Source organism: Lissotriton helveticus, chromosome 3_1 (genome assembly GCF_964261635.1).
Source record: "Lissotriton helveticus chromosome 3_1, aLisHel1.1, whole genome shotgun sequence".
NCBI lineage: Eukaryota > Metazoa > Chordata > Amphibia > Caudata > Salamandridae > Lissotriton > Lissotriton helveticus.
In genome coordinates this window covers 1,201,035,714-1,201,179,892 of record NC_136061.1, presented here as the reverse complement: position 1 = coordinate 1,201,179,892, position 144,179 = coordinate 1,201,035,714, and the positions used below count along the sequence as shown (strand labels likewise).

The window sequence follows — 144,179 nt, the reverse complement described above, 5'->3', positions numbered from 1 at the left end:
GCATATTTGTATACATTTTACAATCCACCTTGCAATCCCGGGAAAACATGGCGGCCGGCTATGTAGCGGGTCGCGGGGAAAACATGGCGGCCGGCTAGGTAGCGGGTCGCGGGTGTCGGGAGATGTGGCGGTGCTTCGAAGGAGTGCTAGGCAGAAACTGGCCATATTAAGAGAATAGCGAGTGGAGAAACTGCTCACCTTTAAGGAAAAGAAGGTTTTTGGGTTTTCGGAAAACGTCGCTAGCAGCTGTGTGTGTTGGTGGCGTCCGACAGCGCATGGCGGAGGTTGAGGTTGAGAGATCCGTACAGCTTTGGGCAGAGGCAGAGGAGGTGGAGCCGCGTCTGACTGTGGATTCACGGAGCGGGAGCTGGGAAAGGGCGGCGCGGGGATTAGGCAGAGGACGCCGTGCGGCAGCGAGGATCGGCTTGAGAGGTGCTGGAGGTCGCGGGAGAGGAGAGGAACCTCTGGCAGCAGCGACGACGGAACCTCTGGCAGCGACGAGGCTGGAGGTAAAGGGTGCAAGGGGAGTTGTAGACAGACCCCAAATATTAAGTCCAGTAGAGACTGGTGAGGTTGAAGTGCAGTCAGGGAGTAAGGGAGGAGTTAACAAGGTGGACGGCAGAAATTCAGTAGCAGGAACAGGGCACCCCAGATATATATTAAGAAGCACGAAGAGAGATATAAGTGAATTATCTCTGGGTAGGCCAAAAACCCTGCAAAAGAATTTCCGAAAGTGCTCGATTAAAGAAGCTAAAAGTGGTAAGACAGGAGAGCTGGACTCAAAAAAGGATACAAAAAAGGGAAAGCAAAGGGGGCTTGAGTATAAAGTAGTTACGACCCCATCACTTAACTCATACTTCAAACCTATTCCAAAAGTTTTAATTTTGAAACCACACTCTACACAGTTAATTCAGGGTCCCGATTCTCATAAGGACAGAAAGTTAGTACAGAGTGTCTCAAAAAATATAGAAGCGCAGGATTGGTACCGGCATCTAACTCCTAATCCATATCAGGCTTTGGCGATAGGGATGGAAGAAGAGGGAGAGATTACGCAAGATACTGCTGAAATGACTAATGTAGATACCCCGCCGCAGCCGAACACAGTACTAGTAGCTGAAGGTGTGCTAGAAGATGTGTTGGATGCTGGGGGAGCGGGGGGGGAGGCCCTGATGATAACAGATAACTCGCTGACAAATCATAAAGGTTCAGAAGAGGTGCGGATAGCTCCTGAGCTAGATAACTCAGACTCTTCAGTTGTGGCGCTTCTTAGAAAATTAGAGAGGGATATACATTTGGGCTTTGAGGCCTCCAATAAAAATCAGGAGTGTATAAGAGCCTCATGTAGTTTACTGGAGGCCAAGCTCGATAAATTAAGTGCCCGCACAGAAGTGCTTGAGTCAGAAGTGAAAGTGATGCGGGAGAGGGTCCTAGATAATCATAAGGAGATTGAGCTCATCAAATTCAAAGAGCGAGAGAATGATGAGAGAGTTGAGAGACTTGAGAATATGCAAAGACGAAATAATCTTAAAATTCTGAAGCTACCAGAAAGAAAGGAGGGGTCAGATATAAAAAGCTATGTAGTACAACTTCTTAAAACTGAGTTACAGCTAGAGGAAACGGCAGAGGTATTGTTACGTGATATTCAGAGGATTCATCGAGATCCTTTCCGGTTGAACCCAAACCGCTCCAAACCAAGAAAGATATTAGTTGACTTATAATTTGAAGGAAGGGATTTTGGCATCGGCAGTTAAGAAGAAGAGTATAATGGTAGATGGAACTGCAGTGGATATAAGGTCAGATTTATCACCTGCTACAGCAAGTAGACAATGGGAGTTAGGGAAGCGTATGGAGCCGCTCAGAGCATTAGGGGCTACGGTCCAGTTAAAATTTCCAGCTTTCCTTAAGGTAATGTGGCAGAATAAAATGTATACGTTTCGGGGGGGTTGAAGAGGTGGATGCCTTTTTAGAGCAATGTCAAGGGGAATAGCGACTAAGTAAGGTGATGGTGAGCAGGTTAAAGAAGGTCAGACCATTGCCTGGCACTCACATATTGGTGTATATTGAGAAATAGATAAAAATTTGGTGCACCACCACTAGGACATCCACAAGGCCAAGGCCATGGGTGTTTCGGTTGGGTTTTCCAGGGAGGGGGGAGAGAGGTGGGTGGGGGGATGGGGCGTGGGGTAGGGAGGGTGTGGTGGGGGGGAGGGGAGTGGGAGAAATGAAAAATATCCTCAAGAGCGTCTTCGCCACCACAAGGTGGGAAATTTGGGTAAGCTGCTATGAGTGGGGCTAATGTTAAGGAACTAAGGTTCCTTACATGGAATGTTAATGGCTTACGAGTGAAGTCTAGGAGACAACTGATATTAAAGTATCTAGAGGACTCCCTTGCACATGTGATTATTTTGCAGGAGACGCATTTGTCGGAAAAAGAAAGCAAGGAGATCTTTTCTGCTCAACGCTGGATTGCTAGTGCTTTTGTTACACCGCAAGAAATAGTTACAAAGGGGGTGGCAATTCTGATTAGAAAATGGGTAAACATTGTTATAGAAGATAAGAGAGCAGATAAAAGAGGTAGGTGGGCGATTGTTAAATTAAGAATGGCAGGGGAAGTGTTGGTAGCAGCTGGCTATTATGGGCCAAACTTGGATGATGAAACCCCTTTAGATGAGCTGGCGGGAGAATTACTAGATTTTTCAGGTAAAATAATTATGGCCGGAGACTTTAATACGGTTCTGGATTGAAAGTTGGACAGATCGGGAAATAGTAGAGGTGTTGTAAACGGTAAGATGTCGTCTAGGTTAAAGTTGATCATGGCGCAGCAAGGTTTATGTGATATTTGGAGAATAAAAGCAGGTCAGCAGCTAGGATATACTTTTTACAATAAAAAATACAATCATAGATCTCATATAGACTACTTTCTGATTGATGTGAGGTTGAAGGATTGGGTTACGAAGGTGGCTCACTTAGGGGCACATATTTCAGATCACTCAGCCGTTGGACTGAATTTAGAGTTGGGGACGGAGGGTTTGACTTTAACCTGGAGACTAGATCCTACAATCCTCTTAGATAGGGACTATTTAGAAGTTCTCAGAGATGAGGTACAAGTATTTCTAGACGAAAATGAAGGATCAGCCAAACAAGAAGTTGTATGGGATGCGTGTAAAGAGTTTTTGAGAGGGAGACTGGGAACTCAGGGTGCTAAGAAGAGAAGACTGTATTATAGAAAGGTGCTGGACCTAGAGAAGGAAATATGTTCTTGGGAAGCTACTGGAATAAAACTAGGGGCTGTGTAACGAACGAGGAAGTAAAAAACAAGCTGTTTGAATTAAAAATAGAACTCATAACAGTATTGTCACAAAGAGTTAAGAAAAAGTGGGAAACTAGTCAGCTGGCTCACTTTTCTTATGGGGAAGGGTGTGGCAAATTGTTAGCTTGGAAAGCTAAAAAAGATCTGACTCGGAACCAAATAAAGGAAATTAAAAAAATAGACTCAGGAGAAATTATAACAGATAGCAAAGGAATCGCAGAAGCTTTCCATGAGTTCTTCGTAAAAGTATACAGGGAAGATCTCTGCCCAAGGCAATCTGAGATGGAGGAGTGGCTACAGCATATGGAACCTCTTTCTGGGGATTTGGTGGGGGTATAAAACAAGGAAATATCTCAAGCAGAGGTGGTCAGGGTTATTAAAGAAAGTAAAAGGGGAAAGGCACAAGGCCCGGATGGCCTCCCGGCTGAAGTGTACAAAGTGCTGGTAGACGTGATTGCTCCCACATTATGTCAATTGTTTAATCAAGTCTTTATGGGTAGAGCAGCCATACCTAGCTCTTGGAATGAGGCAACAATCTCTCTGATACCTAAACCAGGAAAGTCACCCAGGTGTATAGATTCATACAGACCTATATCACTCCTAAATTGTGATTATAAGTTTTTCTCAAAAATACTGGCTTATGAGTAAGGTTATTCATAAGCTGATCCATAAAGACCAAAAAGGCTTTGTTAAGGGGCGATACCTGAAATAACTAACTTTTACTCTTATCGGAATTATAGTTATGGCTTCCACTCATGAACTCCCCTTGGCGGTGATTGCTTTGGATGCCGCCAAGGCTTTTGATCGAGTTAATTTTGTTTATTTAAAAGCACTCCTGCAGCATCTTAAGCTGGGAAAGAATTTCACTGAGTCTCTCCTTTCTTTGTACTGTTCCCCGACATCACGTGTTTTGGTTAATGGTATATTAACCGAGTCTGTTAAAGTAATGCGCGGGACAAGACAAGGGTGTCCTTTGTCACCCTTGTTATTTAACCTATACATAGAGCCACTAGCTTGTAGAATTAGAAGCTCTGAGAAGATACCCCCTTTTGTAGTTGGCGATTGGTCAAAAAAAATGGGCCTGTATGCAGATGATATTATCATCTATTCCTCTAATATGCATCAGTCTTTGGAAGACCTGGTAAAAACAACTAAGGAATTTGGAACAGTCTCAGGCTACCAGATAAATCAGGATAAAACTGAGATAATGGCTTGGAATTTAAATACAGAAGGGTTAATCAGTAAGACAGAAATGAGATACCTGGGGGTTAGGATTACTCAAAATATTGGGGATCTTACCAAAGTAAATTTTTTTAATATAAAGAAAGAAGTTTCGGCCACTCTTAAAGGATGGATGAATTTACCGTTGTCATATGGCCGGACCAATCTAGTGAAGATGGTGATCTTGCCGAAGGTCACGTTTTTGTTTTAGACCATCCCCCTTGGGTTCAGGAAGGAATGGCTGGCGAAACTACAGAGCGAGATAGTTTCATTTATTTGGGCATCAAAGGGGCACGCCTCTCCTGGAAAAAACTAAGGAGGAGAGTTAACAAAGGCGGTTTGGCGGCCCCGGATGTGCAAATGTACGCGTGGGCTTTTTGTCTAAAAAACTGTAGGATGTTGCTGGGTACTCTGACCACATCAACGATCGGAGAAATATTTAGTGTGATGTTGAAAAGTTGTGACTATAAAGATTTTGGTTTTTTGTATAAGTTTGCAGACCCTAAATTTTTCAAGAAGGTCAGGCTTAAGGTCCTTCGGGATTTGGCGGAGATTTGGTATAAGATAAGGAGAGTATTAAAGTTACCGTATTTTAGTTATAAGGCTCCAATATGGGATTCCCCTGGATCTCCATCTTGGACGAAGGATGCTTTGGCGCTCCCGCTAAAAAGAGTGGGTCTACTTCAGAGATGGAAGGATTTGTTTCAGGAGGGCAAGTTGGTGACTTGGGGTCAATGTCAGCAACTGTGGGGGCAGGTTTTTTCAAGATATAAATATCTGCAGATTCAGAGCTGGGCAAATGATCCAGGAAACATAATTGGGACGCAAAATGACTTTGAGTTAAAGCTTGGAACAGAGGGGGTCTTAAAGAAGGAGGTGGCCATGTGGTATTGGACGATTATGGAAATGGAGGATGGGCCTTTCCTGCTTCCGGAGGCTCTGTGGAAAGAATGCTTGCCGAAGATCGCGACAGAGACCAATGGCAAGTAACAATGGCTATGCTTTACAGTATTGTTAAACCTGCAAATTTAAAGCGAAACCTTTTGTTTACAATCCACAGGGCGTATTGGTCTCCTCGCAGATTGTCAAAATCTAAAGTTGGTGGCGTAGTGGAGTGTCCGAAATGCAAGACCCCCAATGTGGACGACTTACATATGTTTGTGTTCTGTCCGAATATAAGACAATTCTGGCTGGATGTAAGTAATTGTGTGTCCAAGACCTGAATCTGCAAATTGAGGTAAGCCCAGAATTAGTAATAACGGGGAGATTTGATTTAGAGGAAAAAAGCATGAATGATAATGTGAAATTTATTTTTTACGCTATTCTATTAGCTCGTAGACATCTATGTAAGCTGTGGGTCTCTCCGCTTAGCCCCAAAATAATGGATTGGATATTGTCCATGAGATATACTGCTAAGCTTGACATTTCAGATCACACTAAGAAACAAGCATTTGCAATGCAATAGGTCTCGCATTAGGAAAGTTTGAGCTATTGATATTGTAAATGACAAATTTGTTATTTATGTGTTGGTTTTGAAAATAGCGAAATTAAAAGCTTTGTTATTTACAATGCCAATTGTTATAACTTTCGCAAATGTGACACCTATAGCATTTGTAATGCAATATGTGTTGTATTTATGTGACTTAGATGTATTGATATTACAAATAACAATGGCTTTTAATTTTTTTAAATAACTAATACTTTAATAAAAGTTATTGTAATTTATAATGGCAATAGCTTAAACTTTTGTAAATAACTTTTGTGAAGATTATGTTCAGTGTATTTTATTGTGACGAAAATCAAATAACAGAAGTGAAATACTAACATCTTTTTGTGACATTTGTAATAAAGCTTGAAACATTGAGAGAACATATTTGAACTAGTTGTTGTTGAATGGTTGCACAGATTGATATTGTGGTGGCACCGAGTGATGCTGTGGCGTTCAGTAGTGCCCCTCAAAGATGATTGGTACGACCATCGAAGAGCAATTATTTGCAAATTTACTGAATTACATTTTTGTCTCTAAAGTCAGTGTAGGAATGTAACTCTGTGCTCCACTGCTCGTGGCATACCAGAGCAGCGAAGTGCATGGGGCTTGCAATACGAGCAGTGGATGTTTCTCTCTCCTCTCGTATGTGATTTCTCGGAGCCAGCCTACACTAGGCAGGCGCACAGGTGGTGGTTGTGTGGCAGGCCAAATCTTGCTGTGTTCCTTTGTGAAAAAGGAATGCAGCAAGATGTGCACCAGCCACACTGCTTGACATGCATCTGAGCTCACATTTTACACCAGGGTCTTAAATCTGTTAAAAATGCAAACGACACTCACACTGCTCGTTTTGCGAATTAATTGATTTGGTTTGGGCATCTATGCTGGACACAATATGCACATATAGACACCATCTGTTATGGCACAGGAGGAGAATATATTTTTGGGAATATATTATAGGCCACACTTTGTAAGTGCTGTGCAAAAAGTTATTTTCTTTAAGTTGTAGGTAAAGTTGCCAAATATGGATAGAAAATGGTTCGGCATTAATTGTCTTGAGAATTATAAATCCCAGTGACAGAATGACCACCAAATTGAGGAAGGCCTCTGTTGCAATGAATTTTCTGTTGTGGTGTGACTTTAAACAACCGAATGGGGCATTTAATGTTCTCTCAAGGAAGCCTTTCGCTCAACATAGCTCTTTTATATGTAAGCTGGACAAGTCACCAGGTTTTTTCCCCACATAGTGGAAATTATAACTTTAAGGCTGGCGTTATTACCATACCAAACATGGCAGTGAAATGAAGGGGCGGTTCACATTACATATGTTCTTCCGTGTGTTTACTTTTTCACACTGCTGTAACCTCACTGTATATTTTAAGAATAAACATCTGAATTTAAAGGCACGTGCATGTCAGGTCACTGTGTTGTTCACTTCTGTGCTGTTTAAAAGATGGTAACAATCTGTCAGGGTCTTTTTTAAATGGGAACGGGCATAATTACACTATCTTTTATAAGACTGAAAAGCACTCTACCTCGACTTCACCAAGGCTGCAACATTATGCCTTTTGTTTTGAGCACTGGTAGTTGCCTAATTGAGTCGTGCGGATTACCATGTTTTTTTCCATTTGCGCGTTTCAGACCTACCATGTAATTTAAAGTATGTATCGTCAAATGTGGAACAAAAAGACAACTTCGCTTAAATTACTACAGTTGCTACCGTCAGCACCCTGCTTTTTTTCTTCAAAACGATAATTACTTCATCTCCTCTACAAGCTGCAGGGGCTTCCAGGACATTCTCTGTCGGTTTGTCTGCTTTACAAACTGCTGGGTGGGAGTCGTGGTATGATGCTACCCGTAAGCCAGCCATCACTGTGACTGCCAGACTACACTGCACAGCCGGTGTAATCACCTGGGGCAAATAACACGTCTTGTTTGTGTGACAGGCTTAAAACATGTGGAAACAGGACTGAGCACGTCACTTCATGGCTCCTTGCAAATGAAACATGGCACGGACGCTCCCAGGAAGAGCGCACACCTGTTTGTGTGACAGGCTTAAAACATGTGGAAACAGGACTGAGCACGTCACTTCACGGCTCCTTGCAAATGAAACATGGCACGGATGCTCCCAGGAAGAGCGCACACCTGTTTGTGTGACAGGCTTAAAACATGTGGAAACAGGACTGAGCACGTCACTTCACGGCTCCTTGCAAATGGAACATGGCACGGATGCTCCCAGGAAGAGCGCACACCTCCCTGCATCGCAAAAATCTTGTACCCCCACCAGCCCAAAAATCTTGTACCCCCACCAGCCCGCCCGTTCTACCTGCCCCATGCTATACATGTTAATGAACAGTTCGGAAAACCCAACACCCACGTAAGTGTAATTCTTCTAGCAACACATAAGAACTCAAAGTCACTGAAGTAAACTTTGCACAAAAAACACGTCGGAAAGCAACATCTGTGTTATGATTTGCCCGCAGATGTCCAATATCAATCATCATTCTTACTCACCACAATTTAAAAATAAAACAGAAAGACAAATGTTATTGGCTTCACAAAAACAACTGCATGCTTCACCCCGACACCGGAAACTATAACAACACTGACATTTTAAAAAGTCCCTTGGCCCAGAATTCCTATTTTTCACCTCACAACTGCTTCAGTTATGCTTCAACTATGCACAAGGCCGTGATCCCGGCACTGCACATTACAGAATCCACGTGGCCTCACAGCACAGCAGCGTACCTTTCTCGTGCCCGGCGCTCGGCGATGCAGCACAGGGCCGAAAAGCTCTTCGGTGTTTTCGTCTCCTCGCCTGAGAGGAGATCTTTCAGCTTCATTGCAGCGTTTTACTTTGGTAAACAGAGTTCAGCTCTGTAAAACGTGCAGCACGAGTGCGCATAACATCAAACATTATAACAGTCAGATTTTCGACTGGTGGCAGTCTACAGTCTGAGCACAGCAGCTGCCTCTTTTTATAAACGTGCACGCAACTGCTCACAGATGGGCTCACCAGGTTGACATTTGTGTGCGTCGGAAGACGAAAACACGGCAAGTAACGGTTCTACAAAGTGAAAACAGGCTGAATTTAAAGCACAATGCTTACCTGATCAAAAGTAAATCTGTTAGCATCTTGTAACACCTTGAGAGGTAAACAACAGTATGTGGACATTCTGGTGCATATAAGTCACTGCAGCACAGGCCCGCATCCCGAAACCGGAAGTTCGGGAGCGTCACGCCTGTAGTGAGGCGGGACTTCCGTCTTCCGCGAAGCCCGCGCCCACGGAGTGGATGGCCCAGGAGCAGTCGTGACGCATCGGTCCTTCCCCTGAAGCTGGGCCCGCCTTCCCACCACTGCCTCCTCCACCCGGAGCCTCCGGAGATGCAGAGGAGCCTAACTCTCTAGACGGCCGAAGTATGAGGAGGCGCCTAACCAGTAAGTACCAATTCGGGGGTATGGCAGATCTCCCGGTGCATGGGGCGGGGGTAGGGGGCGGCTGCGTGTGTATGCGTGCGTGTCTGTGTGTGTGCGTGTCTGTATGTGTGTGTGTGCAGGGGGGTGGGGGGGCGGCAGCGTGTGTATGTGTGCGCGCAGGGGGGTGGGGGCTGGCTGTGTGTGTGTGTGTGTGTGTGTATGCCCCGTTAGTGCATGTGAGCGAAGCGAAAGCAGGGGCTGGGAGTTCGTCTGCGCAAGCGCGGCTCAGACGCGCGCTCCCGCGGTCAAAACTGAGACTGCAAAAGCGCGCGTCTGAGTCGTGTCCACATTCCCAAATACGGATCACAATAGGTCTGAAGCAGACACAATCAATGCTTACGCATTGAATGTAGGTCTGCTCGACCTAAAAACGTGGGTTTTGGGTACCCTTTCTTTTATGTTTTGGGTAAATTACATTAGGGGAGGTGAAGACATATTGTAAACAAAGAAGTTGTCCGATGATTAAGCCTCCGCCTATCTCGCTGGCAGCTACTATGTGTTTTCCCAGGTCGATAATAGAGGAGGAGGTGGACACACCTGTTGAGTCAGATGGCTTGGAAGGTTTGATTGCTCTGGTGGCCAGACTCAAGAACAGGTGAGGTTTATGCCTCCCTCTCCAACCAGCTTATGAGATAAAAATCCCAGTGGTGGATTAGCTAGAAGGAATGGGTGGCGAGTTGGCGAATGAGGATTTAAAAAAATAAAAAAATAAAAATAATAAATCCACCTTGCAATCCCACCTTTAGAGATGGGGTTGCCTTTATGAGGTTGAGAGAAAGACACAAACAGTTGTTTTGTTTTCCTAAAAGATTTAGTCCTATCTATAAAGTAGATAAGGGCTCTTTTAACATCTAATGTGTGTAGAGCCCTTTCTGCCACAGAGTCTGGGTTTTAAAAAAACACAGGTAACTCTACAGATTGGTTTAAATGAAAAGTAGTTATGACTTTTGGAAGGAATTTTGGATTAGTTCTTAAAACCACTTTGTTACGATGTAGTTGTAAAAATGGTTCTTGTATTGTAAATGCTTGTATTTCACTTACTCGTCTAAGAGAGGTAATGGCAATAAGGAAAGCTGTTTTCCACGTGAGTAATTGCAGTTCACATTTATGTAAAGGCTCAAAAGGGGGTCCCATGAGCCTTGTAAGAACAACGTTTAGGTTCCATACTGGAGAAGGTGGCAACCTGGGAGGGATAATTCTTTTTAATCCTTCCATAAATGCTTTAATTGCAGGCACTCTGAAAAGGGACAGATCTTGTCTATTTTGTAAATATGCTGCAATTGCTGCAAGGTGCAGACGTATGGATGAATATGCCAAGTTACACCTTTGTAAATGTAAAAGGTAACAAATGATATTCTGGGTGGAAGCATCCAGGGGATCAATTTGGTTATTGTTGCAATAAATGGCAATTTTTTTCCATTTAGCAGCATAACAAGCTCTGGTAATAGGTCTCCTGGCCTCTTTAATAATGTTCATACAGTCTGGTGGTAGGTTAAGATACCCAAACTCTAAGACTTCAGGAGCCAAATCGCCAAATTCAGTTGATTTGGGTCTGGATGTCTCTATGGTTCTGCGTCAGCAGGGATGGAGTCAGTCGTAGCTTTTGGTGTGGGACTAGAGATAGTTCTAGCAGTGTGGTGAACCACGGTTGACGTGCCCATGTGGGAGCTACTAGAAATAGTTTGAGAGACTGTTGTCTGAGCTTGCGAACTACTAATGGTATCAGTGGTAGTGGCGGAAAAGCGTATGCAAATCTGCCAGACCAGTTCATCCATATCGCATTGCCCTTGGACAGCGGGTGTGGAAACCTGGCGGCGAAGGTTGGGCATTTTGCGTTTTCGTGTGTGGCGAACAGATCTATGTCTGGATGACCCCACTTGTGAAAGAATGGTTGAAGAACCTGCGGATGTAGTTCCCATTCATGAATTTGTTGTGTCTGCCGACTCAACAGATCTGCCATCTGATTGTGAACTCCTGGAAGGTGCTCTGCCAACAGATATATGTTTTGTGGAATGGCCCATCACCAAATGTGCTGTGCGAGCTGGGACAGTTGTAGAGAGTGTGTCTCCCCCTGTTTTTGTATATAATACATGGCTGTCATGTTGTCCGTCTGGATCAAGACAGCTTTGTTATGTACTAGTACTTGAAAAGTTTTGAGTGCTAAGAATATTGCTAGCAGCTCTAGATGGTTGATATGGAACAGTTTTTGTTGACTGTTCCATTGTCCTTGAGTTGTATGATGTAGGAGATGGGATCCCCATCCTGTGAGGGATGCGTCTGCTGTGAGCACTAGTTGTGGAACAGGTTGGAGGAACGGCCGCCCTTTTGTCAAGTTTTTGGTGTTCCACCACTGCAGAGAGCGATGTGTGCGCTGTCTACCAACACCAGGTCTGTTAGTTGACCTTGAGCCTGGTTCCACTGTTGTGCTAGACATTCCTGTAATGGACGCATCTGTAGTCTTGCATATGGTACTATGAAGATGCAAGATGCCATCATGCCTATTAGTCTCATGAACACTCTGGCTTGCAGAGATTGTTGCTGTTGAAAGGCTGTGACTAAGGCTTGAATGCTCTGTATCCTTGCTGGACTGGGATACGCTAGAGCCGTAGATGTGTTTATTGTAGCCCCTAGATACTGATGTATGTGAGAGTGCTGCAGGTGCGACTTGGTGTAGTTTATTGTGAACCCTAAGTCGTGTAATGTTTGAATTGTTTGATGTGTGTGTTAAACACATTGATTGGATGACTTGGCTTTTATGAGCCAATCCTCTAGATAAGGGAGATGTGCTGCTACTACTGCTAGGCACTTTGTGAATAGTCGTGGTGCCGTTGTCACTCCGAATGGAACGACTTTGAACTGATAATGTTGTCCTTCTAGTACAAACCTTAGATACTTTCTGTGAGCAGGATGTATAGGAATGTGAAAGTAGGCATCCTTCAGGTCTACTGTTGTGAGGAAATCGCCTTGTTGCAGCAGTGGGAGCACTTGTTGTAAAGTGATCATATGAAAATGATCTGATTGTATGTAATGATTGAGGGGCCTGAGGTCGAGAATTGGTCTCAGTGTCCCGTCCTTCTTGGGAATTAGAAAATACAGCGAGTAAACCCCTGTTCCTTGTTCTTGTAAAGGAACTATTTGTATTGTGTCCTTTTGTAGAAGTGACAGAACTTCTTGTTGAGCAGAGTAAGGTGTTCTGTAGACATTGGACGTTGCCTGGGCGGTATGTGTGGAGGGGTTGCTGTAAGTTCTTGGCAGTAGCCATACTGGATAATCTGTCTTACCCACTTTCTGTTGTGATGGAGTTCCAAACAAGCAGGAATTGCGTTAATCTGCCCCCCACAGGAGTGGAATGCTGTTGGGGGAGCAGAGGGAAGTCACTGTTTTGTGGTGGAAGAGGTTTGATTACTGTTGTTACCCCGACCTCTTCCTTTGTTGTTGTTCCCTCTATATCCGCCTCTAAAATATCCCTTGTTAGAGGATGTGTGTGTGTTGGATTTGAAGGACGTTGTATTGTTTGCACCAGTTTTGTTTGGAGCCCCCTCTATAGAAGGAGCGATAAAAGGAACCTCTAGTTTGTGTGGACTGTAAGGCTCCCATAGATTTGGCAGTGTCTGTATTCTTCTTAATTTTTTCAAGTGCTGTGTCTACTTCTGGTCCAAATAATTGGTTTTGATTAAATGGTTGATTTAAAATGGTAGTTTGTACTTCCTGTTTAAACTCTGAAATGCGTAGCCACGCATGTCTTTGAAGTACGACACTAGCATTTACAGCTCTAGATGCAGTATCTGCTACATCTAGTACGCACTTGATAGAGGCATTAGAAATAAGCTTGCCTTCTTGTATAAGATCATTTGCCTGCGTTTTATATTGGTCAGGTAGATGTTCTAGCAGTTTCTCTAACTGATCATAATGAGCCCTATCATATCGGGAAAGGAGGGCTTGTGTATTAGCTATACGCCATATGTTGGTAGCTTGCGCAGCTATTCTTTTGCCTGAGGCATCTATGACCTTGGATTCTTTTATCCGGTGGGGGTGCCTCACCTGAAATTTGTGAGTTTGCTCTCTTCCTAGCATTTGACACAACTAGTGAATCATATGGTAGTTGTCCTTTAATGTAGGTTGGATCTGCAGGTGCAGGCGTATATTTGTTCTCAATTCTAGGGTTCAAAATCCTAGTACGTACAGGGTCTTTAAACATTTCTGGAGCATGTTTAATGACCCCTTTGATCATAGGAAGAATTTGAACAGATCTTTGCGATTGTTCAAATGTGTCTAATAGAAAATCTTCCTCTGCCTCATCAGAATGCATAGTGACCCCATGGTAAATGGCAGCTCTGTTCAATAGGTGCCCAAAGCTAATGTTATCCTCTGGGGGAGAAGGTTTTGATGGGTATGACTGTGGGTCAGGAATATCTGGTGTATCCTGTGGGTTTGGGTACTCCCAGTCTGTATCATCTATAGGGAATGGGAAAGGCTCATCTGTGTCTATCCCTCTTCCTAAACTATACTCATCATCATTTTGAGGTGAGTGTGAGGATAAAGGAGGAGAATGTGAAGGAGACATCTGTGGTGAATAGTTAAGAGGAGCAGGAGATGAAGGAGAAGGAAGTATAGGTGAAGGGTGCATAGGGGATGTGGCAGAGTCCTTCTTCTTGGCAGGAACCACAGGTGTCGGTGTTTCATCTGCCCTCCTTTTCTTGTGTGGTATAGTGGACACATGACCTGTTTGTGGGTCAACGTAGATCTTCTTTTGCAGAGGATCTGGCTGGAAAAGTTCTTCTCCTTGTGGAACCTTTGTCGGCGCCGCTTTTTTCGGTACTGGACGAGGTTGCTGCTTGTCTTTAGCCTAAGGAGTTGTTACAGTGTCCTTTGGCGTAGGTTTCGGCACCGAAGGTGTTGTTTTCGGTGTCGTAGGCTGTTTCGAGGGCTTTGATGCGTCGGAATCAGGCCTTGTCGGTTTCGGCACCGAAGACGGTGTCTTTGGAGTGGAAGCTGGTCTCGTCGGCTTCGAGGCATCGGACGCTGGCTTCGTACCCTTGTCTTTAGAAGTTGATGGTTTCGGAGCTGAGACTTCTTTCGGTTTCGGTGCCGAGGGAGCTGGTGGGATCGGCACGTGCGGCTTGCTCGGAACCGAGCTACCGGAAGGCTTAGTTGTTTTCTTCGGAGCCGGGCTCGATGGCGGGGCTTCGAAGGGGTTTTTCGATCGCGACTGGGCCCCGGAGGCGGAGTGTTGACCTTTGCCTTTGGTCTGGGTGCTGTGTGTGGTGCAGGGGCAGTAGTACTCACGCGCTGACCCGATGGTATGGAGTCATCTGAGTCGTCTGCCTCTGATACGATTTGGAGATCATCGGAATCTTCTTCGGGTACGAGCAGAACCTCCTCGTAGAAGATATCCACAGGTTCCGGAGCTGATCTCTGCATGTCGTGTCGACGGGCCCTCCGATCTCTGATGATTTTCTTGGATCAAAAGGACGCGCAGGCTGTACAGCTGGCTTCGTCGTGTTCTGGCGATAAGAAGAGATTGCAGAGTTCGTGGTGGTCACTGCATGGAAACTTTGCTCCATGAGAGCATTTTTTTTTTTTACTGGGGCAAGATGGCCGCTGATGGTGTGTAGTGAGTAGTCGCATCTCACTCCTCCTCCCTTCCACAAACAGTGATGGTCTGTGATCACCTCCCTGCACGGCGATGAGATCGAGTCCCTGGGGTCTTAAAAGCGGCGATATCACTGATCTGGACAATGTATCTTGGAGGCAGTATACTGGCGAGGTTATTAAAACAGTTTTCCGGCGAGCCCGCAGAAGGATCACAGCACTCATCGCGCTGGTTTACAAAGGGGCTCTCATCATGCCACCGCGCGCGATCAAAGTAAACAACACTAAGGACTTGAGTGCGCTAAAAGACCCCCCCCCCCCAGCAAGGATAAGAATGAGCCTAAAGCAGTAACTGGCTCGGTTGTGCAGCGGGGGAATGCAATCAACTCAACAAAAAGGACTAGCGATAGAGGCCAATCTTGACACTGGTATTGCGCCCGGCGCTGAGAGTAAAAAAACCACTGGCAGCATCCTAAATGTACATTGTAATTCCCTCACAGGCAAAACCCAGGGTGACCCAACAGGCTCTGAATGGGCAGATGGGGGTCAAGCTGGAGGAGGCGAGATGAGCAACTGGGGGAGTAACCCGGCTCTTGAAGCCGCACAGCAAGAAATAAACCCAGTTAGACACTACGAGAATGGGGCCGTTGGTGGAGCCGCCTCGCCGGATCGCTTTTACTCAGTTGAGGAGGACTCGGATTCAGTGGGCACTGATGAGGAGAGCACAGGAGCGACCACTGACTCTGGGAGCAGCTCTACTGCGCCAAAATGTACACAAGAAAAACGCAGGTCCAGGAGGAAACCCAATCCCTCAGGTAGCCCCTCAGACCCCTCCAAAAAACTATTGTGGGATTATTCAGCCACTTCACAGGCCTCTCAAGATATGGAAGGAGTCCCGCTCTTACCAGTGGGACAGGCCTCACCCCATTTGTCACCTCAACCAGTCTCATTGGACTTGCTATTTAGTACCCTCAAATCCATGCAAAGCGAGGCTAGGGTGGAGAGCCGCAGGGCAAGGCAGGGGGCAAAAAATATACAGAACACCCTAAGAAAAATGAATAAACTTTATGACGAGGTCGCAGAGCGGGTCACTCAAGTTGAAGAAAGGACGGGGAAGCTGGAGGATGAGTTCAGCAGCTTCCACACTTTTAAACAAGAACAAAGTTAGTGGCGGAGGATGTGCAGTGGAAAATGGAAGACTATGAGAATCGTCAGCGCCGCAATAACATTAGACTATTGGGGGTGGCTGAAGGGTTGGAAGGACAAGATGCCAGGCTGTTTGCTGTGAACCTATTGAGAGGGGCCTTTCCGGAGCTAGCTTCTTGGCAGTGGGAGGTCGAAATCCAGAGGGAACACTGCTTCCCCCTTACAATTAAGAGAGCGAAGAGCGGGTCTCAAGAGGGTAGACCCAGAGCTATTCTTATATTTGTTGGCAATTATCTGCTGGGACAGTTAATCCTAGATAAAGCAAAGCCAGAGGCTAAGCGATCTTTTAATAATGTTATTTTTTTTGCTAGACCCGATTTCTGTCATGTTACAGTAGAACGTAGGTGGAGGCTGAGGCAGCTAATCGCCTCCATACAGGCTCTGGGATCAGAAGCCTATTTGTTATATCCAGCCAAATTGAAAGTGATCACCAAAGACCAGACGGAAATGTTTTTCTCTGAAATTAAGGCAAAGGAATACATGGTGGAAGTGCTGGGTTATAGAGATGGGGGTCGATGAGAATAACGTTACTTTAAAGGCCTAGAAGTAGCGTCTCATAGCAGGAGATATAGGACTTTGGTAATGATAGACCTTAAGGCGACGCCCTGGTTTTAGTACTTAAGGGAGGGAGGAGGAGGCGACAGCTACATTCTAAAGCGACCACACATAGGTCATGCCTGACCTATTTGCCTGTAGGGGGGGAGCTACAGGAGGGGAGGGGTCAGGGGAAAGGGGGGGGTGAGGGGGCAAGGGTAGGAGGGGGAGAGGGGGGCACGCATAGCACGCACAGCACATACAGCACAGCACTTTTTTTTCTCTTTTGCTTAAATGTAAAATTCGCAAACAAGCTAGAACATCCTTTTGATACATTTTAATGTCTTGTTGAATTGCTTCAATCAATGTTTGCGGGTTGAATGATGTTCAGAAAAGGCTGCGGGTGTCTGCTCTGCTGAAAACAATGAAATTAGATTTGGTATGTTTACAAGAAACACATGTGGAGGGAGTGAAGGGATTCCTGTTGGAGCAGTTAGGGTTTACAGTTTTAGCCCATACAAAGCAAGGCTCTAAAACAAGAGGGGTAGCTATACTGGGTAAAGGGAGGGATTGTTCAGTGATAAGGAAGGCAGAGAATCAGTGGGGCAGGCGGGTTATAACAGAATTATTATATAGGGGGGAGAAGTTTACTCTGGTCTCGATATATGGCTCCACAGAGGATGATCCTGAAATATTTGAATTTCTAGATATGGAATTAGCTAGTTGGCCCGAACCAATTATATGCTGTGGCCACTTTAATATTAATAGCCCCTCAAGCTCTGAGATTCAAACAGGACGAGGGTATACTGGCCGGAAGAAGAGATCATTTCGTGCTCTAGCAGCCATGGCACAACATAACGCTCTGACAGATCTTTGGGCTAGTCTGCACCCACAGCTGGATGGTAGTACATTTTTCTCAGCTCTGCACAAAATGTTTGTAAGATTAGATTATTTTTTAATCTCTAATTCTTTACTATCCAGGTCACGAATTGAGAAACTCCCTCGAACAATATCGGACCACAACCCCTTGCTTTTATCCATTACCTAGTGGGGGCAACTTTCAAGCAAAACATATGGACATTTGAGAGGGCTCTCCTGAATGATAGGGGATATATGAACTACATGAATAATTCGATAAAGGAATTCTGGAATATCAACAGAGGGACCACAGCTTCAGGCAATGCCTGGGATGCATTTAAGGCAGGAGCCCGAGGGGAGACATTAAGCTATTCACTCCATAAGCAGAAAGCCGAGAGATCCAGAGTGGAGGGAATAGTGAGAACTTTAGTTAAGTCAGAGGAAGATCTGAACCTACTAATCCAACAGGGCATGGCGTTGGAGCAGCAATTATTGAAAATTATCTCCCTAAGAGCCGAAGCAATAGAAGGCATTGCAAGTAAGACTGCAGCCAACTATTTAGCCAAGAAAGAACAATCATTTGAACTGAGCGAAAGGGTGGGGCATATCTTGGCAATCCGCACTCGCCAACAAGCTGCAGCAGGAGACATTAAGGGTATCCTGGACAATCAGGGTATTATGGTATCCGAACCAGAGGGTGTACGAGAAATGTTTAGACAATATTATACAGATCTCTATGGTGCAGAAGAGGGTGGAGGAATTATAGATATAAAGAACCACCTGAATCACAATTTAGCCCCGGAGCTGCCAGAGGAAGAGATGGCAATTTTAGAATCCCCAATTGATCTTGAGGAGGTGGCCGCAGCACTAGCAGTTCTTCCTTCAGCTAAAGCAGCAGGCCCGGACCAGATTCCCGTCGAGTTTTATAAGGTATTTCAGAAAGTCCTTATCACAGAGTTGTTAAATACGGTTACGCAGGCTCAACAGGGGCACTCAATCCCAAATTCATGGGGGGGGGACGGAAGTCATTGTTATTCTAAAAAAAGGTACGGTATCCACAGCTCCAGGGTCACATAGACCTATTACCTTGATGAACTCAGATGCAAAGATCTATTCCAAAATCTTAGCGAAAAGGCTGGCTAGGGTGATTGAGGGCATGGTTAGTACCACACAGCACAGGTTCATTCCAGGAAAGGGTACCACTCAGGATATTAGGCAGGTCATTACTTTGTTTGATGCCTCCGGAGTCCCAGGGGACCCTGTCCCAGCCTTATTTTTAGACGCAGAAAAGGCTTTCGACAGGGTCTCCTGGGTCTACCTTTGGGAGGTAATGAGATGGTATGGCCTAGGGGAAGGCTATATTCGAGCGGTTCAAGCACGATATAGGGAACCGACGGCCCGGATCAGGATCAATAGGGGACTCACAGCGCTGGTGCAGATCAATAGGGGGACCAGACAGGGATGTCCTTCATGACCTCTGTTGTTCGCGCTCTATATGGACCCCTTACTGCGGAAATTAGAAGGCAACCCAAATATCCCCGCGGTGAGCATAACTGGCAGGCAATTTAAAACGCTTGCATATGCGGACGATGTGGCAATAGTTACTCCCAACCCTGCCCTTGCCATCAGTGAAGTAGATCTGGAAGCACAAAGATTTGGGAAAATTTCAGGATATAGGTTCAATAGTAACAAGACTCAGATAGTGAAAAACCCTTATGCTGTATGTAACGACTCCCGGGTAGTTAATGCAGCAGTCTATTTGGGGATGGAGATCTCTGCAGATCTAGATACGGTAGTAGAACGGAATATGGCACCCCTAATGTCGAAAGTCAGTGTGGATTTAGTTAGAATGAATAATCTTCACTTATCCCTGGTAGGTCGCACAAATATAATTAAAATGCTAATTTTACCTACGTTTTTATATTTCTTTAGGGCAATACCCTTATTATTTGAGGCTATTTGGTTTAATAAGTTAGAGTCACTCTTGAATAAATTTATTTGGTCGCACGGGAAAACCAGGAGGGCGTATAGGTTTATTAATCTCCCCAGGGTTGGAGGAGGGTGGGGGCCCCCGGATTTTAGACTCTATTATTGGGCAGCAGCACTGCAGTATATGCAGGGACTGGTGGGAGGCGGTGGGATAGATCCTAAAATTACATCCAAATCTACTGAGGTTTATGCAACCATTCTTGGTACAGAAACTGAGAATTCTTTTCTTACCTGCACCGACTATTCCTACTTCAAAAGGACAAGGTACAAGACAGTCCGGGCCGCACACAATATCTGGACTGCCTTTTTAAAGAAATTCGGTCTGGGGAGGTTTAATAGGTGCACGCGGCTCTACAAAAACGAACTCTACCCCCATTGATATTCGCTGACTCAACTATGGCAGATTGGGCAAGTAAGGGGATCGTGAAGATAGGGGACCTGCTGGGACCAGATGGGGTTTTTCTTCAATTCACAAGTCTACAGGCTAAATTTCACATAAACAGGAGGAGCTTCTTTAAATACCTCCAGGTACGGAGTTTTTTAAATAGTAAGAAGGGAGGGGCTGCAGGGTTTGCTAAAAATGACAATTCGTGGTTTTTATGCAACCCTGACAGCGCTTAAAACAGATGATATGGGAAGGCATGGAGACAAGTGGGCAAATAAACTTGATATCGAGGTAGGCTGCTTTCAAGACTCTCTAGCTCTAGGGTGCTCAGTACTATGCTCCGCCTCTTTACAAGCTCAACACTACAAAACATTATACTCTCTCTATTTTACCCCTGCACGGATAGCCCAGTAGGGGGGAACCCCCGGGACCACTTGCCCACGCTGCAATGCACCAGAGGCAGACATTGTACATATATTTGCGACTTGCCCGCAACTCCACACACTCATTAAAGACATTGAAGGTTTTCTGCCCGGCTCGCTTGGGCTTAACACCACCCTTACACCACCTCTGATATTATTGGGCATTAGTACACATTCAGATAGTATGTACGGGGAATTTTTGTTTATTGCCATGGCAGTTTTGAGACTCGCGATTGCTAGGATTTGGTTGGAAAAAATACCACCGGTGATGCAACAGTGGCTGGCTACCCTCCTGGCTGTCTATAACCTAGAAAAAGGAATATATGCCAGAAAGGGTAGGAGGGCAAGGGTGTTAGGAAAGAAACTCTGGGAACCAATACGGGCCTGGAAGGAGGGTATGTCAGTGAGCTGATTACAGAGTCCAGTACATTGGTTGTTGTTTTTTTTTTCCCTCTCTTTCTGCTCAGGTTAGGTGTTATTTATAAGAACCCGCAATAAGTAGTTCTTAGTCTGTGCTCTTTTGGTTGAAATTGTGTATTTTCTGTTACATATTGATGTTTAGTTTACTTATGCACTATCACTTTTGGATTTTTTTTCCTGTTCTTCTTCATGTACTTTGCTGAGCGTATGTGCAAAAAAAATCAATAAATATATAAAAAAAAAAAAAAGGAAACTTTGCTCCACACTTGGGGCATCTCTTGAATGGCGTCCTTTCCATGAGGTGTTGGCATCACGGTGAGGATAGGCCCAACGGCCCGCGTCAACGACCGGAATTGAGCTGATGGAGTTGAGACGATGTTAGTCGGTATAGAAATTAGTTTGGAGAGTTTTGGGACGTTTTTTGCGCTTCGAAGTGCTAGGAAAGTGTATTTCTAGCCAGAGCGGAAAACTTTCATCCGAACCCAGTGGCGGAAAAAAACAATCTAAGGATGGAGCCGATGCCCATGCGCACTATCGTCCAAGGGAGGAGTTACCTATCTCGTGACTACAAAGACTTCTTCCAAGATGACAACAACATGCAATCATCCGAGCCCAACACCAGGCGGCGATCTAATGCTAAGTGTTCAATCTGCAGCTCATATGCCTCGAACATTAATTTAAATCCATAAGGGTAATGCATGTCAGTGATTTAGTTCCTGTTTCTAGTTCACATGCTTTAGTTAATCTTGAATTTCCTTAGAGCGAAGCTAATTCCATCATGTTGTGTTTCTGTGTTTTTGTGTGCATCTTATTACGCTTGTATAGTGTATACTATGAACTGAGTCATGCCAGGTGTTTATGACAATCCATGATTGAGGGCTCTGGCTCTGAGCTGAATTCAGTGTGAGTTTCTGTCAATGGGTAGACCTCTGCAGAGCACCCAGAGCAATGGTCACATATTCCAGTTGCAATTAAAATTCTATGCAAATTTGTGTGAAAGAGGTACATTGTTGTCAAAACATTGACAATGCGAAAGTAAAAGAAGATAAAGTGCTTACATGTCAGTAAGTGCAGTGTATGGTTAGGGGTGGTGAAGTGAAGAAGATGCAAGGAGGTGATTCAGGGGAGAGTGAAATGTGCAAACAAGGCCTATTGTATGAATTAAAAAGAATTTAGCATAATCATGTTAAAGGGTCTTATTTACAAAGGAGATATTCTGACATACACATTTCAATGGGATACCCTTGCAATAGCAATAGCATACGTATAAGTTAAACCATACTTACGGAATAACATAATAATAATTCATACACTTAAGCTATCTATTAAGTGTCACTTGAGAGTGTGCCCAGGGATGTGTCGGAGAGTAAATCAGAAATCCATTGCAAATGAGGAGCGCACAGAGTCAGGTATAACTTTTTGGGAATTTCTAAAACATTTTAAGGGCCCTTCTCCACCTTTCAGCATATTTAAGTTACAACAATAAGGCAGACACTCAACTGCTACAGGTGTGGTAGGGAGCATCAATTATGCCAGTATTATCTGAGGGAAAGGGGATAGAGGAAGAAAGGACACACTAGAGAAGACAGGATTTTAAGAGTTAATGAGAAAATCTATGAATTTCCGAATAGTAAACTCATATATTTTACATGCATTCATGAAATATGAATACTTAGGGATAATAAACAGATTTTAGTCATATTTGTTTGGAAAGGCATGATTAATAAATACCTAATTAGACATAGCCTAAGAACAGACTTACAAACCTGTGAGAGGCATAAGTTATGCCTGTTTTTGTAGCTCTGGACTTGAATTCTAATGAGACTCTAGAGTAATGCAACTATAAAGGCAATTCTTTGAAAGACCTGAGCTCTAAAATGAATGTATCGATAACTAAAGTAGGTGTGCAGATAAACATAGTACATAGCGCACCGATGGCATTTTTCAGGGTAGTAACTTTGCTTGTGTCAGTCAGTCAGTCAATCTTTATTCGGGTACCACAGTACCCATAAAAGCACAATATAAAATACATTACATACATACATGTTGAAATTTAGCCGGTCAAATAGTCTAAATACATTCATTATACAGATCATAAATGACTTTGTGCAAAATTTAGGGTCATCACAGTACAAAACTGTTTACATTACTCTCAGTCGTCAACCATAGATCTGCGTGCCCTTACTGCCGTTTTTAAAAAAGTGCAAGTGCGAAAAATAAGGTCCTCATCCTCTAGAGTTAATATGGAATCAAATGCTGCCTCTAAGCTAATTGGTCTTCTTTCAGTAAAATACGAGCATAAAAACTGTTTACAATATTTGATATAAAATTTGCAGGAGAATATAAAGTGCTTTACAGTTTGCTCACTCCTCCCCTCACACGGGCACGGGATCAAGTTTAGATTAGGACTATAACCAAGTGGGAAGGAGAATGCAAAACGGATTGTGCCAGCCCTTAAACGAAACAGTAAACTTGTCTCCCAGCGGGTCATCGGTAGTAACAAATAAATGTGGAGTGGATACCTATAATTTTCAATGGCCATATAGTTACGCACAGTAGTTTTACTGACCTCTGCTGCCTCATGCTCGGTCTTATATAAGGAATACAGAGCATTCTGCATATCCTTTTTTGCGACTAAAGCAGCAAGTGAAGGGTCCCAAAAAATGCTTTCCATATTTATACTGCGCAAACTGCTCAGCACTCCACCCAACCACGGGATATCTAGACCCCTGGCACAACCTAAGCAATCCTTAATGAGTGACTGGGTCAGGGTGGCTGCTTCATTCTTCCATACAGCAATCCACATAAGTGCTGGGCGAGCCCTAATAAAATCAGTGATAAAATTAATATTGGGCTCTTTGTGAGATATGTAATGGGAGGTTGAAATAGGGACGTTCAGTATTTTTCTACAGAATCTATTCTCCTCCTGCTGTATTCCAGAGCAGCTGACCGTCGCCCATATCTCAGCGCCATAGGTCGCTACCGGGGTACACTGAAGTTTATAAATCATTTGAACAGCTAATACTGCACCCATTGTCTTGGGGCGAGGTATGCTTAGAATCGAGATATTGGTCTTTGAGAACTTGCTCCTGGCATGAGCTAAGTGCTCACACCAGGAGCTGTTCGCCGCAAAGGCCAAACCCCAATATACGAAGGATTTTACTGCCGTCATCTTATGGCCATCTATTGCAATCGGGCGTATAGCCCGTTTGCCTGGGCTACTGCTCATTAAAAAAGATTTTTTTAAATTGACTTGTAAATCTAAATTTTTCATAAAAATATTAAAATCTTCGACGAGGAGGCGTAATGAATTTGATGTGCGCCCTATTAAAACTGCATCATCGGCGTAGAGCAATGCAGGGATAGGTACTTTGTTAATATATGGGACGTCTTGGGTAGCCAGTTTCAGGGAGGCATTCAGGTAAATAATGTATATAATAAAGAGCAGGGGAGCCAGAACACAACCTTGTCTGACCCCCCTGCCAATATTAATGGGTCCTGAGACCTCACCTCCCACCCCCATTCTTACTTGGGCCTTAAGATCTCTGTGCAGATAAGCCAGAAAATGGACCAGGGTTTCATCCAGGCCCTTGGATAAAAGGATTGCCCACCGCTTGGACCTATTAACTAGGTCAAAAGCTGTGGACAGATCCATAAAGGCCATATAGACCGGGGTTTTCTTGGCAATGGCATATTTACTAATAATTAAATTCAGATTAAGGCATTGCTCCCTTGTTCCCACCTTACTCCTGAACCCCAGCTGACAAGGGTCCAAGATGTTAGTTTCCTCTGCCCAATCTAAATTTTTTTTATAAAGAACTATTCCTAAAATTTTAAGGGTGTTATCTATTAGGGAGATAGGTCGATAGTTACACGGTAGTGATCTATAGCCTTTTTTGAAGATCGGTACTATTACACTTCTGGCCCATGTTTCTGGAATCTTTGCCAGGGTCAAATTGTTAAAAATATTCAGAAGTAAGGGAGCCCAAAACGCCGGGTTCCATTTAATTAGGTCTATTGGCAGCCCATCAGGGCCAGGCGCTTTGTTGCCTAGACTTTGATTAATAGCTTCAATTACTTCTGAAATGCCAATGTCTATAGGTGTAGGATTACCAAAAATAGGGGTTGGGTCAGATGGAAGTGGGGCACAGTAAATAGTTGCAAAGTGGTCCACCCAGGCATCACTAGTTATATTGCAACTAAAAGGCGTTAGTGACTGCCCCATGGAACGCAATTCCCTCACTGCTGCCCAAAAGATGTTAGCATTATTTAAGTTGGCGGCGTCGGACAGCTTGTCCCAGCGCTCCTTTAGGACTTCATTTCTCCTGTTTTTGGTTACTACCTTGTAATTGTTTCTGGCCTACCTAACCGTTATAGGGCATCTCGGGATAGTAGTTAGAGCCCTACGAAGGTTCCTGTTTGCTTTAGAGCAATCTTGATTAAACCAGCTAGGGACAGGTGCTACCTTTTTGGGTGGTTTGGATATGAGGCTTTTGACAGTCAGACATATCCTACCAAAGTCCTCAATTATCTGCTCAGGTGCTGAGACAAGAGAGAAGCAGGACTCAATCAGAGGCATGTTGTTTTTTGCCAGTGCCTCAAAGACTTCTGCATTATCTGCCCCTTTCCAACATAGTCTTAGATTATCTGTAGAGACTGATAAATTTGCCGCGACACAATCGCTATGAGCGATAGTCCATCTGGTTGCAGTTATTGTTACCTTAATGGGGTTATGATCCCCAAAATCAGACGGTGTGACCGCAGCGAAAGTCACCAGTTTTTCAATTAGGGGGCATACAAAAACATAGTCTAATGTAGAGCCGCTCCCCCTCCCTATATATGTCAGAAGGTTAATCCTATGAGAACTTACAACTAAGTCCATAACATTAGATAAGTTGTGCGAGTTAATAAGTCTTTTAAGTTCTCGGCCTCTGGTATAAGAGGGTTGTGTACAAAAAACTGTTTGCATATCAGTGCCATGGCTTTGGAATTTGGCATTAAAATCGCCACCTAATAAGATGCCTAAAGTATCTCCTTTTGCAGACTGATTATCCAGATCAGAGATGAAATCAAATAACTTTAAAAAGCTTTTATTAGGGACTGACTGAAAATCATTATTATAAAAATGTAATAGATAAAAGTGAATACCCCTTTTAAACAATACAGCTTGAAAATCTAGGCTGTGCGTTGGGATTATTTCAAAGCTGCCCCCGGCTGTCACCTTGAATCCTATGAACAAACCCACTGATGGCCTTCCCTTCCTTGGTATTTGTGAAAGGACGCTATAGCAATGAAAACCCTCAATGTATAGATTTTCGGTAGCCCAAGTTTCTTGAAACATCAGGATATCATGTTCCGTAACCAAATTTAGCCATTCAATATTATCAAGTTTTGATCGAAGACCTGCCACGTTCCATCTAAGTATACTCAGACTTGTCCCATCATTCCTTGTTGGTGGGACTTTCTTCCCTTGAGGTGATGCCGTCAGTACTACTCTGGGTGGTGAAATACTAACAGCCTCAAAATCTGGGGGTATTGGTGGTCAGTCTTGTTGATCCAAACTTTGAAAAGCATGAAAATTATTACACAGGGGTATAGGTGTTCCAGTGCCACTATTGGGGGCAGTACGGGGTTTGTAAAACTAGCCCAGAGGAAGGGCACTAATATCAGTATGGGGATTAAAGGTTGCATCATTAATAGACAAAAGATGGCGAACCTGCTGGGGCCTTCTAAAATTTAAGACCACACAGTCCCCCTGGATATGTTTATGGGAGGGGCCTATCCACCCAACTCGTCTGGCCATAATTATATTGTTCCTTCTGTTGGGATTAAAACATTTTTGCTTACAAAGTCACTGACTTTCTTTGCAGGTTGGGCCAAGACTCCCTCTGTCCCCTTTTTAATGGGGGAACTCCACTTAGGACCAGTACATATGGTGCAGAGTCCAGTGGGAGATGCAAGACATCCTGGTTATGACTAACACTTAACTCTCTGGTTACTTGGGTTACATCTTTACTGCCATTATTTGGCTCTAAGGGGGGCTTAGGGGGTATGCAGTTAGCTGCATTATCTTTACGTGAGCCCCCTCTCTCCCCACAATTATCACCGTAAGTTAATGGAGATGGTATCATAACATCGGGTACTCTATGGGGGTTGGGGGCCTTATCACAATTTAATATGCCAGACAACGTGGGTTCCAGAGCAACCCTCTCCCACCCTTTTTGTAATTGCTGCAACATCATTAATTTTGTGCATTTCTTTCCATAGGCCATCAAGTTTCATAGCAAACACCCTCATTAAATCGTCCAACCTAGATTCAAAACCTTCCATCAAGGTGTCCAGAATTTCAATGCCCAAATCTGTTGTCTGGGAGCCACTGACGGGAGGAAAATCAGTTTGGGTGGAGATAGAGTTAGTTAATCTAACATCGGGTGATTCAGTGTCGGCCCCACCTTTGTTGTTCCTCATAGTATCCATAGCGGGGTCTAATGATTTTCTTCAGCAGTCAATATCCGCCGTTTGATTATCTTGCCTCATGTATTACTGGCTGGAGCTTGTAAGTCCTGAGCAGACTGCCCCATAATCAAAGGGGTATTTATTATCTGTATGTCTGGACTTAATGGGACAGGTTTTGCTCCCAATTGAGAAGCAGGGAGTAACTCGTTTGCTCCCCCGGTGGGCGGGCGAGATTGGGACGCTGCAAGATCTAAAGATAGCCGTCTCTCTGTGGCTTGGATTTGATGGATGAGTACTGACTCAGCCCTTACAATAAAATCATCCAAGGTGCCTGCAGCCCCCTTTTGTTTACTCAGTAGGGATATGGTCGCCGGCTACAATACTTGAGCTAAATGTTACCTTGCTACGGTGTGTCGTTGCTCCTTACTCGAGATGTCAAGGGGGGTTGCCCAGCCCGGCTTCTTCTGGCCCCTGATGGCCACAGATGGCCCGCCCTTTGCCCGGGCTTGGCCCGGCTCGTCCCGCGACGTGGAGGGCCTGTCGGGGCTATATGCGCCTCCTGGCAGGCAAGAGGTGAGTCTCCCCACTGCTGTCCTGGTGTTAAATGGACTCTTGGCGGTGTCGGCAGGAGTAGCAGGCTCCCTCCTGCTCCTGACACAGGCTCTATGCTTGTGATATATTTAAGATCCAAACAAGAAGGACTTCGCTGGATCCAGAGGGTTGAGAGGATCCTTCGTGGGGGTACAGATGGATACTTCCTCCCTAATAAATCAGTTTAACCAACATGTATTCCATTGAAATATGCTCTTCTTGGCATAGTATTGTTTTCTTTTCAGTCATCATTTATTGTCTATCTCACATATTGTCTGCCATTTTCTCTTTACATATACATCTTGGCCCAGGGTTGTGTTTCCTGTCCCCAGGGTTAACTCTAATGTCACATATTTTGTTGCCTTCAACATTCTACTTCTCGATCATTTCATGAAATCCACTTTCTCCTCAATTTGAAGAACTTCATTCAATATTGATTTTGGTAATTTCAATTCCACCTATTTCCTATCATACTCTGGAGCTCTATTCTAATAATTTCATATCTTCAGAACAAACGTTCTCATGTGCACAATCTGTGCTTCTCAATATCCCAGTCAGCCATGCACAAGTGTTGTGAATCTTGGGTTATAGGGCCAGGTCTGCAGGGTTTAGGTTCTAACCCACAGATGGAAGGATTTAGCTCAGTGTAGTGAGGAAGTCCAATTTAACTGCAGCCCCACTCAACCCACTATGATGTTCGTGTTTTCTGGGTTAGTAACAATCTTATAACAGGTTCAGTGACACAGTGTTAATTCAGATCCATTTTTTTCTTAGAATAACACACTCAAGCATAGCACTAAGAACACACAGTATATACAAACGTGTTTTTTTCAACAGTATTATTCCGTTGCTTAGTACAATAAGCACACACTATATAATTAAAATAGCACATGTGCATGTTGCTAACAGCGAGATTAAAATGAAGAGTTCTAACATATATTGGAACGTTCCTAGCATCCGACCGACAATACTGCCTAATGCCACTTCTATGCATTACCCTAAGAGAGAATGGAATAGCTAAATTGTCTCAATAGTTTCCTGGGGCCCTGTGCACTGCAAACCTGTTCACAGTGGATCAACTGTGTTATCAGACTTCAGTCGTTAATAGTTAGTAGTTGTGTTGTTACTATGATTGTCAGCACTGGCAGGGACAATGTGTGGTGCAAGCTGCAGTGGCCTCCTAATGAGAGCCCTGCACTTCATTTTTTACAAATTAAGCCCTGCTCCAGGGGGTTGATGATTGGCAATTTGCCTGCATTGCTAAATCAAGGTGGGGTTTACCAAAATCAGAGAAAGAACTACATCAATTTGAACTACATGCTTACCTTACATATCTACTGTGTCTTGTGCCACCCGAAGTGATAACAAATCAGTGTTTAGATGAAAATTATACTTTTACACGTTCTGCAAAAGTTAGTGACATGCTAACTGTGCACAGAAGGCAGACAGGCTGATTTAATGTTCTTCAAAATGGAGTCTGACTTGGGGGTTCACGACACAAGAATACAAGTCCAGTTACTCCAAGGGCGATTTAAAGTCCTATTCATCCTGCAGCACACACAAGGGTTCCATTTCAGAAAATAACAGAAAATGAGACACCAGTAAAACATAGGTGCCTGTGCACATTTCTAACTTTCTAGAAATTCACAAACATCCCCAGTACATGCAGATATTGTTCTAGTCCTAAATTTTCATGCACGCTCTTGATTCTCAGCCTTAATTCCCCAGCTGGTAACAGAACAGATGACTAAAATGAGGAGTGCAGGGAATTTGTGTTTTTCCACACTTACCTCCACTTTTCTTTTTTCTTCCCCTTTGAGAACACTTTTTTACATAAAAAAACCCTTTGCTTAAACGTCCTTACAAATTGCATGTGTTCTCTTTCCGTTTCACTAGTGTCATTTCTATTGTTTCTGGAAGACTTTCCAACGCCTCCCCAAGGGTTGTGAAAACCCACAGTCAATCTGTAGAGTGTTCAATGCATTATGCAAACACTCAGCCCTTCCACATCAACTTTCATGCCCTTAACCCAACTGCTGTGAAAACCGGACTATCACGTTTTCTTGCTACTGAGTAATTTAGCTCTTCTTATACTTATTTAGAATGTTATTTTCAAGAAACATAACTGTACCATTCAATATCAGTTGTAAATGATACAAGACATAAGAGTTAATCTTCGTGCACATGAAATTTTATTGATTATTTAAACATGATCTGGATATGAATATAGTTGCATATGGCAGCGTTGAAATATAAATGTATAAGCTTAAAAAACAGCCATGCACAAAGTCGAAGTTCCTATACGGCAGTGTGGTGAGTAAACACGTCTAAACCCTATGAAGAGGATGCAGGAAGGCACCAGCCAGCGTTCTCTTCGCTGTTTTCTTATTTGTGATGGAATCTGAGTGTTTCCCCTCTTTGGCCACCTCTGTGGTTGTGTAACTTTTTTATATTATTGTTCTGGGTAAGTATACATTTTGCTCTCAACTTTCTGCTGATAAAATGCATCATTCCAAGGAGGTGAAGGAATGCAACATGTGCAACATACTTAAATTGCACAAAACTTTAAAAAGATATCGTGTAGGATAGAAGTTGATAACCATACATAATAGTGGAGTAAAATGTAAAGAGGGGCAGAGAGTATAAGGGCTGCATCAAGCCATAAATTCAGTATACCAATGGTCAATGGAATTATGTGGCAAGGGGAGACCAAATTATGTGGCAGACAAAATGAAGCAAAAAAAGTAAATTCTGCTGCTTAATCTGGCACCGTCTGTGGCAGTATTATTATGTAACTTTTAACACAAAAACATTGTCTGGGAAAGGTATCAGCTCAAAGTACCAGTTTCACACCAGAACACAGAATGGCACCCAATGTGGCACTTATGTATAATAATAATATTATTTAATCTGTTTGAGCTAGATATAACTGTTTTTGTTGAAAAGTGCAAATTATGCAGCAATAGGGGACTACGGTACTAGGGCAGTCTGTAAATATGTGGAAATCATCATAGCCGCAGAATCATGTAATTCTAGTATCCCAGGGTATACCATATTTGAAAAGCATATTTTTTAATCAAAAAGAGACTTCTCATGACTTTTAATATTGCGTCCAGCCATGTCAACCATCTTTTCTATCAGTTACCCTTCTTTATTATCTGTTTTTATTGTTTTCTTTTTACTAATTGCTTCAAACGACCTATGTCCTTCGAGGGAGCGAATGCTACATCAATTACTTTGATTCTGGTTGGGTTTGCAATGCAATCCTCCTCTAATCCACTGGGAACCATGCCACAATTGGGGGGCACCCACGCGCAGTCGTAGTTACTGTGCCATGATTTCTGGAGAGGGTGTCCCTGCCGATTAATCTTCTTCACTCTGCCTACATTCACTCGAAGTTTCAGAATGGCGTTTCGACCCTCCATGCCAATTGGATATCTTCTTGCTTTCTCAATCGCTCTGCTGATGTACACCCCAGGTCCCAGCATTCCATCCTTCGAGCATCTGAATCCTGACTTTATAATGGATTCCGCCTTTTCAACTGTGGTCCCATGGTACATGACGTAGAGCTTACCGTCAATGGGATCATCAAGGGGCTCCAGGAAGACATCCCTGAAATAGGGTAAATCCTCTTCTGTCCAGAGGTCATACAAGTATGACAATAAGAAACTCATTGCGCAATCTAGAAAACATAAGGAAACAGCAAACCATGAGTCAATTGACGGCTATCATGTAGAAATTAAGTTAGATATTTCACAAAAAAGACGGTAGACCTTGGTCACAAATACTTGTTTTTGTGATGGACACGGCAATGTTTAGGGGCGTTGATAAGAATTAAAATTAAAGCCATTAAAGATATCATTTTAAATCAGTAGCAATACCAAAACTAAGTTGTGCAGCTTGTCCCAACATTCTATGCATATCACACCTCAGCTGCTTTAGGTTTTGTTAAATGTCAGGTGATGGCAATGTGTTTTGTGTCATTGAGGTCAAAAGGTGTTTGGTGTGAAAGTATGAATTCATTGTAGAGAACCTAAATTCTGACCTGGGAGCTCGTAGTTATTAAATGCAGACACTAATTAAGAAAAGAAAATTCAGGCATGATGAAATGCAAACTTATCTTTATTTAGTTAGTCTACAAACTTGAAGTCATTGTCACTTTGACTCTGAGGGCCCGATACCTATCTCGTAAGAAAAGCATCCCGACTGTTTCGGATCTGGAATGCTTTCCATATGATTCAGAGCTCTGGAGTCCGACTAAGCGAGTTTGATGCCTCCGCATGCTTACGGACTTGGTTCGCTCGAGCGCCCATTGAACTCTATGGGAGCCTGTATACTGGACGCGTAAACAGGCTCCCATAGCAAAAAGGGGTGGTTGGGGAAAAGCGTAAACCCTGTGGCGGGCACCCTATTGTGCCCACCCCACTGTGCATGCTTGGATCGGGGGGACCCATGGGCACCCCCACTGGTCCGATTCGGAGGGCTCCAGGTGAAAGGGGGCCTGCTACGGCCCCCCAAAAACGATTCCGGCAGCCTTTTAGATCCGGACATTCCATATCGTGAAGGCTGTCCGAATAGTTTATCGTACTTGCTCGCTCGTAAACAGAGTCCATGGAGCTGTACGAATCATCTCCGCACGAGTCATAAAGACTGGTTCAGGTTTGTAAACGATTCGGTAAACATTAACGCGATATTCGCATCATACTTGGTCGTTCGGAATAGTGGACAATTCAGTCGGGAACAAGGACTCCATAACGGTTTAGGCAATTCCATGCACGATTCCGACTCCTTCCTTACAAGATCGAATCGGGCCCTGAATGTAGAAATAAACCTTAACATGGCACTTTCCTTACAAAACTCTTCTAATAGGCAAATAAACATGCTCAGATTTCACAATCAAATGGGCCATTTTCCAATTTTCCGTTGATTTTAGAATACAGAGAAACAAGCTTGCTGTTCAGAGAACTATTAGAGCACTGTGTGATATTCTGTAAATTACACCCACCTGCATCGATATTATTCAAATAAATACATACACCAAAAGGCTTTAGTAAAGCTAGGATATTTAAGAACGTTTACATTTAGTGGAAAGTAAGTTGTCATTCCTGTTTTGAGTTAAATATGATTGCTAAACCCCATCACAGCTTCTATTATTAATTTGGGGTGGTGTCCGTTACACTTGTGGCCTTCTGGAAATGGCCTGGCGTGGCTGGTACAGGTAAGAGCGGTAGGTCACGGTGGGGGCAGGGGGGAATTCGACATACGACGGGATAGGAAAAATAAAATAAAAAAATAAAACCACTTACCTTGTGCTCAGTGCATCGCTGACTCAGTGATGCGGCGAGCACAAGGTAAGTGGTTTTATTTAATTAATTCATTATTTTATTTTCCCTATCCACTCAGTTGTTGACTCCCCCTGCCCCTGCCCCACCGCCCCGCCACCCCACTGCTCTACTGCTCTTATTTGCACCAACCGCACCTGAACTCTTATTTGGCAAAATCGAATTTATTTATTCATGGAATTTTGTTATTCCAAATTCATCAGCTTCTCTGATTAGTTACCTTTCGTTGGGGCTACGAGATTGTCCCACATTGCCAGCAACAATGGGCATGGCGCAGAGTGTCTCTTTTAGCATACAAGTCTATTTCACTGTTTAAATCTGTTTTTATATTCCATTAACAAAGTGGACGATGACATTTCCATTTACACATTTCTTGGCACATCCTATCTGAATGTACAATGAACAGCTGCAACATTCGTGGAGTTGGTCTGAACACATTCGCATCCATATACATATTAATTACTCTGTGTATAGTAGAGCTTTGCTTACGTCCCGACTAGCTAGAAGGCTGACGCAACTGTGACCTCTAGGAACATCCCGGTCAGATATCTGCTTAATAGTAGCTGCAAACTAGTCTAATAACTAAGGAGGCAAATAGTAATGGATGGCACAAAGTAAAAATACAGGTAGTGGTTGTAGAGTCGCGCTCTAGTCTATGCGCGCTACGTCACGACGTAGCGCACGAGGCCGCCATTTTGGAGCGCACTGCGCATGCAGAAAGCGGAGCAAACGATCGGAGAACGCCGGACGCCCGTGTTAAAACCTGAGTCGGGTCGGGGACAATCGATATTTGCCCGGCGGTATTGCCTCTGTGACCCTCTAGTTATTTAATCAATGAAGAGGCAGGCGCTGGAGACTGGAAAGCAGGAAACAAAGTTTTTTATTCTCTCCGGAGGAGAACACAACGAAACGGACAGAAGGTATCGTTCTGAGGTGCTCTAACTTACGTTTGAGGCCTGGCCCCTTATATACAGTGTTTGTGGTTTTTATTACAGTTTACATACACATGACAAAGCTTTGATATACGGAAAGACATTCCCGGAACCCCCCTTTTGGGCCCGTTCCCACACATATCTACAGTAGAAGTCCCCACCCTAGTCACAACAGGTGATGAGTATCACGCAGCTGGATATTCCGCCGATTCACGGAATGTGGGGGGTTTGATCGGATCTCATGGAGTGGGGGCTTTGATCAACCCGGGGATCCTTTGATGGGGGAAACTTTCTATTGTACGGGGAGGGGCAAGGAATGGTATCGGCAGAGCTGGGTGTCGGCCTGGGAACGGGGAAGACAAAACGGGCACACGGGGAAGAAGGGGGTTTGCATCTAAGGGCCGGAGATCATGATAGGGAAGCAGGGGGGTGTCGCGCTGGGAACAGGATGAGGGCCTGGGGCAGAGCAGCGCCGAAGAGGGGTTTATGACTCAAGGCAGGTGCTAGCAGGGGGTGGTCAGCGTGCAGGCTTAGTGAAGGCGAAGGGCTATGCCAGGGGCCAGCGGCATGCAAAAGGGTTCGTTCTGATCGGGACATCTTAAAAATGGCGGGCGCGCACGACAAAAGTGTGGCATCAGGGGAAGAGGCAAGATGGCGCAGATAATGTTCACCAAAACGTACTAATTTTCAACAGTCCTCCCTTTAACATATTCAAGACATCTTGCTGGTTCATTTTCTACTCGGTTCTATTGTGGTGGGCATGAGAAAGAAAACGGTAGGAACCCTAGAGGAAAAGAGTTGTAAACAATACATTTTAACATTTCTAGTTTTTAGGAGGTGGGCCTATTTGATAAACTTTGATCAATTTGTTTAGCAGAAAAGTCATAGGAATGCAATACAAAAACGATTCTGTAGCGAGAGCAGCAAGGATATTTCATACTGGCAGGTTATTACATATATATCAGGTTCGGATTGGAGCATGATCAATACAATGGCGGCTGGGAGAGAAACGAGGTTCAGTAGAAACGGCGATTGGGGATGTCAAATGTTCGAAGTTTAACGAGTTCTCATCATTCTTTGTTGCCTTTCGTTGGCGCTGTTGAGCACCGGCGGTGGAGCTACAAGTCCAGCTCTGTTCTAAGTTCTGCGTTGCAGGGCACGACCCTTTCCTCGCGTTTCTGGTCGGAAAGGTCCTTTTTCGCCCTGTGTCCTTTGAGGTGATTGTCAGAAAGTTCAGATGGAAGAAGAGCGTACAAAACAGTCCATAGGGTAGGTCAGAGGAAAAGGGGGATGGAGCAAGGCCAAATTAGGAACAAACTAGGGGAACGAGAGACTTCAAATAGGCGGGCGTGTGACCGAATTCAGAGAGCGGGGACTTGTCGACAGGCACTGGACATCGAGCAGGGGCATCAGGTCGGCCCTTTCTTCTCATGTTGTCGAAAACAGTGCCTCGTCCTGTAGCTCTTTTCTGTCGCGGTCTCGCCTTGGCCAATGTCGCAGGTGTTCCTTAGTCTGCAGTCAGGCCTCGTGCTCCCACATCCGGTCCTTCTCTCCTCCAACAGCAGTACCCTTAAACAAGTTTGAAAAGACAGTCTTTAGAGAATTTGCAGATGAAGATAATCAAAAAGTCTATTTCTCTCCCAGCTCCAGGCAAAGAATGAAAAATGCCCGTTATATTAGTGTTCACAACTGGCATATGAATGACCGGTGACGGGCCTGTTGGATTTACTATGACTTTCCTTTACAATTATTTATTACAGCCACGACAGTTCATCTGATAGTGACCCACCTTCGTGAGACGAACCTGGCAAAGATATGCCGTTCTCTAGAGTTTTACATTTACAAAGGGTACTGTGAGTCGTCAACATGGTACTACACAGGTATTTTGCTGAGAGACGAACATGGCTAAACATTTCCTTTCTATCGATGCATCCTGCTTTTCAACTACTACGGGGTTCATTTAGATGATTTCTTTACCTTGGACCAGTCTGTTAGCCTTGTAAAACATCACTCTGGATCCTACGTAACCTTTTACAGCCCGATTACTTAATTAGTAAGGACAGGGGTTTTATGGGGAACAACCAGGGACATAGGAAACTTGTGGTAAGGGCATAAATCGACCCATCTCTCACAACCGGAAATGAGGGGTAGTTTCATAATTCCAGTTTTTGGGCGGCTGATACAGGGGAGGTAACAGGGGTGATCATTTTTCCGGTTTGGGTATTGTGACAATTCGGGGCGGGGAGGGTCGCGTATTCTGAGGTCCTTGTTTTATACCATAGGAGCCGTTGACATGTAGTTCCCTTATTTCGGGCCAGATTAGGGAACCTCTGTCGTCTTACCTGTCCTTTCCCTTACGGCCCAACCTCGGTTCATTGACTTCTAGCGGAAAAGGAGAGGTAATGACGCGGCTTCAGGGTGATTGTATTAAAGACAAGTTTTTGTGCAAATACTGACGGTATTTGAAGCCAATTAGGTGGTGTGCTAGGGGTGGCAATCTGCCAATTTCGGGGCTAATCACTCGGAAGAGTGGGAGTGCAAAAATAGAGGGAGAGAGAGAGAGAGAGAGAGAGAGAGAGAGAGAGAGAGAGAGAGAGAGAGAGAGAGAGAGAGAGAGCGCAACGGCAGGCTAAATAGTACACGTGCATCAGAGAGGGTGGCAGTGTATTCAAGAAAGGCTAATTAGTGCATTACACAGTAAAGGGCATTCACGGGTCTGCGTTAGAATCTTGTAATCATGCAGTTTGAGCATTAGACAGGGTACAGGGGACGTGCCTTGAGAAAAAGGAGAGAAGAAAGGAGGTACCATTTTGTCGCACTTCTCGCATTCTCGGTCCTTCGACCAGTTGGGTCGACGCCTCAGTCACACACACACATTCCCTCATAGTTTCGCATCATACGTGACATGGGTTCATTCGTCCGGTCTGGTTTAAGGGTGATCACTTTTTATCAGATTGTGCTAATTTTTCGGGTTTGTTCGATACGTGAGTAGTTTGCAGGCGCGCTTAGACACCACCTTGCGGCGCTAGTCCGCTTCGTGTATTAGACATGGCAAGGCTTCAGATCTTCGCCACACCTCGGCTGTAATCTCTGATGTAACCTGCAGGGGGAGGAAAAAAGGGGGGGTGGGGGAGACAGCATTCGCGCATATTCAAATACATGGATTCATAAGTTCTTTACTTACCTCTTACTCGTCTTTCCTCCTCGGGGCAGGGTCCCCGGGGATATGGTTTCTGGAGTCGAGGGGGGTAGTGTGTCCATATAGGCCGTGTGCGGGGTAGCGTAAAAAGGAAACCAGAGGTGCTTAGTGCGAGGTATCTAGTCAAAGGACGTATCTCACTATCGGGATCCTTAAACCTCTTTCAACGCTGTGGCGTTCTAAGGTTCTTCGGTTCTTGGGTCAGCTCCGTTCCCTGATACTTTGGAACGTTGTACTTTATAACATTTACATTATTTCCTTTCACCCTCCTTTCACATTCCCTCATTTACACCGTTCGTTTTACCCATCCTTGGAAGTCAAGGTCTTCCTTTACGCGAGAGTTCATGAGTCAGTCGCGTACTTTGAAGGCGGAGTGTCGTGTTGTCGATCCGATCCGTCCTCCAGGGCTGGGCAACCATCTTCTTTTAACCTTAAAGAGAGAGCAGAGTAGGGTGCACAGAAAAGAACTTTCCCACCGATCCCACGTTTTTAAAATAAAGCATGCAATACCCGTCCATAGTTTCAAAAAAACTTTATTTTGCAAAATCATTTCAGCATGTGGATTATGAGGGTGCGGTCGTATTTGGCCGGTCGTGGTAATGGCTAAAGTGCGTACAGAGGGGGGTGTCGTTTGCAGCAATAAAAACATCGGAAAGTTTTACTCATTCATTTGTAAGAAACTAAAACGTCTATTAATTGGCTGGGGGGTTCGGGGGCATTTTTAGAAGCATAATCATAATAGTTGTAATCAGATTTCCTATATGCATACCGTACGTGTGCGTCGTAAATGAGGCTTACACCAGTTATAAAAATATAATACATTGTACATTTGTAATCAACATTTGTAACGGGGATCTTTTCATACTGTTCGTCGAGTGAGTTCTCCTTGTCTTTTCTAGTCAAGTGTACAAAGGATCATATAAAATCTCAGAACATCAAGTTTATATTAGTGCGAAGGAACACCACGAGGTGTTCGTAAGTTCCGATTGATACCAGCGCCATTTTGGGCGGGGCCGGCTCAGTCCGGAAGCAGCATCAGGGGGAAATGTTTCCCATTACTGGCAGTTTGGACCAGAGTCCTTTTCGGCAGTTCTAGAATTCATGCTAACAGAAGGAGTGGCAATGTCATGTTTGTTTCGTTGGCGATCAAGGCAGCCGTCCCTTACCGGAAGCCTGCAAAGGCCGAAGGTTCCGCCGGGGACCTTTGTAGGATCTTCAAGGCTGCGGAGACGCTGTCGGAGATGGGGGCTCGTGCTCCAGGGGGCAAATGTTCGAGTTATGTTGCTGGTCAAAGTTACTCTAGTGGCCGGGGCCCGCCTTCCAGCGGACCCAGACGCCATTTTGAGGCCCTACAGGGGCCACTCTCGTCGAGTTTGCAAGAGTGGGAGAGATCCTTCGGAGTGAACGGAAGAGGTCCCTGTTGTGTGAAAGCGGGACGTTCAGCTGGGGTGCAGCTGTGATGCCCCCACCTGGGGGGGGCGAGGGAGACTCGTTTGCGCCGTCTCCTTCTCCCGGTGCACTCCATGCCGCTCCTTTTCATCGCCCCGCATGAAGGTCTCTCCACATCCGGTGTTCCCCAAGTCCTGTGCTCAGTGCTGGGGGAGTATGGCCACCTGTGGCGCGCATTCGGCGCGGCACGAGTATCTGTGCAGTCATTGCAGGTTCGGTGTTCCGAAAATATGGCCACCATTGCACGTTCGGTGCTGCGCAAGTACTGGGGTGCCACCATGGTGTGTTCGGTGCTGTGGAAGTATTGGCACCATCGCCTGACTGGGGGTGTTCGGCGTCGGGCCGGGGGCTGGGAGACCTCCTATCGGTGGAGGTGGGAGAGGCTCGTCCGCGTCGCCTCTCCCTCCCAGCCCAACTTGGACAAATTGTTGTGGAGGTACGTGCAGGACATCCCGCCGTCCAGGGCTGCTGCGGCTGTGACGGAAGAGAAAAGGAAGAGGTGCCTCGTTCTTCTCTGGACATGTGGCGGGACTACTTAAGTCTATCCAGGCCCGTTGCGGCTGGCCGAGGAGACATGTGGCGGAACTACCTACAACTGCCCAGGCTGCTGGCTCCTGCCTCTCCTCCGGCTCCCCCATACGTTAAGATTTCCTGACCAAGAGTTGGCGGCCGGGCCCGCCTTATATGGGTTGCCGTTGGTTGGGCGTAGCCGTAACCCTGCCCTACTTTGGAAGGTTCCAGAATGGGGGGGGGGGCGAATGTTCTGTTTGACTTTCATTTTCTACAGTTTACCGTTATTATTCCTTGTTTGTTGTGTTAAATTAAAAAGTTCAAGTTCATTAATGGTCTACGAATTTTGTTTTACCATTTCTTTCTTTCCAGGTTGCTTTTATGCTAAGTTTCTGCTAACAGAGGTTGAGTAACACGGAAACACGTGTAGAGGGATGACGCAGATTTGTACATTACATACACACAAACTCAGACGGGGGACAGTACAAGTACGACATACAAAGACCCAAGACGAATATAAAACAGTTATTGGTCATAATTATCTCTTTCCGTCTGTGAATTTGAAACGAGGCTGGGTTCCCGTCTTGACGTTGCCCGACCTAGGAGAACTTGAGCATGCCGCTGAAATTGTCCTGGCGAAATCTGTGCCATCGGGCATAATCAAACGTGGTGGTTCTGTCTGGTCTGTCTATGTAAGTCGGGTTCTTCTTTGTCTCGCGCTTTTTCTTGTACTGCCGGTCTGTCGTTCCTGTCGGCCCTTTGCCTTTACTCACGCTCAGTAGAGTCGGGCATTGGGCTTTCCAGTGTCCGACATACCTACAAAAAGCGCATTGGTCTGGCCCTAAGTCTGGTCGTTTTTTGCATAGTGTCGGGGGATAAGTTGTGGGTAGCGGTGTCCTGGGGTTGTCCTGTCGGTATATTTCTCTACTTGGTTTGTCCTCGTCTTTTCTCTGTCGTTGCATAGCCTCTCTGCGCCACATACCGAGACTGTCGAGCATAATTGGCGTTGTCTTATTATTTCGAAGGGCTATTTCTAACGTTTCTATTTTATCAAGGTCAAAGGATCCTGCCAGTGGCCACTGTTTGTCTTGACTCTCTTCGGTATACCTGTGCCACAATTTATTATAGGCTATGGTGACTAATCCATAGTTTATGAACATGTCCTTATTAGGGGTGCCTTCTAGTGGAGCTATATGGTCCACCTCTAATACACGGTCCGGGCTAAACAGGCTATTAATCAGTGGGGAGAAGACAGACATGACAGCTCGTAACGAGGGACTAAAAAGTCAGCACTGCCTATCTTATCACTAGGTGCAAAGACTGGACAGAATATTTCTATTCAACGTTGTTTGCAGGCAGTGAATACCTCATGGATCAAAAATAACAAAAAGACCAATAAATAACAATGGGGAGAATGAGTAGGTCCGCAAAGATCTGCCTTACCTACCCTTTTCACTATCTGCAAAAAGGGTGGTCTCTTCCCTGTTTGCAGACAGGGAATCTCCAGGAAACAATAGTTTAGCGAACAACAGTTCAGTTTCAAGTAATTATTGAGTGGGGGAGAAAAAATAAGCACGGCTGCTGCCCTACCTATCCTCCACTGCTTGCAAAGAGAGAGCCCGTTGTTTCTCCGTTTGTAGACAGTGAATCTCCAAATAAATAAAGAGCAATACTAGTATTTTTAAACAATCAAACAATCAAGCAATTATTTCGCAACTTGTCGTGATTACACGACCTTACCCGGACCATGTGGACAGTTTCTTGTCTTCCGAATCCAGCGCCCGATCGTCCTCTTTTTCTCGTATTTCTCACGGCACTCCTGATGGTCCCCAGTCAGGACCGTAGATCACTCGAGAGAGGTCTGTTCGGAACTAGTGAAGTTCGGATGATCGGCTGCCAGACGAGGGTCTATTGGGCAAGAGCTCTCCCGATCGTTGCAGTCGTTCACTCTGTCGTCGGGACCTCTCCCACTGGATCCACGAGTCGCTGATGGGCCCCACGCTTGGGACGCCAATTGTTAAAACCTGAGTCGGGTCGGGGACAATCGATATTTGCCCGGCGGTATTGCCTCTGTGACCCTCTAGTTATTTAATCAATGAAGAGGCAGGCGCTGGAGACTGGAAAGCAGGAAACAAGGTTTTTTATTCTCTCCGGAGGAGAACACAACGAAACGGACAGAAGGTATCGTTCTGAGGTGCTCTAACTTACGTTTGAGGCCTGGCCCCTTATATACAGTGTTTGTGGTTTTTATTACAGTTTACATACACATGACAAAGCTTTGATATACGGAAAGACATTCCCGGAACCCCCCTTTTGGGCCCGTTCCCACACATATCTACAGTAGAAGTCCCCACCCTAGTCACAACAGGTGATGAGTATCACGCAGCTGGATATTCCGCCGATTCACGGAATGTGGGGGGTTTGATCGGATCTCATGGAGTGGGGGCTTTGATCAACCCGGGGATCCTTTGATGGGGGAAACTTTCTATTGTACGGGGAGGGGCAAGGAATGGTATCGGCAGAGCTGGGTGTCGGCCTGGGAACGGGGAAGACAAAACGGGCACACGGGGAAGAAGGGGGTTTGCATCTAAGGGCCGGAGATCATGATAGGGAAGCAGGGGGGTGTCGCGCTGGGAACAGGATGAGGGCCTGGGGCAGAGCAGCGCCGAAGAGGGGTTTATGACTCAAGGCAGGTGCTAGCAGGGGGTGGTCAGCGTGCAGGCTTAGTGAAGGCGAAGGGCTATGCCAGGGGCCAGCGGCATGCAAAAGGGTTCGTTCTGATCGGGACATCTTAAAAATGGCGGGCGCGCACGACAAAAGTGTGGCATCAGGGGAAGAGGCAAGATGGCGCAGATAATGTTCACCAAAACGTACTAATTTTCAACACCCGGCGCTCTCCTGCTCATGTTGTAAAACCAATAAACATATAGTTTACCGTCCTCTGCCTCCCTGGTGATCATTCTCAGGAGCACCCCACTACTTTACAGTGGCGACGAGGGCGGGACTTCCCAAAGGAAAAAACGAACATTGAGAAAGACAAAAAGGACCAGACAAGGGGATAGAAAGGCACAGACACAGGCCTGGGGCCCACCTCGAGGAGCAACAGGAGGAGCAAGGAGAGACCAGAGTGAAGCAACACAGCGGGAGAGCGTGGCAGAGGCACGAGGAAAAGGGGGAGAGCAGCCCAAGGAGAACAAGGTACCAGAGGCAGTGGCACTATACAGCTAGAAGGTGCTGTAAGAAAACTACCCCGTTGGGAACCCAGAGGGCGAGCGAACTGAGGCTGAGGAAGGACACCGAGGGTGGTGAATACAGGGAAGCACCCGCACCCCATAGAGGCCCTGGCGGAGCCAGCGAGAAACAGAGAAGTGGGTGCAGAAGGACCCCGACCGAACCAAGCACACGGTGAGGGTGCAAACGCGCCGGGCATCCCGAAAGGTCCAGGGGTGGAACCGGAAAGACGCGCCGAAATGAGTGCGCAGGCGTCTTCACTCACGACGCCGATCCTGTTTTTACCCAAGCCTGGAGAGCCTCAAATGAAGTGGGGGGACTGGAGAGAGTACTTCATGAACTACATAGAAGCCCTAGAAGACGAGAATAGAGAGGCCTTCCCAAGTATAAGGAAGAGGAGGATACTCCTGCACAACCTAGGCCCGGAAGGGATAAGGGTCTTTCAGAATCTTGTGCCCACGCCTAGACCAAATGCAGATGACCACGTATTCAGACATGCTATAGAAGATCAGAACAACCACTATCGTCCAGCGGTGTGCACTTCCATTGACCGTTATAATTTCCAGCAGAAGAAACAAGAAGCTGGCGAATCCATAGATGACTATGTCGCCGCATTGAGGAAGCTGGCGATAACATGCAAATTCGGCGTTCTGCACGACGAATTCATAAAAGATCAGATAGTCATGCACACCACCAACAAGACAGTACAAGACAAATTGTGGGTGAATGGAGACGCCATGCTTAAGTAGGTGATAGCCATGGTAAAAAAAGCAGAACTGTTGAAACGGTGCGCTGACGCAGCAAAGAGAGAACCTGCCCAGAGGCCCATGGTGAACAAGGTAGATGATGCAGAACCACCCGGAAGGAGCAAAGCCATGACGGCAGAAGGTAAAGGGCCAAACAGGTGGAGAGGAAACCCGGACAACAGAGGAAGCAGAACAAAGAAAGCACGTCCACGTGCTACCGATGTGGAAGCCAGTCCCATGCGGCCCATGACAAACGTTGTCCGGCATTCAGGGCGAAATGCATATTCTGTGGCATAGTGGGTCACTACGAAAAGGTATGCCGCCGCAGGATGAGAGGACCCATGGTGAAGTATGTGGTGCAGGATCAGCAGGAGGAAGAAGAAGAGCAGGACGAAGAAGACAACGTACTATGCGTAGAAGGTCAAGTACTGGGCATTGACTGCAGGCGTTCCCGCAAGCCACAGTGCGACATGACAATAGGAGGAGTGAAGATTAAAATCGTAGTGGACTCGGGATCCCCGTATACCATCGTCCAAAGGACAGTGTGGAATGAGAATTTCAGACCCAGCTTGGGCCCAAAACTAAAACCACCCGACATAAGACCGGTGAACCCATTCCGATGGTCGGGTACAGAGTTCTAACCTTCGAGTTCAAGGGGCGGAGTGCAGAGTGCAAATTGTACGTAGCAGAGAAGGGGTCGTCGGTCCTAGGATGGATGGACCAAGGTGACCTAGGAATTCAACTGGATCCCGGTGGAGACACACAAGTGCTAATGACAGCCCCAGAGCGCTGACCGGACTTTGAGAAGATGAAGAGCGAGTTTCCTAAAGTATTCGGCGGGTAGGTCGGCAATGTTGGAAAAATTCACACATCGGATATAACTCAATGAGAACTCCACGCCTATATCTCACAAAGTAAGGTACCCATAGCCGTGAGAGAAGCGGTACAGCAGGAACTGCACAGACTAGAGGAGAATGAAATCATCGAGCCAATAAATAGCTCCGAGTCGCTGGCGCCCCTGGTGGTGGCAATGAAACCGAATGGCAAGGTTTGTCTCTGTGTAGACCTTCGAGAACTGAATAAATGCATAACTGTGGAGAAATTCCCACTGCCACGCATAGAAGAAATGTTGGCCAAGATGAAAGGTTTAAAGTGGTTCTCCACCATTGACCTCACTTCCGCCTATCATCAGATAGCCCTACACCCAGCAAGCCGGAAGCTGACATCATTCATAACACCCTTCGGGTGCCACCAATTCCGCCGAATGCCCTTTGGCCTTTCTTCAGCGGCAGCAATTTTTCAGAAACTAATGCACCGCCTATTTAAAGACATCGAGGGAGTACAGTACTTCCAGGACGATATACTGGTAATGGGAAAAGATCTGAAGGATCGTGATAGGAAGCTGGACATGGTGCTTTGAGTCCTAGAGAGCAATGGCCTAACAGCGGAATGGGAGAAGTGCCGACTCAGAATGACGTCAGTCACATACTTGGGGCACGAGATCGGAGAACACGGCATCATGCCCAAACGAGCAAATGTGAAGGCAATTTGCAACACCCTGGCCCCAACCAAAAAAGAAGAAGTAAGATCCTTCCTAGGAATGGCTGAATATTACAGCAAATTTGTACAACACTTCGCCACCAAGACGCACCACCTGAGGCAACTCATAAGGGACAAAACAGTGTTCACTTGGACGGACGAGACACAAAAAGAATTTGACACCCTGAAAAATGACATTAGCCAAGCTATACCGCTACAAGGATACGACCCCCAAGGGCGGTCAGTATTTACGACGGACACCAGCGAAAAAGGGCTGGGAGCAGTCCTCATGCAGGAGAGGAAAGACGGAACAATTGAGACCCTCAGCTTCGCATCTAGGTCCCTATCATCCATGGAATCAAAAATTTAGCATAATAGAGAAGGAGATGCTTGCGGTAGTGTGGGCCATGGAGAAGTTCCGCCAATTCCTATGGGGCACGAGGTTCCAACTCAAGACTGATCACAAACCGTTGGTCAAAGTACTCACCTCGAGCGGACATGCGAGTGCCACGCCGCGCATCGCCAAGATGACCTTGAAACTACTAGAGTACAGGTACGATGTGGAATACATACCAGGAACAAGAAACAAGGTGGCGTACTACCTCAGTAGAGCCTCAGCAATGGAAGGAGCTCCCAACAAGGCAGAAGAGAGTGAGGAGATGGTAGCCGTGATGGAAGACCAGGAACGTGTGATAAGCAACCAGGAGTGGACTGAGGCGTATGCAGAAGACATGGACATCGGAGAGGTCAAATAATGTATAATACATAGATGGCCAGAAAAGAAACATTTACAAACAGCACTCAGGAAATTCTATGAGGTCCGAGAGGAACTGTCGGTGGGGGACAATGGAATATTCTTGTACAGAGGTGACAAAGTAGTCCCCCCGACAACGCTGATACCCAACTGTTGGCGATACTGCATGAAGGCCATCTGGGAATTGTGAAGACGAAGATGAGAACGAAGCAAACGTACTGGTGGCCAGGAGTGGACATCCACGTGGAAAGACACGTGAGAGACTGCGATCAATGTCAAAAGGTAGACAAAACTCTGAAGCCCCTAAGGACTGCCTTAGGGAAGTTTGCCAACCCGAGTAATCCATGGGAAGAGGTGTCCGTAGACATTCTGCGACCCGTGCTAGATACCCAAGGAATGCCAAAATATCTGTGTGTCCTCGTCGACAGGTACTCAAAGTGGCCTGAAGTACACCTACAGGAAGAGATGGACACAGAAACAGTGCTCCGGTTCCTCACATCCATCTTCCTCAGAGAAGGTATTCCCAGATCCATTCTGAGCGACAATGGACCGCAGTTTACCTCGGAGAAGTCAATCAATCAATCAATCATAACATTTGTATAGCGCGCTACTCACCCGATAGGGTCTCAAGGCGCTTGGGGGAAAGGGTCCGCTACTGCTCGAACAGCCAGGTCTTGAGTTGTCTCCTGAAGGCGAGATGGTCCTGGGTCAGTCGAAGGTGGATGGGGAGGGAGTTCCATGTTTTGGCCGCCAGGTAGGAGAAGGATCTGCCTCCGGCGGTGGCTCTTCGGATGCGTGGAACGGCGGCGAGGGCGTGGTTGGTCGATCGTAGCTGGCGGGTGGGAGTGTAGAAGGTCAGGCGGTCGTTGAGGTACTTGGGGCCCAGGTCATAGAGAGTCTTGTGTGCGTGGGTGAGGATCCTGAACGTGATCCTCTTGTTGACGGGGAGCCAGTGCAGGTCCCTCAGGTGGCTGGAGATGTGGCAGCGACGGGGGATGTCCAGGATGAGTCGGGCGGCAGCGTTCTGGCTGCGTTGGAGTCTTCTCTGTAGCTTGGCTGTGGTTCCGGCGTAGAGGGTGTTTCCGTAGTCCAGTCGGCTGGTGACGAGTGCCTGGGTGACCGTCTTCCTGGTTTCGGTCGGGATCCATCGGAAGATCTTGCGGAGCATGCGAAGGGTGTGAAAGCAGGATGAGGAGACGGCGTTGACTTGTCTGGTCATCGAGAGGGAGGAGTCCAGGATGAAGCCCAGGTTGCGTGCGTGGTCTGTTGGCTTGGGAGCGGTGCCCAGGGCGGGGGGCCACCAGGAGTCGTCCCAGGCGGAGGGCGATGGTCCCAGGATGAGGACTTCCGTCTTGTCTGAGTTCAGTTTCAGGCGGCTGGTCTTCATCCACTCGGCGACGTCTTTCATCCCTTCGTGTAGGTTGGTTCTGGCAGTCTCGGGGTCCCTGGGGAGGGAGAGGATCAGCTGGGTGTCGTCGGCGTAGGAGATGATGTTGAGGTTGTGTTGGCGTGCGATGGCTGCAAGAGGTCTCATGTAGACGTTGAAGAGTGTGGGGCTGAGTGATGATCCTTGTGGTACGCCGCAGATGACTTCGATGGCCTCGGATCGAAACGGGGGAGGCGAACTCTCTGTGTCCTTCCGGCGAGGAACGAGATGATCCACTCCAGTGCCTTTTCTTGGATGCCGATGTTGCTGAGGCGTTGAACTAGGGTGCGGTGGCAGACCGTGTCGAACGCTGCAGAGAGGTCCAGGAGGATGAGTGCCGCTGTTTCCCCATTGTCGAGCAGGGCTCGGATGTCGTAGGTGGCTGCGATCAGGGTGGTCTCGGTGCTGTGGTTGGCTCTGAAACCGGACTGCGAGGGGTCGAGGGATCCGTTCGTCTCAAGGAAGGCAGCCAGCTGTCTGTTGACGATCTTCTCGATGACTTTAGCAGGAAAAGGGAGGAGCGAGATGGGGCGGAAGTTCTTGAGGTCGGTGGGATCCGCTGTTGGATTCTTCAGTAGGGCGCTGAGCTCGGCATGCTTCCAGCTCTCCGGGAAGGTGGCGGTGTTGAAGGAGGAGTTGATGATGTTCCGGAGTTGGGGTGCGATGGTGGAGTCGGCCTTGTTGAAGACGTGGTGGGGGCATGGGTCGGTCGGAGATCCGGAGTGGATGGTGTTCATCGTGCGGGCGGTGTCTTCGGTGGTCACTGTGGTCCAGGTGCGGAGGGCGGTGGTGGGGGGCGTTGGTTCGACGGTTGGGTGCGTGGGTGGTGCGCCGAAGCTGTTGTGGATGTCGGCGATCTTGCGGTGGAAGAAAGAGGCGAGAGAGTCGCAGAGATCTTGTGAAGGAGTGATGTCGTTGTTGCCGGTGCTGGGGTTGGAGAACTCCTTGACGATGCTGAAGAGTTCCTTGCTGTCGTGGGCGTTGCTGTCCAGTCGGTCCTTTAGTGATTTCTTCTTGGTGGTGCGGATAAGCTGGTGGTGCTTTCGGGTGGCTTGTTTGAGGGCGGTCATGTTGTCAGTGGTCTTGTCGAGGAGCCAGGCTTTCTCGAGGGTGCGGCAGTTCTTCTTGGAGTCCTTGAGTTCGTCGGTGAACCAGGAGGCCTTCTTGCTTCTGGGCCTGCTGGGAGGGTTCTTCAGTGGAGCGAGGTCGTCTGCGCAGGCGGTCAGCCACTGTGTGAAGTTGCGGGCTGCTTCGTTGGGGTCCGATGTGTTGGCGGGTGGGCATTGGCTGAGGGAGGTGGTGAGCTGGTCGGCGGTGATCTTGCTCCAACTCCTGTGAGGTACCTGTTGCGGGTGGTGGTGGGTCGTGGTTCTTTTGAAGCTGAAGTGGACGCAGCTGTGGTCGGTCCAGTGGAGTCCGGTGGCGTGGCTGAAGGTGATGTACTTGCTGGAAGAGAAGACGGGATCAAGCGTGTGGCCGGCGTAGTGGGTGGGGGTGTTGACCAGTTGCTTGAGTCCGAGGTTGGCGAGGTTTTCCAGTAGAGCGGCAGTGTTGCGGTCCTTGCTGTTCTCCAGGTGGAAGTTGAGGTCCCCTAGGAGGATGTAGTCGGCAGAGGGGAGGGCGTGTGGGCTGATGAAGTCGGCGATGTCTTCGCTGAATTGTGTGCGTGGTCCCGGCGGTCTGTAGACGAGGGTGCCTCTGAGGGTCGTCTTAGGGTCGGTGTGTATCTGGAAGTGGAGGTGTTCCGCGGTGGCGAGGGTGTCGTTGGCGTCGGTCGTGATGCGGATGGTGTTCTTGTGGACGATGGCGATGCCTCCTCCGGTCTGGTTGATGCCGTCCCTCCTGATGATCTTGTACCCATCCGGGATGGCGATGGCGATGTCGGGGGCTAAGGAGACGTTCATCCAGGTTTCCGTGAGGAAGGCGATGTCTGGTGATGGTGTGTCGAGGAGGTTCCGGAGTTCCACGGCGTGTCTGTGGACGGAGCGGGCGTTGAGCAGGATGCACTTCAGGTGGTTGCTGCTGGTGTTTGGCTCGGCGGGAGCGGTGCCGGTTCGGAGACAGGTGAACTTGCAGCTTTTGCAAGTGAAGGGTCCGTGGGTGCGTTTCGGGGTCGCTCGGCAGCAGGCGGGGTTCCGGCCGGCATTGAGTGCGTTGAGGGCGGCGGCGTTGTAGGTCTGTCGGGTCGTCTTGCAACGGCGAGGGCCAGTGGTCCTGGCGCTGGGCGCGGGCCAGGCGCGGACGGGCGCAGATGGGCTTGCCTTTGGCGCACAATCGGCGCGCCCGCTGCGCGTCAACGCTGCACGTGTGCATGGGCGTCATAAGAAGGAGCCGGGAGGGAGGAGCAGCTGGGTGGCGGGAGCGGGGCGGCGAATGGGCAGGTGGGGGGCGGGGCCGCAGGGAGGCAGCGGCGGGAAAGGAGGGCAGGGGGCGGCTCAGCGGCAGCTGGGTCGCCCCGTGGAAGAGAACGCAAAGAGAATAGAAAAACGAGTGAAATAAAACGAAGGCAGCAGAGGGCAAAGAGAGTGAAAAAACGAATAAACAAAACGAAGGCAGCAAAGGGCAGAGAGAGCAAAAAAAGGAGCGAGATAAAAACTAAGGCAGCAAAGGGCAGAGAGAACAGAAAACGAGCGAGATAAAACGAAGGCAGCAAAGGGCACCAAGGGCACAGCTGATGGAGGCAGTAGCAGGGGTGTGTGGGGGCGACCTCGCCTGGTTACAGGCTCAGCGGTCGCTCCCTGCCCCTCTGCGCTGTCCCCTTTAGAAGGAGCCGGGAGGGAGGAGCAGCTGGGTGGCGGGAGCGGGGCGGTGAATGGGCAGGGTGGGCGGGGCCGCAGTGAGGCAGCGGTGGGAAAGGAGGGCAGGGGGCGGCTCAGTCGCCCCGTGGAAGAGAACGCAAAGAGAATAGAAAAACGAGTGAAATAAAACAAAGGCAGCAGAGGGCAAAGAGAGTGAAAAAACGAGTAAACAAAACGAAGGCAGCAAAGGGCAGAGAGAGCAAAAAAACGAGCGAGATAAAAACGAAGGCAGCAAAGGGCAGAGAGAACAGAAAACGAGCGAGATAAAACGAAGGCAGCAAAGGGCACAAAGGGCACAGCTGATGGAGGCAGTAGCAGGGGTGTGTGGGGGCGACCTCGCCTGGTTACAGACTCAGCGGTCGCTCCCTGCCCCTTTGCGCTGTCCCCTTAAGAAGGAGCCGGGAGGGAGGAGCAGCTGGGTGGCGGGAGCAGAGCGGCGAACGGGCAGGGGGGGGCGGGCCGCAGGGAGGCAGCGGCGGGAAAGGAGGGCAGGGGGCGGCTCAGCGGCGGCTGGGTCGCCCCGTGGAAGAGAACGCAAAGAGAATAGAAAAACGAGTGAAATAAAACGAAGGCAGCAGAGGGCAAAGAGAGTGAAAAAATGAGTAAACAAAACGAAGGCAGCAAAGGTCAGAGAGAGCAAAAAAACGAGCGAGATAAAAACGAAGGCAGCAAAGGGCAGAGAGAACAGAAAACGAGCGAGATAAAATGAAGGCAGCAAAGGGCACCAAGGGCACAGCTGATGGAGGCAGTAGCAGGGGTGTGTGGGGGCGACCTCGCCTGATTACAGGCTCAGTGGCAGTGGCAGAAGTGGTATAAGTACGCTGAGAGGAACGGCATTAAAGTCAAACACACCTCCATATTCCACCCATCGAGTAATGGCCAGGTGGAGCGGTTCAATAAGGTCATAATGGGATCCATACAAGCTGCCAGCACGATGGGCAAAGATTGGGAAAAGGAGGTCCAAAGTATGATGTGGGCCTACCGCATCACCCCCACTAGCACAGGGTATAGCCCCTTCCAGATTCTGAGAGGGCGACACCCCTTCACCAAGGACAACTTAGCATGGAGAGAAAAGACAGTCACAAGCAAGTGGTCTCCAGCGGTGGTGCAGCACAATCTAGAGAAAGCCCAAAGGATATATGCCGAACATTACAACCGAAGAAGGAATGTGAAGGAGACAGCCCTTGAAAGAAGGGAATGGGTGAGAGTCAAATTAGCAGTGCTAAGAAGAAAAGGGGACAGTAAATACAGCCAACCACTACAAGTAAAAGAAGTGTACGACAGAGCAGCATTGCTCAGCGATGGAAATGTGTGGTCCCAGGACCGCATGTCCAAATGCAATAAGATCCTACAATGGTCCCATGAGGATAATGGGAGAACACTACAAGACCGAAGACAACGGGAGAAGGAAGAAATTACCCCGGGAGGAGAAGAGAATCCAGGAGCAGGGAGAAACAGTGAGAAGTTGAGAGACAATTACATACCTGTGGCAGAGGAACAGCCTAGAGGGGAGAGTGTGACCCGAGGAGAGAAGGGCCCTGTACCCAAGGAGAAAAGGTGGTGAGCCCTGCAGAGAACAGCACCGGGGAAGGTCCATCTACTCCGGTAAGACGCACACGAGCAGGCAGAGTGGTGGTAAGGCCCACCCACTTCCGAGACTTTGAACTGGGGGGAAGCTAAACAGCCTTCAGATGTAGAGAGATTATAAGTTTCATTTGGTAATGAAAAGGGGGAGATATGTAGAGTTGCGCTCTAGTCTATGCGCTCTACGTCACGACGTAGCGCGCAAGGCCGCCAATTTGGAGCACACTGCGCATGCAGAAATCAGAGAAAACAATCGGAGAACGCCAGACGCCCGGCGCTCTCCTGCTCATGTTGTAAAACCAATAAACATATAGTTTACCGTCCTCTGCCTCCCTGGTGATCATTCTCAGGTGCACCCCACTACTTTACAGTGGTATGTCTAACTAGTGCGGACCTAGATCCCTAACTTGACAGTTTTGCTACCATGTCTGCGCCAGTGTTTGCGCATCACCTCCGACCCTGGCCTGGTGACATTATTGAGGGTTAGCGCGTCTGTGGCGGCACGGTGTTCATTCTGTAGATAGAGCCCAGCTTGTTGTGATTTGAATTTTGCCGAGGCCTGGTGTATCTTCCCCGTGCAGCGTGACGCTCTCAGCCTTAGCCCATATTTGCAGGGGGCGCTTCCAGGCCAATGCCTGGGGGGGGGGGGCTCAGGGGATTTCCACCTTTTAGTGATCAGCCGCTTCGCCACTATCACTCTCAGGTGGATGAAACGGGAGGTCGCCCCCTGACTTTTGCTCCTACGATAGAGATGTAAAATATACGCCTCCCACCTGAGGGGAACTGAGCGCTCCATGCAACGGGACAGCGCATCTGTAACTGACCTCTAATTCCCATAGAGGAGCGGACAGTTCCACAGCATGTATAACAGGTCCGCATCTCTAAGGCGGCAGCGTGGGCAGATGGCATCTGTGCAGTTAAAGTATTTGTTCATTTTAGCCAGAATAAGATACGCTCTCTGCATAAAATAATATATCAGGTGGAAGCACATATACCTGGGAACATAGACAGGGCTTTCCAACACGGTAGTCCATTCTTTATCTATGAAATCGCGGCGTAAATCCTCTTCCCAGTGTCGCCTCAGCCAAGATAATGTCACTGCGGTGTGTTGTCTGAGGGAGGCCGCGAACCATTTCAGGAGGTACCTGCCCTGCCCCATGACATGCAGGTATTGAATTGTTATGTGTGTTGGAGGTTCATGTGTCATGTCTCCCCGTTGGTTACTCTGGCCTGCTAGGAGCGAGCGATGTAGCAAAACTTGACCTGGGTTCAGTCTGTCCTCTTTGTTCAGTGTAGTATACAATGCTAATGTGCCCACCGAGTACCGGTCTGTTATTCTGTTATGTCTTTTATCGTCCGCCCCCCACCCATCCGAGTCTATTTCATAAAATGTTATCTATGCACTAATTCATTCATCTACTTAAGCTGAGGTACTTGTAATGTGTGTTCTGTTATCTGTATATTCTGTCATCAAAGACCAGTAGAAGCTTGGACAAATCATCAGCGCTAAATGTGCTTACAACGTGTTATGCTTGATTGGTAATTAAAAAAATGTTGTGGTTATTGTGGACAGACTAACAACCAACAAAGTATGCAATCAGTTTTAACACAATGACAGAAACAATCGGGATCAGGGGAGTGAAGAGGGAATCTTGGGTAACAGGTAGGCACTGTTCGTAATAATTGACACAGAGAAGAAATTAGACCATGCTGAGATTGTCTTTGCTGCGTACATAGGCCATAGCTCTCAATCACATATCTTTTTGAACAGCTTAGATTGTTAATAGTTTCTACATCAGGAGCCGTATTACAAAGGTGCCCTGTGGGTTCAACGGAGGCACTTGGTATTACAGCTCAGGTGATAAAGGCGTGTGCGGCCGCTACTGTAAAACAGATTACGCTGCACATGTAGAACCAGCGCTATCAATAGAGGGCGTTTCCTCATTTGCATGGGGGCATGGCAATCTGTAATCTGTAGTCGGGCCCTAGGGTTTGTTAAATTGTGAAGTCCATCATTTCTCAACTATGTGATTTTTTAGGGCTCGCCTGCTGATGCGCATGCGCATAGCTGGCGAGCTCTATTGTGGCTTAAACAGAGCTTAACCATCTCGGCGATTTGTTGCAGTGCCCGAGAAAAAGCTTGTGCACATTAAAGCCACCAGCACATCAAAGCCCCCCTCCCACAGGCATCTCTGCTTCCCCCAGCCGGCATTTCTCCTCCCCTAATTATTCACTGCACGGCCGGCCGCAACATCAAAGGCTGCTGCTGCCCTGACTCGCATTTCTCCTCCCTCCTACCCTTTCACTGCCCAGGCCGGCCTTACTTTCACTTTACACGGCACCCAGGCCCTGTCTGCTGTTTATTTTAACATGGCAGCTTTTATGTTTGTATAGTCAGAAATGTTTGTCATTTTTTTCCATCAAAACCTAAACAAGAATACTGAATTTAAAAGTTGCCTTTAATTGGTGCATTAGCTAGTATCTAGTCTCTCTGAAATCATAATTGCAGGAAAGACCTCTAGTAACAAACTCTGTAGTCAGATACCAGGACAACGAGGCACCCACCATACAGCTCCACCGATGCACCCACCACACAGCTGCACCGATGCACCCACCACACAGCTCCACCGATGCACCCACCACACAGCTCCACCTATGCACCCACCACACAGCTCCACTAAGGCACCCACCACACAGCTCAACAGATGCAGCCACCACACAGCTCCACCTACACAGCTCCACCGATGCACCCACCACCCAGCTCCACCGATGCACACAGCTCCACCGACACAGCTCCACCGATGCACCCACCACACAGCTCCACCGATGCAGCCACCACACAGCTCCACCGATGCAGCCACCACACAGCTCCACCGACACAGCTCCACAGATGCACCCACCACCCAGCTCCACCGATGCACCCAGCACACAGCTCCACCGATGCACCCACCACACAGCTCCACCGATGCACCCACCACAGAGCTCCACCTATGCACCCACCACACAGCTCCACCGAGGCACCCACCACAGAGCTCCACCGATGCACCCACCACCCAGCTCCACAGATGCACACAGCTCCACCGACACAGCTCCACCGAACGACCCACCCCACAGCTCCACCGATGCACCCACCACACAGCTCTACCGATGCAGCCACCACATAGCTCCACTGACACAGCTCCACCGATGCACCCACCACCCAGCTCCACCGATGCACCCACCACACAGCTCCACCGACACAGCTCCACCAATGCACCCACCACACAGCTCCACCGATGCACCCAGCGCACAGCTCCACCGACACAGCTCCACCGATGCACCCACCACACAGCTCCACCGATGCACCCAGCACACAGCTCCACCGACACAGCTCCACCGATGCACCCACCACACAGCTCCACCGATGCACCCACCACACAGCTCCACCGATGCACCCACCACACAGCTCCACCGAGGCACCCACCACACAGCTCCACCGAACGACCCACCACACAGCTCCACCGATGCACCCACCACACAGCTCTACCGATGCAGCCACCACACAGCTCCACCGACACAGCTCCACTGATGCACCCACCACCCAGCTCCACCGATGCACCCACCACACAGCTCCACCGACACAGCTCCACCAATGCACCCACCACACAGCTCCACCGATGCACCCACCACACAGCTCCACCGATGCACCCACCACACAGCTCCATCGAGGCACCCACCACACAGCTCCACCGAACGACCCACCACACAGCTCCCCCGATGCACCCACCACACAGCTCTACCGATGCAGCCACCACACAGCTCCACTGACACAGCTCCACCGATGCACCCACCACCCAGCTCCACCGATGCACCCACCACACAGCTCCACCGACACAGCTCCACCAATGCACCCACCACACAGCTCCACCGATGCACCCACCACACAGCTCCACCGATGCACCCACCACACAGCTCCATCGAGGCACCCACCACACAGCTCCACTGAACGACCCACCACCCAGCTCCACCGATGCACCCACCACACAGCTCCACCGACACAGCTCCACCAATGCACCCACCACACAGCTCCACCGATGCACCCACCACACAGCTCCACCGATGCACCCACCACACAGCTCCATCGAGGCACCCACCACACAGCTCCACCGAACGACCCACCACACAGCTCCACCGATGCACCCACCACACAGCTCTACCGATGCAGCCACCACACAGCTCCACTGACACAGCTCCACCGATGCACCCACCACCCAGCTCCACCGATGCACCCACCACACAGCTCCACCGACACAGCTCCACCAATGCACCCACCACACAGCTCCACCGATGCACCCAGCGCACAGCTCCACCGACACAGCTCCACCGATGCACCCACCACACAGCTCCACCGATGCACCCACCACACAGCTCCACCGACACAGCTCCACCGATGCACCCACCACACAGCTCCACCGAGGCACCCACCACACAGCTCCACCGAACGACCCACCCCACAGATCCACCGATGCACCCACCACACAGCTCTACCGATGCAGCCACCACACAGCTCCACCGACACAGCTCCACAGATGCACCCACCACCCAGCTCCACCGATGCACCCAGCACACAGCTCCACCGACACAGCTCCACCGATGCACCCACCACACAGCTCCACCGATGCACCCAGCACACAGCTCCACCGACACAGCTCCACTGATGCACCCACCACACAGCTCCACCGATGCACCCACCACACAGCTGCACCCACCACACAGCTCCACCGAGGCACCCACCACACAGCTCCACCGAGGCACCCACCACACAGCTCCACCGAACGACCCACCACACAGCTCCACCGATGCACCCACCACACAGCTCTACCGATGCAGCCACCACACAGCTTCACCGACACAGCTCCACCGATGCACCCACCACCCAGCTCCACCGATGCACCACCACACAGCTCCACCGACACAGCTCCACTGATGCACCCACCACACAGCTCCACCGATGCACCCACCACACAGCTCCACCGAGGCACCCACCATACAGCTCCACCGAGGCACCCACCATACAGCTCCACCAAGGCACCCACCACACAGCTCCACCGATGCAGCCACCACACAGCTCCTCCGACACAGCTCTACCGATGCACCCACCACACAGCTCCACCGATGCACCCACCATACAGCTCCACCGAGGCACCCACCATACAGCTCCACCGAGGCACCCACCACACAGCTCCACCGATGCACCCACCACACAGCTCCACCCAGGTACCCACCAAACAGCTCCACCGATGCACCCACCACACAGCTCCACCGATGCACCCACCAGACAGCTCCACCGAGGCACCCACCACACAGTTCCACCAAGGCACCCACCACACAGCTCCACCGAGGCACCCACCACACAGCTCCACAGATGCACCCACCACACAGCTCCACAGATGCACCCACTACACAGCTCCACAGATGCACCCACCACCCAGCTCCACCGATGCACCCACCACACATCTCTACCGATGCAGCCACCACACAGCTCCACCGACACAGCTCCACCGATGCACCCACCACCCAGCTCCACCGATGCACACAGCTCCACCGACACAGCTCCACGAGGCACCCACCACACAGCTCCACCGATGCACCCACCACACAGCTCCACCGAGGCACCCACCACACAGCTCCACCGAACGACCCACCACACAGCTCCACCGATGCACCCACCACACAGCTCTACCGATGCAGCCACCACACAGCTCCACCGACACAGCTCCACCGATGCACCCACCACCCAGCTCCACCGATGCACCCACCACACAGCTCCACCGACACAGCTCCACCGATGCACCCACCACCCAGCTCCACCGATGCACCCACCACACAGCTCCCCCGACACAGCTCCACCGATGCACCCACCACACAGCTCCACCGATGCACCCACCACACAGCACCACCGAGGCACCCACCCTACAGCTCCACAGAGGCACCCACCATACAGCTCCACCGATGCACCCACCATACAGCTCCACCGATGCACCCACCACACAGCTCCACTGATGCACCCACCACACAGCTCCACCGAGGTACCTACCATACAGCTCCACCGATGCACCCACCACACAGCTCCACCGATGCAGCCACCACACAGCTCCACCGACACAGCTTCACCGATGCACCCAGCACAGAGCTCCACCGATGCACCCACCACACAGCTCCACCGATGCACCCACCACACAGCTCCACCGAGGCACCCACCATACAGCTCCACCGAGGCACCCACCATACAGCTCCACCGAGGCACCCACCATACAGCTACACCGATGCACTCACCACACAGCTCCACCGAGGTACCCACCATACAGCTCCACCGAGGCACCCACCATACAGCTACACCGATGCACCCACCACACAGCTCCACCGATGCACCCACCACACAGCTCCACCGCGGTACCCACCATATAGCTCCACCGATGCACCCAACACACAGCTCCACCGATGCACCCACCACACAGCTCCACCGATGCACCCACCACACAGCTCCACAGATGCACCCACCACACAGCTCCACAGATGCACCCACCACCACCGATGCACCCACCACCCAGCTCCACCGAACGACCCACCACCCAGCTCCACCGATGCACCCACCACACAGCTCCACCGACACAGCTCCACCAATGCACCCACCACCCAGCTCCACCGATGCACCCACCACACAGCTCCACCGATGTACCCACCACAGCGCTCCACCGATGCACCCACCACACAGCTCCACCGATGCACCCACACACAGCTCCACCGATGCACCCACCACCCAGCTTCACCGATGCACCCACCACCCAGCTCCACCGATGCATCCACCACCCAGCTCCACTGATGTACCCACCACCCAGCTCCACCGATGCACCCACCACACAGCTCTACTGACACAGCTCCACCGATGCACCCACCACCCAGCTCTACTGATGCAACCACCACACAGCTCCACCGACACAGCTTCACCGATGGACCCACCACAGAGTTCCACGGATGCCCCCACCACACAGCTCCACCGATGCACCCACCACACAGCTCCACCGAGGCACCTACCACACAGCTCCACCGAACGACCCACCACACAGCTCCACCGAGGCACCCACCACACAGCTCTACTGATGCAACCACCACACAGCTCCACCGACACAGCTCCACCGATGCACCCACCACACAGCTCCGCCGAACGACCCACCACACAGCTCCACCGAGGCACCCACCACACAGCTCTACTGATGCAACCACCACACAGCTCCACCGACACAGCTCCACCGATGCACCCACCACACAGCTCCACCAATGCACCCACCAGACAGCTCCACCGAACGACCCACCACACAGCTCCACCGATGCACCCACCACACAGCTCTACTGATGCAACCACCACACAGCTCCACCGACACAGCTCCACCGATGCACCCACCACAGAGCTCCACCGATGCATCCACCACACAGCTCCACTGATGCACCCACCACCCAGCTCCACCGATGCACCCACCACACAGCTCCACCGACACAGCTCCACCGATGCACCCACCACCCAGCTCCACTGATGCAACCACCACACAGCTCCACCGACCCAGCTCCACCGATGCACCCACCACAGAGCTCCACCGATGCACCCACCGCACAGCTCCACCGAGGCACCCACCACACAGCTCCACCGAGGCACCCACCACACAGCTCCACCGAGGCACCTACCACACAGCTCCACCGATGCACCCACCACACAGCTCCACCGACACAGCTCCACCGATGCACCCACCACACAGCTCCACCGATGCACCCACCACACAGCTCCACCGAGGCACCCACCACACAGCTTCACCGATGCACCCAGCACAGAGCTCCACCGAGGCACCCACCACACAGCTCCACCGAGGCACCTACCACACAGCTCCACCGATGCACCAACCACACAGCTCCACCGACACAGCTCCAGCGATGCACCCACCACACAGCTCCACCGATGCACCCACCACACAGCTCCACCGAGGCACCCACCACACAGCTTCACCGATGCACCTACCACAGAGCTCCACCGAGGCACCCACCACACAGCTCCACCAATGCACCCACCACACAACTCCACCTATGCACCCACCACACAGCTCCACCTACACAGCTCCACCGAGGCACCCACCACACAGCTCCACCGAGGCACCCACCACACAGCTCCACCAATGCACCCACCACACAGCTCCACCGAACGACCCACCACACAGCTCCACCGATGCACCCACCACACAGCTCTACTGACGCAACCACCACACAGCTCCACCGACACAGCTCCACCGATGCACCCTCCACAGAGCTCCACCGATGCATCCACCACACAGCTCCACTGATGCACCCCCCACCCAGCTCCACCGATGCACCCACTACACAGCTCCACCGACACAGCTCCACCGATGCACCCACCACCCAGCTCCACTGATGCAACCACCACACAGCTCCACCGACCCAACTCCACCAATGCACCCACCACAGAGCTCCACCGATGCACCCACCACACAGCTCCACCGAGGCACCCACCACACAGCTCCACCGAGGCACCCACCACACAGCTCCACCGAGGCACCTACCACACAGCTCCACCGATGCACCCACCACACAGCTCCACCGACACAGCTCCACCGATGCACCCACCACACAGCTACACCGATGCACCCACCACACAGCTCCACCGAGGCACCCACCACACAGCTTCACCGATGCACCCACCACAGAGCTCCACCGAGGCACCCACCACACAGCTCCACCAATGCACCCACCACACAGCTCCACCGATGCACCCATCACACAGCTCCACCTACACAGCTCCACCGAGGCACCCATCACACAGCTCCACCGAGGCACCCACCACACAGCTCCACCGAGGCACCCACCACACAGCTCCACCGAACGACCCACCACACAGCTCCACCGATGCACCCACCACCCAGCTCCACCGACACAGCTCCACCGATGCACCCACCACACAGCTCCACCGATGCACCCACCACACAGCTCCACCGAGGCACCCACCATACAGCTCCACCAAGGCACCCACCACACAGCTCCACCGATGCACCCACCACACAGCTACACCGAGGCACCCACCACCCAGCTCCACCGAAGCACCCACCACCCAGCTCCACCGAGACACCCACCACCCAGTTCCACCGATGCACCCACCACCCAGCTCCACCGACACAGCTCCACCGATGCACCCACCACACAGCTCCACCGATGCACCCACCACACAGCTCCACCGAGGCACCCACCACACAGCTCCACCGATGCACCCACCACACAGCTCCACCGATGCACCCACCACACAGCTCCACCGATGCAGCCACCACACAGCTCCACCGACACAGCTCCACCGATGCACCCACCACCCAGCTCCACCGATGCACCAACCACCCAGCTCCACCGACACAGCTCCACCGATGCACCCACCACACAGCTCCACCGATGCACCCACCACACAGCTCCACCGATGCACCTACCATACAGCTCCACGAGGCACCCACCACACAGCTCCACCGAGGCACCCACCACACAGCTCCACCGAGGCACCCACCACATAGCTCCACAGATGCACCCACCACATAGCTCCACAGATGCACCCACCACACAGCTCCACCGAAGCACCCACCACACAGCTCCACCGATGCACCCACCACACAGATCCACAGATGCACCCACCACCCAGCTCCACCGATGCACCCACCACACAGCTCCGCCGAGGCACCCACCACACAGCTCCACGGATGCACCCACCACACAGCTCCACCGATGCTCCAACTAAGCTCCACCATTGCACCCACCACACAGCTCCACCAATGCACCCACTAAGCTCCACCGATGCACACACCACTCAGCGCAACCACAGCATCACTCAGCGCAACCACAGCATCACTCAGCACCACCACAGCATCACTCAGCGTAACAGCATCACTCAGCGCAACCACAGCATCACTCAGCGCAACCACAGCATCACTGGTTTAAATATGTTCTTTCAATGTTTCAAGCTGTTTTTAAGCTTTCATGCTTTATTACAAATCACAAAAAAATGTTAATATTTCACTTCTGTTCTTGGATTTTCGTCACTATAAAAAACACTGAACATAATCTTCACAAAAGTTATTTACAAAAGTTTAAGCTATTGCCATTACAAATTAAATAAATTATTTAAGTATTAATTATTTTAAAAAATTAAAAGCCGTTGTTATTTGTAATATCAATACATCTAAGTCACGTAAATACAAAACATGTTGCATTACAAATGCTATAGGTATTTGCAAAAGTTATAACTATTGGCATTGTAAATGACAAAGCTATTAATTTAGCTATTTTAAAAAATAACACATACATGAAAAAAAATTCAATTTTAAGACCAAGAGATCAAACTTTCCTAATGCGAGCCCTATTGCATTTCCAATGCTTGTTTTAAATGTTGCTATTTTCACCATTTACAAAACTCACAAACATTGAAAAACCAAGGACAGTTTGAATGTCATGAACTGCACAGGCAGCAGGTGAATTGTTGTCGCTCAGTGGCACGCTCCATTCCTTGCTCCAGAGCCCCACATTTGGGTTGAGATTAGGGAATCTGGTGACGATAGTCTTAGTCAGATGTCAGTACCTGAGCACTGGTGGGTATTGAACCCCAGAAATGTAAACAACATATCTTGAACCTGTTAGAATTGGGGGTCTCTGGTTGGCACAGGTAGGTACTTGTGACAAGCAGGGGCCCTCTCCTCAAGTCAGGGCAAGGGAATTACTCTCAAAATAACCCCTGCTCACTTTCTAGGCGGCGTGGCGCGAACAGTCAAGGCTTATTTCAGAGGCGATGTAAGTTAAGCAGTTGTGACCACATACAGTAACCCAGTGACAACACTACAAAAGGACACCACACAGGTTTTATATAAAAAATAAGTTATACTTTATATAGAGTTACCACAAGACCAATAAACGGCAAAAAGAATCCACAGTACTATCAAATTTCAAGAGTTCAGGTTTAAAAAGCTTAGTTCAAGGTTCTGTGCGAGTCGGTAGCCTTGTCCGGCTACAGCGTTGCTGAAAAGAACACATAGTCCTACAAATGCTTTGGACCACGGCAGTCCGGACCCACTCAAATATCGACAGACTCAGTCACAGTACCTTTTCCTTGAGGCGGCCGCACGGATGTGCGAGCCAGTTCCGGGGCTCGTCGCGGTGTAAAAAAAGAAAGCATTGCAGGTCATGGTGTCCTTCTAGTCTCTGTGCAGGCTACAGCTCGTTGATGGAGTCGGTGAGCTCAGAGCGTTGTTCGAGGCCGTCGTTGCTCGTTGCGGTGCTTCCAGCTTTACGGTGCAGCGACAGAGCCGGAGTTCGAGAGCTGGCGTCGATCAGTCCGGACAGCGGTGCGATTTGGGCGGTGCGTCGCAAAGTGTGCGAAGCAGTGCCCAACCTCGGTGCGGTCACAGGACTCGAAGTCAGCAGCAGTGACCGCGCCGGTCAGACCAGTTCGATTCAGTGTAGCGAGACGTTGCACGTTGCGGTGTCCTTCCAGTCACGGTGCAGGCTACGGCTCGTTGATGGCGTCGAGACGGAGTCGGTGAGCGCAGAGCTTGCGTTGTTCGAGGCGGACGTGGCTCAATGCGGTGCCTACAGGACACCAAGCGGGTCGTGAGAGTCGGTCACAGCTCCCTGCCTCTGTAGCCACTGGAACAGCAGCAATTCACAAAGACTGGTGAAGTCCACTGGTCCTGGGACTTCGGTCAGGGGGCAAGCTCTCTTCCAAGACCTTGGAGATCTTTGCACAAGTTGAAAATTAAAGATAAAGTCCACAAAGTCCTTTCTCCTCTCTTTGGCAGTCAGGCAACCACTGCAGGCCAATCCCCCATGCAGCACTTCAGCTTGGGAATAGTTTCTCCTCAGTTTCTTCAGGTTTCTTCTCCTCAGCAGAGGTTTTGTCTTGTAAGTCCAGAAGTGATCTAATTTCATGGGATCAGGGTCCCAATACTTGGGGGTCGTGGCTTGGAGGCCGATAGTAGAAGCCGCATAGGCGACGGGCTCCGCCATTAAACCCGCTTTAATCCTGGTAAACCGAGGCATTGCACCCCCTGATGCCACCAATGTGCTGGAGAACGAAGCTCGCCTATCTGGCTGCGTTTTGAGAGCAGGACGGCGCGGATCTCTGAAGTTCTCTGCTGATCCTCTGGCTGGCGGCGGAGACGGGAGGCAGCCGCAAAATGGCGGCTGAGCGATAAAGATAGCCCCGTGGACAGATTTTGTGGTGACTGCCATTTACCGGAGGAAGACTGCCGGCGAGGCGGGACTGGCACTAGCAGCGGCTGGGGGCTCCCAGCTTGAATGAGGAGGCAGTGGTGGGGTGCGAGGCAGGCCCCCGGCCCGGGCTGACTGCGGTCTTCTGAAAATTGCCTGTGGCGCAGCCGGGAGGCTGACGGCGCCGTGGAGGCCAGGATCACCGCGATATCCAAGGGTGTGGTCCTCAGCTGACTGAGGCGGCGGACACAGGCGGATCGGGGGCGTGAAGGAGGCCCGACTTCGCACTGGTGAGTGGGGCATTGGGGGAACCGGGCCCACGGACTGCGTAGGTGGGCGTGGGGTCCTGGGCCGCCAAGCTCTGCGAACCGGCGAGCGGGAGGGTACAGGTGCTTGCGGAGGTCCATTGCTACCTGGGGAGAGTTCCGGCAGAAGACGCGGCTGAGGGTGAGGAGCCAGTTCCTGGAATGCAATGGGACAAAGAGAGCCACATAAAGGACCCCGAACCCAGGAGCAAGGGGAGCACTAGCGAGCCCAGAGTTGTGGCGACACTGCTTGCGTAGCTCCCCTAACAGAGAAGCATTTCCCGGAGCTGGTGGTCAGAACAATTGGTGGGACCCGAGAACAACTGTGAACTGCTATGGTTGGCGCCTTGGAATTGGTGTGAGGTGGTGAGGGCTTGATTAGACGGTGTCGGGGCTGCGAGTTGATCCCATTTGGGCCCTAGGAGCCTGATACCTTGTGGCTTGCGCTGACGTTGGGAGCCCTGGGTTGGGCCTTTGCAGCTGGCGCAACCTGTGAGACTGGCAGAGCTCAACTGTGCATTCAACGGAGGTGCAACATTAACAACCCCGAGATTGGTTAGTTCCCGGGACCATCACGGATCTATAGGGGGTTCTCATACTCTTATGCTGGGACCTGGCACCACGGCTATAGGAGAACAATTGCATGACTGAATCTCCCCAATAGAATGTGGTAGCAACGCACTGTTCTCACACTAAATCATATAACTTTCACCAGACCACAGGGAGTTTGGAATATCGCCACTAACTGTCGTTCACATGGGGAGATTGAAGGGTAAGAAGGAGGGTGCTCAGCCGCTGTCGGATAGCGAACCCCCTAGCCAGACAGAACAAAACGCGCCGGAAATGCCTCAAGACCTTAACCTGCAGCAGCAGTTTGACAAAATCCTGACAGCAATTGCAGACTCTCGCACTGCTCTTCAGCAAGACATAGCACAGGTGGCCACGGGACTGGGACTCCTACGGGCACACCACTCTAGAATTGGTGGACAGGGTGAAAATAGTAGAGGGGGCGCTTCAAGTAGTAGAACCGGCTCAGAATGCGCTGAAGGCCACAGTAACGAATGCCCTGGATCATATTGCTGCATTTGGGAAGCGTGCCGAGGATGCTGAAAGTAGGAATCGGCGGAACAACATACGCATAGTATGTCTGGCCGAGAAAGCGGAGGGGTCGGACATGGTGCAGTACCTTGTGAACTGGCTGAAATCGGTAGTGGCGCCGGAAGGACTGTCTTCCTTCTATACTCTAGAACGAGCGCACAGAGTGCCGGCCAGACCTCCACAGCAGGGGCAACCCCCGAGACCAGTAGTAGCCCACCTGTTGCACTTCCGGGACAGGGATCTGTTGCTTCGCGCACGGACGGCCCCTATCACGTTGGGAACAGCAGGGTAAACCTGTTCCCGGACTATACCTTTGAAACCCAGCGACGTCGATCATCCTCCCTATCAATTAAAAGAGAACTGAGGGAAGAGGGGCTTCAGTACTCCTTGCTGTTCCCAACCAGATTGCGAATAATCGTGGATGGCAAGACTTGCTTCCATGAAACCCCAGATGAAGCATGCGCATGGTTGGAATCCTACAGAGCTGGGAAAGATGGCCAAGAACGGAGGATTCATGACACCTCGGAAGGGCTACCACTGCGCAAATCACAAAGGCTCTGACGGAGAGGGCGAGGTTTGAGGAGGCCCTCTGTGTCACAGACCGAGGCAGAGCGGCAGGGGGCGCTGGAGGCGGTATCCACTCTATCAGGAGGACAGGGGATGCATTCTCCGGGAGGTACTGATTCGGAAAAGGACAAGGAACCCTCCGATACTGAGAACTCAGAAGCGGATAGCATACGGATGCCGCCGATCACACCAGCGACGGCAGATGGGATATTGGATGAATGACAAATTGCAGCTGGGGTGGTGTACACGATGTAGCTGGGGCTGCTGAGAGGCATTGGGAACACGGATGATGAGGAGCGTATGATAATATTGAATGCAGAGCGGGGAGGTGGGATACCTTAGATCCGGCAGATTTGGGACATGCTTGCACTATTTGTTGCTGCTCAATGAGTCTTCAGGTGGTGATTGGGGGGTGGGAATGTATGAAGTGTTCAATTGTTTGGGGTTTTCAGGGTGGGATGTGAGCAGAGTATAGGCGGCGAACCGTCGGCACTGAGCTCCCCTCGTTGCCCATAAGGCATGCCCTCAGAGATTGCTGGTGGGCTTAGATGTGTGCTATTTGTTGCAGTAGTTTGGATGTGGACTAGCTGTTTGGTTCTAGGTCCTGTTCTTGGGGGGTGTGGGGGTGTTGGGTTGTTGGGAGGGGAGTTGGGTCCAGACGGTCACCGGTGTGGTTTCTGTAACACGAATTGGGAGGAGGACAGTACATATTAGCGATGGGGGCTATAGCTGATCTACGTTGTATAGCCTGGAATGTAAGGGGGCTCCACACAATGACACGATGCCACAAGGTCTCCATGCATACTTAGTCAGAAGAGGGATTCACATAGCGCTGCTGCAAGAGACTCACCTCACTAAGACAGAGGGTATAGCTTTGCAAAGGAGATAGAGAGGTCAGGTATTTAGGACCACATATTCAGCGTTTGCACGGGGTGCATTGATATGGATCAGGGCTGGGGTTCCTTTCCAGGTGACGAGGCAAACGATAGACCCAGAAGGCAGGTTTGTGGCAATAGAAGGTAGGCTCCGGGGTAGGAATATAGCTCTCTGTAGCATTTATGCACCAAACATTGACCAACCGCGTTTCTTGGAACATTTGTCTGGCACATTAGCACATTACTTTACAGGCTCTGTGGTGCTGGGGGGGATTTTAATTCTATAGCAGATGTAACTCTAGATAGATCACATCACCCCCTGGTGGACTCTCCCGTACACAGATCAAATAAATGCAGGCTGGACTGGCAGGACAGATGGGCCTTAGTAGACGTGTGGCGCACGCACCACCCACTTGACCGGGACAATTCATACTTCTCGGCGAAGCATGATCTGCATGTCCGGCTAGATGCTATATTATGTTCACCTTCAGTGGTGCCCTCTGTAGTGCGTACTGATTATCTCACCAGGACACTGTCCGATCACAATCCACTGTTGTTTACTATGCATTGGATGACGGCGGTGTCGGCCATCCCCACCTGGCGCCTACGACCTGAGACACTAGAAGACCCGATTTTTCAGAGAGAAGTGAGCGAAGGGATAACACACTACTTTACCGAGAATGCTGGCACAGCCTCCACAAGGGCACTGTAATGGGACACCTTAAAGGTAGTAATACGGGGGTTCTGTATAGGTAAAAATGTAGGGGTGCGAAAAGTACTACTACAAGATGTGGATCGGGCCGAGAGTAGACTGAGGAAGGCGGAACTAGCACGGCCGGGGCACCCCGAAGCGCACGAGGAAGTAATGGCAGCGAAAGAAGAAGTGGCAGTGGAGATGGAGGGATTGCGTTGCTTTGACCATAGAACTTATATTACGAAATCACACGCGGAAGGAGACAAGGCGGGAACACTGCTGGCTTGGCTGGCCAATCCGACAAAAAGGGGCTCACCTATATGGGCACTAGAGGACGGTGAGGGGGAGGTAGTTTTCACCCAGAGTGAGATTTTACACCGATTCTTGCAGTATTATGAGACACTATATGAAAGTTAGTTGGTGGCAGGGGTCTCGAGATCGACTCCTTTCTGGACGAGATAACACTACCAGTACTGGAGGAGGAGCAAGCGAAATGCTTAGGCCAGGACATAAAGTTGGAGGAAATTAGTAGTGCTATCAAGCATATGGCCCGAAATAAAACACGGGGGTTGACGGTTTACCGATTGAGTTCTACTGGAAATATGTGGACTTACTGGCCCGAGGCTATTGGAGGTCTACAAGGAGGCGAAAGAATTAGGTCGACTCCCTAACTCCATGCGGGAAGCGCTTGTGATCCCGCTTTTGAAAACTGGTCGAGCGGGGACAGACACGGCCTCCTATCGCCCGGTATCAATGCCGACTACCGACTACAAAATTTTTAGCAGGATTTTGGCGACTCGCCTATTGCAGCATACGACCACGTTGATCCATGAGGATCAAGCTGGCTTTATCCCGACTAGGAATACATCCTCTAATGTTTGGAGATTAATACGGATATTGGAAGAGGATCAGCCGGTAGCACGACAACCTGTGGTGCTATCAGTGGACATCGAGAAAGCCTTTAACAGCTTAGAGTGGTTGTACCTGCATAAGACGTTAGGACGGTTTGGAGTGGGAACTGACTTTGTGGCTTGCACAAAAGTGCTTTACACATCCGCAGTGGCTAGAGTGCGGGTTGGGTCATTGATATCATCTCAATACCCAGTGGCCCGAGGGACGAGACAGGGGTGTTCGCTCTCCCCTTTACTGTTTGCCCTAGCCATAGAACTGCTGGCAGCGAGGGCCAGATCGGGAGAGAAATATGACGGCCTGCGGAATTTGGAGATATATCAGGCCTGCGGGTGAATTGGTCAAAAACATGTCTGTTTCCGGCGACACCTGGAGAGCCTCCACCCATTATGCCTAGAGAAGTGCGATGGGAACCTACTTGCCTGGCATACTTGGGGGTGCATATTTATCATAGTGGAACTGATATGCTAGAGGGGAATGTTGGGAGATGCGTGAAGGCACTGAAGGGTAGTATGGCTTTTTGGGCTGCGCTCCCGCTGTCTCTGACAGGCCGCATAGCCCTATTAAAGATGGTAGTACTACCTAGGCTGCTATATTTTTTTAGAACGCTGCCTATATGGTTGCTGTGCTCAATATTTAAATTGTTGAAATCACTGATAGTGGAATTCCTGTGGGGATCAGGCAGACGAAGAGTAGCGCAGGCAACGCTGATTAGACCAAAGGCAGAGGGTGGGCTAGCGGTCCCTGATTTTGAACTGTATTACTTGGCGGCCCAACTACAGGTATTAACGCAAACAGTAGCCAAGGAATTTAGGGGCCCGAGCATCTAAGAGGTAGGGGGATCCCACGCCATGTCCTCTCCTTTATAGTCATGCAACAGAAGCTAGACCTCAGGGGTCTCTCTCTGGAGAAAAAAACACTGAGACTGTGCTGGAATCGCTCCCAGCGCAGGGCGGGGGTTCTGCATCCCTATGCGCCTGAAATCCCGTTAGGGATGGCTACTGCGCTACCCCACGGAGGCGATTGGACGCCATTACAGGTTTGGGAACAAGAAGGGATTCAAGTAATTGGAGATCTCTATGAGGACAGGGAAATGCTGCCCTATCAGGCGTTACAAGAGAGGTATGGTCTGCCTAGAGGAGGGTTTCTAATACACGCCGCGCTGGTAGGTGCGCTACAGGCACATTGGAGGGAAGGGCTTGTAGAACCCAAGACGACAATGGTGTGTCAATACACAATGATAGCAGCTGGGACTTTTAAAGCGGTCACCTGCCTTTACTCCAGAATGTTGAATGAAGGGCTAGCACCCTTGGACACCCTGAAGGTGAAGTGGGAAGCAGGTATAGAGAAACCCATACCGGAAACAGCCTGGGCACAAATATTGCGAAGGGCTTGGAAAAGCACGAGAAATGCAAGATTCCAGCTGGTGCATTTCTATATACTCCATAGAGCGTATCTGACCCCAGGGAAAATTAGGAAATATTTTAAAATAGAAGAAGCAGCGTGCCCCCGGTGTGCGAGTGAAGGGGTAGAGCTGGAACATGCTGTGGTCATGCCCTAAATTAGGAGAATATTGGGAAGAAGTGGGAGACACGCTGAACACAATTACGGAGCGACAGCTGACTTTCGACTAAGCTACATGCATACTGCACTGGTTTCCTCACACATCTAAAACCAAGGTAACAAGCAAATTTGTAGACATGGGGCTATTACTAGCAAAAAGGGAAATAACGAGACATTGGAAGGCAAAAGACGGTCCTAAGGGTGGGAGATGGAAGGCTGAGTTTTTAAAATGGGCAGGAAGTGAGAGTGTGATTAGATATCAGCAGGTGAGACGGCTTAACAATGAAAAGGCACTAGATTCAGCAAACGCATGGGAAACATTGGTGCAAGCGTAACTGGAGCACCGAATAGAGGAAGAGTAAACGGAGGGCATTGAGCTGGATGGGGTCCCCTGGCAACTACAGGTACACAGAGAGATGTTATCAGTCGTGGCTGCTTCGCGACACGAGATGGACTGTAATGGGTGCAGTTACACACACTGGTGAGGAGGGAGGGGGAGGGGGGTTTACTGAAGGTTGGAGGCATTCTAATTGGCAATTGGGTTTGGCAGATTAAGGGTTATAGTATGACTATGTATAAATCCTCATTATGATACGTTACGGCATTAATACTGAATGGATTACAGGATGCAAGGAGGGAGAAGGCTATTTAAGGGTTGATTCATGCTGATGACCTGTGATAATGTTTAAGTGTATGATGAACATATAAAGCCAATAAAATACGTTTTCAAAAAAAATCAGTCCCAATACTTATACCCCAAAATCCTTTGTTCTCTGAGAGGGGAAAGGGGCCTGTGCCCAGTCCAAACCAGTTCCTGAGCACTCTGTGTACCAGATTGCTCCTTTCCTTTCATCATGCAGGGCAGGAACATCAGAAGCCCCACAGTAGGTAGAGCCAGCATTGTGGAAGGCAAGTACAGTCCAGGAGCACTTTGTTGACAGTCTTCCTTCTCTTCTTTCAGTGTGCAGGGCAGAGACATCAGACACACCACAGGGGGTGGAGCCAGCATTGTAGAGGGAAGGCCCAGCCCTATTCAGGTGCTTTGGTATGAGTCTCCCACGTGACCCTTGTGGACCCGGGTACTGACCCAGCGGTCCGCATCCTCAGCAAGCTTCCTAGGGTTAGTCAGCTTGCTATCAATCAGATGCTGGTGCAGCTCTGGAAAACAATTATCAGACAAGTTCTCCCATGCAATCAAATCCAAGAGACCTTGTAAATCATTCACTTTGCTGCCCTTTACCAGGTGGAACTCCTCCCTCCCATCTAGATGCAGATCTCCCTATTCACCACCGGGCAGCCCCAGCCTGTCTTCCGGAATTCCCCAGTCCTGTCACACACAAACCCAGACAAGGAATACACAACCTAGCAGAGGCGGGCTCAAATGGTTAGGCAAGCAAATACCTACTTTCTAAAAAGTGGTATTTGCAAACACAGAATATTAAAATAAACTTTACTAAAAGATGTATTTAATTATTCTGAGTCCAGGCATACTAAACTCGAATTTCTACCATGTTCTCTGAGTCTCCTAGGATTATAAACATGTAACAATCCAGCAGCCCATTCTAGCCTATAGAGAACAGGTAGCCTTGCAATAGTGAAAAACGAAAATGCCTGTAATTCACTATTTGGATATGCCACACACATCAGGGCTTGTCCTACCTTATACTTACAATGCACCCTACCATTGGGCCTACCATAGGGGTGACTAATATGAAGAAAAGGGAAGGTTTAGGGACTAGCAAGTGGGTGCACTTGCCCAGTCAGCATGGAAGTACCAGACTGCATGCAGGTTCTGCAATGGCAGACCTTAGACACATTTTACAAGGCTATTTCTGTGGGTGGCACAACTAGTGCTGCAAGCCCACTAGCAGCATTTGGATCACATGCCCTGGGCACACTCAGTGCACTGTACTAGGGTCTGACAGTAAACCAAACATCCAATCAGGGAACCACTAATCAATACATCAATTTACAGTAGGGAGCACTTGCACTGTGGCACTGGACAGCAGTGGCACAGTGCCCAAAGCATCTATTACCAGAAAAACACATAAGGCAACAGCGAAAAATGGAAGGGAGACTCACGCCAATGGTGCCAGGTCCAACAGAACCCCCCCCCCCACACACACACAGAAACTGCTCACTTCTGATGAGTACCAGACTGAGGAAACATGCATGTGTTGAGAAACATGCAGCACTGGCTGTGTTTGAACTTTTAAGCTTTCCCCAGTTTAATTTGGGGAGAAATGGGACACTAACTTCCCAGTCAGTAGCCGAACCTGTCTCATTTGAATATTATTATTTTCTGTCACAGCAGGGCACCAGTCATATATCACACACAAGGAAGCTACTTACCCTACGTGAGATTTTTGTAGTTTTCTGTGAAACTTCTACAGTGTTTTGTGGAACTTCTGATGGTCTAGAAAAAGTCCTGTCGAAGCAAGAAAAACATCAAACCGTCGAACCTTATTTGAGCTTTTCATAGATGATCAACCCTATCTGTACATGCCTGTATTCACTGTAGTCCACACAGGAATTTCACTGGTTATAGGTGGATTGATCATTTATTCTAGCCATTTAATGGCATGGTATAACAACATTGCCAAAAGATACCATTAATTCCCACTTATTCAGCCATTTGTAGAGACACAGACTGAATTGCAATGCTGGTGTTAAATTAAGTCCACAGCTCTAAGGAGCTGCAACATACAGCCACAAGGTGGCACCTGAGGGACTAAATGTAATACTAATAAAGCACAGTGTTGCCCTAAGGTGTCCTGCCACTGTGACTGTTGGAAGCCGGAGTCCCAGTTCCGCACCACTGTCACCAAATGCGAGACCCGGGACTCCTCACTCAACGTTAGGCCAAGTAAGGACACCATTTGAGATAGCCCTGCTCAACCCCTTAGTAGCTTGGCACGAGCAGCGAGGCCTATCTCCAAGGCACACGTGTACAGTATGTACAACCACACTAATGGTGTCCATTTATGGTGTCACTGGTGACACCATAAATGGACTACGGCACTGGGAGCAGCCCCGAGACCCACCAACCACACACGCAACCTGGGAGTCATCCTCGACTCAACACTCTCCATGACCAAGCAAGTCAACGCAGTCTCCTCCTCCTGCTTCAACACCCTCCACATACTCCGCAAGATCTACAGGTGGATCCCGACAGATACAAGAAGAACAGTCACGCAGGTCCTCGTCAGTAGCAGACTCGACTATGGAAACACCCTCTATGCAGGAGCCCCGGCCCAGCTCATCAAACAACTGCAACGCATACAAAACGCCTCTGCATGCCTGATCCTCGATGTACCACGCCACAGCCACATCACCCCCTGCCTGAGAAACCTGCACTGGGTCCCCGTCAACAAGAGGATTTCCTTCAAGCTCCTCATCCACGCACACAAGGCACTCCACAAGACCCAGCCTACCTCAACAGACGACTCTTCTTCTACATCCCCAACCGCCAGGTCCGTTCTGCGACCTCGCCCTCACCACCGTCCCTCGCATCCGAAGAACAACCTCCGGCGGCAGATCCTTCTCCGACCTCGCCGCCAAGACCTGGAACTCCCTACCTCTGAGACTACGACAGACCCAGGACCTGCTGACTTTCAGGAGACTACTCAAGACCTGTCTGTTCGACCAGTAGCGCCCCCCCTCGTTTCCCCCAGCGCCTTGAGACCCTCACGGGTAAGTAGTACGCTCTACAAATTCTTGATTGATTGATAAAACGAGTATAAGCTTTATATAAAAAGATATACAATCAGATCACACAATACAAAAGCCACCATATAATAACGGGTAATATTAGTTCCGGCTGGCTGGTAGGTTCAAATCCGAACCACCGCTTTCCAAATGCTATGCTGGTCGTAATGCTAGAATCACACACGTTGCAATGGACAAACAATAGTGCACTGCGTAACGATACAATCCTGTGCTTGGAAAAGGAGAAATAATACAATGCGTAACTAAACACCCTAGTACCTTGCAATGGGAGAAATAATGCAATGGGTACCGCTACAATCATGTACTGCGCAATGAAGGAATAATGCAATTTGTCACACCCCAATCCCGTACTTTGCAATGAAGAAATAATGCAATGCGCACCGCTACAATCATGTATTTTGTAATTAAGGAATAATGCAATGCGTAGCTACAATCATATACTTTGCAATGAGGAAAAAATGCAATACGGGCCACTAAAATCCTGTACTTTGCAATGGAGAAATACTACAATGCGTAGCGCTACAATCGTGTACTTTGTTATGCAGAAATAATGTCAGGCATCATAAGACAGTCTGGCAGTTCGTTAGCAGCAATATTGGCAATGTGAATTACGACAATCAGCCTCTTCGATAACAGTTTCCCCCCAAACATATCAACAATGACATAAAGTACAGCTTCTCACTCTGGCCCCAGTATTGCCACTCCTTTGGTCAGTACGGGCTCCAATACGAGCCGAAGCGGAGGCTCATGTAACAACAAGAAAGGAGGGAGAGGCCAAGAGAGAGTGTCCCTACGAGCCCACATCCTGCCCAGGTAGTCATCATCAAAAATATCTTTATTCCACCTGGGGGAGCGACCCTACTCACCTCTCCTCCTTCAGCGCATTGGGCCTTCCGTGCAGAACTTTCTCAATTGGCCTCAGCGGCTCGGCCTGGCAGCTCAGCTCCTCCGGGGCTGCCGGTCCGGGCCGCGACTGTCAGGAAGGTCTCAGGTGGCCGCAGGGCACACGTACCCCACACCTCTGAGATTACGTTACTCAGGGTGCACGTTCACCACAGCACCCTCCGCGTCTCCTCTGGCACAAAGCCACACACACAACGCTGATGGAACTTCACGTCGACTCTGAGTGCACGTTCACCAGGCACTCCTTCCTGCGGTCTCAATTGGCACCAAGACACGCACACCGCGCTGCAGAGACTCACTTTCTTCAGGTGCACACGATGATCAGCCGATCACCTCCACAGTCCCAGGTTGCACCAAAGCATGCACACTGCTTCACTGAGACTTACTCCAACTCCGGTGCCCCGATATCAAGGTGCTCTACACCAACGCCTCCGGCCGTATCACGACACGCTCACCGTGTTCGAGCTTCACTACTCCTCCGGTGCACTCGATGACCAGGAGCTCTTCACCAGCACCTCCGGTGCACCCGACACGTACCCTGTGCATCCGAGACTTACTCCACTTCAGATGCACACGTTGACCAGGCGCTCCTCACCAACAGCTCCTGTGCACCATGACACGCACCCTGCACGTCCCAGACTCCCTTCACCTCCGATGCACGCGCTGACCAGGCGCTCTTCAACAGGACCTGCGCTGCACCATGACACGCACCCTGCGTGTCTGAGTCTCACTTCACCTCCGATGCACACGCTGACCAGGCGCTCTTCACCAACGCCTGTGGTGCACCACGACACGCACCCAGCACGTCCGAGACTCACTTCACCTTCGATGCACACGTTGAAGAGGCGCTCTTCACCAATGCCTCCTTTGCACCACGACACGCACCCACCGTCTGTGTGTCCAAGATCACAGGGCACACCTTCTGAGGATCTCAAGCTGCCACCAACACGCGCCCACTGCGTTGCTTGAAACTTCTCCGGAAACTTTTATGTTCCTGTTTCCAAACAGGGAGCCTGCTCACTTTGGGCCCTTGGGGTAACAAGACACAGCACAAAGCACAGTCTCTCCAAGCAGGGGGACCCAGCACACAAAGCACAGTCCCAACAGCCTCTTCCTTGGTTAAAACAGCAAACTGCAGACCAGCCCCAGATCACAAAGCAAGGGTCGGTCCTTCCCAGCAGTCTCTTCAGTTGTTCCTTCCTTAGCAGAGGTTCTTCTTGACCACAAAATGGGCCCAAGCCTTTTTATTCTCAATCCATTTCTATTCCAACGCTCAGGGGTCTCAGCTCTCATAGTTATACCCCTAAATGTCTTTGAAGTTCGTTGTGCTCAGGGGTTCCTGACCCCTGCCTCAATCAGTTCTGGGTACCTCCCTCCCAGTGTCACCTTTCTCCCTTTGATACTGGGGGTCTGGATTCTTAATCACTCAGCAGGAGACGGGTCAATTGTTTGATAGCAGCAACCCAGGCCTCTTCACCTCCTGGGCTTCTCCTCCCCTACTCTTCAGATGCCGGTCAGCCTGGTGCCATCTCAACATCTCCCTGGGTCAAGACCTCTCCAGCTCCTCTCACCTCTCAGATCCAGACAGTCAATCCACATTCAGCAGAGACACACAGAAATGCTTAAAGCACAAAACTCAGCCACTTTCTAAAAGAGTGGCTTCTGAACACACGGTGACAAAACCACTTTGATTGAAAGATGTGTTATGACACTGTGAGTTCATACATACTAAACTTCACCTCTCCATTTTAAACCAATGGGAAACTAGGCTAACAAACAAAATACCCAACCTCCCCCATTCTGTCCTATGGGCAGGATGGCCTTTCACCAGTGAAAATCGAAATGGAGTGTTTTTCACTGTCAGGACATAGCACACACCTCAGTATATGTCCTTCCTTTTACTTACACTGCACCCTGCCCAGGGGTTACCCTGGGACCTACCACAGGGGTGCCCACTATGTACGCAAAAGGGAAAGTAAGGTCTAACAAGTGGTTGCATTTGTCAGGACAACATGCTAATTTAGCAAACTGCTCGCAGGCCATACACTGAAGGCCTGAGTTCCCTTCTCCGCGCACCTTTGCATTACTAGCCCTGGCACACACAGTGCACATCACTAGGGACTTTACTAGTAAGGCGAACATACCAATCATGGCCAACCAATTACCATTACACATTACACAGGGAACACTTGTACTTTGACACTGATCAGCAGTGGCAAAGTACCCAAAGCATCTAAATTGGCAACTTTATGCCAAGAAAACGGTCTAGGGGGAAAGCAAAAAGTTTAGGGAACTTTAGCCAAAAAGGCCAAGTCCTACAGTGACTACAAAACAATGGCTTGAAAATGGCCTCTTTGGTAGGTCTGAGGGCCAAACCAACAACCTGTATTTTGCCTGGGGTTCCAAAAACACTTGCACCAGAGCTGCTTGACACTTTGAGACTATTACACTAGTTTGTGATAGTTATGACTAACTACTGCTTACTGTACAGTCGCAATCAAGACTCACTTTCAAAGCAACCAAACGATTTTATTTATACAATGCACTCAATGTAGCAATACCATATGATACTGGGCCACCAAGGGCACAGTCTTCCAGTCCTGGGTTGCATTTTCTACTTTAGAGTATTCTGGGAGTTGTAGTCTTGGATCACATGAATACAACTGAAGTACAGAAGTAACTGAAAATGTTACATTATTAATAGGGCTCGCGGTTTTATGGTATTTATTTTTGGGTCATTTCCATCTATATTTATCCAAATTTATTTTTTGCTAATTTTATCTGTATTTATCCATATTTATTTTGGATTTTGTGGAAAAATAAAGCTGAAATTAGTATATTTCCACATTTATTTAACCGATAAATATGCACTCATGCTTAAATGTCTGCCAGGTTTCAATGCTGTGAAAACCCGCAGAACATAAATCAGTGCACTTATATGAAGATATGCAAATTTCAGTATCAAGTGCTGCCACCTTGGCTGCTGCAGGGCCCTGTTCCAAGTCCCATCATTGGCTCTAAAACCTGGGAATGCCCTGGTAATGTAACTGCTGCTCATTGAAAGCCCTGTTAATTATGTGGAATCACTGCCACATCACACCCTTTTCCTCAGTTTGGGATGGGCTGGTAAACTCTGGGCATTCCTCTCCTTTTAACCAGTTACCCCTACACCCTTCGAGGGTTTGCGTACCCGCTTGGATCGCAGGGTATTGGTAGACATGCTGGGCAGAAATTGCTTGCACCTAGGGAGAAGAGAAAATCAAGAGGGATCTTTGTGTCTTCCTCGAGGAGAGGTCATCCACAAACTGTGGATTTGTGTTGACTATAATTTAAAAAAGACCATAAAAGTTACAAATCTTTTTGTTTACAAAGTTTATGGAAGACCCTGAAAGTTTGTGAAGGTTGCAAAGTATTTCTCTTTGATATATTAAACTATGGCTGGCGGATTACACTAACTCCCTATTGGGAGTTGCATCCCACTGAGGATCCCAGGGTGTGTGTAAGCATGCAATTTGGGGATAGCTAGCATAGTTAACTATGGCCCGCAAGTTTCACTAATACCCTACCGGGGATTTCTTTGCGGGTGTACATGCTTCCGGCGACCCCTGTTTCGGGACAGTTCTGTGAGAAGAATTGCCCTTTATTTTATTCAGGTACATTGTTCTCGCGTCGTGGGCCTGGAGCTCTAGCTCAATCTGCCACTACTTACGACAAAAATGTGATTTCCAACTGTTAGACCTGGCATCCTTGGCGTGGCTTCCCCCTACCTTTTTGCCTCTACCTCCTGTATTTTTATTTTTTATTTTTAACTGGTTTTTTATTTTTTATTTTCATTTCAATGTCAGTATTTTACATAAGCAAATAAACTACAGACATCTCCATTCGTTATGATTCAATACAATGTACGGTCACAATGCGCATGACAAGGTTGCTTAATACATTTCAATCTCTAGTTACTTTTAGTAAAAACATCCCTCCCTCCTATCACCTTTTCCACCCCCCACATTAAATGGTTATACACTCAGCAGAGGGTCTCTCTTTAGGTCAAGGACTGCTTTCAGGGGTCGAGGATACACGTGGTGGTTCACAAATATTCCCCCAGAATCATTCCATTTCCCCCATATTCTCATCCATTTTTTGGGGCATCCCTGGTGGGTGTAAACTGTTTTTTCGGCTACCATAGCTGTATCCATATCATTCTCCCATTGCAACTGCGTGGGTACCACCCCCGATCCCCATTTCCTTGCTACATTTCACTTTGCAGTCACCATCCCTAGTGTTGCCCATGCCTGCAGTCCCAGGTTCAGGTCCATCGGTTGCCATATATTCAATAGGCAGCACTTAGGGTCTCTCTGGATATCTACCTCACTCACCTCCGAGATCTCATTTAAGACCTGCTCCCAGTAAGTTTGTATCTTTGAACAGTCCCATAGGATATGGAAGTATGTTCCAATTTGTCCGCATCCCCTAAGGCAGAGTGGGTTGGGTGTGTGTCCGAGTTTGTGTATCATGGTGCGAGGGTAGTATATACGATGTAGTACTTTGAGTTCCACTAGTTTTAAGTGAGACGGGATCGCTGCCTCCTTGCTGACGCCAGCGCGTCCATCCAGTCTGAGTCTTCTATGTCTCCCAGTTCCACCTCCCATTTGCTTCGCAAGACTACCATAGGGTCCGGGAGATTATTTACTAGTTTACAGTATGTCTGTGATATGGCTTTTTTATCCATGTGGTCTGTGAGGAGTCAATCTTCAAGGGGCAATGAGTCTGCTAATTTGGGGCCTAGGGGGATAGCGCTTTGAAGTGCATGTCTGATTTGGATATAGCGATAGAGCTCAGTGTCTGCTAGGCCATACTTGTCTTGGAGAGCAGTGAACTGAATGATTTCCCCTCTCACCCATAGATCACCAATTTTTGTGATACCTATAAGGTCCCATTGTCGGAATCCCTTGGTGTTCGCCAGGGTGCCCAGGCGGCGTGTCTCCCACAGTGGAGTGACCAGTGTAAGTACTCCCTCCCATCCGAGAGCCCTCTGTGCAGTGTGCCAAATTTTGATTGTGTGGTGGGCCGTGGGGCCGGTCAGCATGTGTCGTCTTTTGTTTGTGTAAAGGGCCTTCATCAAATGATTCACCGGGAGCACGCTCCTGTCTAAACGGTATGCTGGGTCGTCGTGCAGGGCGTGGAGCCATTGATTGATGATCGTTAGTTGTGCAGCCCAGTAATACAAGTTCACGCTTGGCAAGGCTATTCCCCCGTCATGCCAACTGCGTATCAATTTAGATTGTGCTATGCGTGCAGGCTTCCCATCCCATAATAAGGAGGAAAGTTCTGCATCGATGGCCTTAAAATAGGAAGGAGGGACGGGGAAAGGGGTATTTTGGAGTGCATAGAGGAACCTAGGGAGTGCAAGCATTTTAAAAAGTGCTGCCCTACCCAAACCTCCTGTATTTTTGATGCTGCGCTGGATTTCGTTTTTGCTGCTTTAGATGCTTTAGGCACTTTACCACTGCTGATCAGTGGCAAAGTACAAGTGCTCCCTGTATAAATTGTTATTGTGATTGGTTATCCATGATTGGCATATTTGTATTGCAAAGAAGTCCCTACTAAAGTGAACTGAGTGTGCCAGGGCTGGTGATTCAAATGCTACTAGTGGGCCTGCAGCACTGATTGTGCCACCCACATGAGTACCCCTAAAATGGTGTCTCAGGCCTGCCACCGCAGTGCCTGTGTGCAGTCTCTGAACTGCCATGTCCTCCTGGTCAGTGTCCCCATTGACCAGGCCTAACCCTTTCCTTTCTGTGCACATTGGTTACCCCTATGGAAGGCCCAAGGTACTCCCTTGGGCAGGGTGCAGTGTATGTGAAAGGTAGAGCATGTACTAGTGCAGGTGACATGCCATGGTAGTGAATGACAGCCATTTTAGTTTTTCACTATTGTAAGGCTATCTTGCCCATAGTCTATCAGGAGGAATGCTGGCTACAGTGGTTACCTGCATATCTTCCCATAGGAGCAATATAGGACATAAAAGTCTGGTATCCCTGAACTTAGAATTTAATAACACATCTTTTAGGAAAGGTGGTTTTTAAATCCTGTGTTTGAGAACAGCACTTTTAGAAAGTGGCTGTTCTCTTGTCTGACCTTTCTGTGTGCCTTGGCCTGTTTGTGAACTGACTGTCTGGTTTGTGAGTGACAGGGGCTGGGTGGCTCCCAGAGGCTGAGTAGGCATCCCTGAGCTGAATAGCTCCATCTGCATCTTGAGTGGTGGTAGGGGATAGCACCTGGGCCTGAATAGGGCTGTGCCTGCCTTCCACAATGCTGGCTCCACCTCCTGCTGGGCAGCTGACGACCCTGCCCCTCTCTCTGAAAGGAAAGGAGAGGCCAGGAAAACAAAGTGCTCAAGGACACCCAAAACTGGTTCAGACCGGACTTAGAGCCCTCCTGCACAAAGGGAACAAACACTTTTTGGGGTATAAATACAGGACCCCTGACTACAAAAAAATAGATCATCCTGGAATCAAGAAGGAACCTCTGCCAAGGAGAAAGCTAGAAGACTGAAGAAGAAAGACTGTCCTGCTGTTGCTTTGCTAGACGGACCTGCAATTGCTTTGCTGCCAAGGAGAGGGGAAGGACTTTGTTGTTGCTTTGTCCCCTTGCTTGAAGAGATCTCCAAGGGCCTGTTGTGAGCTGGCCTCCTGTTAAGAAGTCCCAGGAACAAAGGACTTCACCCCCAGCTTTCCCTGAACCCTGCTGAGAGAGTTCTGCCCTTCCTAAGTGCTGTATCCGACTGACTGGCAACTGGAAGTTGTGGCCTGCTGTTTGGAAAGCTGGAGAACAAGAAACCAAGACTATCTTCACATTTTCATGCATCGATCGCTTGCCAAGCGCATCCCCATCAGTGTGAGGGAATTCCCGCCACTGCGAAGATCGAGATTGTCGCAGCGCCTGTTGCCGCTGCAAGAACCAACGCATCCTTCGCTTGCAGAACGCATCGCTCCGGTGCGGGAAAAGTACCATCACTGCGAGTATCGTTACAGAGCCTGTCATCGCTGGGTGAGATTGCCGCACCGCTTGCTTGCGGACCGCATCACGTCGCTGCGAGTATCGTCGCAGAGTCATCGCATCAAGGGGCAGCGAGAGGAGAAGATCGATGCTGCGCCACGGATCGCCACCACACCTGAGATCGTCTCCGTCCCGAAGATCGTCGCATTGTGCCTTTGCGAGACGCTCCCTACGGAACCTACACACCGGAATCCATACAAGGTATCGCCTCCCTCCCCATAAAGACCGGATTATTCGCAACACGCCCGCTGCGTCCAGCGGGGCTATCGCATCACCTCCCCAGGGTCTCAGGAGTGACGCATCGCTTGTTTTCCACCGCATCAGCTTCTGTTTTGGAACTTTTGTCGCATCTAAAGGTACTGTTGGCTAAAACGTGACCCAACTGTGGATTATTTTAACGTAACATTATGAACTCTTTTGAAACCATATTCTTGAACTCTGTATGTTGGATTTTTGTCGCTTTGGTCTTGTTTAGTTTAGATTAAATACTTCTATTTTTGTAAACTGTTGTAGATTCAATTTGTGGTGTTTTCACTGTGTTACAGTGAGTGTTGGTACAAATACTTTACACATTGCCTTTGATAAGCCGGACTGCTCGTGCCAAGCTACCAAGGGGGTGAGCAGGGGTTATCTAATGAGTGTATCCTCCTTACCCTGACTAGAAGCAAGGGTCCCTATCTGGACAGTCGTCCCTACCTGTGCCAACTAGAGACCCCCAGTTCTAACACCAACTATTTCCATACATTTTTTGTACCGACCTCTTACTATATTCCTCTTTGATACCCTGCTTCAACCTGTTTCAAGTGCTACAGTTCCTATTCCACATGCCTTGTTATAATTATAGCACATTAGCTAATTTATGAATATGGTGCAGTCTGAAACCCAGTTGGGTAGAGTCTGTTCAGTGTAAGACAAGATATACATGATTAAAGACAATCTACATCCTGTGCAGACTGTTGGAACGCATCTAGTTCATGTTTATTTGTGGCACAGAGTTGTCACAAGGGGTGTGCAGCCAAAGCTTGTCGCGAGCCTCAAACATTTTGTGGTTCCGCTCCCCTATTGCAATATCTTTTTAATAATAAAACAGCTGGCCTGACTTGTTCCTTAATGCAGCTAACACAGCAACATTGCTAAGGGGTGCCACATATAATGTTTTCACTTTCCCTAGAGTACCCGTCTTCCGGATTCTGAGCTACTTCTTATTTCAGAAACCCGAGAGAAATCTCACAAAAGATTTGGCCCCTGGCTTCCCTAAACGCTTCTGACATGCCTATGTTACTCTCTTGCTTGAACGTCGCACACAATTCAGTGTCAGAGGAGTTTGTTGTGAAATGAAGCAGCCATCACTGATTTGCTGAATTTTGGTAAAATTTAAATACTGATGGCACAAATCTGAAAAGGCACAGTTCAGTCAGAAGTTCATTGCTGTTCGAAAACCTTGCATTCTTCATGGGGCCCAAAGGTTTCCTGGACTCCTGCTACCATGTTATCACGCTTTAAGTAGGCAGGGACTGTCCGGTACTGAGTATCTGCACTCCTTTAATTTGAAAAGGAGAATTCATGCGCTTTTCAGCTCTTCTGCAGTACATGTAATGGAAGAGTATGGGTACTTTTCAGTAGCAAATAGGTACTTTGAATAGAGTACCCTATTTTCATTTAAAACACTGCATTTTATAGAAAAGATGTCCCTTTCCTTCATGCTGTTCAATTCTGTGGCTGAATTCTCAGGCAGGTGCAGTTCAAAGACTGCCCGGCACACGTATTTGCGATTTTTACTGCACCCTCATTAATATCGATTGAAAATTCTCGTAGACATATTTGAAATGCCTTGATGCTTTCTCTATATAAATAGATAAAATACGGATTGTCCGTTTTAAATGAAAACTCCACGTGTACAAATGCAAAAAAAGGATGACCACTGCACCGGTTGGAGGTGGTGTTGCACACACATTGTAAGCATTTACACTGTTTCTGAAGCCAATGATCTATACACCGGTCTTTTTATACTGTCCCACCGGAAGCCTGTTGCTTCAAAATGGAGGTGGGAGATTATTTTCCCTATTGTGAAACTGTTCAGAACAACATTTTATATTTAGAAGCGTTCCTTTCCTCAGGTTCAATTTTTTTTAAATTCTTTAACGCTCGCAAAGCCACAAAAGTTCAAAAGGTCAAAGTTGAAACAACATCTTTTTCAGGCGGGTGTGTTATGCTGTCTGGTGAGATGTGCAGGAAGGGAAGGGCTCTGCTGCTTCAGTCAAGCATATGTTGAAACAAGGGGGTGTAGGACACCTCCTTTCAGCACAACAAGGTATTGTTTGTGTAATAGTGTATAACAACACTTTGTTGAGTAGGTAAAGCTGCACTTTTCTTTATGTTATTGTCAATCTGGACCACTTTAGATTAAGTTAATCCTCTATGTAATTGCTTCCCCAATGAGCCTTATTGTGGGTGAAAAAATAGAATATGGTGAAGGATGAAATGAAGTCAAATCTGATAGCTGTCTCACAGTCTAATTATCTCACAGATAACACCTCACAAATAACACGCAGCCCTGGTGTGTTATCAGATTTTACACTAATGTGACCTTTTAACTGAATGAGACCAGCGTGATGTCATTAACTGCTAGGCTGCCTTTATTTTGCCCCACCTGTGACCCCGTACATTGGCAGGTCTATTTATGGGTTAGTCATTTTTAGGTCGAGCCTAGCGCAGCGCGCTGCTCTAGGAGAGGGATCTTGGAATCACTCCAGACCTTCACTCGTGTGTGTGGCGGCCTTCGGCTTGCGGGAGCGAGCAGGGGCGTGCAGGGTGCCTTCTGTTCTGTCACTTTCGCGGCTGCGCTTCACACACCAGCACCTGGATCTGGCGAAAGCTGCATCCTCTGCCATGCGGAGACATAATCTCCCATCCAGTAGTTTGGTTGCGCCAAAGTCACTGTCACTACTTGGACTGAATGCACTGCTCTCCATGTGCAGGGTGTGCTCCTCATAGGATAAATGTAATAAACTACTCACTTACGAAGTGATTGTGCTAATTTCGTAAAGTACGTTTCTCATGTGCTTTAGCATCTAATTTGAACTAATTGTAAATTAGAAGCAGTATGATATTTGTTTTTCCCCTTTCGTGTGATTAATGGGACTTCTCGTACACTGGGCTTCCCTTGGGGGAAACCAGGAGAACATTACGTCAGACATGCACACATGAGAATTGTACGTGTTTCCAAACCGCGGGAGATTAGTGCCCAGCACTTTCACACATAATTAATGACAGGAAACAGTAATTGGTAGCAGGATTTGTGAACCTGTAAACTGCTTGCACCTCCCGAAATATGTTATTTTTTTGGAAAAGGAATTGAAATGCGCGAGAGGTACAGCGCTGTGTAGATTACCCTGTGAACTAGGACATTCATCCCGTGCAAAGTGTTCTCTGTATCACACCGGTAGTCACGATCACTTTGTGCCTGGTAGCAAGCCGAAGGAGTTCAAAGTACTTGAAGGTGGCAGGTAAACTACTTCAGCTGACCAATATGGCGAAGCCTTTAATGTACTTACTCAAAAGGTTAGATCCGCCCTAATAGTATAGCCGCAGTCTTTCTGTGTGATGCATCTTATGTAGGGCTGGGCGTAGTTTGCGTAGGGCCACTACGCACACTACGCAGAATTTTGGGAAAAAAAATTTGGAAAACGGGGGCGCGTCCTGAGGGTCTGTGTGCCCGGGACAGGGGTCCCTCGTGCTTGGGCAGACTCCCTGATCTCCCCGGGCCGGTTGGAGCCCCGGAGCCCTGCAGCCCCGGAGCCCTGCAGCCCCAGAGACCTGCAGTCCCCGAGCCCTGGAGCCCCGGAGCCCTGCAGCCCCGGAGCCCTGCAGCCCCCGGAGCCCTGCAGTCACCGAGCCCTGGAGCCCCTGGAGCCCTGGAGTCCCCGGAGCCCTGCAGCCCCGGAGCCCTGCAGCCCCGGAGCCCTGCAGTCCCCGAGCCCTGGAGCCCTGCAGCCCTGCAGCCCCGGAGCCCTGCAGTCCCCGAGCCCTGGAGCCCTGGAGCCCTGCAGCCCCCGGAGCCCTGCAGCCCCGGAGCCCTGCAGTCCCCGATGCCTGGAGCCCCTGGAGGCCTGGAGCCCCTGGAGCCCTGGAGTCCTGGAGCCCTGCAGCCCCGGAACCCCGGAGCCCTGCAGCCCCGGAGCCCTGCAGTCCCCGAGCCCCGGAGCCCCAGAGACCTGCAGCCCCGGAGCCCTGCAAGGGCAGGCGGGAGCTCTCCCGCGGAGGCTCGGGCAGGCAGATTGGCGTCATTTCGGTCCCGGCCATCTGGTCGCCCCTCTCGCCTCTGCCATCTGGTCGCGCCCAATACTTTCCTATGGGGCGACCAGATGGCCGGGCTTCTCTGGAAGTCCCGATGAGGTGCCATTCACCTCCCGGATCCCAGGCAGGGCTCCAGGAGGTCGGGCACGTTTGCGCCCTGGGTCCCCTCTGTCACCTTGAGTGCACGGATTACAAGAAAGGGGGGTAATTTTCCTCCGGATTACTAGGGCCAAGGGTATGCCCAGACACCCTCCCGGGCGGGCGGTTCCCTGCCGGGGACCAGATGGGCTGTGTTCCCGGGCAACACCTCCCAGGTGTCCGGGGCTCCCTCCTCCGGCCCGCGGCGTGTCAAAGTACCCGGGACGGGCTCCATGGGTCCGGGGCTGTCCTCCCCGTGCCTGAGGCCCAGCGTGGGGTTTCAGAGCCCCCCTGAGCCCTGGAGCCCTAGAGCCCCGGAGCCCTGGAGCCCCGGAGCCCTGGAGCCCTGGAGCCTCAGAGCCCTGCGGCCCCGGAGCCCTGGAAGGGCAGGCGGGAGCCCTCCCGTGGAGGCTCCTCCCGGATCCCAGCCAGGGATCCAGGAGGTCGGGCACGTTGGCGCCCTGGGTCCCTTCCGCCACTCGGCACGCAGAAAGAGGGGTAGCCTTCCTCCGGATTACTAGGGGCAAGGGTATGCCCGGACACCCTTCCGGGCTGGGGGTTCCCTGCCGGGGACCAGATGGGCGATGACCGGGCAACACCTGCCAGGCGTCCGGGGCTCCCTCCTCCAGCCCGCGGCATGGCAAAGTACCCGGGATGGGTTCCATGGGTCCCGGGCAGTCCTCCCCGTGCCTGAGGCCCAGCGTGGGGTTTCAGAGCCCCCCTGCGCTCTGCGGCTCCGGAGCCCTGGGCCCTGGAGCCCTGCGGCCCCGGAGCCCTGGAGCCCTGCGGCCCAGGAGCCCTGCAGCCCTGGAGCCCGTGAGCCCTGGAGCCCTGCAGCCCCCGAGCCCTGCAGCCCCGGAGCCCTGCAGCCCGGGAGCCCTGAGCCCGGGAGCCCTGGAGCCCTGGAGCCCCGGAGCCCCCGGAGCCCTGCAGCCCCCGGAGCTCTTCAGCCCCCGAGCCCTGGAGTCCCAGGGCCCTGCAGCCCCGGAGCCCTGCAGCCCTGGAGCCCCGGAGCCCCGGAGCCCTGGAGCCCCGGAGCCCTGGAGCCTCAGAGCCCTGCGGCCCCGGAGCCCTGGAAGGGCAGGCGGAAGCCCTTCCGCGGAGGCTCGGGGCAGGCAGATTGGCTTCATGTCGGTCCCGGCCATCTGGTCGCACCTTTCCACTCGGCCATCTGGTCGCACCCAATGCTTCCCAATGGGGCGACCAGATGGCCGGGTTTCCCTGGAAGTCCCGATGAGGTGCCATTCGCCTCCCGGATCCCAGCCGGGGCTCCAGGAGGTCAGGCACGTTCGCGCCTAGGGTCCCCTGAGCCCAGAAAGAGGGGTAGCCTTCATCCGGATTACTAGGCACAAGGTACTCTGGGACCCCTTCCAGCAAGCGGTTCCCTTCGGGGACCAGATGGGCTGTGTTCCCGGGCAACCCCTCCCAGGCTTCTGTGTCTCCCTCCTCCGGCCCACGGCGTGGCAAAGTACCCGGGACGGGCTCCATGGGTCCCGGGCCCTGCAACCCCGGAGCCCCGCAGCCCTGCAGCCCCGGAGCCCTGCAGCCCTGGACCACTGCAATCCCCGAGCCCTGGAGCCCTGGAGCCCTGCAGCCTCAGAGCCTTGCAGCCCCGGAGCCTTGCAGCCCCGGAGCCCTGCAGTCCCCGGAGCCCTGCAGTCCCCGAGCCCTGGCGCCCCGGAGCCCTGCAGCCCCGGAGCCCTGCAGCCCCGGAGCGCTGCAGTCCCCGAGCCTCGGAGCCCCGGAGCCCTGCAGCCCTGGAGCCCTGCAGCCCCCAGAGCCCTGCAGCTCCCGAGCCCTGCAGCCCTGGAGCTCTGCAGCTCCCGAAGGCCCGGGGCAGGCAGATTGGCGTCATTTCGGTCCCGGCCATCTGGTCGCCCCTCTCCCCTCGGCCATCTGGTCACGCCCAATGCTTTCCTACGGGGCGACCAGATGGCCGGGTTTCTCTGGAAGAACCGATGAGGTGCCATTCGCCTCCCGGATCCCAGCCAGGGCTCCAGGAGGTCGGGCACAATCGCGCCTAGGGTCCCCTGAGCCTCGCGGTGCGCACTTGTTCCCAGAAAGAGGGGTAGCCTTCCTCCGGATTACTAGGGACAAGGTACTCTGGGACCCCTCTCGGCCTAGCGGTCATCAGCCGGCAGCTGGACAGGCCAGGATGCCGCCCCAGCCCCGGGTCCGTCCCTGGGCCTGCCGTGCGGCAGGGTGCCCGGGACGGGGTCCAGAGGGCCCGGGGAAGGCTTCCCCTGCGCCTCCGGGCCTGGGAGCCCCTCCGGGTCGGGTGCTAGGGCCCTGGGCCCTGTCCCCCTGCCTGCCGCACTGCCAAAGGCCCGGGACAGGGTTCCGTGGTGCCCGGGGAGCCTCCCCATGCTTGACTGGGTTCTGGTGGCCTCCCCACCCGGGGCTCCGTCTTGGGTCCTGCCGCGTGGCAGAGTGCCCGTGACGGTGTCTGGCAGGCCCGGGGAAGGCTTCCCCTGCGCCTCCGGGCCTGGGAGCCCTGGCTGGGTCCAGGGGCCCCGCTGGGCCCCGGGTTGGGTGCTCGGGCCCCGGGCCCTGTCCCCCGGCTTGCTGCACTGCCAAGGGCCCGGGTCGGGGTTCCTTTGTGCCCGGGCAGGCCTCCTCTGCTTGTCAAGGTGTCTGGGGGCCCCGGGTCGGAGGGCCTGTCGGGTCCCCCTGGGAGCCTCCATGGCTGAGGCCCAGCTGGGGCTTTGGGCCTCCGGTCCGCCATGCCCCGGAGCCCGCTCACTCCTTCGTTGGGGCACAGGGTGTCCAGACGGCTTCCCTTTCGTGCCCGGCCATCTGGTCGCCCAGATCCACTCGGCCATCGGGTCGCCCGGATCCCCTCGGCCATCTGGTCGCCCGCAATGCTTTCCTATGGGGCGACCAGATGGCCGAACTTCCCTTGAAGTCCCGATGAGGTGCCATTTGCCTCCCAGATCCCAGCCAGGGCTCCAGGAGGTCAGGCACGTTCGCGCCTTGGGTCCCCTCTGTCACCTCGAGTGCACGGATTACAAGAAAGAGGGGTAATTTTCCTCCGGATTACTAGGGAGAGGGTCAGTCAGACCTCCGTGAGGTCCGGAGATTCTGAATCAGGGGAAGGCAGTCCCGGGGCCCGCCCGCCGGGCCCCCAGGGGGCCGGGGACGCTCCTGCCTCTCAGCCCCTTGCCGATGGTCCTTTTTCTCCGAGTTTGCTCAGGCAGACCTCCGTGAGGTCCGGCCATGCTGATGCCCCCCCACCCATAGGGCCATGTTACCTACAACTGATGCCACCCCACCCATATGTGTCATGTGCTCTATCACTGATGCCACCCCACCCATATGTGTTATGCTACCTGCCACTGATGCCACCCCACCCATAGGGGCATGTTGCTTACCACTGATGCCACCCCACCCATATGTGTCATGTGCTCTATCACTGATGCCACCACACCCATAGGGGCATGTTGCCTATCACTGATGCCACCCCACCCATAGGGGCATGTTACCTATCACTGATGCCACCCCACCCATAGGGCCATGTTACTTACCACTGATGCCACCCCACCCATATGTGTCATGTTACCTACCACTGATGCCACCCCACCCATAGTGGCATGTTGCCTACCACTGATGCCACCCCACCCATATGTGTCCTGTTACCTACCACTGATGCCACCCCACCCATAGGGGCATGTTGCATACCACTGATACAACCCCACCCATATGTGCCATGTGCTCTATCACTGATGCCACCCCACCCATATGTGTTATGTTACCTAGCACTGATGCCACTCAACCCATATGTGTCATGTGCTCTACCACTGATGCCACCCCACCCATAGGGGCATGTTACCTATCACTGATGCCACCCCACCCATAGGGGCATGTTGCCTACCTCTGATGCCACCCCACCCATATGTGTCATGTTACCTATCACTGATACCACCCCACCCATAGGGCCATGTCACCTACCACTTATGCCACCCCACCCATAGGGGCATGCTACCTACCTCTTATGCCACCCCACCCCTATGTGTTATGCTACCTACCACTGATGCCACCCCACTCATTTGTGTTATGTGGATCCTGGCCTGGGCCACAAGGCTAGTGATGATGAAGAGGCTGACGTCTGCACGCAGCTCATAAACGACTTCTTCAGCTGAAGGTGAGTTGACAGCATTGTCATCTCAATGTCCTGAGTGAGCGTGTGATGTGTTAGTGCAGCTCAGTTGCTGTTTGTGTTTGTCCTTGTGGTACTTGACTGGAAGCGTGCTGTGATGTGTCCGGTCCTATGGTCTGTAGTCCACAATTGTGTGGACATGCTAAGATGTTACTGTGTAGGTTTCTTGTGAATATGGTTCTTTCCAAATGGAAGGATACAGCTAAGGCAACATTCAAGTCTTGGCTCAAATGGGTGACGTACCTCAGAGGCACGGACAGTACCGCCCTGCGGAACTCACCCTGGAGACTAGCAACCAGAGGAATGCGGGCATCACTGGACGAATACCTGGACCCCTACGAATCCCGGTGAACTTAGCTGAGAAGGGCGCTAGCCCATAAGCATATCCCCACAAGCCCAGATCAGACCCATGACTGAAGTAATCTTCTTGTATGCTATCGTTTCCTTTCTCTCTTTTTATTCTCTGTCTTTCCCCTTTTCACCCACTCTTATTCCTTTTGCAAGACAGTGGAAAAGGGGACAGCCAAACATATATAACACTTACCACTTTCCTTGAAAAGAACAGCCAGTTTGATCTGTTACCCTGTAATGGTAAAGCGATGATAAATGTATGTATAACAATTTAATAAAATACTTTGAAATTAACAAAAAGAAAATGTGGTTCGAGAACTGTACGTTGACCAAAAGTGTTCAAATATTCAGGAATGTAGAGGTACATAATACCCACACAGATGATTTAATCTTTGAAGCGCAACGGACACCTTTTTCTGTAATCGTCTCATAAACTACAGAGCGAATTTTCATCAAACAAAAAAAGATGTGTTTGTTCACAGTAAATGTCTAACTTCATTATCCACTGTTTAACGCTTTACTTACGCATCGAAGAACTAAAACCCATATTAGACTCCAGATGGCCAAAGTTTAATTTTAGCCGGTGGTTGCCGGTGGGGGCCATCGACATTTATTTTTGGGGGATCGGCAGATATTTTTCTGCGTTGAACATTTCCAAGGAGTAAGAGAGAGAGCGAAAAGCATACAAAGGGAACCTAAACAGGAAGAGAAAAACAGAAAACCCGCCATAAAGGGAGACAGCAGCCACCTGCAAGAGTGAGATAACAGACCGGGGAGTGTCTGGCAACCAAAAAAAAAGGCGGTGGATTCCGCACTACGCAGCTTTGGTATTCGTCACTGTGACATTTTATAGCGCAGGGCGGATGTTTGCGCAGTTCCTTGGGCAGCAGCACTTATTATTTTTCAAATGGGGACTCTTTGGATCAATCACAATAACTCACCCCACTTTGACCAGTTACATGAAATTTAATTGAAAAAGTCTGAGGTGGTTGAGACAAGCATTTGCCAAATTTGATTTCGATTCATTATATGCAGGGCTATTCGCAAAACAAAAAAAAAAAGCCTGGTTTCTGTGTAAGTAACTATTGAACCAAAATCATCCTCTCAAAGATGTAATTGTATTTGCACGAATTTCCTGTTCAAACAGTTCTGTTGTTTTAATATGTTTATAGGTCTAGGATTTTTATTTAGTAATCGACACTTTAAATACTCTTCACTAAAGTAAAGTAAAGTCCACATTTGTAAAGCGCACAATCACTCGTAAGGGTCTCTAGGCGCTGGGGGGCCGTCGGGAAGATTAAGCGAGCTATTGCCCAGAGTCACATGGTGCTGGGCTGACCTGCCGCCGGAGGTCCTCAGATTCCAGCGTCAGTCGCCCTGGCCGCGGCGCCACACCTCTTCCACTACAGCTCCCATTTCTTGTACCCCGGAAGAATAATTATATGAGTTGACACACAATTCAAACCAGCGACCTTCGAGTTTCCACCCACTCCTCTGCAGTGCCCGCTGAACCCACTAAGCTTTCCTACACCGCATGCATCTTTCTTCTCCCTTTGATGGGCTCAGGAAACAGATAAAAAAATATGAAACGTACGAAATTGTTTTCAGATGAGTGAAAGTCAATTATTGTGTGAAAAATAAAGATGCACACGAACATTTCGAGCGTGCCTGTGAAAGGAGACGTGCACAATACTCCAAACAGTCATTCTTGTAAATAAATATATTCTAAAGAGAACTTACCGTGGAGACGGCGTCTCAAGGTGTGTCTCTGAACACCAGGGTCCGCTGAACTTTATATCATTTCAGGGCAGCGGCTTTCGGTTTCATTTTTCTGCTCATTGTACATTTTTTTTAAAAAAAGGCACGAACTATTTCCTTCCTGTGGTAGGAGGGTGGGTCTGATAAATTTCACATTTAACTGGCCCGATACCAATTGTCCAGTAAATCTTTTTAGCTTCGTAAGGAATTTAAAACAAACAGCATTTAGGATGTTTTCCAAAGCCTCTGTGTGAGTAGGGCCATGTTCTTGAGCATTTTTATATGTATATATTGCAACAATCTGCTGCTTACAGAGTATGGGGTGAGGCTGGGAGTTTTGTTCCAAGTCGGACTTATGCCAAATAAAGGTTCTTAAAATCAGCAGGCACATGGAAGTTTCTTCGGGGCATATTATCAAGAAAGGCGTTAAAAATTACTGCCGGTTTAGCGGCAAAACACTGCCTCCAAAGCGGCGATAATGGGCTTGATAATATGCCCTTGAGATTTCCAATAGAAGTCCATGTTCTGGTGTTAACCTGGGCTTCTATTGGAATTCTCCAGGGCATATTATCAAGCCCATTATCGCCGCCTTAGCGGCAGTTGTCTGCCGCTAAACCGGCGATAATTTTAACGCCGTTCTTGATAATATGCCCCTTCCTTTCTACTCAGATCTCCATTCCATTGAAGATGGATGTTACCCGTTTTTTGCTCACCGCATAGTTCTTCAGAACACTATGGGGTTATTTATGAGAAGCTTGCACCACTGGAGCGTCACTTTTTTTGATGCTCTGGCGGCATAAGCTTCTCAGTCATATCTATGAGGCGGTACAAAGCCACTTTGCATGACTTTGCATGGCCTCATAGATATGGAGAAAGACAAAGCAGCACAAGTTGCTGCCTTGCCTTATTCTGCGTCAAGGAGGCCCGAGGCTTATTCATGAGAGCCTTGGGCCCAGGGCCACATTTATTAGGAACTGGCATAGGTCTGCGACCCAAGTCTTCTACCCTACGCCAATGTGAAAGGGCAGAAATGCACCGTATTGTATGAGAAATAGTGCATTCTTATTTCTCCTTGCGCTCCTGAGAGTCAGAGCACTCGACCAAGTCAGGGAACTATAAATGCAGCTGTAAAGGTAGATTTGATTAATGTGTTCAAATTGAAAACAGGATTGGATGAAATGATAAGTGGAAGTTTGATCCTAAATCAAATAGACACCTATAAATCAAGAGAATCGCTATATATGACCAAAGACGTCACCAAGAGGGCAAGGCATGCTCATGAGATATTATATGAGTTGGCTCAAAAATATGAGGTTAATCTTGGGCAAATAAAGTCTTTGCTGAAGAGCCATAGGCTTGCTTTCAGTGACAGGTGTTGTGTCGTGGATCATGATAAAGAAGCCAGTTAGTCAAATTGGCTTTATTTCGATATAAAAATATCTTAATAAGCAGTACATACACATTACAGCAAGAATAAAAAGATAAAAGCCTAGCCATGAAATACAATCATACAGAATACAATGCAAAAAATGGCAGCAATAAATTACCTAAGATGGTCTTGTAAGTGACCTAAATTAAACAATATGCATAAGCCTTTTTGACCTAATCAACCATGCCCAGCTTAAAAACTTCGCTAAACCACAAACAAACAGGAGCCGTGTGTCTGACTTTAGTATTCGCAGAGCCACACTGTAGTGTCTGGTGCCCAACACTTTACACAAGGGTTTTAGCCATCTGTTGCGAGGCGCTTTATAGGGAGGACATTCGAATAAAAAATGGGGAACAGACTCTGTCCTAAAGGGACAAAAAGGACAAGAAGATACAGTTTGTGCCGGGATCTTCCAGCGTACAGTCAATTCCCCCAAGGGGAGCATACCTATTCTAAATTTAAAATATAAGGCCCTATCTCTGGGTGATAAAATAATGTCGAGGTAAGGTTCCCGGAGGGCAACATCCTTCACTAGTAAAAATTCTATAGCAGATTTCCATAAATTGGGATCGGTGTTTCTCCTACTCATTACCCAACTCCAATACACTCTTTTCAGGACTGACTTGGGGGGGCCAACCTAGAGTGCCAAGCCTCTCCAAGACCCAACTCACCTAACAAACGCTTTACATCCGTTATCCACCTTATTTTTGACCAGCCAGACATAGATAATACTTCCTTCAACCCCTCTGCATAACTGCCCAGTTCAGGGACCCTCCATATACGGGCCCAGAGAAGAAGGGGTCTCAATCTGGCCTTGTCTTTGATGGAGCGACAACCCATGTCCAAGAGCAATGGAAGAGTAGGGGTACTATTGGGGAGACACATCAAATCCTTCAGAAATGTATTTTCTGAGCAGGATAGCTGGTCTACATTCTGGGCTCCCCAGAGCTCTGCCACGTATAGCGCTGCACTGACGCCTCTTGCCATATAAATATCTAAAACCGGGGCTATAGGTTTTAGGGTAGATGACCTCTGTTCCTTAAGGAGAGCCCCTACCACCCTTTTGTGACTTAATAGCATTTTATTGAGGTGACTGTTCCATCTCATGGTGTCAGAGAGGCGGATACCTAGGTAGTCAAATTCCTTTACTCTATCCAGGGGAACGATGTTCAAAGCTGGTGGCCGACCAAGTTTTTTAGGAGGGTTCAGGACCAAATATTTTGTTTTTTCAGTGTTGATCTTTAGACCCCTGATCTCACAGAAAGATTGAAAGCTATCAAGGAGGGTCTGCAGACCAGCAGGGGATTTGGATATTAAAAGGGTATCGTCTGCAAACAGTAGGGTGGGTATTTTCCTCCCTGCCAGGGATGGTGCGTCAGCAGGATGTTTTAAAAGGTGCTCAACCACCCCGTTTACATATAGTGAGAATAGGGTGGGGCCAAGAACGCACCCCTGGCGAACACCTCTATTTACTGCTATTCGGGCGGTCTTTTGGCCCTGGTTACCCCACCGCACCTGCGCAAAGTTCTCAACGTGGAGCTTTATTATTAATAGCAGTAAATACGGAGGCATTCCCAAATCAAACAATACCCTCCACAGATGGCCCCGAGGCACTAGGTCAAAGGCAGTCTGCAGATCGATAAATGCGAGGTACAGACTGCCCTTTTCCAGTACAACCACCTTCCAATATAACATCAACAGGCGAAACGACTGCTCGATGGTCCCCACACCTAAAGCCTGCTTGGAAGTCGGACAAAATACTGTTTTCTTCCACCCTCTGGAGCACCCTCCCCAAGATTACCTTCCCAGCAATTTTCTGTGACGCATCGATTAGGCTTATTGGCCGGTAGTTTGCTGGGTCGTCCCGTCCCCCTTTTTTAAAAATTGGGACCACCTCAGCACCCATCCAGGATTCTGGGAGAGTGGTACCCTCGTAGGTTGCATTAAGCAGTGAGGCAATAAGAATCCTCCATTCCGACAAGTTGAGGCGGAGGAGATCTCCCGGCAGACCATCTGGCCCTGCAGCTTTATTGGGTACAAGAGATTTGATGGCATTCTCCACTTCCTTGACGGTGAATGCTATGCCCTCCCTCAGGCCTGTGCGGCCCAATAGTGATAGATCGAAGGGGCCCATCTCGTCTTCCACAGTGATAGTATAAAGGCGAGAGAAGTGCTCAAACCATAACCCCTCAGAGATGTTGCAGGTGATGAGTGAGTCAGTGGGCCTATTCTTGGATCTCACTAAATCCCCAAAACCCCTAGAATCCCTCCCTAAGCTTGCCGCTTTTAGGTCACACCAAAACTGATTCTCCCACCCCTTCTTGGCTTCGCTAATAGCAACCTTGTACTTTTTCCTGGCAATACCAATCAGCCCAGTGTCCTTTAGTTTGACTGCATTAATTAATTCCCTTTTTGCCCTCCGACAAATGACAGAATACCATCCTGGATTAACCTTAGGACGGCCCTGTTTACCTACTTTGCCACCTCAACTAACTACAATGAAAAGGTCGCCCACATTTTTGGTAGTATGGCAAAAGAGAGAGGATAAAGAAGCAGAGAGAGGTAAGGATCGTCTTTACTTTATTATTCTACAATCTGCTGAGCTGTGCCCACGCTCATCTGCCCACACTCTCCTCTTTCTCTGTATTGTCCCCTCCCACACCCTTGACCGGATGTGATGTCTGGTTCCCTCTGTTCTTTCTGTCCCTCACAGCCTAGTGCCCTACCGCAGGTCACTACAACGGGGATAATGAAGATTTGAGAACATCTGGACTGAAAACACAAATTTGAGAATGAATTTCAGGCATTCAAATTTGGAGCACATTAGATAAGTGGGAAGACAAATGATCTAAGAGAAAAGGTTCTAAAAGAGCAGCAGGAGAACCACATCCTTTAGCGGAAAGAGTGATGGGAATTGGAGTTTATTCACTACGAGAAGTGCCTAGTGGGGGTTATGTACATGTACCTTGGAGTAGAAGTTATTGTGCTGCATTCACAAATGACTACCTGAGGTTGAGAGATAAGCCTGTAGAATGGTACAAACAGGCTGATCGTTTTGTGAAGATCTCAACAGTGCTGTGGATTAACTTAAACATGCTGTTTGCAATTGTGATCCCTATTGATTTGTGGTCTGCATGTAAAATAGTTATAGAATGACAATGAGCTTGAACTCGAGAAAGACTCAGTGTTGCATGGTCTGTCACCAGTGGTGATAAACAAATATGACCAGGTGATTACATGCTTAAAGGCTAAGGTGGCTCTGTAGGAAATCGGTTTGGTTAAGATTGATAAAACAACTCAAAAACCTAAAGAGACTATTCATGCTATTTATGAAAGATTGTTACAGGCTTTCAAACAGTGCCGTGTAATGGATACACTTGAACCAAAGGATTTAGGACAGTTCATGTCTAGATTTGTAACTGGGTTGAGATCTGAAATGAGTATGATGATTCAAAAATATTTGATTTGATGGCAGAATAAGTTAGTTGACAAGATTCTGCATTACACAAATTATTGCAGTGATGAGATTGAGATGAGACATAAAAGGATGAAGCAAAGCTGATGTTGGTTGAGCTGAAAGCTGCACAGAGGGGATGCCTGGTCCTACCCTATGTAGGGAATGCAGCCTTGGTGCCATGGACAGGCCAAACAGGAGTTCAAGGGCAACCGGTGGAGGATTACAGGGACAAGGAAGAGGCAGTAGTAATCTGATAGACCCAAATACTGAAGTTCATATTGCTACTTTAAAGACAACCAGCCCATGCCACTACTGCAATTGATTAGAGCATGGAAAGCATTGGAAGCATGAATGTTGTTTTAACCCTACAAATCAGGATCAAGGGAATTTAATCTGTCACAGGGAAATGTAGTGCAAACTCAAAATGCGCCTAGACCAAGATCTCAAAATGTGGGAGGGTCTCAAGATCCTGTGAAACAAGTACCACAGTCTCCAATGCCTCAGCAGGCGATGCAGAATGTGTCCCATAATAACCCTCTGTTCCCCCAATTCCCTGTGTTTGAGGCTTCCAATATCTATGGCACAGACCAGTTCTTATGACAGTGCCTGAGGGTGGAGGAAGACTGTGCACTTGGAGCAGCATTAGAGGTGGAACATAGTGGACCAGAAGTTGATGCTGAGTTAGATGACCAGAGTCACTTTTCTGACTGACACTGGTGCTACCCACTCTACTGTGAAAACAGCAGAGGTTCCAGACCTACCCCTCTCGGGAAAAACAATCCAAGTTGTAGGATTTGCAAATAAGAGGATGTCGAACCCTCTGACAGAAGAAATACCTGTGAAGATTGGTACCTTTGAGGATACTCATCAGTTTGTGGTGTGCGATTCAACTCCTGTGTATCTCATGGAACATCACCTGTGTGCAAGTTAAATTACACCATATATTGTACACTAAAAGGCATTGAGCTCCAGACGAATGATGAAGACATTGCATTTAAATTGGCGAATCACAATTTGAGTTTCCCTTGCTGACAGTGCAAGATTTACTTTTGGATCTCAGGAACAAAGTGGCAGATGTTGTCTGGGATTTTTCGAGAAAGGATATTGGACTTATTAAAGGAGTTGGCCAGTCCATATACAAATCAAGCCCAAGGCTGAATATCCAAGAACACTGCAATATAATCTGATGCCCGATACAGTTGTTGGAATATTACCCGTAAGATTGAGCAGGGCATTTAAATTGGCGAATCACAATTTGAGTTTCCCTTGCTGACAGTGCAAGATTTACTTTTGGATCTCAGGAACAAAGTGGCAGATGTTGTCTGGGATTTTTCGAGAAAGGATATTGGACTTATTAAAGGAGTTGGCCAGTCCATATACAAATCAAGCCCAAGGCTGAATATCCAAGAACACTGCAATATAATCTGATGCCCGATACAGTTGTTGGAATATTACCCGTAAGATTGAGCAGGGCATTTTGAAGGAGATCCTGGGAAGTCCATGTAACTCTCCCATTATCTGCTTACAGAAGCCTAGCGGTAAGTACTGCATAGGTCAGTATCTTCCGTAAAAATCAGTGGAGTAGGGGTTCCTTGCTGTCCCATGGTACCGAATCCATCTGTGATAATATTTCAGACTCCATGTGAGGCTGAGTGATTTACTGTTATTGATCTTTCCCAAGTGTTTTTTTTTTTTATCTCATTGCATGACGATAGTCAATTTTTATTTGCATTTCTGTTGGGAGACCATGTGTTAAGATGGTGATGTGTCCCTCAAGGTTGTACAGAGAGTCTGCCCATCCCTAACCAAATTTTGAAACAGAATCTCAAGTCTTTGGTGGTGCCCTGTAATTCAGTTCTGGTGAAGTATATCAATGATCTTCTGGTTGCATCGAATAATAAAGATGCTTGCAAACCTGATACCATTGACCTGTTGAACCAATTGGCTGAGAACGGACATAAAGATTCCCACGAAGAAGCTGCAATATTGGAGGGGCGTGGCTTAGCGATTATCCGCCAACATCCTGCGGACCGGGGGCTCCTCGGCCCCCGTATGCCAGAGCGCGAGGCTGCCTGCCCCCTCGGGATTACAGCGACAACTCCATTTCCCCCAACCTCACACTACAGCGGAGCTACTGCCAAGGAGGACTGTGAGGAGGAAGACCCAACATACTGCGGCCCCCGCAATTGAGCTGGAGGTAGCGGGACGGGCGGCCCTTACGGCACAAGAATAACGCACTGCCACACAGCAGACTGCATGGCTGGGAGGTGATCCGGCGGTGTGTGCAGATACCGAAGCTGCGGTGAACACCCGAGGGCAGCAGCACCTATGGGGTATGGGACAGCGCTGGGCTCCGAAGAACACCATAAGGCCCAAGTGAGTGGTGCGGCTTGCTGCGGCAAAGGGGTCTCAGGCGGGGTTGGGGCGCTGCACTGTAAGTACTGGGCGGACGAGGCCCGGTGAGGGGAGGGAGCTCTCCTCCGGGATGCTGGTGTGTCTATGCGGGTCCCGCGACGGGAGCGCCGCGCCTCAATGGCTTACCCGCTCTGAGTGCAACTGCTGCGGGCGTCGCAGAGGATAGAGCGCCTGGGGGTCAACGCATCCTGTGCACCTACCCAGTGTCCTTTGTGGGCGAGATGTGTGGTGCCACATCCCCAGTCAGCGCCCTACATCCCCCCGCTGACTGCCACGCGAATCATGTCTCCTAGCTGGATGGGTCTCCGGCCCGGCGGGACCAGCCTGCAGTGACACACACGAAAGGCAACGTTCACCTGCTGCATTAATTTTCCCACACCGTGCCTTCTGTTGCGACAGCCTGGCTGATAGCATGGCGGGCCTGCATCTCACTGCCAGCTCATGGACTGTGGCCGGCGCCTAGACACGATCCTTGCCGGGTAGATTGGCCCCGGTTGAAACCCGTTAGAGCCTTCAAGAGGGTGAGGTTAACGCAGGCCACGCTAGACTGGTGCCAGCCACCATCTTTTGGGCATTGCGACGCTGCGCACATTTGGCAGCATATTGACCCCTTTCTACTACTGCACACCGTGCACTGAGGGTGGTGCCTGCGGCCAGCAGCACCCACAAGCCACTGGGAGGGGGGTGCACAATCCCTGACAGCAGCGCTCATGCAGTGGCCCATCAGTGCTTGTGCCCTGACCTACTTGTGCACCTGCAGGACAGTACCGGCTCTGAGGCTTTGGGTATCATTTACATCTACACTTTTGCCTGTTCCACTGGGTCAGCAACATGGGCAAGGCAGATGCGAAGCAGACTAAAATCTCATTTGACAATAGGCGCAAAACCAGACAGGAAGGGCCCGCACAAGAAGTGGAAGAACAGTCCACCCAGACTGATGCCAATGCAGCGAGGGTCCACGACTTGAAGGCACTCCTGCTGGAAGTGAAATCCAGCCTTGGTACGATCGACTCCAAGCTTTACTGCCTGACTGCTCACCTCAATCAGGTGAAGGTGAGAGTGGACATACATGAGGCACAGATAGTGCAGCTGGAGGCGCGAGTGTCGAAGGTCGAAGACACAACAACGGCGGACAAGCAACAACTGCTCAAAATGGACAAAGTGTTGGAATTGATCAGGGCAAAGAAGGAAGACTTGGAGACTTGGGGAGAATATTGCCCCTCCAGGAGGGGCAATATTCACATCACTGGTCCGCCTGAGTCCACCAACATCGCGAGGATGGAGGACTACGTGGAGTCTCTCCTGTGGGACCTCTTCGGCAACGTGCTCTCCTCTGTCTTTATTGTGGAGCGGGCCCATAGATCTCTAGGGCTGCGTCCCCTGCCGGAGCGCCAGTTCGCCCAATCATTGCCAAGTAGTTAAATTACCATGACCGCGACTCAGTGCTGCGAGAGGCGCGGGAGATGGACGAAGTGCGTCACCAAGGGAATCTTCTATCGTTTTATCGAGACTTCACCTTGGCGGTGCAGGCCACCCGCAGAGAGTTTCTCCCTGCTAAAAAAACTCCTCCAAAAACTTGAGGTGCAATACGCTCTGATCTACCCTGCCAAGCTCAAGATCCAATGTGGCACCCAAACACAGATCTTCGGTGACCCTAAGGCTGCGTTGTCTTTTGCCAAAAAGTTAGAAGCACAGAAACGTACAGCAACTAAGAGCCTTGTGAATGCAGAAAAGGGACAATTGAGAGACAATGACTAATTTAGGTGGCTGGGTTCGATTCATTGGTTTTCTAACATGCTGCAGCCTGAATAACAGAGTTACTAATGTGATAATGTCTTGGGCTTATTGCTGTGTCCTGCTTGGGGAGTGACAATGACTAATTAAGATGCGGGGTACAGTTAATTGGATTCTCCTGAGATGCACCCGGGTTAACAGAGTTACTAATGTGTTAATGTCTTGGGCTCATGCTTGAGATTCTTTCGCGGAGGGGACGCCTCTATGCTTAACTATAATTTGCTTCATTAATGTCCGACCACTAGTATGGGTTGGCCACCCTGTCTCTGTGGCTATTCCTCCAAGTTTGGGTTCGCTGGGTTGGGCGGGGGGGGTTTGGATACTCAACCTAATTGGGGGATTGGAGTGGGTGGTGGGTGAGATGGGGTTTCCCTTGCGGAGTTGGTACCTCATACAAGAGGTTTGTTCTTTTCACTGTTCTGTTTCGTTTTTGGCACCCTATTGTGGTATACACTATGTAACACGTTGTTCACCATGGCACTTTCTGCGGTCCCTTTCACTCCACCACATGGGCTCTCTGCTATCGACTTACTCCGTGCTATCACATGATGGACACTACATTTTGCACATCGAACATCATAGGCCCAAATGACCATCGCAAGGCACGCCTTACGCACACGCAGCTTATTAGACACCAGGTGGATGCTTTTTTCCTCCAGGAGACACACCTCCTTCCGGCCACTGCCTCTAGGCTACTATCATGACACTGGGGCAAATCTTACACCTCCTTCTATTCTAAGTATTCCCGCAGTGTCTCCATTTACTTCTGCAAAGGTCTCCCCTGGCAAATTACCCACTCTTTCATTCACTCAGAGGACAGGTATGTGATCCTTGCTGGTACCCTTTACAATCAGCCACTGATTTTAGCGGCACTGTATGGCCCCAACTCATACAACCCTGACTTTTTCACACACATCTGACAGCTCATCTCTTCCCAGGGACTCCACTTCCTGATCTGGGGAGGTGACTTTAATTTAGCTCCATCGCGGGCGCTGGACCGCTCTCACGATCGCACCCAACACCCTCAGGCCACCTCCCTTCTCCACTCCAAAATATCGGACAACTCCTTGCTAGATGCATGGCGGCATGCGTACGCTGACAGGCGTGAGGGCACCTGCATCATGGGATCGCAGGGCTCATGGTCTCGCCTCAATCTTTGGATCACTACTCGCGACATCTCCTCCTGGACCACTTCAGTGGATCACATGGCCCGTACCCTATCCGATCACACCCCTGTACACCTGCGCTTGTGGTCCCGCTTACAATGCATTGTATATTTGCTTGGCGTTTGCCCCCCAATGCAATCTGGGACGCAGCTTTCCGCGAAGAAATTTGTTTCCCTATTACTGCCTACTTTGAACGCAATGTCGGCTTGGTGGAGTCTCCTTCGACCCTCTGGGAGGGTTTTAAGGTTGTAATTCGGGGGAGTGTATTGCCAAACAGTCCGGGGTGTTGAGGTCCATTCGGGGCACTCTTGAACGTTCGGAGAATGAGGTTAAAACTTTAGATCTCCAACAATCGCGAGATCCCTGCCCTACCACATTTGCATTGATTAGAGCCAAACTTACTGAATTCCATGAGAAGGCCGAAAGAGAGATTGCATATCTGGGTAGAGAGGCGGGCGCCCGTTGTATGGTGAGGGTGATCGCCCTGGCAAAACTCTTGAGAATTTCCTCAGACAACCGCATGCCTCCTCCTACATAACGGCACTGAGGGATGAGACCGCTGGCAGAACAACCTCTCCTACAGAAATCATCGCCAGAATCTCCGCTTTCCACTCCCAGTTGTACTCTGCTGGGGAGGGGGCTCCTCATGAGGTTATGGATCAATTTTTGACACCATAGAACTTAGTAACAATCACCGGGATTACCTAGACAAGTCATTCACTCAAGAGGAGATCTCCACTGTCATCGCAGGTCACCCGGGTGACAAGGCTCCCAGGTCCGATGGTCTCACCCCTGCATTCTATAAACAATACACACCTCTTCTTGTCCTGCATTTAGCTGCAATGTAGAATGACTCTGTCGAACGTGGTAGCCTCCCTCCATCTCTTTGCGAGGCTTTTCTCAAGCTTCTCTTGAAACTTGACAAACCTACCAAGTGTTGTGATTCGTATCGCCCCTATCCCTCATAAACACCGACAATAACATATATGCCAAATTACTGGCTACCCGCCTTCTCCCTCTTATGTCCTTAATCGCTTGCCCGGATCAATCCAGTTTTAATCCGGGATGCGACACCTCTCACAACCTGCGAACAATCTTCTCAGTCCTTCACCAAATCAATCCCTCACTACCTACTGTGGCTGCCTTATTGGACGCTACCAAAGCTTTTGACACTTTGGAGTGGCCTTTCATCTTCTACCTTCTCCCTCACTTGGGATTCAGTCTAAATTTCATACGCAAGATACAGTTACTATACATACTTCCCATGGCTCGCATCAGGGTTAATAGGCAGGGCACCGACCCCATTGCTATCTCGAGTTGCACCGGGCAAGGGTGTTCCCTCTCCCCTATGCTTTTCACCATAGCCATGGAACCTTTTGCAGCATGACTGCGCCAACATCACACCCACCGGGGCATCGGCTTCTCGGCTCGTGCCCTTGTCACATCCATGTACGCGTATGATGTCATGTTGTACACCCGAGACCCTCAGGAAAATCTTGCTCCCATGACCAGAGAGGTGGTGCGATTTGGATGCCTATCTGGAATCCAAGTCAACTGGAGCAAGTTGGTCCTTTTCCCTCTCACGGATGCTACAAAACTCTTCATCCCTGACTACCCCTTTGTTTGGTCATCGGTTCCCACTAGATACCTCGGCATCTGACAGAGCAGGGATGTTGACGAACTCTGGAAGTCTAATTTTGGACAGGCGATGGATTGGCTGGAGACCAAGATCCCCATGTGGCAAAAGCTCCCTTTCTCATTAGCTGGGCGCATTGCCATTGCTAAGATGGTGGTGCTCCCAAAATTCCTATACCTCTTTTTAAACATCCCTGTCCCTCTCATGCTGCATTTTTTCCGCAAAATCCGCTCCAACATTGTCACTCTGATCTGGGCCGGACACCAACCTAGAATTACTTATGATATTCTTACTCTACCCCTGGTCCGGGTGGTACGGGAGCCCCAGATTATAAGCTCTACACGCTGTGCGCCCAAGTCATTTTTCTCCACTTTTGGCTCCACCCCACGCCGTTTCAGCCTCACACGGCAGTTGAGACGGACCTTGCTGCCCCATGGCCTCTCCAGACCGCACTATTCCTCCCACCCAAGCCCCCTGTTGCGAAATTGATACGGTTAAATGCCTACGTTGGGCCTGGGACGGGCTGCATAAATACACTGGCGCCAGCACATTGTCCGCACTTTCCTTGAGACTTGCTAGCAACCCAGCATTCCGGTCGTTGCAGACAGCTGCCATGTGTTTTCGCGCTGCTCATCTAGGCATCAACACTATAGCGGACATCTACCCCAACAATACGTTCTTCTCCCTTCCCGATAACGCTGCTTCCCTTGACAAGTTGCAATATTACCAGATTAGGGCGACATGCAGAGTAGATAACCCCATATTCCCACATGCTCCACAGGCCAACGCAGCTCTCAAGTTTGTCCATTCTTCCAGCTCCCCGCAGAAGCTGGTCCCTAGATTATATGCTCTTACATTGGCCGCCTCCTCTACCTACACTGAGCGAGTCCACAATGCATGGAGTGTGGACTTAGAAAAGGACCTCCCTCCTTAGCAATGGCTCTACTGTTGCAACCAGATCAAGTGCCTTTCCCCAAACTATCGTCTGAGGCTCATTCATTTTAAGTATTTCCACAGACTCTACCACACCCCGCATCCTTACACAAGATGGGCTTACTTGACAGCGACAGATGCGCGTGCTGCTCGGCTCCTGGTGCGGACTTCGCCCAACTGGCCTGGTTGTGTCCCAGGCTATCATCATTCTGGCAGGGGGTATGCACAGTCACCAGTGACATCACACTCGAATGTATCACTCCTGATCCCCTGATATGCCTCCTGGGTTACGTCAAACACATGTCGGATGCCAACCGCAAACTAATTGCGATGCTACTAGTGCTTGCTAAGCGCAGGGTAGCCATGCACTGGGGGTGTAAGACAGCTCCCACGGTCAAGAATTGGCTGGATGATGCAGCCCACTGCCAGACATTTTACTGGGAGAATTTTGGGATCTGATGCCCATGGCCAGCAGGCCCCCAGACATATGGGCTCCCCTTATCTCCTATCTCCACGATTAAGCGCCTCTGACAGCCCAGTAGGGGCCTCCCCCAGTTCCGACACGCAAAATACCTGAGTTGGTGTCGCTGGTCTCAACCCCCCTGTGGAATTGCTGTTAACAAGGACTCGTACCCAGCATTTGACTATCAGTAGGCTTACGAGGGACGAACATGTGATTCTGGCTGCTGACACCGTTACCTTGACATGATGCTCTAGACTCAATCCTGCAGTGCTGCTGCCTCTGTCAGATAGTATTAGGGATAAAAAGGAAGGAGGACATGACTGTCTCGATGTCACTAAACTATGCACGAAACCCCACCCTAATATTACTGACGAGCCAATACCCAAGTCGGACCAAATCCTGTTTGTGGATCGTTCATGGTTAAGGGATCCTGAAGGAAAACTAAGGAGGGCTTGAGTTGTGAATACATGGACATTTGAACCGAGGAACTAGAGTGTTGAAGAAAATATGGAATACTACACACCGTTTAGTGGTACTACAAAATTGTATTTATGGTGAATATTGAAATAAGAACAGGATATGAATCCAGGTGGAATACAACCCTGAAATATTGATTACTGCTGATGAAGTCCCAAATGGGAAAAAACGCATTGGCTGGGCTGAATGGACTACGTCTGTCAATTTGCATTTATTTGAATAAAATTGGATTCTACGAAACTCGCAAGACTCCTAAATACCTATTGTATACCGAATGATGATTATATGACCTATTCCTGGGAAGAGTATATTCATCTGTCATTTTTGAATGGACAATCTTTCATATAATTTGACACTCCTTTTCAATGATTGTTTTGACCTTGTCTTTGGGTGGCTCCCTGGCAGTGGGGTTGCAAAAGTAGAGCATTGGAGGAAACAGAACCCTTACTAATCACAAACCAGTGCACCATTTCAAGCCTGCATTGCCAGTGTGCTGTTTTCTAGTCTGACCAAATCCTGATCGTGGATGGTTCAGGTTTAAGGGATCCTGAGAGAAACCTAAGGGCTGACTATGCTGTCTGTACTGTTTCAGGAGTGGTGGAAGCTGCTTGGCTTCAAGGAGTATTCTCTGCACAAGTGGTTGAACTGATTGCCCTAACACATGCATACTGTGTTTCCGACCAGCAGAGTGACGATATCCATCAATAGCCAATATGGGTTCGGTGTGGCCCATAACTTCAGACAGTTATGGTCTCAGAAGGCTTTTTCGACCTCATTGGGGTCTCCAATGGAGAAACTATGAGGAAAATGTAGGAAGTCTTACTGATGCCTCAAGAGATTGCTGTTGGTAGGTTTCTTGCCCACTAGAAGGGAAATGATTTTGTTAGAGATGGAAATCGTTACTCTGATGAAGTTGCCCGTTACTGTGCATTGAATGTTTGCACTTTCAATGGGGAGCACACAAATGCAATAACAAATGAGACCAATTTTATCCATTTCATGACAGTTGCTGATACTTGGGATGAGGTGTAGAGGTTATGAGAGGAGGTTTCTGAGGAAGAACAGTTGGGTTGGACTAGAGAAGGATGTGTGAGAAGAGATGATGACATTTCGGTTTCAGACAATGGAAGACCAGTGTTGCCCAATAGTCTGTTGTACCTGAAGGTGGGACATATTCATGGGCTGACACATGCAGGGAGGGATGCAATGCGATGGTGAGATTGTTCATGTAAACATGGTTTAATGCAAAATTCTGAGGGATGTCTTAGGCCTTGTGTCATAGGTGTGTGACTTGGCAGCAAAAGAATGTGGGAAAGAAAACGGCTGTTACCTTGAGCTACATAGGGCAGTCAGGAGGACTTTTCAATAAGATGCAATTGGACTTTGTCGAGATGCCTGTATGTAATGGATTGAGATCCATTTTGGTGGTGGTGTGCATATTTATTCATTGGGTGGAAGCATATTCTAAGAGGAGATGTGACAGTCTAACCTAAGCTAAATTGCTGCTTAGGGAACTCATTCCGAGGTTCGGATTTCCAACTATTTTAGAGTCAGACTGAGGAATTCATTTTAATAATGAGATCCTGAAATTGTTATGTACAGCATTACAAGTGGAGCGGAGATTGCATTGAAGTTATCAGCCAGAGGCTTCAGGCAAGGTGGAGCAGATAAATGGTACTTAAATCCAGGTTGGCTAAAGTATGTGCTTCAATGTCGCTGAAATGGCCTGATGATTTGCCTTTTGTGTTAATAAGTCTTTGCAGTATCCCAGACAGATCTCATGTGGACTCTCTACACATGAGATCCTTATGGGGCAAGCTATGCAGTTGCCTGCTGTGCCTGCCAACATGCTTGTGAACATATCAGATGATTTGGTGCTTGACTACTGTAAAGCATAGTTGATGTAGTTCATTCTGTGTCTCACAAGGTTGAAGCACCAACTGCACTGCCACATCAGAAGCAATGTCACCACCTAAACCCCAGAGACTGGGTCGTTGTCAAGAAACATGTGAGGAAGAACTGTCTTGAGCCTCGTTGGGGGTTCCTGCCAGCTGATTCTGGCCACAACGACTTCTGTGAAGTGTGGTGGCTTTCTGAACTGGGTGCATGCATCCCACACTCGAAGGGTCCAGTGTACCCTTCATGAAACAGCTCCTTTTCCAGAAGAAACACCAGCGGTCATTGAAATGCCATAAGAGGAGGTCAGTCAAGCTGTAAGGTAACACACAGAGCCTGAGACAGCACTAGAGTAAACTGAGGGGTGTCCAGAAGAGCAAGACGTTGGAGCTGACTCAGGTGAAACTTGTGCAGTAGTGGTGAATGAGCCAAGTCCTGACCCCGTGGTCCTAGTGGTGTAGGACCACGGGTGAAAGTGGAAAAAAGCCAGCCAAAGGAACAATCGAGGAAAGTCTGTAGTTGTCCTCTGAAAGAACACTTTCATCTATAGCTGAAATGCCAGAATTGGAGCAAAGTGGAAATTAAGGTGAAGGGCCTAGTCTAAGAAGACCCAAGAGATCGAGGGTGCCTTGTCGGAGGTACTCTTCTCTTGAGTGGAATTATCTGGCTGCGGATGACGACAAGGGAGACTTCTGGGAGTTCTGGACAGATAATAGAGGTTTTGTTAAAGATTCCGGGCAGATGAGGGATAAACTTTGTTAGAAGATCAACATTTACATACAGACTGTCTAGAGGAGATGTTACATTAAACGCTTATGCTAGATTGCTTTATAAGTGTAAAGATACTATGGAAGCAAGGGATTGCTATGCTCGCATGCAGTTATCTGCTTCGGTAACTGAAGCCATTACCTACCACAAACTTCCTTTGACATGTGGCATTAGCTGTAGTTTGCTTCTAAGTATATTTTATGGAAAGGGTCATTTTGAGTATTATTTTTCAAATTATGATCTGGTTCCTTCAGAAGTGCCATTGTTTAACAGCTGAAATTGCTGGTAGATATTTTGTTTCACCTTAGACGATAGATACAGCTTATGCGCATAGGCATAATTTAACATGTGCATTCTCTGACATTGAAAATAAATTCATAGATCAAGTAGAAGATAGATATAGGGCTGAATTGATGGATGCAGCAAAGGGAGTTCATGTTCAAAATTGGTCGCCAGAGGAGGGGGAACATCAGACAACAGGAAACACTGGGGCAATATCAGCGGATTGGCAACATCGGGGGAGATTGTGTGCACACTATGACAGCAGTGACTACAGTTCTATATTTGTAGGGAAGAGGGAATATGATCATATCTTTGAGATTTGAGGATCTTGTAAGTTCTTTGTGGATGGAATTGATCCAGTGATTCCTGGAGTGTATTTTGTTTGTGGGGAGAATGCCTATTTCAAATAGCCTATCAAAGGGTATGGTATGTGTTATTAGATGCAGCTTTTTCAAAGATTTATCATGTGGAAGATTCTGATTACCCCGTCTGTGAAGAGAAGGAGGGACATTAACATGGATTGAGTGCTGGAGAGATTGTGGGAGATTTATTTGGAGCTATAATACCGAATGTAGGAGTGATACTTTATGATATCAAGATCAGAAAGTTGTCCACAGTAGTTGATAGGTTGTCTACTAATACTGCTGGAGCTTTCTTCCTAGTAAATAGTGTGATGGTTATATAAATATAAATGACATTACTAATTTCCAGAAGGATATGAGTGGGTTGGCAGCTTAAGGTGTTTGGGATTCAGTTGGAAATTGATTTACTGCCGGAGGCAGATGGTTTGTGAAGCTAGGAAGTAGTGTAGTTGGTTCTATATTGAAGCCTTTATTAATAATTGTCTTTTGTGCCCTTGTCTTAGTGGGAATGGTAAAAGGGTTTAGGAGATACAAGGCAAAGAAGGGAAAGACTAAAAAAACGGAAAGATCTAGAGTTGGAAAGGGCTCAGAATGAATACTAACATAATATGAAGCATTTGGAGGAGTTTAAACGAAAAAGAATTGCAACAACGTTTTAGTTTCGTTCATTTGAAGAGATTATCTGATAAGATAAGAAGATTATGTGATGGCTCATTATGCCATCAGAGGGGGGATTGGAAGAGTGTGAAATTTATCCCACTCGAGAGAGAGATGTGATAGGAGTGCATTATAATCCTATATAGTCTGCGCTCACATATATTACGTGTGACTAATGTCAGTAATGAAAAAGGGGATATTGCATATTTAAAATATCCTTGCAAACTACTGCAATTTATATGTGTGTTTAGAGATGTAACTGAAAGGATTGTGGTGCTTACGTATTCATATTTTATGAAAGGTGTTTGTAAAAGTGTTCATGGATAAGTGATTTAGGGCCATATGTATCAACATCCTGATTTGCGATTCTCAAATAGCAATTTTTTAGAAATCGCTATTTGAGAATTGCAAATAGGGATGTATGTAAAAAATCGCAATTTCAGATTCAGCAACAAATTGATGCAGTCTAACGCTCAATTTTGTTTCCTCATTACTTAAGTAGCTATAATTGAATTAGTTGTTTTCTTTTTGTGATATAGAGTAAATCGTTTCAGAAGATTTGGCTTTATACTATTTACACTGTATTTCTATATGATAATGCTTTGATTGCTATATATTAACCTGTTTTTGAATTTGAATTAAACATACTAAGTTGTCGAACTGTGTTATTGTGGAACCACACTGGTCACATTGTAGTTGAATTTTGATTTGAAAGTTATTACCCCTTCACCTCTCTTGCAGCACAAGAAGATCGTTGACTAGGTGTTATTGTGTAAGTGAGCCCAGGGTCTTTCAGTTGATAGCTATATAGGATGGTTGTACACTTGAACTAAAGGGAAATTTAGAATCGAATCTAGAAGAGTCTAGAACCCAATCACAGCGCCCCTATTCTAGAACCCAAGATTGAGAATTGGTGAAGAAATGGAGTTCCGGTGTCGTGTGTCGAAAACAGCGTCAAGGAGGAGTGAGTATCAATAGGCTTGTGTGCATGAGGATTATGTTTAGATTGCGGTGAAAAGTTGATTGTGTGATGTCTGTCGGAGATGTTGTGAGAGTTGTGTGAATGTGGTGCTAAATTGTTGTTGAAGTTGTTATCGGGTCCGCCGTGACCTAAGATCCCGGGAAATATAGTAAGGTGCAAAAGACACTGTGTTGTATTTGGCTGTTGGATCTTTGTGGGATTTTACGTGAAACGTAATCGACGGCCCAATTGAGATAGGGAATTTTTCTGTGAGTGGGATACTGATGAATAGTGTGGTGGACCTTTTTGCATGGGAAGGGAAACCATACTGATTCAGGTGATTCCTCACTGGTCGAGATTTCATTTGCGAACCGTGCGTTCTTTGGGTGATTGAATTCTATTGATTCTTTTACTGAAGCAGACAATTGTTGTTTAAGAGAATGTGTGCGGAGAAAATTATGAAGGAGAAGCCAGAGTGATGTCAAAGTGTGCCGCACTGGGCACTCAATTCAGCGAAGACATCACTGACTTCCTCACCCCACACGCCCTCCCCTCCGAGGACTACATTCTACTGGGAGACCTCAATTTCCACCTGGAAAAGAGCAACGACCGCAACACCACCACCCTTCTGGACAATCTCGCCGATCTCGGACTCAAACAACTTGTAAACACCCCCACCCACTATGCAGGGCACACGCTCGACCCTATCTTCACCTCCAGCAAGCACATCTCCTTCAATCACACCACAGCTCTCCATTGGACGGACCACAGCTGCATTCACTTCCACTACAAAAAGACCACGATCCACAACCACCCTCAACCAACTCTGCGAAGAAACTGGAACAAAATCACCAATGACCAGATCTTCACATCGCTTCTCCAAAACCCTCCTGCCAATTCATCGGATCCAAACCAGGCAGCCATCAACCTCACACAATGGATCACCCACAGCGCCGACGAATTAGCACCCTTGAAAAACCATCAAATCAAGCAAGGCAGCAAAAACGCCCCCTGGTTCAACGATGACCTTAAGAAATCCAAGAAGCTTTGTCGTACCCTTGAGAAAGCCTGGAAAAAAGACCCAAACACTATCACCCGAGCCGCCTTCAAAAACGCCACCCGCAAACACCACCAACTAATCCGGACAACCAAGAAATCAGCACTCAAAGACCGACTAGACAACAACGCCCACAACAGCAAGGAACTATTCAACATCGTCAAAGAATTTACCAACCCCAACGCCAGCACCAACGACATCACTCCCTCCCAAGTCCTCTGCGACTCCCTAGCCTCATTCTTCCACGACAAAATCGCCGACATTCACAACAGCTTTGACAAACAACCCGGAAACCAGCCCACCCCACCCACCTCCGAACCAAAACCCCCCTGGAACAACCTCTACGACTGGGACCCAATCACCACTGAAGACACCATTCGCCTGATGAATTCCATCCACTCAGGATCCCCAACAGACCCATGTCCCCACCACATCTTCAACAAAGCAGACTTCATTATCACACCCCATCTCCGAAACGTCATCAACTGCTCCCTCAACTCCGCCACCTTCCCGGAAAGCTGGAAACACGCCGAACTCAGCGCCCTTCTGAAAAAACCCACAGCAGACCCCACCGAACTCAAAAACTACCGCCCCATCTCGCTCCTCCCATTCCCTGCCAAAGTCATTGAGAAAGCCGTCAACAGCCAGCTCGCCGCCTTCCTCGAAACCAACAAATCCCTCGACTCCTCACAGTCCGGCTTCCGAGCCAAACACAGCACCGAGACCGCCCTCATCGCAGCAACAGACGACATTCGAACACTACTGGACAACGGAGACACAGTCGCCCTCATCCTACTTGACCTCTCCGCAGCCTTTGACACAGTCTGTCATAGCACCCTTATACAACGACTCAGCAACATCGGAATTCAAGGAAAAGCATTGGACTGGATCATCTCGTTCCTCGCCGGAAGAACGCAGAGAGTCCGCCTTCCCCCTTTTAGATCAGAGGCCACCGAAGTCATCTGCGGCGTACCACAAGGATCTTCACTCAGCCCTACCCTCTTCAACGTATACATGAGCCCCCTCGCAACCATCGCGCGACAACACAACCTCAACATCATCTCCTACGCAGATGACACACAGCTGATCCTATCCCTCACCAAAGACCCAAACACCGCCAAAACCAACCTACACGAAGGGATGAAAGAAGTAGCCGAATGGATGAAGAACAGCCGTCTAAAACTGAACTTGGACAAAACGGAAGTCCTTATCTTAGGTACATCCCCCTCCGCCTGGGACGACTCTTGGTGGCCACCGGCCCTGGGAAACGCACCCATACCGACGGACCACGCACGTAACCTGGGCTTCATCCTGGACCCCTCACTCTCGATGACCAAACAAGTCAACGCCGTATCTTCATCATGCTTCAACATCCTTCGCATGCTCAAAAAAACATTCCGTTGGATCCCCACCGAAACAAGAAAAACGGTCACCCACGCACTGGTCACAAGCCGGCTGGACTACGGAAATACCCTGTACACCGGAACCACCGCCAAACTTCAGAAAAAACTCCAACGCATCCAAAACGCCTCAGCTAGACTCATATTAGACATTCCCCGCAAAGATCACATTTCCGGCCACCTGAAAGACCTTCACTGGCTCCCCGTCAACAAGAGGATAACGTTCCGCCTCCTCACCCACGCACACAAAGCCCTCTACGAACTTGGACCTGAATGCCTCAACACGCGCCTATCATTTTACACCTCCACCCGCCAACTGCGATCGTCCAATCAAGCCCTCGCCGCTGTTCCGCGCATTCACAAAGCCACCATGGGGGGAAGATCCTTCTCCTACTTAGCGGCCAAAACCTGGAATTCCCTCCCCACCCACCTCCGCCTTACACAAAACCACCTATCCTTCAGAAAACAACTAAAAACTTGGATATTCTATAAGTAAAATTCCCCCCTTCCCTCAAGCGCATTGAGACCCTCTGGGTATGTAGTGCGCTATATAAGTGTTGACTTGACTTGACTTGACTTGGTGTAATGCTGCGTTAAGATTGGTTGAACTCATTATTTGGCATTATATAATGGTTGGGGGTTATACTGTTGTTGAACTTGAAAATTTAGATTTTGAAGTTGAACTGCACTTTTCTAAAGAAGGAGGTAAAATGAGATGATTTAGAGTGATCAGAGACATGATTCGAGAAGATGTGGATGTTTCTACTAGGATGGGTGAAGAGGCACCACCAGATGATAAGATGATAAGTCAGCTCACTATATGGCAACGAAAATAGAGCTTTGCATTCTTATTTGGATTACAAATTGGCACAAGTTCATTTAGAAAGAAAGTGCATTAACATTTCCAGGCAATATTACGTTCAATTTGAGAATAATTGACCATTTAAGGAGGATGTTGTTTGGGATGAAGCCACTGCGAAGACCCACACAGTTTGAAGCGCTCAATGCATGGGTATGGGCAGCACATGTAACAATTAGAGACTAATACAAAGGAAGAATGACAAAAGCAATGCATGCATTTGCATATGCGAGATGGGATGAACATCTAAAGAGACGAAGAGTAGACATGATTGAGGGAGCGAGATTGTACCCTGCATTAGTGACTAATGGAGGTGATATGGATAAAGAGAGGAAGAGAAGAGGAGAAAACAGAAGGGGGGAAGAACATGAGGACAGTTATGGTGATGCCAGTGATAGCTTGTTGGATGGATTGTTGGCAGAACGTCCTCCTCCATATAGCCAGTCACATCCTGGAAGTGGAGGCAGCCCAGATACCACCAATGATATTGAAAGAGTTTTGGCACCAGTGGCTCCTGACCCTGGTGTTGTGGGGGTTATATTGACAGGGAATATACAAACTGTGGTAAGAGAGGGCATAGGGACATGTACCCCGAAGCCTCAAGACCTTGTAATCTCGGTTCTGCCTCAAAGATTCCGGATGATCTAACGGTACCGGTCACCATTGGTCCCATTGTTCCCATCTATGATCCAAACTCAGCTGGGAATGAGGCCCTGCGAACACCTGTAGTTATAGAAGAGGGAACACCACAGAAAAGAACAAAGAGTCTTAAGGCAAGGTGTGTCCCATTAACGCCGATGAATGCAAATACCCCTTGTGCAGCGACCACAAATCCCTCTGCAGTCCAGATTGGGTTGGGACCCATAAGGCCCTAACCTGGATTGGCAGGTATGGATTCACCTGCATGGAAAACACTCCCTAGGGTGCTTAACCAAATGCCTAGAGAAACTGCTACCACACAGAAGACAGTTGGGAGTCACCATATATTTGATTTCCTGGTTTTAGAGACATGGTTGAAAGGGCATAGCAGTACTGAGTCAGATAACTGAACCAAGTCAGGGAACTATAAAATCAGCTGTAAAGGTAGCTTTGATTAATGTTGTCAAATTGAAGATAGAAGTAGATGAAATGATAAGTGGAACTTTGGATCTAAATCAAATAGACACCTATTAATCAAGAGAATTGATGTTCATGGTCAAAGACGTCACAAGGAGGGCAAGGCAAGCTCATGAGAATATATGATGTTGAATATGGACGAACAAAGTCTTTGCAGAAGAGCCATAGACTTGCTTTCAGTGACCGGGATATTGAAGATTTGAGAACATCCGGACCGAAAACACAAATTCGAGAATTAATTGAAGGCATTTAAACATGGAGCACATTAGATAAGGGGGAAGACAAATGGTCTAAGAGAAAGGATTGTAAAAGATCAGCAGGAGGGCCATGTCCTTTAGCGGAAAGAGTTATGAGAATTAGAGATTATTCACCACAAGAAGTGCATTTTGGGGGTTATGTACATGTACCTTGGAGTAGCAGTGATTTTGCTGCATTTACAAATGACTTCCGGAGGGACTCCGCAGGAAAGCCGGCCTTTTTTTGAGCAAAAATTACCCAATCTGACTGATTGATGTCTATCCGTCAGGAAGGAGCGTATCCACCTCAGGGCCTGGCCTCCAACGCCAGCGCTGCGGACACGGTCGATCAAGATGTTGTAATCGACCGTGTCAAATGCGGCGGAAAGGTCGAGGAGGATCAGGGCCTGGGGGGAGTTGTGGTCAGCCCCCGTGCAAAGCTCGTCCATGACCGTCACAAGAACCGCCTCGGTCGAATGGGCAGGCCTAAAACCGGCTTGATGAGGGTCTAGATAATGGGACTCCTCAATAAAGGAGCTCAAGCATTCCGCCACATGTGTCTCCAGAATCTTACTTAAGTAAGGTAGGAGGGATATTGGGCGATAATTACTCATCACTTGGGGGTCAGCCTCAGGTTTCTTGAGGATGGGAAGGATCTCTGCACTTTTGAACGAGTCGGGGACCATGAGACTGCAGATAGAAGTGTTGAGGAGAGATATGGGTGGGTCAGGGCAGGCGCCGAAAGCCTCGAGCAATATATGGGGAGGACCACTGTCCAGAGGGGTGCCAGATTTGACCCTGTTCATCAGGTTGGAAAAGGAGTCTAGGTTGATGGAGGGGAAATGATCCAGTCGAGGGGGGAGGATTTGGTCAGGCGAGGCAATAGGAATGGGTGTACTTGTTAAGGGGATGCTTGCTTTAATTATGTCAATTTTTTCGAAGAAGTAATTATTTAACCTATCGCACAATTCTTGAGAGTGCACTGGTTTTGCTGAGACTCTCTCCATCCCTGTCAGTTCATCAACGATCGAAAAGATCTCTCTGGTTTTGATAGCAGAGTTCAAGATTTTACTTGTGATGAACTCGGTTTTACATTTAAGCACAGCAGTTTTGTAATCCTTAAAAAGGGACAAATAGCTGGTTTTCAATTCGGGCTCATATTTCCTTCGCCATTTTCGCTCAGCTGTCCGAGACTTAGTTTTTGTTCCTTTAGGGCGGGAGAGAACCATTTTTGAGCATTATGAGACCTGCATGCTTTACTGTTTTTTTGAGGGGCAACCTTGTCACTGGCTTGTTCAAGCCAAGTGGCTAGGTTTTCCGCCTGGTTTGTGAGAGAGGTAACTTGGGTCGGTGGGGCGGTGTTGATAAGAATAGTTTTAAAGGTCTCGATGCAGGCTTGGCCCCAATTCCTCGCCTTCATGCTGCTGGGTCTGATCGTGGGAGGTACTGCCAAGCCTTCAAGCATGCACCTAATTAAACAGTGGTCTGACCAGGCGCAGGGAAGGATAGTAAGTTGGGTAATGTCTAGATTAAAGGACCAGACTTGGTCTAAGGTGTGACCTTTGTTATGCGTGAGGGTATGAACATACTGTAGGCAGTTGAGATTGATCAGTAGGTCCGTGAAGTCGCGAGAAAGTGGGGTTTCATTTGTGTCGCCCGGCCAGTAGTTGAAATCAACCACGATCAACACTCTAGAGTGATTGATGACCAAATGGCCGATTAAATTGCCGAACTCCAGCGGATATGATGGATTGGAAGTATTGGAAGCGTGAATGTTGTCTTAACCCTGTAAATCAGGATCAGAATGGGGAATTTAATCTTTCACAGGGTAACTTAGTGCGAAAATGTGGCTAGACCAAGATCTCAAAATGTGTGAGGGCCACAAGTTCCTGCGATACAAGTACCATAGCCTCTGATGCCAAGGCAAACTATGCAGAATGTTCCCCATTATAACACTCCATTCCCCCAATTCCCTGTGTTTGAGGCCTCCCGAATACTATGGCAGAGACCAGTCCTTATGACGGTGCCTGATCGGGTTGGAAAACTGAGCACCTGACGCTGTCTTAGAGGTGGACCAGAGTGGACCAAACATTGATGCTGATGTAGATGGCACAATATCCCTTTTCTGACTGAGACTAATGCTTCCCTCTCTACTGTGAAAACAGAGGTTCCAGACCTACCCCTCTCGGGAAAAACAATCCAACTTGTAGGAGTTGGTTTGAACTGCCTGACGCTCTTAAATGACATGACAGCAGTTGCTTAGAAGTATGGAATTTATAAACCGGATCTTCCACCTCCAGAAGAGAAGCCAAAAATAGTGGTGTTTTTTGACATGGGTCACTCAGCATTTCAAGTGTCTGTCTGTGCTTTTAACAAGGGAAGACTAAAGGTACTGATTTTTCTCAGCATTGCTCCTGCGTGCCAGTAGGTGGGTTTGTATAGCTCTGCACCGACTCCGTCCCTTCCCAGAAGTGATGTTGAAGCCACATATAAGTACCACCCCCACACTTTCGGATCCAGAGCTTGCTACCAACACTTTTTCTCATCTTCTGATTAATTTTCCTCAAAGCGTTTTCGTCAGAAGTGTGCAATGGAACTTGTCCAAAGACTACAGTGTTTAAACCTTGTGTGGACTGTCAAAAGCAGATGTCTGTGACTGACTGCCATGAGGAATGTGTCTGGTGCCTTGGGTCCGTGCAAGAATCCAAGCCTTGCAGGGATTGCGCATAAGTGGGGAGAGGAGTTGGCCTAACGGCTAGGGCCATCGGCCTTGAATCTGGGGAACCGAGTTCGAGTTTCGGCAATGACTGCACATCCTGTAATTCCGGGCAAATCACTTAATCTCCCCGTGCCTAACAAAAATGAATGTGTCCTCATGTAACGTAACTGGTGCTATGTAAAGCGCTCTGATACCCGGTACTGGGTCAAGTTCGCGCTATATAAAAATCTGTAACAAAATGCCTGTGAGGATAGAGACCTTTGAGGACACTCATCAGTTTGTGGTGTGCGATATAAGTCCTATATATCTTCTGGGACATCACCTGTTGTGCAAGTTATATTGTACATAGGAAGATTGAAGCGACAGTTCACTCCTTTAACTCGGATTACCTGCGTAATCCAAATTGCGTATCGAAAATACACCAGAATTCATCCAAATTTAGTCCATTTATTCACTGTAATCCACAAATTCATTTTAACATCGTAATGTTTTTATACAGGGTTAACATGTCTAGATTACAGTTACAAACCTTTTGCATACAAGAGTTCTATTATTTAATCGACGTATAAAACATACATCTAAGGGTGGGCGGGGTATACGAGTGTAAAGCCCAAATACGTTCCGTGCTTTGAATACAGACACAAGTAGAAACTACCCAAATGACTGGTTTAATTGAAAACATAGGGAATGATAATGCTCCATGGGAGATGTAGTAATAGGGTAGCACAGTGCATATGGTTAGGTTTATATCATTGGCTGATGGAGAGGGGGGAGTTTCTTTGAGCTACCAGTTAAGAAGGGGAATGTTCAACAGTGAATGTAAGGTTGCAATGTTAAATGGAGAAAAAACGTGGTTGGGAAGGAAAACGTAATGATGAAGGTATGAAGGGTGAATGATGGGGTCGGTCATGGAGATTGTTTTGCCCGTAAAGTCTGGATTATTGAAGTATACATAAGGAGGGTTTCAAATCAAAAATTGCAGTAAAGTGAATGTGAATTTTTTGGGTTGGGCGGGAAGGTCGTAGCGCATGCATTTGCGCATAGAGGGAAAACGTTGATTAGAGGATCGGGGCAAAACAATGAGATGAATTGTTGTGTATTTAAACAAGTACTTTTAGTCTAAACATATTATCTAATTTATTGTGTTTTTTTAAACTTCTTAGTGAACCCCTGAAGAAGGGCTATAAAAATAAGCCCGAAATGCATTGGGATAAGAAGACTATTCACTAAGGATATATTCATGTATGGGGCATGGGACAGAACGAGGCTCGAGGCAAATCTGTCGTTGTAGAAGCTGATCATACATTATTGGTTCACCATGTAACTTGATGAAAAGAGATGAATTTGTGGATTACCGTGAATAAATGGACTAAATTTGGATGAATTCTGGTGTATTTTTTATATGCAATTTGGATTGCGCAGTGCTTCCGAGTTAAAGGAGTGAACTGTCGCTTCAATCTTCCTACGTATTAAGCACGTGGCTTTGGGCAGACCACGGTCGGGCTGCATGCTACAACTTTGGAATTACGGATAAACTTTGAAAAATTGAAATAACAGGAGTACACTTGTTTACCCCCTTGTTGTTCATAGGACCATATATTGTACACCAAAAGGCATTGAGCTCCATACGAATGATGAAGACATTGGGTTTAAATTGACTAATCAAAATTTGAGTATTTCATTGTTTCACTTACTGACAGTGGAAGATTTACCATTAGATCTCAGGGACACCGTGGCAGAAGTTGTCTGGGATTTTCAGGGAAAGGATATTGAACTCATTAAAGGAGTTGAGCCAGTCCGTATCCAAATTAAGCTCAATGCTGAACATCCGAGAACACGGCAATATAATCTAATGCCCAAGACAGTTGTTGGAATAACACCTGTAACTGAGTCCATGATTTAGCAGGGCATTTTAAAGAAGATCCTGGGAAGTCCATGTAACTCTCCAATTATGGGCTTACAGAAGTCTAGCGGAAAGTGCCACATTGTGCACGATCTTAGTAAAAATCAGCATTGTATTGGTTCCTTGTTGTCCCGTGTGAGAAGTTGGCCTGGCATATGCACTATTGTAGTGGGCACCTTGCACTAGTCCAAATGACCCTTATTGATGGTAGGTTTAAAGACAACCTATATAGAAAGCTATCCTAGTGGTAGCTGTGGAGAGCAGCCTTCAGGCTAAGTCTTGAAGGAATGTAAAGCAGCTTCTTTTACCAGTCTATAATCTCATGACTGACCAAATGAAAGGAGAACCACACCAGGTATATATATAAAATATATGTATTTATTCTAAACACATCCATCTAGTCGCTTTATGAGACTAGAGGCAAAAGTACATTCAGTAAACTTATTTAGTGCACAGTAAATTAGCACAATATATGATTAGCCCTAGGGGTGTCACAAACCATATACTAAGAAAGTGGTATAAGAACCACGGCTGACATAGATACATGGCTTAGAGCCTTTAAAACCGCTGGGGCCACTAGCAACCACCCAAGGTAGTGACACAGGGGACCCACGGGGGACGCGTGCAGTGTCTAAACACAGCCACGAATCACCATTAACTTCTATGGGGAAGTCGCGGTAGGAAAATTACTGATAAAGGACACTTAGAAGAGGACTTGGAGCAAACCCCTTTAGAACTAGGCAGTTCTAGAGTCAATACCCACGGGAGCACCAGAGTACTCGAGTTACCTCACCCAGGGAAGCCGGGTGCATAGGTGTCTTTTGGTGTCGGGTTTCGTCGTCGTTTTCAATGGCGATCTGCTGCAAAGTGCTGCTGGCGACCAAGTCGAAAGTGTCCGGGTGGATCCAAGGGTGGATCGAAGATCTAAAGAACCTGAAAGCAGAGAGGACAGAGTCTGGGTCACTAGCCAGTGACCAGGAAGGTGATGAGAAGATGCCAACCAAAGTCGGGTGATTTCAGGTGAAGAAGGTGAAGCTTGACTCTTCAGCCACGAGGACCAGGAGGTGTTGATGACAACCAGGAGCTGGATTTGAGCTGTCCCACAAAGGATGTCGAGTGCTGCGACATTGGTTTCTGGATTGGACTCAACAAGCCTTGGTAACAGCAACCCTCGCAGAAAGTAATGATTGACTTTGGTGCAGAACAGCAAGGTTTGAGGGACTCACCCTTTGAAGAGGAGTCAGGGCACATCTGGCGCAACCAGGAAAGCCCAAGAAACAGAAGAGTTACCTTTGTGGGGACTCACCAGTCTATGGGCCAGGGATCACGAAGGAGCCTCAAGCGGAAATGCTAGAAGCAGGCCCACAGAACACTTGTGGAGTGTAGGCCCACAATCTTCAGTGCAAAAAGTGCTTGGGGCTTGGACTACAAATAGCCTAATGCACAACTTCGGAAATGCTTGAGAAGTTGATGCACTTGCAAATGTGCACTAGGTCCAGGAGTTCCGGTCCCACGTCACTCGGGAGGGCTGTGGGTCTCAGCTTTGCTGGGATCTCATGTTGGCCTCTGAGAAGTCTGGAAGTCCATGACCTGAGTTGCAAATCCGCTGGGATCCGGCGGGAGCCTTGGAAATGCAAACCGGCAAGATGCTTCTTTGGTGCCTGTTTGAACAGGGGAGTCACTCCTTGACCCCAAGAGAGATTCTTCTGTCTTCTAGTCGAAATAGAATATTGAAGTTCCAGGATATACTTTGCAGAGTTTCGTCCAGGGTAATCTAAAGTCCTAAGGACTGGGTTCCTATACTTATACTAAGTTTAGGGGTTGGACTTACTCTAGGGTCCCACCTATGGGAGGACCCGTATAGGGGGTAGTTACACCCCTTTCCCTTTGTCCAGTTTAGCACCAGAGCAGGGGCTGAGTGCCTCTGCAACCGGTTTGAACTGGGATATGCACAGGGACACCAAGTGTTCCCCCAGCACTGTCTGAAAAGCATTCTCTGAATGCACCCACCCAGGCCCAATACACTAAAGCCTATCTGGGAGGTGATTACGCCTCCCTGTGACAGGAAACCTATTGTCCAGGCCTCCCCTGCCGGTGTTTTGTCCAGCAGCAAGAGGTCAGACTTGTGTATGTGGCTGCAGCATCCATTTTGTGATGCTAGGGCTCTTTTAAAGTACTACCGGTTAGGTCAGTGTGTACATGTCTTCTCCCTCTAGAAGGGTGGGATTCTACCCCCGCCACCAGGACTGGCGGGGGGTAGGATTCCAAAGTGTTTGACACCAAGCACGACATGTTTCCATGCAGCCAATCCAAAGTTAGCATTAACCACAAGGTTATAATGCACTTAAGAGTATATGGTCTGGCTGCATCACAGAACAGCTACAGAGAAGTGATTCCAAAAGCTGCAGAGGGGTCCTGCTCATGCATGGGCACCCTCTCACACAAAACCAAGCAGTCTGCTTTCAGGTTTGATGAGGCCTGCCATAGAAGTGACTTATAGGTTTATATGTGTCAGTGATATAAGGTAGATATAGGTAACCTATATCTTAGTAAGGGGTGCATGCACCACCTTACCCAGGCTGCAGTAGAAGACCTGTGGTGCCATTTTGGAAGGCTTCCCAGGGGTGGCATAATACATGCTTCAGCCCCTGGTAGGCCTCTGGGGCACCTATGCACTTAGGGCCAGATGTAGGTAAATCGATTTTACCGATTCTAAAATACCGATTTTTACTAAATCGGTATTTTAGAATCGGAAAATGGGATGTAGATAAAAATTCTGTAAAAAATACCGATTCGGTAAAAATCGGAATCGGACAATCGGAATTTACCGAATCGGTATTTACCGAAATCGATATCTACCGAATCGGTATTCCCCATTTATTCCTATGGGCCAAAAGGCCCATAGGAATGAATAGGGAATACTGAATCGGTATTTACCGAATCGGTAAATACCGATTCGGTAAATTCCGAATCGGAAAGCTAACAAAAGTGAAACTCAAGTAGGCAGCCAATCAGGTGCCACCACCCTCCCCCTCCCTACCAGGAAGTGGCTACACAGGCAGCTGCAACTAATTAGAAGCTTCTAAAAAGGCTGTTGGAGCTGAGCAGAGTGCAGGAGCAACAGAAAGGGTTTGGAGCACTTTTAAAAGTGAAAAATGACAAGCAGCCAAGAAAAAGAGCAGCCTGAGAGGAGGAGGAAGCTGAAATTCAGCAGCATGGAGCTGCAGGTCCTTGTGGAGGAGGTGGTCAAGGTGCACCACAAATTGTTTGGAAGGCAGTCCCTCACTGTGGCTGAATCAGCCAAAAGAAAAATCTGGCTGGACATCATGGCGAAAGTAAATGCCGTGGGGGTGACCACCAGGGACATAGATGACCTTAAAAAACGTTTCTATGACCCGAGGAGCCAAACAAAAAAGAAAATGGCAGAACAACACAAGCAGGCAGCAAAAACAGGCAGAGGCAAGATCCCAGCAACCCCCCTGACTGACCTGGAGGAGATGGTGGCCTCAACCCTAGAACCGGACAGCGTCTGCGGACTGGGAGAAGTAGACAGCTCGGCCAGAGCTGCAAGCAAAAAAGGTAAGACAAATGCACTGCATTCCCCCCAATAGCAACACCCTTACCTGTACCCTTAGTGGACAAGTGAACCCAAGTCCAGTACTGCTAGCAATATACAGGGCCAATGCATGATGCTATAAGTAGACAGGAAGTGTAAGCACATGTCATACAGCACACCAACCAACTAGTTCATGTATTGACTGCATACAGTACATGGCCAATGTGATAATTATTTAATTGTAGTGACTGTGAGACAGTAGCGCTTAGCTAATGTACGCTCATATGTCCACAGGTGAAACGTCTCGCAGGCGCTCGCAGGAGGCTGAAGGGACACCACCTGAGAGGGAGGAGAGCCAGGATGCAGGACAAAGTACCCCCAACGTACCACAGGAGAATGCTGCATCAAGTAGCCATCCACCTGCCCAAGACACAGAAATGGCCCAAGACTTGCTGGCGTCCGCTAGCAGATCTCAGTCCCCCCTCCTGCTGTCATCACCTGATATGCCAGCATCACAGCATGATGTGATACCCCCATCACAACCAGGCAGGAGGCATGTTGTGGCTCCACTCCCCGATTTGGAGTCCGTAGCAGCTGATATGGAGGGTGACGGACAACAAAACTTGCCTGTAGTAGTGAGCCCTGGCACAACACACTCCAGTGCAGGGATGGGCCATAGTACAGCAAGACGCCGCAGAGTGCAAGAAAGGCCAGCAGATGCACCAGTTGAGGGTCGCAGTGTGTTCCTCGGTCTTGAGGGGAGCATGGTGCGGATACAAAGGATGCAGGGAAGAGCCATCCAGGCATGCCAACGTCAGCTGAAGTCCCTGAATAGTAACATTGGGGAGATAGGAAAGGGCATCAGTGAGATGGTACAGGTGAACAAGGAGATGGTACAGGTCAACAAGGAGATGGCAGCAGGGATGCGGGGAATCAACAACTCGGTGCAGCTACTATGCACCAAAATAGACAATGATTTTGCTGCAAGGCACAGGGATAGGTGTTGTGCACATGTCCAAAGTACAGCCATCAACCGCCTGGCAACTGCCACATCCCTGTTATGCAGGAGGAGCTCCAACATGCAGGAGGCCATGACACAGAACACAAATGAGGTCACTAGGGACATGGGCAGGATGACCAGCGCTCTTGAGGTGCTGTTGAATGCACAAACTGCACACACAGCTGCTCTGGATGTGCCGATAAGTGAGGAGAGCACGAGCAGGAGCAGCATTGGAAGCACCCCTGCATCTGAAACTAGGAGGAGCAGGCGCCATGCTGAGGCCACAGGCCAACATGACAGTGAGCAGGTTAAACAACCTACTAGTGTCACCAGGAAGCGGCCAAGGAAATAACTTTCACAGTTCATGGTGAAGTTAACCAGAACTGGGAGCATTGCAGTGAAATGTTTCTTGCTGCACTTTTGTGCTTTAAATGACCAACGTCATTACAGAATTAAACTAGTGTTGTAGCATACTACGCCTGTCTTGGTCTCCTTACTTACTTAAAAATTGGTGCGTGTGACCTCTTCCCATCTGTGTCTGCCATCAGTTGATGTTGCTCCTCCAGATGTGTGTGGTTCAGGGACTGCTTCCTCGTCATCATGGTCCTCATAATCTGACATTTCCACTTCTGTGCCCTTCTTGACCGCCAGGTTGTGCAGCATTGCACAGGCTGCAATCATTTTGCAGCAGGTGATTGGTGTGTACTGGCGGGCCCCTCCACTTTTATGGAGGCAGCGAAACCTGCTCTTCCACATGCCAAAGGTGCGCTCCACAATGTTTCTAGTTGTTTTGTGTGCCCTGTTGTATCTCCTCTGACTTGGTGTTGTTGGGTTGAGGTAGGGTGTGAGGATGAAGGACCGGAGGGCATATGCACTGTCCCCTATTAGTAATGAAGAATTGACATTAATCACATGCTCACACACATCCACCTGTAATACGAATCAAGTGATTTACACACAGTGTCTCACCTAGCAAGTATCCTTCTCCGAATTCCCCTGCAGTCAGACTTGCGTAGATCCCACTGTTTTGGAAGATGTAGGAGTCGTGGGTACTCCCTGGGAATTTGGCTACTATGTCAGTGATCACGTATTTTGCATCACAGATCACCTGTACATTTATGGTGTGGGTGGATTTACGGTTCTGATAAATGTACTCTGTGGCAGCAGGTGGGCATATTGGTATGTGGGTACCATCAATGCAGACAATGATGTTAGGGAACTGCGCCATCCGATAGAAGTCTGTCTTTGTCCGTACCAGTTCTGAATGCGTAGCAGGGAAGCTAATGTAGTGCTGCATTTTCTGCAACATGGCATCAAGGAATTTTTTGAAAAAACGGGACAGACAGCTCTGGGACACCCCTCCTACCGCAGCAACCACACTCTGGTAGCTTCCAGATTCAAGCAGGTGTAGGCTGTACAGCACCTGCACATGGGGTGGGATGGCGTGCGCCCTTGGGGTAGGATGGTCCAAAAGTGGGTGTAGGTCCCTGATGAGGTCCAGGATTGTTTGTGGGGCCAGCCTGTACCTCTGTAGGATCTCAGGCTCAGTGAGCTGGAATATTGTGATCCTCTGCCTATACACCTGTTCCTCCCTCCTCCAGACCCACTCTCCTTCTACCTAGAGCCGTAGCCGCCTCGCTATGACATAGAATGCCGCCATTCTGGTGAAACTGTTGCATTTTGGGTCCTTTTTTATAGCCTGCACCTGGTTACCACCTGCTTTCAATCCATGTTAAATACCGAATTTCATGCAAAATCGGTATTTAAAAGGGGACCTACATCTCGAAATGCGTTTTTACCATTTCTTATTTACCGAATCGGTATATTTTCCGATTCGGTAAAGTTTCCGATTCGGTAACTTTACCGATTCTGTAAATTTACCGATTCGATAAATTTACCGATTCGGTAACGTTACCGAATCGGTAACTTTACCGATTCGGAAAACTTACCGATTCAGCTACTTTTTGGTCCCCTACATCCCGAATGCCCAATACCGGTCGGAAACGAACGAAAATCGGTATTTTTGGCCGTTTCCGACCGGTATTGGGCTACCTACATCTGGCCCCTGGTACCTAAGGTACCATATACTAGGGACTCACAAGGGTAACCCAGCAACCAATCTGGAGTGTACCTAATATACATGCAATCAATTTAGAGAGGAAGCAGTTAGTCAAAACACAGTGAAAAACCAGCAAAAAGTGGGGGTAACCATAGTAAGCAGATCTTACTCTCTGTTTTTTTTTCAATCCCGTTGCACAAAGATAGTCAATTTTTATCTGCATTTATGCTGGGAGATTGTGTCTTAATATAGTGTTGTGTCCATCAAAGTTATGAGAGAGTCCATCCATCTTTAACTAGACTTTTAAAAATAATCTTGAGTCTTTGGTTATGCCCTGTAATTCGGTTCTGGTGCAGTACATTGATGACCTTCTGGTTGCATGAAATACTTGAGATGCTTGCAAAACTGAGAATGGAAATAAAGTGTCCCCGAAAAAGCTGCAGTATTGTATGATGGAGGTCCTATATCTGGGACAGCGCTATGAGAAAGGCGCGAGAAAGGTGTCACAAGAAAGAACTACGGCGATCATGCAAATGAATTTGCCTCGCACACAGAAGAAGGTCACGATGTTTCTGGGAATGGTGGGTGTAGGAAAGTAGGATCTGCTTCTTATGGTTTTCCCCACTTTTTGCTTGATGTGATATGTTTTTCTGATTCACTGGAATCCTGCTAAATCAGGAACCCAGTCTATCTGCTTTCTCCTTAAACCGATGTGTTATTTACTTAGCTACACCCCAGATTGGAGAGTGGGGTACCATTGTCAGACCCTAGTATATGGTACTCATGTACCCAGGGCATAGGTACCCCAGAGGTCTCCCATGGGCTGAAGTATGTATTATGCCACCCCTGAGATACCATTCAAAATAGAACTACAGGCCTACCATTGTAGCCTGTGTAAGTTGGTGCATGCACCACTTGCTAAATATATAGGTTTACTATATCTAAGGGACACTGCACTTAAAACCTGTAAGTCACCCCTTTAGCTGGCCATTACAATCTTGAGGGCAGGGTGCTTGGTTCTAAGTGAGAGGGTGCCCCTGCATGAGCAGGACATCCCTGCAGTCTACGGAGGCCATTCTCCTGGGTTGTCAATGAAGCATCCATATACTATATAGAGGGGCACTGCGTAATCATGTGATGACCATCTCGAAAATGGCTGCAACGAATCCTATCATGTTTGGTATCAAACATGTTGAAATCATACCCCCATAATGTAAACGGTGTGGGAGGTATAATTCCAAGCACTGGAAGAGCATTCCATTAGGCTCTCAGTATTCCGGTACCAGCCTTCTAATGCCGGACAGCACAAAATGGTTGCTGCCTACTAGAAACACATTTCTGCCCTCCTGCTGCTGAGCAAAGCTCGAGCAGGGGAAGGCAAGACAATAGGCATTCTGTGACAGGGAGGTGTGACCACCTACCAGACAGGATTTAGTGTATTATGGCTGGGTGGGTGCGCTTGCCAGTGCCTGAAAGTCTGCATGAGGGGCACAGTTGGTGCCTCTGTGCATAGTATAGCTCAAACCAGCCCTGGGAGCCAGTGGCTCTTGCTCTGGTGTGAAACTGGACAAAGGATATAGGAGTAACCTCCCCCTGCCCAGACCCTCCCCTGGGAGGGACTCCTCAATCTTCCCAACCCTTTCCTTAGGGTAGTTAAGAGCTTATCTGGGTGTAGGTCCCTAGATTAATCGGAAACCATTGCACTTCTATCATCTGGGCCCGCTGGGCTTCACAGGATTTCGTTTGCCTGACTTAGTCTCCCTCCCAGTCTGCTGCATCGTCTGTCCCTGTGCATCATACAGGAACCCTTAAAGGCCTGTGAAGCATCAAGGAGAACCGAAGTAATCTCCCTTGAAATGAAGGAGTCACTTCCCTGCATTCTCAGGCACCACAACTAAGTTGACCGGTCTGCAGATCCTGAGCTTCTCCCGACTCTGTGGGCTCTGCAACACAGGACTTTGTTTTCCTCAGCTCCCGAGGCCTGATCTACCCTCCTACCAAGTTTGAGGCCAGTAGTCCATGTCGGGGTTGCAATAACTGAACCCCTGGGTACCATGTCCCCTTTACAGTTGCAAAGGCTTGTTGACATCTTTGCAAGAAGATCTTTGGGCTCCAAGTAGCCCCAACTTCCAGCACCTGCAGTGACCAGAATCGTTAGCCACACCACATTGTGTGCATCGTGGCCTGACTCTTTTGGTGAGCTGCTAGAGGTCCTCTTGCGGCTCCTGTGCCTGTGGGTCCACTTGAGGGTCCCCTTTGTTTTCCTTGGGCTCCCCTGATTGCTTACGGCCTGCCCTGACTCCCCTGCTTGTGGTGAGTCTCCTGGACCTTGCTAATCCCAACCATGCACCTCCTGGGCTTCCTACATGAGTTGCATTTGCCAAGGCATTGCTTTTAAATTATTTGAGCCTCATCTTTGTGTTCGTGTTGTGGAAAAGTAAATTTTGCCATGTTCTGTGTCCCTACGTGTCATCCCTCATATGTTATGTGTGCATGACCAATATGCATATGTTATTCCCCATGTCCGATTAATGACGCAATTATAGTTGTGTCCACCTCTAGTATGCCAGTTTCCCAGTCCTCGTGAATACTACGAATATCAGGCCTATGTAAAGTAATGTTGCCACGTTTCTCAGTGTGCACGTTATTTCATTATAAAGTCCCCGTTTCTAGGCCTCAACAGGGCCCGGACACTAGATCCAGCTCCTGTCTCCTGAAGCCCCGCTGAGGAGCGATACAGCCCCCACCTGTATCCTCGACCCTTCACTTACTTCCTGCCTCGCAGTGCCCGGTGCAGCTTGGCTCTGCCTCTAAGTCTGCCAAAAGTATGTTATAGTTCCAGTTATCAGTTCAGTCCTCCTTCTCTGCATTCCTAAGCTACTGAACTGCATCAATAGTTTCCGTCATTGTCTAGCCTATGCGGCTCCATGTTAGGAGAAATACTGTATTTAATGGTCATTTAATATTCTTCATCACGCACTATATGTAGAATAAATGCATGGTCCAGTCTTAGAGTCAGTTAGCTTTTCCCCTCATGACTTCTAGTTTATATCAACATGTTCTCTAAACATCAGATACTAGATAGGGTTTAGGTACATGTCGCTCCGATCCTCCAGACTTTAGTCTCTGCTCCTAGCACAGAGTTCATAGCCCCCAGCTTCTCCTAGTAATACGTCATAGCCAGTTTACGCGCACCACCAGGTTAGAGGTCCCGGCTCCTTAGGTAGCCCCCTCCTATGTTTCCGCCCCATTCATGACATATTCTGTTACGTCTACACCACATGTCTATGTATACGCCCAGTTACACCTACTTTTACTCTTATCTTTCGCGACTGCTACGCGTCACGCCTTCTGCTCCACCCACTGCTACGCCTACCGCAATGTAATGCTATGTGTTCGCGCTATGTATATATGCTCGTGTATTGTTATTAAAAGTTAGCGCGCTCATCCCAGACCCAGCCCCAGCAGCTGCTGGGCCCCCCTGTTGTCCTACTGGGCCCAGCCATCCTATTCCCATGCAGGCTGTCCTGATCCTGTCCTTATGCTGTAATAAACCTGCAGAAACTCCTACTACCTCGAATCTTGACTCTTATTTATTGAGCTATCTGTTATGATATATGCCTAGTCAAAAATAGGGTATTATTTATTTATTTACCACATAATGGCGCCCGAACAGGGACTTGCCCTTTCCCCACGCGTCGGTGAAGCCACGCCGACCCCCTGACCCTCTGCAGCCGTGACGGAACCATACCGGCCACGTGCAGATATTTCTGCTTCAAGTATCCCTCAGGCCCACGGAGGAGACGGAGGAGGCGGTCCAGCATCCAAACGAGACGGTGGAGGAACGCGGCGAGTCCCGACCAGAGCCCAAGCCGAGAGTCCAAGGTCCGAGGTATCCGGAGGCCCACCCGTAACTGAAGTCCGAAGTTCGTCGTCCGTCGTCGTAGCAGTCCAGTCCAGTCCGAGGCCTTCCGTTCTTGCTGCCCGGTGAGTACCATTACTGGGGTAGTATCTAGACAGGGTCAGTCTAAATTGACTCCTGGTCCGTGGGTTGGTGGTACCCAGACTCACAAACGAAGTGTTCACCTAGGTGGATACGGGTCTTGATGCGTCCCTTTATGGGACCGGTATGTTCCGTACTGTTTCAGCAGTGCATCCAGTAACTCTAGTCTGTTCCGTTCTCGAGAAATTCTTGTGTTTCTGTTCTCAGTATTCCAGGTAATATTCTGTCCGAACTGTAATGTTATGATGTTGTTCAATGTATTTCCAATGTCGTGGTATGCCTGAATTGTTTTCCCAATTGTTATTGTTCCTCGTTTATTGTATCGTGTTCCGATTCAAGTTTACAATGTCTCTCTTTTCGAGATTACGTCAGTTAAAAACTAGAAAGGGTTTATTAGAAGAAGCAGTTCCTGTCCCGCCTAGGGACAGTCCAGGTCATTTTATGTATCAGAAACATGGCATAAGCGCCATATTGTATTTAGATTTATGGGTAGAGTATACCAAACAGTTAGAAGAAAAGTATAGATGGCCCGTATCGGGTACATGGGATGCCGAGTGCATCATGCGAGTAGAAGAAGCATTATGGAAAAAGAAAGCCAGACAGTCACAGAAAGATGCCATCGAGTTATGGCGTAAAGAAGCTCATAGAAGAACCGAAAAAGAAATCAGAAAGTCAGAAGTAAGTAGAGAATCCCAAGAACGAGCCCAAGAAAGAGAATTAATCGAGATAGGTGAACAAGTCAAAGCCGAACAGTCAGACAGACAGAGGCATGCCCTTATTAGGGGTATGTATCCTCTTCTTGCCGAGGGCTTGCCAAAAGCGACCCCGGAGGCACCCAGTAATTTCCCGCCACCATTAGTTCCGACCAAGCTACGTCATAAACCGACCGCAGCTGATATTTTTATTTCGTCCTATCTGGACGACACAGTCCCTGAATATGCAAATCCTGTCCGCGCTTCGCCAGTCCCTGTAAATCAGGCACATCCTGCTCCTCCAGACACCGGGGCACCCCATGCAGTACCTGCTACGGTACCCCCGGTCCAGCCAGCATTTCAACTTCCCGCTCCGCCACGAAGAATGTCAGTAGACGACTCCAGTTTAGGGGCCGCAGGAGGAGGTCCTCCTCAAACCCCGCCGCCACACAAGCGTTTAACGTTAGCCGAATTACATGCACAAGCGTCACAGCGTACGCCTAGATATCAGTCTGTTGCAGAAATAAGAAAATCCCTTGCCGAATGCTGCTATGATCCAGTCCCAGGCGAGGATAATATGGTTTTATATTCATTCCGCGTAAGAAAGGTGGCCGAGTATCTAGTCACCTTACCGAATATGAAAGAAGATCTAGACAGAATATATCGTTTCATCCGTACAGGGGATGATCCAGAAAGTATTTGCGAGGCCATGTCTCAAAGGAAAGCCGAGATCCAGCTCATGATATTAAAGTTTCTGATAAATTGTCTAATAAGAGAACAAGATTATCCGTCTAAAGATCCCGCCGAAATGAAAATCCTGACAAGGTGGAGTGATAATATAGCCGAGGGTAAGCACAAGACCGTCGGTGCTATGGAGAGTATGTACAAGAAAATCCGTAAAGAAATAATAAAGATACACGAACAGCGTAAAGCAGCACAAGTAAGCGAGAAAGAAAGTACCTCTGATCCTGAAGAGGAAGACGACGAGAATCCCGCCAGAATAGCGTATGTAGGAAAATCTAGATTTCCAGATCGCCATTTACGTCTAGAACCCAAGTCTACTTTCCATCATTTAGCACCAGAACAAGGTTCTCTAGAACAAGTATTCCAAGCTACCGATCACATTCTGAAATCACGAATCGGTTATAGTGAGTTAAGTACCATGCATGAACAAGAACTAGCCCGATCAGCAGTCCGATGGACTACTGATTCTACCACTTTTCCAGACGAAATAGTGGCACAAATGTTTCTGAAATTGCCCCCAGCCGAGCAGCGACTGGTGGGTATGTATATGATTCAGCACCTCATTACTCTGTATGAGGGTCAGCACTCTGATCCAGGTCCGTTACATGATATCTTGAACGAGTTACTCCAGTACAGATGGAGAGGTCTAGGTACCGATTTAATTAGTGTCATTCTAGAACAGCGTCACAAATATAGAACATTCTTGAACCCGCATTTTGTTCATGTCTCACCCCCAGAAAGTAAATCATTCTACATAGACAGACAGAATCCGTTACGAGAAGTCCACCCAGTTAAAGGAACGGGTGGCGAAATGCAGCGAGTGTTTGTATACACTCCAATAACAAAGATGGAACTCCTTGAAATGAAGAAATTAATTCCCTGTCATGACAAAGATCCAGCAGGGTTCCATAGAGAATTAAAAGACATGCTCCGTATGGGAGAATATACTTACCCAGATATCATTAAAATGTTAAAGGTTCTGCTGCCCGCAGGGGTGTATGAAAAGTTAAAGGAAAAAGAATGGGAGGTGGGAGAGAAAAGATCGATTGGGCAGTTCTAGAAGCTGAAGACAAGGCACGTGTACCAGGTACCGGTCTTGGAGAGAAATGTAAAGAATTACCAGAATTACTAATACAAGTTCTACCCAGATTATTAACAACGAGAAAAGAAGACTGGGATGCAATCTCAGCCTGTAAACAGAAACAAGATGAAGATATTAGTGATTTTTATTCTAGATTTGAAAAATGTTTCAGTATCAACAGTGGTCTCAAGACAAGTAGTGAGTCATACCCTCACCTTTTCGTTACTAAATTAGTCGAGAATTCAAGCCCACAAATTAAAAACCGAGTTCTGAAAGTCGAAAGCACCTGGCAAGCAAATACTCCGTCCCAGATGCTCCAGATGCTCCAGTATCACCAGAATAGAATCAGGGAAGAGCAAGAACACGAAAGAAAACGTATGAAAGACACGAAAATGAAAGTACTAGTTGCACAATCTGTTCCTCAAGACAGTCAGAAGAGGGGTCCGAATCAAGCCAGTCATCCTGCAGCTCCCGTTAAAGGGAACTGCAATTATTGTAAACAGCCAGGTCATTTTATAAACGAGTGTGCAGTTCTGAAACACAACATAGCTACTGGTAAGACTAAAGAAAGACCACGTCCGCCTAGACAAGAACAAGTTTCACAGACTCCTCAGCCACAGAATGCACAACAGATAGTTCCAGCACCGCAGCCTATTGCTGCAACACAACATGTCACATCGCAGATGTACCAGTATGCACAGTCTGAGTATCCAGAGTACCAGCAGTATTCATGAAACAGCCTAGAGAGGGAGGTAGGCTTGCCTCTCATCGAGATACCTGTAGATCAAGAAGGTCCCTATGTTCACAGTCAAGTATTAGGGAAAGACAGAAAGTTTTTGATTGATACAGGGGCAAGTAGGACCACAATTAGTCATGCCGAAGTTCCAGGGGCTCCGCTCTCAGGCTCAAGAAATGTTTCCCTTGGATTTTCAGGAAAACCAATCGTTAACGAGATTTCAAAGCCAGTTACTCTAGAAGTAGGTCCATTGTCCCGTACCACTGATCTGTTACTTACTAAGTCATGTCCAGAAAACCTATTAGGCATTAAGACACTGAAAGAGTTGGGTGCAGTTATTTGCTGCTCCCCAGAGGGAATACGTCTGTTCCTACGTGACTTTAAGGGTCACTATGTATTACGAGATTTTGATTCCAGACTGTCTAATGTTCCGCAGCATTTATGGGCGCAAGGTCCAACTGATGTAGGTTATATGCAAATCACACCCCATCGTGTGACTCTCAAACCAGGTGTAGTGTTACCCCGAATCAGACAGTACAGATTGCCACCTGAGGCTGTAGCAGCCTTATCCAAAATTATTGATGAGCTCATCGTTCAAGGAGTAGTTGTAGAAACTGACTCCAATGTATGTAATTCTCCGATCATTCCAGTTATGAAACGTACTGATCCAAATGCACCCCCAGTATATCGATTAGTGATTGATTTACGAGAACTTAATAAATGTATTATTCCGCAGTACCCAGTTGTCCCAGATATCTCTTCCCTATTAACTGCTATTGATTCCGAAGCTACGTTCTTCACAGTAATAGACCTCAAGAACGCATTTTTTAGTGTTCCTATTCATCCAGACAGCCAGTTTCTTTTCGGATTTTGTTTAAATGGAAGGAGCTATATGTTTACACGCGCTCCTCAAGGTTTCACAGAAAGCCCTAGTATTTACAGTCAAGCACTCAAGAGACAACTAGACAACATTCACATGCCAACTGACACTGCCCTGCTCCAGTATGTCGATGATCTACTGATCACAGCCCGTTCTGAACGTGATTGCGAGCGAGCGTCACTTACAGTACTGTATTTCCTAGCCGAGATGGGGCACAAGGTGTCCCCTTCGAAGCTTCAATTCTGTGTCCAGCAAGTGGTCTACTTAGGACACTTACTGTCCAAGAGGGGTAGGCAGTTGACACCAGACCGTATCCAGTTGATAGCGAGTCTTCCCCAGCCCAGAACCCAGAAGGAGGTACGTGCCTTTATCGGCCTCACTTCTTACTGCAGACAATGGATTCCTCAGTATGCATTTTTAGCCAAGCCACTGATACAGTTAACGACACAGGAGGCAGCCGTATCGACTGTTCTCCCTTGGACATCTGAACATACACTTAGTTTCAACGAGTTAAAGAAAGCTTTATGTCAAGCTCCAGTTCTAGCTACACCAAACTACAGTAAGCCTTTTACACTTTTCGTTACAGAACGTGAAGGTACAGCATTATCTGTTCTCACACAAGATCAAGCAGGACAATACAAGCCCTGTGCTTACTTTTCTAGCACATTAGATCCAGTCGCCCAGGCGTTGCCTGCGTGCCTCAAGTCAGTTGCAGCCACAGCACTAGCTATCAGACAAAGTGATTCCATAGTTTTAGGACACTCCCTGACAGTACAAGTCCCACACTCCGTGGAAGTTCTTTTAAACCGAACACAAACTCAGCACTTGACAATTGCACGTTTAACAGGTTATGAATTGACACTGTTCCAGCCACACATAGAAATTAGACGCTGCAACATCCTGAATCCTGCTACACTGTTACCATCAGTTAATTCAAATCCAGCCACACATGACTGTGTGGAAGTAGTTAACATTACGACAAAGCCAAGACAAGACCTGACAGACATTCCGTTACCAGATCCCGACCTGACACTTTATGTGGATGGTTCATGTATGAGAACTAGTACAGGAGAACTAGTCGCCGCGTATGCAGTGACTACTGACACCGAAGTTATTAAGACACACCGCATTGACACTCTGTCCGCTCAAGCAGCAGAGCTAGTTGCTCTGACACAAGCCTGTATACACGCCAAGAACCTGAAAGTTAATGTTTACACAGATTCACGTTACGCATTTGGAGTCGTACACGACTTTGGAGTGCTCTGGCAGGAGAGAGGTTTCATGACTTCTCATGGAACCAAGATTCAGCATGGTCTCCTCATTCAAGCTCTGTTAGATGCCATACATTTACCGACATCTATCGCTATCATGAAGTGCAAAGCACATACGAAAGTTACTGACATTATTTCTCAAGGTAATGATCTAGCAGACCGCACAGCCAAGCTTACAGCCCAGACTCCAGACATTCCAGTTAACAAGACACACACTCCAGATCCGACTACATGTATGACAGTTAAGGACCCTACACAAGATGTCATAGATATCCAGTTACATGCTACTCCTGAAGAAATCAAGAAATGGTCTGAACAAGGAGGGGTCCAGACAGATCAAGGATGGTTAACGAAGGGTAGAGCCACATGGTTTCTCCCCGACTCTATGGTTCAAGTCATTATTAATACCGCACATAGTCCAGCACACTTAGGAGAAAAAGCAATGTTAGACAGTATCCAGAACATTTGGTTCAACAAGCATTTACGAGCTGCAGCCAAACAGAAAGTCCGTACCTGTATGATATGTTGTCAGTTTAATCCAGGTAAAAGTGTCCCGGTGGAACAAGGTGGATTCCAGCCTCCTGACCACCCTTTTGAGGTCCTCCAGATGGATTATATTCAGATGGAGCGATGTCGAGGTTTCAAGTATGTCCTTGTAGTTGTATGCGCTTTGTCCAGATGGACAGAAGCATATCCAGTCCCAGATTACACAGCCGCGACCACTGCCAAGCAGTTGGTTCGTGAATTCTTCCCTCGATATGGACTCCCTAGAGTCGTATATTCTGATAACGGCCAGCCATTCTCATCCGAACTCATGAAGCACGTTTCCCTGTTGTTAGGGTACCAGTGGAAGTTCCATTGTGTACGCCATCCTGAAGCAGCCGGTCTAGTCGAGAGACATAATCAGACTCTGAAAATCCGCATTGCCAAAGTTTGTAAAGACAAGGGTGTGGACTGGCTAGTAGCTCTGCCAGTCGCTCTGTTTTATATGCGCATGGTCGCACATTCCAGATCAGGTCTGTCCCCGTATGAGGTCGTATTCGGCCGCCCCCCAAATATGTGGGGTACTCCTAGACCCCGAAGTATTACTGATGTTTCATGTAATATGCTGACAGATTACCTAGCTTCCTTGATGTCTGCCCTCAACTCATGTCGTTCACAGGTTGCCGCCGCATTTCCAGACAATACCGAGGTGGCACCGCATGAAATCGTTCCAGGATCCATGGTGATGGTCCGAAACTTTGACAGATCAAGTCCGCTGGAGCCCCGATGGAAAGAGCCCCGTCAGGTCCTCCTCACCACCCGTACAGCCGTGAAATTGGAAGGACGCCGCGGCTGGATACACCTTTCTCATGTTAAACTTTTTAATGGACTGAAACCCGCCTTAAAGAACATTTCCCAGGATATCAAGACTTGCCAAAATATTGTTCCTAAGGACTGTCCCGCAAAAGACATTGCTACAACCCCTCCCCTGTTAGAGAAAACTCCGCAGCAGGAGTATAAGCAAAAACTCCGGTCTAGTAAAATAAGTCAGTCAGTTTGATTGTATAAGTCCTCCCCTAGGTGAAACGGTTAGACTGTTTCTGACATGTATAAAATAGACCCCCATAGTGAGAGAGTTAGTCAAAACTCAATTCAATATATCGTTTTTCTAAGTTTCATATTATTTCTCAGCCTTTTGATTTCCTGCACTAGTTACGCATTTTTCCTGTGTTTCCCAGTTCCTCATGTAAATATGTCTGCTAATGTTACAGTAGAGCACACGTTTAGTGATCTGCCTCCTCACGAATATTCATACCGCCTCGCTATGCGTAATAACTCATTTATCCGTATGTTACATTATTCACACCAGACCAGCAATGCCACTAATTGTTGGGTGTGTGGTCGACTCCCCCCTTTCCAGACACCGAAGGGAGTTCTGCCACTCTTTCCTTATCCTTTTTCACATAATGGTTCGTGTGGAGCATGGTCCACGTTAACGTCATCCTCAACAGATATGTCTTTTCTTAACAGTACATGTTTCCCAGACAAGCAAGGTCTCCCCCATAGAACAGGTTTAGATCTAGAAAATGAAGTGTATAATTTAGGTAACTATTCGTCGAATTTCATGGTCCTGAATGTTCAGTCTGATACTACTCCAGACTCACCTGCTATTTCAGTACTACCAGTCAAAGGCGAATTATGTGTCCGTAGTTATGGTTCTGTACACGTAGGACATAGTGATTGTACTATTATTATCCAGTATAGTGACAGTGGGAAATCTATTTTTAAAACTTCACGTCATTCTTATTTTGTTTGTGGTCAAACCGCATATGTTCGTCTGCCCCTCGATTGGGAGGGAACCTGTTACATTGCTTTCCTACTGCCACCTGTTTTTCTAGCCCCACCTGACTACCATAGGAATTCCTTCCTAGTACACACTAGACACAAGAGAAATCTCCCGATTGTCGATTATACTGAAACTGCCGCAGAGCAATTCATTGATATTGATAAAGGTGTGTTCCCTTATTTAGGTACAGTTGTAAATAGTAAGCTAATCCGTAGGTTAACAAGAACCCTTGAAGCAGTAGTAGATGAGACTGCCTCCGCTCTAGGTAACTTAACCGAAGAGCAATCCTTTATGAGAATTGTCGTGCTCCAGAATCGTCTCGTCCTTGACGTCATACTGGCCGATAGGGGCGGGGCCTGTAGAGTCCTCGGATCTAGTTGCTGCATTTTCATTCCAAATAACGCGCCGTCTGTTTATTCAGCTATAACCAGACTCCATAAAATTGCCCATCTATTACACCAAGATCCAGGCACCTGGACATGGTCCGGTTGGTTCTGGAATATAATTTCCGCCTGGGGATGGAAAGTCCTGTCCCTTCTAGGTATCGCAGTAGCGATCATATTCAGCTGCTGCCTCTGTATACAATGTGGCCCTGCGATTTGCGGCATGTGTGCTACCTCTTGTATTCCTAGTCCCAAGCCTCGTTCTAAATCCCGTTCCAAGACAATTCGAGATGAACAAATGGTACTGTATGAAATGATAGATGGTATCATGAATATTGATGTTTCCTGATGGAAACGTAGTGACAAGGAGGGAATGTGGAAAAGTAAATTTTGCCATGTTCTGTGTCCCTACGTGTCATCCCTCATATGTTATGTGTGCATGACCAATATGCATATGTTATTCCCCATGTCCGATTAATGACGCAATTATAGTTGTGTCCACCTCTAGTATGCCAGTTTCCCAGTCCTCGTGAATACTACGAATATCAGGCCTATGTAAAGTAATGTTGCCACGTTTCTCAGTGTGCACGTTATTTCATTATAAAGTCCCCGTTTCTAGGCCTCAACAGGGCCCGGACACTAGATCCAGCTCCTGTCTCCTGAAGCCCCGCTGAGGAGCGATACAGCCCCCACCTGTATCCTCGACCCTTCACTTACTTCCTGCCTCGCAGTGCCCGGTGCAGCTTGGCTCTGCCTCTAAGTCTGCCAAAAGTATGTTATAGTTCCAGTTATCAGTTCAGTCCTCCTTCTCTGCATTCCTAAGCTACTGAACTGCATAAATAGTTTCCGTCATTGTCTAGCCTATGCGGCTCCATGTTAGGAGAAATACTGTATTTAATGGTCATTTAATATTCTTCATCACGCACTATTTGTAGAATAAATGCATGGTCCAGTCTTAGAGTCAGTTAGCTTTTCCCCTCATGACTTCTAGTTTATATCAACATGTTCTCTAAACATCAGATACTAGATAGGGTTTAGGTACATGTCGCTCCGATCCTCCAGACTTTAGTCTCTGCTCCTAGCACAGAGTTCATAGCCCCCAGCTTCTCCTAGTAATACGTCATAGCCAGTTTACGCGCACCACCAGGTTAGAGGTCCCGGCTCCTTAGGTAGCCCCCTCCTATGTTTCCGCCCCATTCATGACATATTCTGTTACGTCTACACCACATGTCTATGTATACGCCCAGTTACACCTACTTTTACTCTTATCTTTCGCGACTGCTACGCGTCACGCCTTCTGCTCCACCCACTGCTACGCCTACCGCAATGTAATGCTATGTGTTCGCGCTATGTATATATGCTCGTGTATTGTTATTAAAAGTTAGCGCGCTCATCCCAGACCCAGCCCCAGCAGCTGCTGGGCCCCCCTGTTGTCCTACTGGGCCCAGCCATCCTATTCCCATGCAGGCTGTCCTGATCCTGTCCTTATGCTGTAATAAACCTGCAGAAACTCCTACTACCTCGAATCTTGACTCTTATTTATTGAGCTATCTGTTATGATATATGCCTAGTCAAAAATAGGGTATTATTTATTTATTTACCACAGTGTCCTAAGTTTCACTTTCGGTCCTTCCATTTTGTTGTGCTCGTGGCCCGTGTCTCCTCCCCGCTCCCGCCTCCCAGCTGCCCCTCCCACCCACTAGTAGAGTAAACTCGCTCCCCCTGTGCTCCTTGTGACCAGCTGGACTCGCTCCGTGTCGGTCGCTCCTCCTCGCTCCCTGCCTCCCTCCCTTACCTGCACCCCTCCTGCCGATTGGAGATTGCTTTACCCATTGTTGCGCCTGACATCGCCTGCAGCCCCAGCGCCTCGACGCTGACATAGCGCCCATTGCCTGCCTGTGTGAGAGCACCTGTGAGACATAGCGCCCATTGCCTGCCTGTGTGAGAGCGCCTCGACGGTGACACAGCGCCTGGTATCGTTATATTGTACTTGTGATTTTAAGACAATTGCGCTGCATTGCTTTTAAATTATTTGAGCCTCATCTTTGTGTTCGTGTCCTAAGTTTCACTTTCGGTCCTTCCATTTTGTTGTGCTCGTGGCCCGTGTCTCCTCCCCGCTCCCGCCTCCCAGCTGCCCCTCCCACGCTCCGCCCCCCTCCACTCTCCATTTAAGACAGATGAACCAACGCGCAGCGTCCACGCGCAGCGGTCGCGACGAAGGTGCGCCAAAGGTAAGCCCATCTACGCCCGTCCGTGCCTGGCCCGCGCCCAACGCCAGACCCCCTGTCCCCCGCAAACCGCACTCCTCCCGCATAACGTATGACGCCGCCACCCTCTTAGCCCTTAACCCCGGACGCACACCACAATGCTACGAAGCTGCCCCAGGACGTACCCACGGTCCCTTCGCCTGCAACTCCTGCAAGTTCGCCTGCATCAAGACCCACACCAAATCCACGAGCTCCAAACACAGCTCCGACTCTAACCACCTGAAATGCATCCTGCTAAACACCCGCTCGATCCACAAACACGCCACAGAACTCTGGGACCTACTCGACACTGCGGCACCGAACATCGCCTTCCTTACAGAAACCTGGATGAACGCATCATCAGCACCCAACATCGCCATAGCCATCCCGGACGCGTACAAGATCATCCGAAAAGACCGTACCAACCAAACAGGAGGAGGCATCGCCATCGTTTATAAGAACACCATCAAAATCACAACCAGCTTCGACGACTACCTTGCAACCGCCGAACACCTCCACTTCCAGATCCACACCGACCCCAGGACCACACTTAGAGGCACCCTCATCTACAGACCACCAGGAACCCGTAAACAATTCTGCGAAGACATCACTGACTTCATCAGCCCACATGCCCTCCCCTCCGAGAACTACATTCTACTGGGAGACTTCAACTTCCACCTGGAAAAGAAAAACGACTGCAACACCACCACCCTTCTGGACAACCTGGCCAATCTCGGACTCAAACAACTTGTGGACACCCCCACCCACTTAGCCGGACACACGATCGACCCTATCTTCACCTCCAGCAAACACATCTCCTTTAATCATACCACAGCTCTCCATTGGACGGACCACAGCTGCGTTCACTTCAGCTACAAAACTACCACGACTCACAACCCCCCACAACCTATTCCTCGAAGAAACTGGAACAAAATCACCACCGACCAACTCATCTCATCGCTCAACCAAAACCCTCCAGCCCTCTCATCAGACCCAAACGAAGCTGCCACCAAATTCAAACAATGGATCACTCACAGCGCTGACGAATTAGCACCCCTAAAAAACCACCAAATCACCAGATAGCAAAAAGGCCCCCTGGTTCAACGATGACCTTAAGAACTCCAAGAAACTATGCCGTACTCTCGAAAAAACATGGAGAAAAAACCCAACCACTGACAACCTGACCACCTTCAAGGTAGCCACCCGCAAACACCACCAATTGATCCGATCCACCAAGAAATCAGCTCTCAAGGATCGACTCGACAACAACGCCCACAACAGCAAGGAACTATTCAACATCGTCAAAGAATTTACCAACCCCACCGCAGCCTCAAACGACATTACTCCCTCCCAAGACCTCTGCGACTCGCTATCCTCTTTCTTCTACAACAAAATCGCCGACATACATAACAGCTTTAAGAACATTTCCAAAGAACAGCCCACCCCACCCACTTCCAAAACCAACCTTAACGTCTGGAACCCAATCACCACTGAAGACACCATCCGCCTAATGAACTCCATCCATTCAGGTTCGCCAAGCGACCCCTGTCCCCACCACATCTTCAACAAAGCAGACTCCATCATCACACCCCATCTCCGTGATGTCATCAACTGCTCCTTCAACTCCGCTACCTTCCCAGAAAGCGGAAACACGCCGAACTCACTGCCCTCCTGAAGAAGCCCACAGCTGACCCCTCTGAACTTAAGAACTACCGCCCCATTTCCCTCCTCCCTTTCCCTGCCAAAATCATTGAGAAAGCCGTCAATAGCCAGCTCGCCGCCTTCCTTGAATCCAACAACTCCCTCGACCCCTCACAGTCCGGCTTTCGAGCCAAACACAGCACCGAAACTGCCCTCATTGCAGCGACAGATGACATCCGAACGCTACTGGACAACGGAGAAACATCTGCCCTCATCCTACTCGACCTCTCCGCCGCCTTCGACACAGTCTGTCACAGCACCCTCATACAACGCCTCAGCAACGTCGGAATACAAGGAAAAGCGTTGGACTGGATCATCTCGTTCCTCGCCGGGAGAACCCAGAGAGTCCGACTCCCCCCTTTCAAATCAGAGGCCACTGAAGTCATCTGCAGAGTCCCACAAGGATCATCACTCAGTCCCACCCTCTTCAACGTTTACATGAGTCCCCTCGCATCCATCGCGCGACAACACAACCTCAACATCATCTCCTATGCTGACGACACCCAGCTGATCCTTTCCCTCACCAAAGACCCGAACACCGCCAAAACCAATCTTCAGGAAGGCATGAAAGAAGTAGCCGAATGGATGAAAAACAGTCGCCTAAAACTTAACTCAGACAAAACGGAAGTTCTCATCCTAGGATACTCACCCTCCGCCTGGGACGACTCTTGGTGGCCAGCGGCCCTGGGCACAGCACCCATACCCACAGACCACGCACGCAACCTGGGCTTCATACTAGACTCCTCCCTCTCGATGACCAGACAAGTTAACACCGTCTCATCCTCTTGCTTCAACGTACTCCGTATGCTCAATAAAATCTTCCGTTGGATCCCCACCGAAACAAAAAAGACGATCACCCACGCACTAGTCACTAGCCGACTAGATTATGGAAACACCCTTTACGCCGGAACCACAGCTAAATTACAGAAAAACTCCAACGCATCCAAAATGCATCGGCCAGACTCATATTGGACATCCCCCGCCAAGCTCACATTACCGGCCACCTGAAAAACCTCCACTGGCTTCCCGTCAACAAGAGAATAACGTTCCGTCTCCTCACCCACGCTCACAAGGCCCTCTACAAACTAGGACCCGAATGCCTCAACACACGACTGTCCTTCTACACACCCACCCGCCAACTAAGATCCTCCAACCAAGCGCTTGCCGCAATTCCGCGCATCCACAGATCCACCATGGGAGGAAGATCTTTCTCCTACCTGGTGGCCAAGACCTGGAACTCTCTCCCCACTCACCTCCGCCTCACACAGAACCACATTTCCTTCAGAAAGGAACTTAAAACCTGGCTATTCGATAAATAATGCACCCCCTCCCTCAAGCGCTTTGAGACCCTATGGGTGAGTAGTGCGCTATACAAATTTC

The 144,179-nt window shown here is 48.6% G+C and overlaps 1 long non-coding RNA gene across 1 annotated transcript; it reads right to left on the bottom strand.

Annotated features, from left to right (window-relative positions):
- Positions 1–30,123: 30,123 nt before the first annotated feature.
- On the bottom strand, positions 30,124–92,180 carry LOC144823371 (uncharacterized). The gene is made up of 4 exons (XR_013608775.1): positions 92,115–92,180; positions 90,568–90,606; positions 72,098–72,173; positions 30,124–31,630 (listed from the first exon to the last, which is right to left on the bottom strand). It is a non-coding gene; the product is annotated as an uncharacterized LOC144823371 (long non-coding RNA).
- Between the last annotated feature and the right edge of the window lie 51,999 nt (positions 92,181–144,179).